The following is a 144,179-nucleotide window of genomic DNA, read 5'->3' as shown; positions in this document are numbered from 1 at the left end:
ATTTCATCAGACAGGTCAGGAGGGACAGGGCAATATCTTCATTTGATTATCACTAACCCCCCCAACGGCACCCCAATAGGTCAAGCATGAAACTTTACACCAGGCAGTCCAACCTAAATGCATGTGCTTTACCACAACATTACTTGGGATAATCAACACTTGCTATATCCCATACAGGAGCATCGCTCACAGTTACTGAACTAGAAAAGAAAAGGCGAGGTCTGACAGCTGATAATAATACCCATGAAATTTTTGAAAACATTAAAAGCAACTTATATAGGAAGAGATTAAAGATAATAAAGCTGGACTGTCAAATATCAAGGATATATAAACTACTGAAACATGAAGGTGTGAAAAGTCAACTAGGGCATCCATACACCACTATCATGGACTAGAGATTCATCCTAAAAGGAACAACCTAGAGAAATGATAAACTTGCCTACAGATACAGAAAATATAGACTTCTGCAGTAAGCAACTCAGAATACAAGATTGCTCACCTGGTTTGATTCAGCAAAAAGATAAAGAAGTATGAATGAGAAGTAGTGTGTATGGGTGTTTGGATAGCGTAGTTGGTTTGCAACTGCATTCAGAAAGAGGTAGCGCCCCTCAGTATCTAGCTCCATAATCAATGTCTGGAAGATATCCAAGGCAGCGCCAACTAAGAACGCAGCTAATGGGACACTACTGGCCATAGATTGCGCATGAGGACTTCTGGCCTGCAGCTGCTGTATAGCCTACAAATGGCACCCAAAAATAAGCATCAGAAGCAAACGTGCAAGCCAGGAAGGAGGGAGTGGTATTACAGCAAAATAAGCCATTAAGTTGATTGTCATTCAGAATTTAAAATATCAAGGTATTACCTATAAAGCACAGATACGGAACTGGGGACAGTATTTTTAAAAAACGTAGGACACAAAACAGTCTAGATACGTTAATTAATAAAATATATTTATTATATTAAATATATTCCAACTCATAAATATGCATTTAAATTCATAAGCCAAAATTCCAAATGAATAATAACTCTTAATCTAATTTGCAATTAACTCAGTCCAATTGTCTCCATCCCTCAACAATCTAGTTGGTGTTTAAAGAACTAAAGAATATAAGTGTGATGGTATGAAAACTAAACAATCATTCAATCAAAACGTGTTAAAAAAAAAAAAAATCATGCATTTGCCAAGTCAGAAAACTGAAGTAAAAAACAAAACCTTTATATGGTTTTCAAAGTGTCCACATAGGGGAAATGTGTGTCCCCTCCTATATCCTTTAAAAAAAAATTTACAGAAGTGTTAGCCACCCCGCGTGGGTGTGCCCAACATATACAGTAGGTGTGTTGGGGTGTCCAACATGCCTGCGACACCAATATGGCAGCCCCTATAGAGTGTCCACACTTTATATGTTATTATGCCTACGCTGTCCACAGAACCCCACCCGCCAGGCAGGGTTGGAAATAAAAGGGAAAAACATAAAATGAGATAAATGTCCATGAATAAGTGACCGGATTGGATCTTGGAAATGAAACTGTCAATGACGGATATTTGTGAAGAATATAATGTTCGTAATTCAGAGGTTTAACAATAAGGTAATGGATATTCAAAAACAGGCAAAAATGCTAGAGGCTTCATAGACTCCATGCAAAGCCATTGGAAAAAGAGGATTAAAATGTTTCAACTTCCAGAATCTGACGCACAACTTCGTTCAATTCACTTCTTGGTAATAGAAAAACTTGTAATTATTTGGAGGAGGAATACAATGATAATATAAGGGCTAAACCTTCCCCCAAGTACGGAATCTCTCATATCAACAACTTGTTTATGCTACTGGCCCTTAAAGTCAAAAGGAAGGGGTATTTTTTTCCCTTTATTTCCCCCTTCTTTCTGAGCAAAAGGAGGGTTGTTATTAGATAGTCTTTAAGTTTTGTATTTGTTTTGTGCAATACATCCACATGATCCCACCCCTATAGATTGTTTTTGACAACATATCCCCATCAACCCATTTTAACTTTTGTGTGTTTTCAAAATTGTCTTTCAAGCATAGCAAGTCTGGATGTCTGACAATGCTCGCAATGAGTTAGGAGTCCCACCAAAAAGTTCAAATGAATACAAAATGTTGGAGAACATAAATCCTTTTAAGAACAGTAAATGTAATAATCAAATAAATAATAGCATGAGCATCATTTATATGACATCCTATAAAGTGCAGTGAAATTTTAAAATAGATAAATGGTTAATGAGTACTCACAAGAATAGTTAAAACATCGTGGGATGATCAATTTTGCAAGGCAACAAACAGGTTTAGCAAGAAAAATATATGCATGGGCGTACCTGCATTCCAACATAAAGCACAAGGGAGTTGATCAAGGGTACATTATACCGGGTCCCAGCCCACGCAGCTTCACTTGGTGGAAGCAGCAGTTTCTGTTTGAGTTCAGTTAGAAACGAAGATCCCTGTTGCCTTGTCTGGGGATAATTTTGAAAAGAACAGACCAAAGGTGTGAGGGGCAGAAAGGAATAACAAAAGTAGCTCCATATTGTAAGAAACAAGGACAAATAAAGAAGCTCCATCTTTGTTGTTCGCTATACCTTCAAATACTCATCTATATCACCCTTTATCTGCTTTGCTTTAAGAGAAGCTTCAACCTCGGAGAGAATACGTGGAGATTGGTTGATCTCTGCAAGAAGATCAATCTGCACAAATTGAAAATAACAAGCAACGGGGTTAGTTAAAATAATTGGAAGATTTACTGAGTCAGTCCATCATGCTCAATAAGCACCTTCAGATTTGGAGTTGATGGGTCAGGAAGCCTCATATTACGAGGAAATGCACTGAGGATTATGTTTCGCATCTGTATGCAGCTTGGTGGTATGACATCACAGAAGCTAAAATGATAGTCGCAGAGGAACTCGGGGAAATCATGAAGTAGAACTAGCAACACCCTTAATGTGCCCTTATACAGAAAATGAACCTGTAGGATTTTAGGGCAAGGACACAAATCAGAGTAAGCCACAGGTAGCTGCCTGTGTTTTTCCATTGTTATTGGTGGTGGTGGTGGGGTGTGTATGTGTGTGTTTTGTTGGTTGGGGGGGGGGGGGGGGGGGGGGGGGGGGTTCAAAAAGATACAGCAAGTAAAAAGGGCCAAACCGGTTCTCCAAGCTCCGCATTCCTCAAAAATGGCTCCAGGAACTGAAATAAATCCACCAGCAATCGCTGCATATATGGCCACCCCTTTTGAGCATTACCAGTGAGCAATTTTGGCATGAAACTCCTGTGACTCACCAGTTCAAGCCATGCAAAGCTGAAAGCAGTTTCCAAGTTAGCAATATGCAAGGAACTTATTCAAAGTACATTGACAAGAGCTTTTGGACAGAGCAATTCACATTATATATCAACAAGTAGCAGGCTATGAAGCACGGACATGGACACAAGACGTGGAGACTTGACATTTTTCAAAAAAGTAGGATATGACACAATCGAGATGTGTTAATTAAAAAAATATTTTTTTATATTTTTAAAGCTTAATAAAGAATCAAAATATTCAAAACTATATCCCAAATTCACAAATATGCATTTAAAATTCATAAGCCAAAATTCCAAATGAATAACTCTAATCTAATTAGCAATCAACTCACAATCTAGTAGTCTTTGTCCCTCCCTTACAATCTAGTCAATGTTTAAAGATAAAGAGAATATAGGCGGGAAGGGAATGAAAAGTGGAAAGAGAAGAGAGGCAGGAAGGGAATGAAAAGTGGACAGTTATGCAATCAAAACACAGAAAAATAAAAACCATGACAGAATCATACAATTACCAAGTCATAAAACTATAGAGTAAAAAAGAAAACCCTGATTTTTTAGTATCTCAAGCATCCACATAGGGGATGCGTGTGTCCTACGCATGCCCACTTCCATATTAAAAAAATTTATGAAAGTGTTTTAACACAGCAACAACAACCCCTAGAAAGTGTCTGCACTTTATTGGTAGCATGTTAAGACAAGAAGAGAAAGATTGAACTGTTAAAAGGATTACAACCACCACGAACAAGCTTTAATCACACTAGGTGAGGTCGGTTACATGAATTGTAACTTTCCCAACAATCTTTATCCATAACCATATCTTCAATAAGGCTATTATATATACACCATGCCATGTTTGTGTTTTTTGCCAAATTTTCTTTTGTCTTCTTTTACCTTTTTCTTACAAACCTCTTTCATTCCATCCACACACGTCAGACGTGACCCTAATGTCTTCTCAAGTTTAAACTATCTCAATTGTGTCTCACTCAATAGGCTCAATTCTACCCTTACTACGTGTAATTTTATTTCTAACAGTATTTTTCTATGGCCTCATACTATTGTAACACATGCATCTCAATTCTGCTCATATTTTGCACATGCAACAAAGATAGTCTTATAGCCATTAAACAAAACTTGCTTTTAGTTTAGAGAGATTTTATGATTATGCATTGGAAATTATTGACATGAATTAAAAAAAAAAAAAACTGAAAAAGAGATCCTTATAGCATAGAAGAAAAATTTATACAAGAAAGAGACAGATTGAATGAGGTCGCTGGAACATTGTTGAAGAGGAGCTATAGAAGAGGATGAAAATGCATGAATTGCACCTATTTTCCTTTTATCCTTTACCTCTTTAGTTTTCCAGTTAAGTACTATAATACCATAGTTAAGATATTCCTTTTCTGCATATTTAATTAAATAGGACTTGTTCCTGATCAACTCATGCCTAGTGTAAAATCATTACTAAGACACAAACATTATAAAAAAGGGTTAACATATTGTGCAGGAGGTATATTTACCTCTCAGGCCCAAAAAATATAACTCCAAAACCACATAATTAAACTATCATTTATCCCAACTAGTTCTTAACTATCGTTTATATAACACCTGAAGTACAATTCCACTATCCAATTAAATTGCTAACATTGGGCCCATAAATCCACAACAAATACAATTCTATGTAATCTGACTCTCCTACAACATTTTTTAAAACAAATCCACAGTAAATATGTCATAACATAGTAAAATTGTGGTAAAATCATATTTGTTGTGGATTCATGGGGCCTATTGTCATATTCTTAAAATAAAATTAATTTTTAAAAGCCCAAAAATAATTTTAAAATGTCCCATAATCTTACTCTGATATTAATTGTACACAGAAAGGATGGAAAAGTATAATTGTGCTCTGTAAGTGTTATATATGTGATAGTTTATGGATTTAATTGTTGTAAGTAATAGTTTAAGGAGTTAGATGGTATGTGTGAAATAGTTTAGCTATGGTGTAAAATGCCTTAAGCAAAATGTTGTTTAAAAATTGGACCAGTTAGTGTTATGATTTTAGGGTCCAAAAAAAATTCTACACCAAGCTAACAAGATCTAACTGATAATCGTGGCATTTCTAAATCATCCTAGTCGATTGTTCCAAAACAGGTAGTAACATCTAGAATCATAGATCCAGATCAGGATTTTAACAACTATGACAAGATGAATAAAACATGCCACCTACTAATACTCTTAAATCCTTTAACATGAATCTCATACAACAGGTTCTATTTTTATTTTCTGCAACAGGCAACATTTTGTGCATGAATTGCCAAATATCAACTACCAACACCAACACCAAGCAGCCTTCCCTTGCAAAAGTCTCTCCACTTTTCTGCTGCTCAAATTAGCCATGTGCTCGAATGTATCCATCCATACAAAATACAGACAATATGAGAGGGATTCAAGCTGAAGGGAACCTGATTATTTTACGGTTTACATTGGGACAGGTTTAGTAGATAACATGAAGTGGATAGATCATGGTTTGTAAATAGGTTGCTGCCCTTGAACAGAACCAAGTGCTGTCCTACAAATAAGCAGTTGATATGGAGAAGAAATAGTTGCCATTCCTACATAACAGTTACTAAGGCATTTCCTCAGATCCAGGAAAGAAGCTCACTAGCATTTTCTTGTGCCTTTGAAGCTCCAAGCAATGGAGGAGATGTTAAGCATGAGCCAACTAGAAATAAAGAGGCACAAAAACCCATCGTGCAGGAATTGCTGGACCCGAATGCCCAGTGAATTATGAAAGGAGAAGATGAGGCAAGGGAGGTGAGGACAGAAAATGGAGAGCAGGGAAAAGTTGCTGCTAAATTGGTATCATAAAAGATGCCCAACATACATGCATGGGAATTGTCAAAGCACAAGGGGCTTAAAACACCATATTAAAAAGTGGCCGCTAAATTGGTAGAATCAGCCAGAGACCTAACACGCATACTCATTAAACATGTCAAAGAACATATCTAACACACCATATGGCATATCCATTAGCGATGACTTGAAGGACACATCAAAGTGCATGCCTGACATCTCAAAATGTGGGATTGACTCGGTTGATGTTGAATCTACTTGACAGTTGGAACTAACACTATTTCCACTTTTTTTAACTGAATAGTGAATATTGATTAACAAGATTTGAGATATCCATTAGTGATCATCTTTTTCATTTTTCAGCAGCTTGAGATATGCAGCCTCTCATTTCTGCAGCAATTTAGGATTCATTGGCCCTTGGAGAGGAACCACAGTAGACATGAGAAAGAAGAAAGCTTGGCATTTACGTTCAAATGCCATAATGCAAAGATTTCATCAAGAGAACGATTAAAGACTTCTCAAGAATGCAAGGAGCCTCTATTTAGATAGAGAAGGCATGTGATCGTTGTTGTTGTATTGAGAAGGCAAGGTGGATAGAAGGCTTATTTCATCCTCCCCTTGCATGCATTGTCTATACTTCCTTAATGTATTTTTACATTTATTTAAAATTATAAAAAAAACACCCTTCATAAATTAGACAAGAAGTTCCATCAGCAATATCTTCAACAAAAGAAGCAATTCAAGCACATCAGCATACTTAAGACAAGATTGCACTCCCAGTTGGGGATGTGAGACTGCATAAGGAATCTTCCTGCAGAGATAATGAAGCATCTTATAAACAAACCTGAATCCAGGAACTTTAAGGGGCTGTAGAGCATGGAATGCATTTGCCAATGCTGTCAAAATCTGAGGACAAATATGCATCTAATATTAGTTATTTAAGTTAATTAGACAACAATTAATAAATATATGTAGAAAACCATACCTGAAAGTTCCCACCATCAAACACTGGGTCTGTGGAGCACAGGTCCAGCAGCCAGTTAATGAACAACCTAAAATATGGCCTTGGATTAAAGGAAGCTTTCCTCTCCTCTTGATCTTTCTGAATAAATCGCACAGTTACAGCCAAAACCTGCAATGATATCAAACACTTAATGATTAACACTGCTTCCAGATAAGCAGCAAATAAATGGCATGACCACTAGTTGTCAATCAAACCTTGGGCAGAAGAATGAGTTTGCTCGATCCTTGGTCCACAGGGAAGAACTAGCCAAACAGCAAAGTAAGAAGAAAGCCACGAAAGACAAATAGGAAAGAAAGGCGTGTCATACCCAAGGGAAATAAACTAACCTTTAGGATCAAAAAGACAAGTTTTGCATAAATATCAATTGCAAGGAAGGAAAGGGGCTGGAGTTGTTGAGCTGATTGCAGAGGGCCAGAATTAATCACCTCAGAAGATAGGCAATGTGACACAGAAAGTTCCTGAGCGATAAAAAGATGAGTGGAGAGAGATGGGAATTACCAATGCTTGTTATATTGTAGGTAAAACACTTTAGAGAAGAGAAATTACCGTAAGGCATCGGAAAAAACGATCTGTCATATCATCCCCTTTCAGCAATCCATGTTGCTGCAATTGTAAGACAAAGTGAGCATAAGCAGCATCATTTGCACTTGGAAGCTCACATAACCTGTACCAATCTGCAAACAGCCCAGAAACCTACAGGAGACACATTTCAATTGGTAAGATATATATAAATGCATGTAATAAATATTTAATTGCCCTCCATATACACATTCATATCTATCCAAAACACGCAACTCCCCCTCAAAGGGGAGAAAAATATCAAAAGGAAATAAATAAATAAATAAAAAAGAAGAAACCTTCAGAATATAAATAGGTGCTATTCGATGGAACCTCACCCAAACTAATATAGAAAAGTTTTGAAGAGAAGTAACAAAATTGAAAGATGGGGAAAGTAGTTCACAAGGGACAAATGACAGTCACCATTACAGGTATGTTCTGAGATCCATGTTGGATAATAGAGATCTAAAAAAGCAGTCATTTCACAGTTTACTGAGAATTTTGAAGCTGTTGTGGAAGCAGTAGTAGACTTCCTACATCCTTAGATTTATGTTTCTGAACTTGAAAAAGATATAAATTAGAAAGATCCATGCATGGCACATGGAATAGAATATACCAGGTGATGCGGAATAAGGAATTTGAATTTTGATTTTAGATTTTTTTATTTTGTTAAGATAATTCTAGTTATGTTAATTATCTTTAAATTGGCTTATAATGTTCAGATATTGAACAATTTGATTTATATTTTGAATTCATATTGGTTATTTACTCTCACTGATTTCCCTCTTGTTTCTCTCTTTCTCAAGCTTCTTCACTTCTTCTCAACCTCTTCTTCTTCTCTTCTCTTCCACCAATTTCATCTCTCTTATATTTTCTGCAATCTTTCTATTGTTCCACATCAAATTTGTGTCAGAGAAAACCACTGACTTGTAGCTTCCATAAAGTTCACAAAATTGTCATCCACACAGCAGCATCACAAAAATCACCTACACCATCCAGTCCACCATGAAGCAGCAGTATCCATCCAAGAATAACCAAACTTCTTTACAATCATCATCATTTTCAGCAAAGTCATAACAGCCTTCGCAATGCCCGCAATTGGAGCCATCATCAGAAGCTTTCCCTGGAAAACCAATGAAGATCACTGCAGGCCATTGTAACAGGAACCATTGACCATTCCATACGTCAGAACAGCAAGGAACCCTTTGGAACCATCATACTACCTCTATTGTTGACCCACCACTTCGGATGGCAATGGGTTGCAGAGTTACCCATTCAGTAAATGTTCAAAATATGTTTTGTCTATATCCTTCAAATATAAAATTTCAAACTTATTTCAATTTTAAATGGGTAATTAGGGCTTATTTTAGTAAATGTTCGAATAAATTTTATCTCTATGATTCAAAATATGAATTTTTCATAATCATTCTAACTTTGAATAGGTAAATGGGACCCATTTATTGACCCATTGCCATCCCTACCTACCACCAGCAACACAAGTCTACATAAAACTTGAGAACAAGTTTTCTTCAAACAAGGGGAGGATGATGAGGAATAAAGATTATTAAATTTTAATGTTTAACTTTGAATTTTAGATATTAGATTTTAGATTTTAACTATTAATTATTTTGTCAAGATAATTATAGTTAAGTTTTCATCTTTTACTTAGGATTTTATCCCATAAATAGACTTACAATTTAATCAAAGATTTAATGCTTCCCTCCCTCCCTCTCTCCTCTTCTCTTCTCTTCATCCCCCAAGTTCCTCTCTCTCTCTCTCTCTCTTTCTGGAATCTTTCTACTGTTCCGCATCACCAAGCCCTATAAAGGAACATCAGGGCACTGAACATTTTCTGAACTAAATTTTCCTTGAAAAGGAGATTTGTTGTTGTGTGCTGAGAAGGGAAAGGGGAGAGAAAAAAAAGAAAGACAAAAAGAAAGTGACAGGATTGAAAAAATCATATAAAAGCTGTTACATTAGTCTTGTCACATAAGGAGTAAAGCAGAGTAAATCTGCATAAATAAAAATAAGGAAGAATTCACCATCACTTTTCATTGAGATGAAAGAACTAGACGATGCATCAGTCTCATGGGACACAACGGAACACAGATTTTGAGTCAGATCTTGGCAACGATTAGGGCTTCTGATTTGATCTCCTTCATCACGAAATCAGGAAAATCTCCTGACATATCTACCAGATCCAAATTCTGGTGATCCTAATGCACAGAAAGTAAATGAAGAATATCTCACCTGGCTCAAATCAGATCAGTTACCCCTAGGGTGGCTTTTCTCTACAATTGACAAAGAAGTTCTAGCTCGGGTGATTCATTGTGAATCCTCAGCAAAGTTATGGTATGTTCTTAAAAACTTATATTCTCAGCAAACTATTGTCAAATCTTTTCAGTTAAAACAACAATCAAGACTATCAAGAAGGTTCTCCATTTGTGAATGACTATATCCTGAAGATTGAAACAGTAGGACATGCTCTTGCTGCAATTGGTGAACCAATCAGTGGTAAGGATCTTTTAATGTCTCCTAACTCTGCTGTTCAAGATAAAATACTACTGGCTTCTAAGAAGGATGATACAAGAATATTATTCAGTGCAATCAACAGAAAGACTCTCAGATCTGCACAAGTTCCAGAGTCTAATTTGAGGGGGAATGTTGAGAGAAGTAGTTGTATTTGTCCTGTACAAAGGAATACTAGCTGCTGTTCTATTAAGTGAAGTTATATGTTAGTTAAGTATGTAGTTAGGACTTGTCCACTGGTCCACTTGTCTTCGTTCAGTTGTTAAGGTTAGTTGTATCTCCAACAGAATCAGTTGAGTTCACAGTCTATAAATACTCAACTACTCTTATGCTTCTAATGTCAAGAATCATTTTTAGCAAATTGCAATTTCAGTTCTCTCTTCAGTTTTTTTTTTTTTTTTTTTCTTCATAGAACCTCTCACTTCATTATCAACAAATTATAATTTCATAACTACAACATTTTCCTCTACTCTTTTTAACCGTTTATGATTATATATAATCAATAATGAAATTGTGAATCTCAACCCTTTAAAAGTGGAGTGATCAAAAGAAGTATCAAACCTTTTCCAGTGATGCAATTAGGACTCTCAAGTACATTTTAGATACCAATTTTATTTATTCACTCTACTGCTCTGAAATTTTCTGAGCATGCTGGACATGAATGGTTAATAGTTACCTGCTCACGGAAACCAGCAGGATCTGGTTCTGCTGACTCCATAACAACATATTCTTCCCTGCTTATTGCAGCGTGGCCAGGTGCCTATGTCAGCAGAGATTTAAGTGTTAGGATACAGAAAATGTTAGAAAGGAAAAACAGAAATAAGAGTCAAAGGGTATTTCTGGTAACCTTTTTCTCCCTAGTTTGTCTGGCACTATCCTCCTTTCCCACAGAAACAGCAGACAGAGTAGAACTAGTGGCAGCAGGATTCCTGGCAACCTCAACCAGCTGTTGTAATGACTCGGGAGATCCAGGCCTTGCCGCAAGCTATCAGAAAAGACTCAATCAGAAGCAGGCAGAAAAAACACTATGCACTGTATCAAACAGAACATATAGGCACAGACCTTTGCCAATGCATCGATGACATTATGAAGTTCAGAAATCACTCTAGAATCATTAATCAACAATGTCTGAATAAGGTTAATGGAAAACTCTGTCGCAGCCTCTGCACATTACATGCAACTAGTTAGAATACTTGCATTCCTTTGGGTTAATCATGTGGAGAAATGTTACTTATACATACTATTCCTTCCTGAATCAAGCTGCTTAGAAATATGAACATTGTACTCTGCAAGGTTTAGTAATTCACTGTGAATAAGACCAACAGTAATATCCTTGTTGAACTTCCGATCCTCATCAGAATAAATCACCTGAAATCACAAACAGATTTTACTTTCTTTAAAACTGAAAAAGGAAAAAAACTCAGATGATTCAAAACAATTCTAGATGGCTCTCTTTTCCAGACTACAACTTAAAAGATAATTGTTTTCATTAAGTTAAAGTATCAATTCATAAAATTAAATGAAAACAAACAATAAGGCAATAATAGATGACATTATTTTGCAAGAACATGGTTAAAACATCTAAAAGTTATCTAGTAGGCTTCAAAAATGTTTTTTCCAATACTCCTTAATATAGGCTGGGAATAACAAGCTATATTCAGAAGAACACCCCCCCCCCCCCCCCCCCAAAAAAAAAAAAAAACCAAAACACATACACAAAGGGACGTGTTGTCATCCTACAGTGAAGAGTGAGAGTCACAAAATAGAGAGAGAAAGCAGGGGATCTGTATCACTGGAGATTGGATAGTGACTTCTGTCACGTCCCTAGGATTTAGCTAGGGTCTAGGAAGGAATTAGGAAGGATTTGGGAGGGAAACGGAGGAGAATTAGAGGGAGATATAGAGCAGAAATTAAGAGAAATGAGAGAGAACTAGGAAGAATGAGAGAGAGAAAATATGGAGGGAACATATGAATTCACTATATTGTTTCAGCATGCCTTTCTCTACATACTAGGGCCTATTTATAAGCTATTCAACAGTAAATGAAATCTGGAAAATAGCACCCATGTGCTCCTAACAACTCACAAAATGCCTCTTACTAACTACTACAACCTTATTACAATAATACCCTTCTAACTACCCTTGAGTTGTGACAACTTCTTATAGTTCACATCTCTAGACACTGGTTACCCTCGCTCTCTACCAGTCATCCAAGGAACAGACAAGTACAAGGGCTGCCCATCCACCCTGCAGTCTCAAACAGGTTGAAGAACACAATCTTTGTTTTCTTAACATTCAAAGTTCTCTAATTCTTCCTCCACAGAGCCTAGCTGTCCAGGAACCAGATGTGAGGTTTCTGAATGGCCAGCAAACATACTGGAATAAAAAAAGAATATTAATACGGGAGCAACCCAGAGATGTGTTCAACCTTTGTTTCTTAATCTCTGCACTTTCATTAGCCAAAACTCAAAATTAATTGTGTACATTTCGAGCAAAAGAAATGGACACTGCAACACCCCCCCCCCCCAAAAAAAAAAAGGAAAAAGTGCAGAAAAAATAAACAAAGGAGGAAAATCATAACCAGAGGCTGTACCTGATGATTTTTCATGATATTCATAGTTTTTAGTCAAATCATGCAATTCAAAAATATTTTTAAACTAAAATCTGGCAAGACAGTTTAAAATGGAAAACCAGTTGTGGTAGCCAAGAACTTTAAATCTGTATTTCTATATGCAGAAACAGATATGAAATACTTTTTCTCCAAAATTTCACTGAATAACATTTTCCATTAACTTGTACTGAAGAAATGTTTTCCATTAATTATAAATTGATAAAGATGGTTCCAGCCTTCCCCATGTCCAAATGCATCATATAAGTACTCACTAACTGGATGAAATGCCAATATAATAACACACACAAGTTTTTGATTCTCAAGAAACTCATCACATTTGAATACAGAATCCAAAGCAACTCAATACTTCAAGGTTTTAAGCTGCAAAATGAGTACAGGAAACTTTACAAAGTTAACAAAAGCATACCCAACTAGTCAGCTCCTTAACAACAAGCTTGCTAACATCGCGAATTGCAGCCAGAATAGCAAGATGAGCACTGACATGTGCACTATTTGATGCATTTTCATACAGACCCTTGAAAACCTGTGACATATTGAGAATTGATATTCTAGACTTTGCTAACAACAAATAATTAAACCAAAGGGCCCAATTGCATTGAACCCCAGGAAAGATGATGCACCTTTTGAGCCACAGCCAATGCAGCTTCATCTCGACTAATGCATCTGAGAATGATTCCAGGAACTTCACCAATGATACCCTGAATACAAGTGTGTCAAATGATATAAAGATATGTATCCAGAATAGTAAAAGTAGCACATTAAATATTATTAGACAGCCCCCAAGAAAGTTGAGTGAGAATTCAGAGATATATTCTGGTAAAAGGACAATAAGGAAATCAATGTCGAAGTCTTTTTTTTCTTTTTTTTTGGGCTAAATAATATCCAAGTCTGTCGTTACTGTAGAAGTTATGCCTATACCCACTTAATGCTTGTAGCATTACCAGGAATTGGACCAAAACACAATACCTGAATATCAGCATCTTTAGCATCACTGGTTACCAGAGTTTCAAGCTGTAACCAATATTAAAATGACCTTATCAGTTTAGCTACATAGTAAAAAGGAGCTCCAGAAAACGACGAGTTCAAAGAATGTTCTTAACGAAATGAAGATAAGAGAAACCAAGAAGACTGTCCTTTGTAAATATCAAATACAAAAATGGGAAATAATAGCCCTGTAGATAGATGGTGTTCAAGTGTCTGATATTATGAAACATCAAATAATCAGGATTACTTCAGGCTTCATCAGCAATAAAGATTATTGATAGTCTGCTTATTCATCTATAAATTTGTTACTTTATGTATACAAATATAGCTCATGCCGGGCACAATACAAGACTCACTGTTACAAATTCACTAGTGTAACTTATATTGCCAGAACAAAATTAAATATAAAGAATATCATTGCGATACTATGTATCAATCAGAGCTACCATTTTCCTACTTCCAGCACAATGAACAAAAGTTATCCACCTAAAATTAAAAAAAGCAGCGTAGAAGGAATTAATGTCGAGTAGTTTGATTTATAAGTTTAATTAGTTATGCTGCTGTGTTGCTGTTGTATTTAGAAGGCTTTGTTAGTTAAGTTGTTAATACAGTTGCTGTAGGTTGTAATAGTTTGTTAGTAAGGATAACTGGTGTATATATATCCAGCTATGCCTTATTTCTTCATTCAATCAATTCACTCTACTGAAGTTCATTTTCCGTCTTCTTCTTCTCATTTTTGTGTTTCTTTCTGTGTTACATTTTGAAGCCCTAACTTTACAAGTAGTTAATACAAATTAAAAATTAAAATGAAGTTTGATGAGATAACAAAAATTCAAAATAAAAGAAAAGGGGGTAGTCAAAAACTAAAAATATATACCTAGGAAAGGTACAATGCAGATTTTTCTTCTTCAGTAATAATGATAACAAGAACAAGAAAAAAATAAATAAATATTTAAAAGGTATATATAAAACCTTCTCAGAAATAATCTGGTACTTCTCCAGCGCATCACCCGTGGTCAAGAGAGGTTCTGAACTACTACTTCCCACACGTTCCGTGGTTGACGTTGAAGGTATTGGCTGCAATGGAGCCCCAGATTCCTTGCAATCAAACAAAGCATTTACCAAAAAGAAAGAACAAGTCAAGAGCAAACATAGAAACTGACAACAAAATTCTAGTTACTCACAATGGTTGTAGTTTCCGCAGAATGTAATTGAGGAGCTGAAGCTGAAGGAAATGAAGTGACAGTGGCATCATTTTCAAAATCATGAGGATTAACTCCATCAGTTGCCCCAATATGGGTTGAGGAAGCACTGAAAAATCAAAATTAGAGATGTATAAGACATAAGTAGCTGAATTATAAAAAACATATTAACAAACGAACAAACAGAAAAACACAGGTGTGGGAGGGGGGTATAACCCTAGAAGCTGAGATGAACTAGTTTCAATCTCTTCAGACACAAGATCCTGCGCCACGGCAGCCATTCCCGTGTTTCCTAGGCTGGATGAGTAAATGCCTGGGTTTGGCTGTCCTGATGCTGAACTATACACCCTGGACATACCAGCACTGACAGCTGAAGCTGAAGGACCAATTGGCAGTGCATTTGAGCTATGGCTTGACTGATTCTGCCAGGGTAACCGAACAAAATCCTTGACAGAAACAAAAAACAGATATGAGAAAAGATAAAACTTATTGTCAAGCTGGTCATATATATACACATAACACAAAGAAGTTTACTATGTGGATACCTCATAAACTCGTTGTTGGGAATGGGATAAGCGCCCAGGTTTAGGACGAAGGGCTTCTGGCAACATACCCGCATGACCTTGTGTGTACAATCCTGAATCAAAATAGGCAGGGCCAACACCATCTCTGTGTTTTCTTCTTATAGAAAGTTGTTGAGCTATTTCCCCATCAATGGTTTGTATTGCCTGTATAAAGCAACATAGGCTCAATAACCACCACCATAAAAGTTAAGGTCACTCCATAACCACAGATGACCACCTAATCTCCAAGGCATGCATAGAAGGATTTACAAACTAAAAAAAGGGCAATTCCCTGCACCGGGCCCCCCACTTTGCGAGGGTCAGGGAAGGGTCTTTTTTGTACTTAGTGAATCTGCAACCTACTTAGTTTATATTTCTTTTTCTCCTTTATTGGGGACAAAGTGCCCATTAAAAGCTTTGCCTTGGAACTCTAACAGGGAAGAAACAGTACCCCCACCCCACCCCCCAAAATATATATATATATAAAATAATGACAAATTCATTAGCCATTTCCTGCGGTGACTCTCATCACAGATGGAAACAGCCACTGTCTTTGCTAATATTGGTCACTGGCCCCATTGGTAAATCTCACAAATAAAAAACAGAAATAAAAATAAACTGACAAGTTCATTTTCCATTCTTGCAGCAATTCTCATCATAGACGAAAAATACGTATGTCTTTTCAAAGATTGGTCACTGGCTAATTTTCAATGTCCCAATAGGTAAGTGTGGGAAATCAATATGCTGATATATATTACAAAAATAAAGGGAGTGGAGAAAGAGAGATTTAAAAGAGGAAAAAACAAAAGCAACAAGACTAGCGAAAGGAAAGTCAACGAGTGTTTCAGATCTATGGATCACCATACACCCATTAAGTATACATGTGAAGTGAATCCCAGGTTGGAAGCTCAATGATAACCTAACATGAACAAGTATGAAATTCCACTAACAAAAACCAAGATTTCAAAGTCAAGTTGGTCTCCTGGCACTGAACTGTCCATTTGGACGGGCATGCCATAGAACCTCCTTCTCAGGTACTCAAACCACATAACATAGAATTATTGAGTGAGTAGAATTATTGAGTGAGTATTATCTAAGGTGTCTGGTAACCAAATAAGGGCATAGGCCATTAGCCAGCTGCCTAGTTACTCAGGAACCAGTTCAATTAACCTATTCATGACTTTAGATAGCCTCAATTCGTGTTGCCATTTGATTGACCGAACATGTGTCCAATCACAGGCTGACACGTTCAGCACAATGTCCTTCCCTCCCTCCCTCCCTCCCTCCCTCCCTCTAAAGCCATGATTAGGGAGAAACAGAAGCACAATTAGATTGTAATTAAACGAAACAATTATGCAATTGAATGATGACAATGATGATGCTAAGAAGTTATCAGTTAAAAGTGCAATGCATTATGGCTAAAATGGTAAGGTTGCAGCACAGTTAGGTCTTAATTCAAGGTTACAACAATGCAATTGAATGATGATGATGCTAAAAATTTAGCAGTTATATGATGTAGGAGGGCAAGAGCAGACAATGAAGAAATAGGTAAGGTGCAACGTGTTGCTGTCTGAACAATAAGCTTAGAGCTTTGCAGCTTATTCCAAATACATCCGTACAGTATATTACAAATCATAGGTACATATACATGTACAGGCACACTACATATGATTTAATCAATGAGAATAACACCCACCCCCCAAAAAAAATAAATAACTAAACATGATGTTGTCAGATCACCGATCTGATAGTAGGGGTTTTAGGTGAAGAGAGGGAAAGATGGAGGGAAAGAAGAAGAAAACGAGAGAGAGAAATTAAGAGGGAAATTTGAAATCAGTGAATTGATTTTTCATTTGATAATCTGCAAACAACCGGAACTCTGATTTTAAGGAGTTCTCAGCTGAATTGGCGCCAAGGTAGTTACAGCAAGGCCAGCGCCTAAAACACCCGCAATCTCCTATTTACCCTTACAAACTACTCTTTATTACAATCGGGTAACCTAGGTACATGACATTTACTCCCCCCTTTGAGTGATTTCTTGTCCTCAAGAAATGGGTAACAAATTTGCTGAATCGGGAAATTGCCGCAAGAGATCTGGAAGATACTCCCAAGTATCGTTATCTGGGTGGAGAGTCGACCACTGCACCAGCACTTGGGTCAAAGGCAGTCCCTGATGGTAGATGACTCTCTTATCCAAGATGGCCACTGGTGCCACCATAGGGGCGTCCTCTTCCACAAAAGATGGTAACTCTGGACTAGCCACATGATTTCCTGCTGAGGGCTTCAATAATGAAACATGAAATACTGGATGTATATGTGTTCCAATCGATAGTTGTAGTTTGTAGGCAACCTTTCCAATTCGAGTGACGATGGGATAGGGCCCATAAAACTTCAGGCTTAACTTCGAAAGCAGCTGCTTGGACAGTGACTTTAAGTAGGCCGAATTGAGTTTCAAATACACTTGGTTCCCAATTTCAAACTCCCTATCCGTTCTCCTCTGATCAGTCATTTGTTTCATACGATTCTGAGCTTTGGCCAGCTCGGTTTTGAGGACTTGTAGATTATGTTGGCGGCTGTGCAAGTAGTCATCCACGGCTGCGACTGTAATGGGGCCAGTGACCACGGGAAGCAGATTAGGTTGGAACCCACACAAAGCTTCAAAAGGAGTCATGTTAATGGAACTATGGTGGCTGGAGTTATACCACCATTGAGCCAACGCCAGCCATTTGTGCCATTCCTTGGGTCAGAGGAAACAGAAGCAACGCAGATATGTTTCAAGGCATTGGTTGACCCTTTTCGACTGACCATCCGTTTCTGGATGGTAGGCTATGGACATATGAAGCTTGGACCCCAGAAACTTCATCAGTGTTTGCCAAAAAAGACTGGTAAACACTTTGTCTCTGTCGGAAACAATAGATTGGGGAACTCCATGTAAATTAACCACTCTATCCACAAAAACTCGGGCAACTTCTTGAGCAGAAAATGGATGGGAGAGGCCTAAGAAATGGCTGAACTTGGAAAGACGATCCACCACCACCAAAATACAATTCTTACCTTCTGACCTTGGCAATCCCTCAACAAAGTCCATGGTAATGGCTGTCCACGCCTAAGTTGGCACTCCAAGTGGTTGTAGGAGTCCAGGCCGCGCAATAGTTTCATGTTTACACCGTTTGCATATATCACAATTAAGTACAAACTCCATGACATATTTCTTCAAGTTAGGCCAGTAAAATACCTATTTCACCTTCCTATAAGTATTTTGAATAACTGAATGTCCCCCAATAGCCAACTCATGCAAGGTTTGAAGGATTCTCTTCCTGAGCACGTCACAATCTCCAATCACCAATCGGCTGTGATACCGTAGTAACCCATTAGTCATAGTGTACCCTGGCTTGGCTCCTCCACCTATGCTCAGTTGTTCCACTAATTGTTGAACCCAATTTCCCATGACATAACTAGCAACCGCCTCTTGATACCAATCCGGAACCATGGCAGTGATAGCAGTTGCAGAACCTTCTTCAAAACAGCGGGATAAAGCATCTGCTGCCACATTTTCCTTTCCCCTTCGGAAGTGAATCACATAATCGAGGCCCATCAGCTTGGCCATGCCCTTTTTTTGAAGGTATGTATGCAGTCGTTGCTAAAGAAGGAATTTAAGGCTTTCATGATCTGTTTTAATAATAAATTGGCCTCCCTCTAAGTAATGTCTCCATTTCTCGACTGCCATGAGCACCGCCAGCAACTCCTTGTCATAAACACTGAGGCCTTGGTGTCTTGAGGACCAAGCTTGGCTTAGGAACGCGAGTGGTCTGCCATCTTGAACAAGAACTGCCCCCACTCCGGAAGTGCTAGCATCTGTCTCTAAAATAAATGGTTTGTTGAAATCAGGAAGTCCTAGAGTAGGAACCTCATTGACGGCCTTCTTCAGCTGTTCAAAAGCTCTGTCAGCCTTGTCGTCCCACTGGAAACCATCCTTCTTCAACAATTCGGTGAGAGGTTTGCTAATGACTCCATAGTTCCGTACAAAACATCGATAGTAACCTATTAAACCAAGGAAGCCGCGCAAAGCCTTGACACTAACAGGTTTCAGCCAAGCAGTCATTGCCTCTATTTTCTTTGGGTCAGTACTAACCCCAGCTGCTAAAATAATATGCCCCAAGTATTCTATTTGTTGTTGGGCAAAGGCACATTTGGATCATTTGATATATAGCTGATTGAATTGAAAGACTTGAAATGCAATCCTAAGATGGTTCAAATGTTTAGAAAAGGTTGGGCTATAGATGAGAATATCGTCAAAGAAAACCAACACAAATTTTCTGAGATAGGGTTCAAATATGTGGTTCATCAAGGCTTAAAATATGGCTGGCGCGTTGGTTAGACCGAAAGGCATGACTGTGAATTCACAGTGGCCGTGGTGGGTTTGAAAAGCTATTTTGTGGATGTCTTTTGGGTCCATCTGAATTTGATGGTAGCCGGATCTTAGATCCAGCTTGGAAAAAATTGTGGCATATCGAAGTTCATCTAATAAATCTTCAATAATAGGGATGGGAAATTTGTCTTTGATAGTGATAGTGTTGAGCCGATAGTCAATGCAAAAGTGCCATGTGCCATCCTTCTTTTTGACTAGAAGGATGGGAGAAGCAAAAGGGCTCTTGCTGGGTCGAATGATTGAATTGGCTAACATTTCCTTCACCATTTTCTCAATTTCAGATTTGAGTTTTGGTGGATATCGGTAGGGTCTAATATTGATGGGAACTGAGTTGGGCTGAAGATTTATAGAATGGTCAAAGGGTCGAAACAAAGGTAGTTTCTTAGGTTCTACAAATAAGTCCTGGAATTCAATCAACAATAGATCTAGGGATTCCAAATCACGTACCTGCCATGGTAATGGATGCTCACTGCCAAGGAACATCCTGCACTGCCCGCTCACCTCCTCATGGTCCTCGTCCTCGCAGTAGGTCTCAATTGAGAACAGTTGAACTACTTGGGCTATTTTATACTTGAGTAGCTTTTGTAACTTCTTACCCATGATCATCTTGCAAACTCAACTCCATTCTCCACATTCCCTTGTAGCGTCACTCTCCGACCATCCTTCTCCATTGTTACCTCCATTTTGTTGAAGTCAAAACTAATTGGACTCACGCCTTTCATCCAATCAACTCCCAGCACTATGTGGCACCCTCCGAGTTTCAACAATCTCAAATCAGCTTTAAAGGTTTCGCCCTGCATCATCCAACAAAATCCTAAGCAAGCTGATCTACTTAGGACCTTACTCCCATTAGCAACTGTGACTGCAAGTGGTTGAGTGTTAGAGAGCTCACAATTTAGCTTCCTCACAATTTCCTCATCAATAAAACTGTGGTCTATCAATCAACACCATAAGAATGCTATCATGAGATCGTCCTTCAACCTTAATGATCTTACTGCCTGTCATTCCTTTAATTGCATACAGCGAAATAGCCCCGTTATCTTCCTCTCCTAACTCCTCTGTGAATGGAAGTGTGTGTCCTTCCTCCTCCTTATCCACATCTCCTCCTTCCAACAAGAGAAGTTGTTTCTTGCATTGATGCCCTGGAGTGTATCTATCTCCACACCGATAGCAAAGTCATGTCGGCCTCCTGTGTTCCCATTGCTTAACACTTTGCTATCCTGAGGAAGAACTAGCCGGGAACCTAACTCTCTCCTCCAATCTCCCCAGCACCCGTCCTCCTGAATAAGTCGCTCCATAGGCATTCCCTCTACCCTGAGACCTTTGTTTTCTCAGCAAGGCCTCCACCGTTAATTCCTGGAGCAATGCATCTTCCGCAGCTTCTTGCACGATACGGGGTCGCATCATCTTCACCATAAATCTAATATCATCATTCAAGCCGCTTATGAAACTAGATACAAAATATTCCTCTATCATGTACGGATTCCGACTGAGCATTAACGACTTCAATTCCTCAAAACGAAGCTGATATTCTTGCACTGTACCTCTCTACTTCAACTTATTAAATTCTTCTACTATATCTACGGTTCTTCTTTCACCAAACCTCTCGCATAATCCCCTCGCAAATTCTTCCCAACTGTGATCACCTCGTACGCCGGACCATCCCTAGAACCAAATATCACCTACATCGTTCAAAAATGCAGCAACCAAAGTGACTCACTAATCGTCTGCTACTCTGTGAATGTTAAACAATTTCTCGCACCTTCTGATCCACCACCGTGGCTTCAATTCATCAAAAACTGGCAATTCCAGCTTTGGCACTGGAAAATGCATAGGTCCAAAATTGGTCGAAGCTTTCGGTCTCTTCTCCATTCCCAAATCTCCGGTACCAATTGGATCGCCTCAAATTCCGATGGTTCAACCACTCTCCATCCCCCTCCAATACCTGGTAATATTGGATCCGAATGTTCCCAAGGAGAAAAATCGGGTGAAATTCATACCTGAGCTTGATTCGAGAACATCAACATGAATTGCTGCATTTGTTCTCGAACCATGTTACTTTGTTCTCGCATCTCCAACCGAATCTAGTTGCGCATATCTCCTTGCAGCCAATCCGCCGTAACCTCCAATCTCTTATCAACAATTGTTCCAATGGTATCCTCCATAGATCCCATCCATCGTTGTATTTCTAACACCGTCGCAGACACTTGTTGTAGCTGTAGTTCCATCTGCTTCATACAAGTACCATCACCCATCGTAATGATAATGGACGAATGCCAGAAAAGTGCTCTGATACCACTTGTCAGATCACCGATCTGATAGTAGGGATTTTAGGTGAAGAGAGGGAAAGATGGAGGGAAAGAAGAAGAAAGAGAGAAGAAAACGAGAGAGAGAAATTAAGAGGGAAATTTGAAATCAGTGAATTGATTTTTCATTCGATAATCTGCAAACAACCGGAACTCTGATTTTAAGAAGTTCTCAGCTGAATTGGCGCCAAAGGTAGTCACAGCAGGGCCAGCGCCTAAAACACCCGCAATCTCCTATTTACCCTTACAAACTACTCTTTATTACAATCGGATAACCTAGGTACATGAGAGATGTCTCAAGACAAACTTGTAACATAACATCTCATAGACCCTCAGCAACAAAACCAACTAAGCATTTTCCCAATAGGTAATTAAATGGAACTCAAGCTCAAGTCTCTAATGAGGCTTCATCGATGCCTCCTAAAGAACAACAATAGTTAAACTCTGCCTGCCATTTATATTTGTTTGTCCAAGAATTCTACACTAGAATATATTATTTCAGATGCAAATACATCAATGTACCTTTCAAATATTTTAACATCCATAGGGGAAAACTATTCTGCAGACCCCTTTCTCTTCCTAGAAAGGTTGCCTCCAAGTAAAAACTACCGTAAGGCAAAGCAATTCTGCAGACCTCCTTTTTTCTTTCAAGCCAGGCTCTATACACACCTGTTGTAACATCCCGTTCGAGTGATGGGAAGGACCGGAACAACATACCCTGATGGACCTACACGAACTTCCCAGGGGGGTCACCCATCCCTAGATTACCCCAGGTCAAGCACGCTTAACTTGGGAGTTCTTTGCTAACATTCAGCCCAAAAGGTATCCAGCTGGTGTTGTTTCCTTCCTTACACTATCCTCGATATATACTAACTTCTCTGGGCTCTCGGGGTATTACATTCTCCCCCCCTTGAGCACATGACGTCCTCGTCATGCGACCTTGTAACCGGTCCCAGATCTCCTCCTGATGCATGGCCGATGTGGGATTCGCCTAAGGTGCCTACACGCACCCTCCCTCGGGAACTCAGCATCATCGCTGAGGTTTGCCCCACCACCGCGCTCAGAGGCTCGGGGGTCGGCTCTGATACCATTTGTAAAATCTGGTTCGAGCGATAGGAAGGACCGGAACAACATACCCTGATGGGCCTACACGAACTTCCCAGGGGGGTCACCCATCCCTAGATTACCCCAGGTCAAGCACGCTTAACTTGGGAGTTCTTTGCCAACATTCAGCCCAAAAGGTATCCAGCTGGTGTTGTTTCCTTCCTTACACTATCCTCGATATATACTAACTTCTCTAGGCTCTCGGGGTATTACACCTGTGACATTTTCTGTGATGATTTTGAACTATTTTACACAGGTAATAATGACTCCCTGCCTTTCTTCTTGACTCTTAAGACTCATTGTCTCACATTTGCAGTAAGGTTTATTCTCAAAATAAAATGGTGAAGATTTGGCACCACTCCACGGAGACCATTAACCACTGTTCTTGCTGTGCTGAATATTTCTATAAATATGTAAAGAAGTCCCAGAAGTCCTACCAGAAAAGGGGGGAAAAATAACTAGCAAAACGAAGTCCCAAAAGGGAGTGCAACATCTGTAACAGTTTCCATGATATGATTCATTTTTGTTCCCCCATGACATGATTCATTTTTCTTCCCCCAGACACAATTTGGGAAAAGGTGTAGTTAATGAGAGAAATGATACGGCCAAATTATGCATGGTGGTTGGGCCGGCTCAAGACTCTCAAAAATCAAAGTAATCCTAGGGCCTTTATACAACTTCTAAAGTAGTTTCTCTGAAAAAGTAGAACTCAAATCCACTGGCTGCTCTTCCAATGTAGTTGTTTATTATATTACTACAATGGAAAATAGTAAGTACTCAAGAGAATATGTGAATAATAAGTACTTGGGACAATATATGAATGCATTTATTTTCAACAAAGAACAAAGCAATCTTACCTTCTCTGTCGCAGCTTGTTCAATCAGTGCACAGCCCAAATCAAGATTATCATTAGTAACAAGTTGCACAGCTTGTTCAAGAAGCTCACTAGTGATATTTAGACCCTGAAGTGAGTTCCTAAGTTGACTTGATATTGAACCACGTAGAGGTTCCTATAAGTAATTGCAAAGTGATTGTCAAGCCTCAAGTAACAAAAGAAAATATAAAACTCATCACTTAGTGTTGCTGTATATTCAAATCAGTAAACAGAATAATGGAACACCAGAAAAGATATCCAGTTTGGGATGGAACCTTGCATGTTACATGAGCTAAACTTCCAGCCAAACTAGCAACCATTAAGTGTGCAGCATTGCGTATGCGCGTCTCATCTATCTCCATGGCATAATCCTAGAAAGCCCATTCTTTTAGTAAGAAATCAACTAATAAAATATTATTATATACCTGTGAAAAAAAAAAAAGAAGAATCAGAAAAGGTATTGGCAAACCTTTAGAACGAGTTCCTTTGTTGTCTGAGTTGCTATGGAGACACTGCGCTGCACAATACCAGACACTATCTCCTTGATAGCTCTGTCCATTGCAATTGGAACAACACTACAACAAAAAAAAAATCATCAGATAACATTTAATTGTTAATTCCATAAATAGGAAAAGAAAATTGCTAAATGGTTTCCACCTCTGGAAATGCAGGTACAGGCCAAGGGCATGAAGCTTTGGGTTCACAATTACTTGTTGTTCAATATTAGATGCAGCTGTTGGAAGCTGCAAAACAACCACCAGCTGGTCAAAGCAGCGAAAATTCAAGAATCAAGATGAATAGAAGAAAACAAATATGACACCTGACTAACAGAGAATGGAGATTGGCGTTGCAGTAATCCTTGAGCAGAAGGAAGCTGATCAGACAAGCCTAAAGCTGCCAGCTTTTCATCCTCCGTCAATGTACCAGAAGAAAGATGCAGAGGAGCAGCATACTAATTTCAACACAAGATTTGAACATCAAACAACAAAGATGATATAGCAGATGCCCCACAGGAAAATGGAAAAGCAATACAAACCTGTGATAAAATATGAGAATGTCCGCTAGGATGAGATGGGTTGGCAACCTCAAGTGGTAGATCAACTTGATTTAGTGTAGATATTGCACCAGACTTAACTTCACCTAGTATTTGCTGCTGCGATGCTCCAACGTCCTTGTTAGAGAAGTCGGGATTCCCTTCAACTTGCCTCACCCTGTCCTTGAGAAGAGAAGTCGGAGCCACTTCTTTCAGATCAACACCAAGGTTCTTAAATAGGACCTGAAGAAGCAAAAATATATAGGAAATACATTAACACATTAATCCTGAACTCCAAAAAAACACTACAGTCAGCACACATACATATCTGACCATACCTCAATGTCAAACTTGAGGTTCATTTTTAAATTTGGCATTGCATAAATTTCAGCAAGTAATCCCAGAATACCCATGGTCCAAGGATTAGGAGGTTGATAAGCTAGACTGCTTTGGCAGGGTTCCAGAATCTGCAGCAGCAGAACATTAGTGTAGGAGCAATAGGAGGGAGAAAACCTGAACTTCCAGAATTAAGATACCTTGGAGGTGAATGGGATTACTGCAATCATCAAACCCTTCTCATATGCCTGTCATGAAATCATGCAAAAGGTAGAAATGTAATACAAGGTCTGAATGGGCACTTAAACCACAATAAAGCACATATTAGTTAGAAAAATTCAACTCCCAAGAAGAATACTAGAAGAAACGACTTACCTCTATGATCAAAGACTTGGGATCAATCTCCCGTGCCCTCAAAACCTGATTTCTCCCAATTGTGCTTTTCCCTAGCCAGCTTCCCAGATTCTTCAGCAAGGAACGCTCTTCCGAACTTGATTTTATAAGTTCTGAACCTAGAAGAACCTGAAGAAAATGCAAATTGACACTAAATAATTTCCATTGATAACTCCACCCAAAGACATAAAACAAGGGGTTTATAAGACAAACCTTGCAATTCTCGTATGTAGCTTGTACAATCTCTTTATTTAAAGCCTTCGAGTTAATTTTGTCTAGGAATTTCAAGTACAGATCATGAAAATTTGGCTCAATGCTTGCTCTGTCAAAAAGTTCAAAAAACAATGAGGCACGTTTTGGACCAAGGTTTTACGAGAATATAAAATAAGAAAACAAGTCCACTTTTTGCAAGAGAACAAACTTTATGCATGCATACACACATAAAATTAAAGATATTAACAATAGATGCATGCTAAATTAAATCTCACGCTCTCTGAGCATCCACAATACCCATCACCCCCCCCCCCCCCCCATCCCCAGTAAAAAAAAACTACATGAGAGGTTTTCCCTTCTCCCAATCAACCACCTATGAATTTCAGAACATTCTCACCACAAGATGGACTAGATTCTCATTCCCTTGAAAGGAAGGGATTAACAGGATTTGGAATCCTGAATATCAACTATAAATAATGATAGGCAAATCATCTTTACTTACCTTTTCATTACCATGTATTGAGCAAACCATGGATAATACTGCTCTTTCAAAATTTCAGTAAGTTCTTTTCCTTTAGCTTCAATGTTTGCAGCAGATAAATTATTAATAATAAATGATATCTTATCCTGAACCTCTGATGCTGGAGCCTGCAGAAAAAGTGTGGAAACGTAAATTGACAATTAAAAAGAGGAAAAGTAGACTGACCACTGAAAAGTTATAGCATGAACCACAAAGCTCCTAGAAAATGGTGTCAACATTATAATCTTGTCTAACATGTTGTCTTGTGGTGCAGATTTTCACAATTGATTCGATATTGTTTCACATAGGGAGGTATGGATGAACCATGGGTTAGACTTCGTTGATTTCCAGTGACATACCAAGCTAGAGACAATCACAGGTTTCCAAACCCATGTAAGTTGGAAACCCTAGGGCATAAGATCTCGAGAAACAGAGGAGAGAGAGAAAATCGATGCACTGTAATTTTATTAATAACCAATTGAATGAATTAACAACACTACATAAGCTGCTTATATATGCAGATTTATAACCGACAAGAGGCATTACCACCTCATACAAATAAATATAATCAGTAACATAAAACAGAAAGAAAGCAGCAAGCCAATACTATCTTAATGTTACATTCTCTTCAACACTCCCCTTCAAATCAAGCTCCTCCAGTGGCTCTGCAGTATATAGGCTTCTATGAGATGCTTCCTTTGCTGTATATCTTTGTTCACCAGTGCTAACAGGAGTCCAAGTTAGCCCAAGTTTGCAATATAATATTTGAAATCTGTCTCTAGGCAAACTCTTAGTTAGAATATCAGCAACTTGCTCCAATGTAGGGACATATCGAATTTCCACTTCACCATTTTCAACTTTTTCTCTAACATGTTTTGTACAAGAGTGGAAAACAGGATTTTCAGCCATACTCTTGGCTGCCAAATTATCACACCATACAATAGGAGTTGTAACATTCGGATAACCCAACTCCACAAACAGTGACTTAATCTATAGTAGCTCCATTACTCCCAATGCAACAGCCCTATACTCAGCTTCCCCTACTGAACGTGCAACCACTGACTGCTTTTTGGAGCCCAACAATAAGGTTTCAGCCAAGATACACACAAAAACCCCTAGTACTCCTTCTGGTGACCTTACAGCCAGCATGGTCTGCATCAGTAAATACAGTCAAATCCAGATTTCTTGGTGTAGAAGAGAAGAACAGACCTAGATCAGTGGTCCCCTTTATATACCTAAGCAATCTCTTGCAAGCTAACCAGTGTTGACACTTAGGATTTGCTGAAAACTGACTTTAACTTGTTAACAGCAAAAGTAATATCAGGTCTTGTATAGGTCAAATATTGTAAAGATCCTATAATTGTTTTGTAGACAGCTGGATTAGTAAGCTCTTCTCCTTCATCTATTAATCAAAGTCCAGCAGTCATGGGAGTGTCACAGGGCTTACACTTCTCCATACCCTCTTTCTTTAAAAGATCCACAACATATTTAGTTTGTGTAAGATAAAGGCCACTTTTGTTTCTATATGCTTCAAACCCTAGAAAATAATTGACAGCTCCTAGAGTTCTTAAAGCAAATTGATGGTCTAGATCATGAATACAGACCTTAAGAGCAGCAAAATTAGATCCAGTAATAAATATATCATCCACATATACTAACACAAACAACACATACTCATCTGTCCGTTTTATGAACAATGAAGCATCAGATACTGATCGAATAAATCCCCAGTTAAGCAAAGCTTCCTTCAGTATAATACCAAGCTCGAGGAGCTTGTTTCAACCCATATAAGGATTTCCTCAATCTGCAAACATGATTTGGAGTGGAAGCATTAACAAATCCTTCCAGTTGAGCCATATACACTGTCTCAACTAATCACCATTCAAGAATGCATTGTTAACATCCACTTGTTGAATTTCCCAACGAAAAGACACGGGTAAAGAAAAGAGAACTCGAATTGTAGGTGCTTTAACCATCGAACTAAAAGTTTCTACATAATCCACACCTAAATTTTGGAGAAATCCTTCTGCAACTAACCTGGCCTTATACTTTAAAATCGACCCATTTGGCTTAAACTTCACCCGGGAAATCCACTTATTCCCAACAAAATTCATATCATCAGTGTAGGGAACTAATTCTCAAATATTATTCCTTTGTAGAGCAGTATATTCTTCTTCCATGGTTTTAACCCATCGTGAGTCTAAAAGAGCCTCACTAACTGACATTGGTTCAAGTCAGCTCACTAAGGCATGAGGAGAAGAATTAACAAGCTATTTGGATTTAAGACGGGTAAGCATAGGGTGTACAGAAGGGGCTGGAACATTCTTATACTTGGGAACCTTTGAGATAGGAGGAGCAGGAGGTGCAGGAGATGGAGAAGACAAATGAGATGAAGTGGTGGCAGTAGAATTAGAATTGTCTGAAGTACCCATTACTGGACTCGAGGAATGATCTACTACAGGACACTTGCAAGAAGAGGATGAAGAAATTCTGTAGAAGAACTGCTAGACTTAGAATTTGAAGGTAAGTTAGCAGTCACATTAGATGAAGAAAATATAGTAGAATAAGGAAAGTCCCGAACATTAAATTGAACATGCCGAGTAGTATATATACGACTAGATGGATGTAAACATTTGTAGCCAGCTTGAGTGGAACTATATCTAATAAAGATATACTTGGTTGAATGAAACTCAAATTTGTGCTTGTTATAAGGTCGAAAAAAAGGAAAACCAGCACAACCAAAAAGTTAAAGCAAATGATAGTTGGGAGGCTTTTCATATAACAATTCAAAAGGGATCTGAAAATTATCAGATGCTAAGGGTAGGAGATTAATCACATGAATAACAGTTAGAAAGACTTCTACCCAAAATTTTAAAGGCATTTTAGCATGGGCCAATAATGTCAATCCCATTTCAGCTATATGTCTATGTTTTCTCTCAGCAACTCCATTTTGTTGATGAGTGTGAGGACAAGTGATTCTAGGCTGAATGCCATTGTTATGTAGGTAGGGTAAACAGGCACGGTATTCTCCCCCATTGTCAGTTTGTAAGGCTTGAAGTTTGATTTGAAATTGATTTTCAGCCAGTTTATGAAAAGTATTGAACAATGATAAGACATCTAATTTGAGTTTTAAAGAATATAACCAAGTGTATCTAGTGTAAGCATCTACAAAGATGACATAGTATCGAAAACCTTTCATAGACAACATTGGTACTGGTCCCCATAGATCAGAATATACTAGCTGCAATGGACAAACAGTAGTAATCTCATGTGTAGCAAATGGAATTTGATGCAATTTACCAACCTTGCAAGAATCACAAAAAGATAAATTGGAAGATGAACAAGAAATTCCAATTTTATTCAATACATTATGAAGTACATTCAAAGAAGGATGGCCCAATTTATTGTGCTAATCTTGGCAAATACTAGTATTTTGAGCCACATGAACATCTTTTGACAATTCATGAACAAATGAAGATTGTCTTTTACATGCTTTTTCATTAGTACATGAATTGAAGGAAGTAATAGCTGAATTAACAGAAATTGGCTCTAGGGATTGGGCTTGAGCGCTTGTTGTAGTGGAACAAGATCCTGGAACTAGCCGATACAGCCCATCCTTAAGGTGTCCCCATAAAAGAACTTCCCCGGATCTTTTGTCCTTAATAAAACAGACATTAGAATGAAATTCAGCCACCACATTATGATCTCTAATAAGTTGAGAAACACTAACAAGATTTTTATGTATGCTGGGAACATGAAGGATATTAGGTATTTAAAGAAAAGAATTTGATGTGGTGTTTAACATTCTTGTACCAACATGAGTAATAGGCAATTGCTTACCATTGCCTATGGTGACTTTGTCCCCACCATGATAAGGTGAATGCAGGGACAAGTTGTTAGGCTCGAAGTGATGTGATTTGTGGCTCCTGAGTCCACAAACCAAGCTGGATTAGAAAAAGAAGGTTGTTGAGTGGTAAACCGCTCAGGAGCACTATGAAACGATGAGCCTATCACTGATCCATTATCATTAGTGCAGGCTCCATTAGAATCACGAAAGGTTGCCATATAAGCACTTGAATCTAACTGATTTCTAGTGTTATAACCTCCAGTAGATCTACCAGTGTTTTGATTGTTTACTCGAGTAAAATTCCAATCAAACCGATAATAACATTTGTCCACTAAATGCCCTGGTTTCTCACACAATTGACAATAGAACTTTCAATTGGAAGATCTACCTCAGCGTCTACCTCCTCTAAAACCAGAACCTCCTCTATGAGAATATCCTCCTCTACTATAACCAAAACTTCCATTACTTTGATGTGAAGCCACATTAACATTCATAGTGGAAGACAACAAATCAAAATGCAGTGAAGATTGAGGTACATTCTTAACAGTTAAACATTGTTCATGCATGAGCAGCAAATATTGAACCTTCTCCAAATCTATATCATCCATTTGATAGGTTATCAAACTCACAACAGTATCATAATCTTGATCTAGACCATTAAGAATCGCAAGCAACAACTCATTATCACTTAAAGGCTCTCCTATAGCCGCAAGAGAATGACTTATAGTCTTGATCTTTAAGACATAGTCATTAATTAACAAATTCTCCTTTTTAATAGATCTCAACTGTTGTTTTAATTGAAACGATTTGGCTATAGTTTGTCTAGCATACAATTTTTCCAGATAGAGCCATATCTCAACAGATGATTCGCATTGAATCACTTGCGCTAACACTTCTTCAGTGACGTGGAGAAGAGTCATCCTAGAAGCAACTGATCAGATCGAAGCCAACTCATGTACTCTGGATTCACCTCTAAATTCACCGGTGAATTACCACCAGTTGAATCGATTATATATTTCGGAAGAGGAGATGTTTTATTCAAGAATGAAACTAAATCAAAAGCTCGAACTATAGCTAAAATATGTGCCTTCCAAAAGATATAATTCTTCGAATCAAGCTTCAGGGGAATGAAACTGAAAGCTTTAGATACTGCTGCAAAATCAAATTGAGACACTGACGAAAGATTGGATGTAGATCAAGTAGGAGGAGAAGTATAGGAGGAATGATTTTCGTGAACAAAGGCCATGAGCAAATTTGGCTCTGATACCATGTAAGTTGGAAACCCTAGGGTGTAAGATCTCGAGAAACAGAGGAGAGAGAGAAAACCGATGCACTATAATTTTATTAACAACCAATTGAATGAATTAACAACACTACATAAGCTGCTTATATATGCAGATGTATAACCGACAAGAGGCATTACCGCCTCATACAAATAAACATAATCAGTAACATAAAACAGAAAGAAAGCAGCGAGCCAATACTATCTTAATGTTACATTCTCTTCAACAACCCAGCATGATCAAGGTAGAACTGACAATCAAGCAACCTTTGCATGGCAAGTTTGAAATGGGTGGCCAATAACTGCCTACTTTTACAGAACACTGCAGAAACGTCTACAAACTACCATTTTCATAATCATTTAAAGAGGAAAGAACACACAGCATCTCTATTTATTTTAAGGGATTGGAAACAGACATTAAATCATGAATAAGATGTAGTGCAGTTCTTCCTGCATTTCCTATTATCAACCACATTAGAGTATGGTTGGTGGCGAGAGTAGAGAAGCACTGATGCTGACAAAAAAGGTAAATAACAAAATGGTCATCTTCTTGTTCTTCAGGCAAACTAGAAAATTAGAACCAACCTTACTTTTGACATTGCTGATTAATACAAAACATAATAGAAACAGGTTAAATAACTTCCTCAGAGATCAAAACACAGTAGGTAAGCAAAGTCAGACGCTGAAAATGTCGACATTTCCAATTAAGTTCTACAGCTGTTGAAGGAACGCCACCATCTCAAGTAATCTAGAAACAATGTAGCCCTTGAGACCAAAGACTGCCTAAGGAGATATCTCCATTGTTTCCAAAGGATTTCAAATATGGAAGATGGTAAATCTGTCCCAGCTTTGTAGCATTTTTTGTTTTCTCATTTCTTTCAGTAATCATAATCCAAAATTCAGGAGAAAGAAAAAGGAAACAAAAGGAAATGTTCAGTAATGTTCGTTGCCACCTCAGAAACTTTGAAATTATCAAAGCACAACAAAGGTGCCAGCACTTGTTTATAAAATTGGTCTCACTTTCACTGGTCACCATCACAGTGAATGACAATGTTAGTGACCAAAATTCATGCACACCTCAGAGGACTAAAATTTGTCCAGCACTGCTTGGCCAGCACATCTTTAATTATTACAACATAGTCTGAGATGTATCAAAAAACTCACTTCAACAAAGACCTCCCAGATTCAGAAAACATAAATATAATTTCTGGGCATAAATGTACTACTAAAACAACATATAAAGCCTTAATCCCACCAGGGTCTGTTGGGCATAATTGCACGAATGAACTAAGTCCTGCTAAACTGATTGGATCAGAATATACTTAGATTATTGAAGGTATTACAATTACAGCAGCAGGAAAATAGTCTGACATAAAATTATTTTTGTTCTTGGATAAGTAACGACATGAAATCATTACATACAAATGAAACCAGATACCAAACTGCAATTTTAACATGTGTGCAACAAAATCAACATAAATATGGTATGGTTGATAAACAGATTTTGCATAAGATACCTCCAAGGGTGTTTCTCTTCTCTCCGCAGCAGCGACAAGTGTTTCAATATTTAAAGCAGAGCCAAACCCTGTCATAGATAAATATTCCCAATGTATACTCACAAATAGTGCCACAAGAATGCTATAAGACATAATAGCAAGGAAGAAAAAAACTGATAGACACACAAATAAAATATCAGAGGTAACAGAATTACTTGCTGAGGTAATTGCTCGAGATGGACGAGTAAAACCAGTGGAGGAGGATAGTGCAGCTGAAGCAATTGAAGCACTTTGCGACTGCAGATTTAGCAATGATCACAAAGAAAAGTGATCTTACAGAAATTCTGAATGATTAAAGACTGAAAGATAGAAATTACACTAGCTATGCAACTGAAACTGAAACACAATTTAAATTTCATGCCTTTTGTGTGCTAGAGGTGTCACTTGGGAGAACTATTGAAGGCTGCACTGCTGAAGATGCAAGAGGCTTCATGTAGCTAGATGATGTCATGGAGACTTTCTGACTATCATCTAAACGGACTTGGAGTCTCTGTTGAAGCTGGACTGAAGAAGAAATTTGTGATCCAGGCTGACTGCCAACAGATCCACTTGGTGGGAACAATGACCCAGGGATCTGAGAGTGAAGAAGAAACAATTAAGATTACATAAATCAAGAACTGCTGGATTCATTAAAACATAGAGGAAATTTGCCTGCAAATATTTTTCATAAGATACCAAACTGCAGACTCATACTGCCTATTATCCTTATACTATGGTAGGCTCAGGAGAGAGATTATTGCTGCCATTGTTAAATATTTTTAAATCTACAGAAAATTTCCAACAGTTTCTTCACTTGGCTGCAGATTGAACTAACTAAACTGGATGCAAACAAAGACATACATAAGAAACTGACAATAAAGTTGACAGGAAAAAGTCATGACAATGCATTTGCACTTTCAACCAAAAAAATAACAGTATGAAAGAGTAGGGATGTCTTGCTGATTAGGAAGTAAATGCTAGTGCAGTGTCATTCCAGAATCAAGAAGATAATCCTACATTTCTGCAGAAGATTAGATGGAGAATAATGAAATCTACCTATACTTATTCATTGGTTTATAAACATTATAGTTGTTCTATAAAACAATGCTACATTTATAACCGATTAAAAGCCATATGCCAATCAAATTTGGATACATCAAAAAATACAAAGCAAGAAAATATTAACTGCCAATGCCATACCTAGGAGAGGAGAAAAAAAGGATTTAAAAAAAAAGAGTCAAAAAGGATAAATACAGCAACATACCAATGCTTCATCTCACTATGTGGGAACAACATAACAAGCTCTAGGTTCATCTAGTTTTATCATGACTTAATCATATAGTTTTCTTGGCATGACTTAATCATCTAGTTTTATCATGACATCATTCACACTTACATTCTATATTTCGTTTTTCATTAAACTTAAAACCTCTAGGTTCTAAAATGTTCCTCCACATGTTGAGCTTAGTCTTCATGCCTTCTTTTGCCTCATCCACCAACACAAGGACTAGGGCAAAGCCTCTAGATTCTGGTCATTCTAGATATGGTCAAGCAATCAAGGATCGGGTCATTCTGGCAATAGCCAGAACCGATGATGGTTGGAACTGACAGGTCCCGGCCTACAACTATTTTAAAAATAATAATAATATTTTTTTATTTTTTATTTATTTAATTAGACAGTCTATGATTAATTTTATATAGTTTTAGTCTAATTAACAGTGTTAACAACAGAAGGGGTATTCTGGTGATTTTAGAAAAATACATGGACTAGTTTGGTGAAAAATAAACCATAGGGGATGTCTGGAAAAATGCCCAAACCACAAGGGGTGTACAGGCACTTATCCTTTGAAAAAAGAATTCAAGTGAAATAACAGACACCAGAAAATGTAGCCAGAGAGATTGCATGATAAATCTTGAACAAAATACAAAAAAAAAACTAGGTTGAAATCAAGCACTGTTCTGGAAAAGGCTAGAAAATAAAGTATCATGGCATGAAAATTCAGATAAGAGTTCTGAAGTAACATGTCATGGGGAATTTTGAATTTTCACAATGAAGTAAAGGTGCTGATATAGAATTTATCCAGTAAGTGTGCTGATAATCATGGTGGATCATGAAAATCGGCAAAACTGATAAGCATTAAAAAGTCTGAACAAACTAAAGAAAAAAAAAATTGCATATATATACAAAACACAAGTAGGTATTTCGTTTTTTATTATAAAAAATTATTAGAGAGAAGGTACACAATAGTAAGGCATTAGCTAAGGTCAGGTGCATGGAACAATATTACCCCCACAGCAGCCCAAGATTTCAACAAGATAATAGCAGAAGCACAAAATCCACACTTTCTCCAACACATGCCATAAAACCAAAAGAAAATCACAAGCTTGGAAAGATGAAAAACTAAGAGAGAGTAAGGAGCAAATGTCCAAGCAGGTTGTTTTGTAACAAAGCACCTGGGCAGTCACATCCCAGCAATATCTCTTAAAGGTAACAAAGAAAATTTCTCAAAATTATTATTATTGATTGTTTTGTTAAGTCAAGACTACTATTTTATAGAAATTTTCATGATCTTGTTGTTTACTAGTTTGATGTCAATATTTTGCATGCAAGAAGGGGATCAAGAACCAAAATTCATTACAAACCTCCACATTCGTTGCAGTAACCTGATCGGAACCATGCTGTTGATCAGCAGAGGAAATAGGTACTCCATCTGTCTCCGAATGACCTGATGAAATCCTAGCAAGTGCCCGCTCAATGAATGCAACAAGCTCAGGATGAGAACCACGTAAATGAGATATTTGTAGGATATGATTGCAATACTGAGGCCACTCAATCAAACGGTCCAAAAACTGTTCCAGAGCCTTCGTCCCAAAAACAAACATCTGCATGCAGAAAGCACATCAGTAATATAGAATATCCAAAAACAATGATAAATTATGAAGACGATAACTAGAATACAAACTTTGGAATCTGCAGGTTTACGCAAGGCATCCAAAACACCTCGAAGGGCAATACCAAGTGTGAGATGAGTGACAAGCTGATGCTTGATCAGAGAGCCTGAAATTTGATTCAAATCATTCCTTGAACATGCCACATAAAAATCAACACAGGAAAAATGGTATCTCAGTTGAAACAGCATCCAGATTCACCTAACTAAACTGTCAGAAGAGTCTGTCAGCAACAAAGTAATGGGTATATGCCACAAAAATTGCAGATACAAATTAAAATATTGCCATCAAACCGCCACATTTCAAGATCCTTCAAGCAAAACACATGCTGGCTAGAACATGCTGGCTAAACCGTAAACCCTAACCAAACACAAGCTGTTGGGCGTATTTTCTGCTTCCAGCAATCCAAGAATAAATGTAAGCTATCAATTTTTGGCAAGGGTTCATGGTCTTATAAAATATTTCACCTCAAAGCTTGTACATATAAAACCCATTCAATATTGAAACAACCTCAGATTTGATTATTTGAGTAATGGACATCACAACCTCCACCAACTACCAAACATTCAAAGTCAAAAGGCACAAGCCAAAATCCATTTTTACAGTCCCCTCATAAGTCACCAAATGATGTAGAAAGTAACCACAAGGTAGGAAGAGAAGATAGCCACCTTAAGCTTCTCCTTCCAAAAACTCCCTCCTAATCCACAATGCAATATAGTAACTCCTCCACAATCCATCCCAAAATAATATCTCTTTGCAATCCTTTTTAGGTCTGAATCCATGTACCTAACCCGATCTAATAGAACTAACTCTTGGTGTATTGTGGTCGCCATCACTCTCTGATTCATCTTTCCTTGTGGTAAATGAGTTAGTTTCTAACTATCCATTTTCTACTCTTCTTCTAAACTGTTCAGCGGCTCTAATGGGTGCTGACAAAATTCTACACAAAATCATGCATTAACAAACATTAATTATCCAAAATTCTAGACGGTTCTACGAATTAGTTCTAAGTATGATGTTATCGAAAGTAAGGTGAGGAGGTCAATATAATTATTGTGGACAGCGATAAAAAAAAGAACTGCAAGAAAGGAAAAGAAAGATAAATGAAACCTTTCAAAAGAAATGCCTAATGATTTGCAAAAGCCCAAGAATGTTTAAGGTGCATGCTTAATTTCATTCTCAAAACATTGAAGCAGTAAACAGAACATTGTCAACCAGTTCTAATTAGACGCTTCACTGCTCCTCTGGTCTATCAACTTTAACAAGAAAATAGATGGAAAAATTCCAAGTGAACCTGATCCAAAAGAGAAAAACATAACACCAAAAAGAGTTCTGATTGTTCAAAATTGGTTCACAGAGATAGTAGTACTAAAGTCGATGAAGAGAAAAGTTCGCAAGTTTAAGAATTTCAGCAAAATAGAAGTTCAAATATTCTAAACTTAAGGGGGGGGGGGGGGGGGGGTTGAAGCCTACTTCCACATCTTACACTGGAATAGATGGACAAAAAGTAAACAAAATAACAAAAACCTAGAAGCACTTCATGGAATATGACACGCCCCAATCCAATTGGTAGAAAGACAAGACAAATAATGAATTATAACTTCAATTGAGGAGACAAAATGAAAATTCAACAAATTATATAAATTAAGAATTTCATAGAGTCGAACAATATCAAGCCAACTAGGATACGGACCACAGATTCTATAAACCTTACCAAACAGAACCGCTGCAATTTTGAGCTGCCTCTCAGGGTACTTGGGAAAAAATTTGTATTCTTCAAAAAGATTGCCAATCATGCAATCAAACATTGATTGTTCCCTGTCAATTCATATAATGCTCACAGAAATCAACACAGCAATCAGATGAGGATAATAGCTTAGCATGAAATGTCCAATACATGGCATCAGCGAACTCCAACAGGAGGGCAACAGTAGGGCCTGTTGCATTCTTAAACAAGAAAGCAGCAAGCCACAAGTCCGAAGATAAAGAGGATGGGGGGAAGGTGCAGAGCAAGCTTATTTCCTAATGACATTTACATAAAGCATCTAATATTTTAGAATAAATCAAGCCAGAGTGGTAAGAGAAACAAAAAAGAAAAGCTTTTTAGTTCAATCATAAAATAATAAAATCTGGGGAAGAATAATATGGAAACTAATTGTAAATCATGACTTGAAAAGTAAATTTGTCTCCCACTAAAGCACTGAACAATTAGTGAAATTGGATCTCTAAACAAACCAGAAGATAAATCAATATAATGGATGTTTCCCCTTCCCCCACTTCATTCAAGACAATATTCACAGATTTCCTCATATTTCTCACTAAAAATAGGAAACAATATCTACCAAATGAAAAGGCTTTGATTGCAACCTTGAAATTGAATGTCATACAACGTTTCCAAGCTTCTGAAGCCTGAAGTTATTTTTTTATCTCCAAGTCATTTTAAGTCTATGATTCTTAAACTGGGAAAGTAATAATAGAAGACAATTTCAGTTTATTCCTTCATACACATTACTGTTTAAATTCTCAAAAATCAAAAGTTAATTTGTGTTCCCATTCTACTCAATATTACTGATTACCTGAAGTGAAATGTCAATAGGACCATATTAAGACATGTTATACATGTTTAACATGCAATGTTACTATCAGAAAATCAGACTAAATGAGATTTGTAGTTTGATGTAAGAATGATATCCAATCAATAGAAATCCATGTAATAAAGAACTGCAAAAGATCATGGATCACTAGAACTGGTAGAAATCAAAACCAGGGTGTGGACCACCAAAAGAAAAGTTGAGCAGAGAATACAGGATGAAACAGAGGATCTAGAGATAATAGATTATGATTAAGCACCTTTTCTCAGGAGATTCTCTGAATCGAGCAAGCATTTGAATCATTGTCTCAATTGGTAGTATACCATCAAACATTTTATGGAAGTAAGAGTTTGCTTCTGCCTCAATGTCATCCATGTAACCATCAGAAGGCAATGAGTCAGTAGGCCCAGAAGTATTCATTCTTGAAGTAGTATGCATTAATGTTACATGCAACTTCTCCATTTCCTCTGAAAGCTGGCTAGAGATAATCAAGTCAGCATGTGCTTGAAGGACCTGCAAAAATTAGACCATTAAGCTCCATGGAACTGGAGAAAAAAATTCAAATGACTACCTAGAATAACTAAAGGCATAGATACAAAAACCTTCAAGAATGTAGGACTTGTATCTGAATAAAGGTTCTGAAGAGTGGAAGAATTGCTGAAATGATCAGCAGAAACTTCCTGAGATCTGCCATACTGAATCTCCTTCAGGAATTTGAGGCACTCCTGGAAACGGAAGCAATGAGATCAGTCAAAGTTTACAACTCTTTCTTCAAATTTTGATAGCAGTAATAAAATGTAGTAATGATGATGAACATAATAATATTGCAGAACGAATTGACAGCAAACTTGGCACATAATTGCCACGTGGGACTGTGGTGGAATATAGAAGAAACAGGGATGAAAACTCCCATAATTACCTCAAAGAAAATATCTTTATAAATACTCAAATTAGAGCTCAACCACTTCTCCAGATCTACAAATTCTTTCCGAGAAGCAAGTGCAGCCAGTCTAATACCAAAATGTGAAGGAACCATATCCAGTACTAGGGAGAGTATCTGCAAGAGAAAAGAGATAGTGTGTATAATTGATAGAAACTAACAACAAGAAGTTTTGATCCCATATCTTCTGCAAGGCCATTATAAATTGATAGAAACCAACTGGAAAGGACAATAAGAACATAATAACAAGATAACTTTAAACTTCCAAAGAATGAACTACTTATGCATGCAAGGATCAAATTTTCATTTTCAAGTATTCTTTCATTTGACTAGGGATTGTCAACAAGAAATATTAGGGAAAAAACAATAACTAAAGAGAAAATGCACAGATATTATTATAAGTAAAAACTAATAGCACTGGAAATGAGTAGCCAATAAACAAAACCCAATAACTGAGCAGGTTAGGGATCTAATTTTCCCTTTTTATAGATGGTACAGTTATATAATCACTGAGAATATTTAATATAACCAATAACTATTCATGTCAAACAAATAGAGGCTAGCACGTGTAATTATTATTCTCAATTTGCACAATTTTCCAACCAAAAAAGCTCAGAAAAATATAGAACAAATACAACAGTAAATATTTTTATACTTAGCAAAGGTCAAAATCTACTTGGATCAAAGCTTGTCATGTTGTTGTTGAGCAAAGGTCAAAACCTAGCAGAAGTTGATTCAACCAACCAAAGTAAATTTTCACATTTTTTGACATGATTCACAACAGAACTTAATTGAGGTCAATGAATAATAAACACAAACAGATGGAACAAAGAGTTATTTGGAGAAGGGACTTTGCTGTTATAAGCTATAAAAAGTATTAACTATTGCAGTAGCAAAGCCAAAATATCAGGGTTTTTTTTTTTCCCCCTGTGAGGGGAGGGTGGGGTGGCAGGTCACACCTTTTATCTTGCATCTAGTTCCCCAATACCTACAGTTTCCAGACTATTCTATTGTATAGGTTCATCCCATTGTCTATATTCTTGTTTACTTGTCAAAATAAAAGGAAAAATAAATAAGCAAGACTGAGTAAACTGCAAGAGTTTACCTTTATCTCCTGGCAGACATCCAAAACTCTATTGATATTGTCTGGATCACTGTTGTAAGCATCCAAAATTGCCCTAAGCAAAAGATTGGGGTTCACATGCCAGAGATGAAGAATCATACCACTCTCCATGTTACTTTTAAGTATCACGGGGAAAACAGTCAAACACACTTCATGCTGGATAAGGTTATAAGCAGTCTGCAGTTGAAACAGTAAGGTTTATTAAAGTGAATAACATAAAGAAAAGAAAATCAAGTAAAAAATCAAAGGACATGAATACATAAGGTACATTGACATGGGCCATCCCAAGAAGCAAGACTTCAGGGTGCTGCTCGAGAGGATGCTTAAGAATTGACCGAACAGCACTTGCATGACCTCTCTCAGCCAGCATACACAACACCTCCAAAAGGTCAAGACATAACCACGCATGGTTTGGTTGTCCAACTTGAAATTTATGACCATGCACAGAATCCGCATATGCCTGTAAGAGTGGTTAGATATTCAGATGCTAAGAGGAAGCACCAGGTTATCAAATGTGAACTGGAATATAGGAGCAGCCTACCAGTTGCCTCCCTGAATGTGCGAAGGTAAACACTTCAGGTGGTACTGAAACAGCATGCTTAAGGAAAGATAGCTGGCCCTCAGAATTTTTCCAAACAGACCCACAAATGGCATGGAGTGGGAATGGATCCTGGCATGTTATTTCACAGTTTTATTCCAACAAGAAACTTAATCCATAAATGCACACAAAAACCTGACAAAACTATAAAGAGTGCTTGGCATGTTTGTTTGAGATTAAGTCATTTGTGTGCAAAACAAACCTGGCAAGCATGTCTAAATACTGACATCAAGAATAAAAAAGCTGCTTCATTAGGTAGGTTGAATCCCTCATGATCAAGGTTTTCAATAACACATGTCCAGTTGGTTCCAGGAGCCTGCAGTTCAACAATTAAAATTAGAATCAGTAATAATGCAATACAGCAGTATAAAAAAATATATATATAAACCATGCTATATGAAAATAGAACCCACAAGCTGCTCAATTGAATCAATAAGGACATCGATATTCCATGAACTCAACAATGGTAGATCAGCCAAATTTCCAGTGCCAAGGGCAGAACAAAAAGTTGAGAAGGCATTATGATTGTCCTCAAGTCCCATGTGGGTGCGAGCCACAGTGCCCAGTATCCTAGAAATAGTGATTTCAGTCAGCGGTAAGAAAAGAGACAACATTTCTTTGCACTGGGAAACACTACTTGTGCACCCATAACCCAATTCCTTAATTATATCAGCTATGCTCATTTCCTTCTCCATTTCTGCTAGAACAGCACCAAAATCATGCTCATTGCCTTCATCAAAAAAATCCATGTTCCTGGAGCACATGATACAAGTAAAAGAGCAAAATGAAAATCCCTACCAAGGTAAATAGAATAAAAGAACAAGGAGAAAGTAGTAGCGACTGCTTCCATAGGAAAAAGAGAAAATAATCACCACCTCAAGAAGGTTGTTTCACATAGTTCATCTGAAAGCAATGGAGCTAAAATAAATTGGTCACTCTCTTTCAATTGCACTAAAGATAGCATCTCCATAAACGAATCTACATGCTGGGAAAGGCCCTCGGATTGATGAATAAACATAAAAATATTATGAATTTGCTCAGCAGAGTCAACACTCTTATGACTAGCAAATAGTTTCCCAATCTGAGCCATGCAGAAGTTTTTCCCTGGAAACCAAAGGACAGTTACCATCCATGTTGAACAAGCAACAAATATACACAAAATATAGTTAAATATACCATAAATAAATAAAAAGGAGCACATGTGAATCTATTTTCTTTAAACAGAGGAGGCACAAAAGAGGGGATGAGAATGGATTTGTTGTTGAAACTTACCACACATTCTGATTTCAGGATCATCTGAATCAGACAAGGCAAGACCAATTCCTATTTTCTCAGATGCTGAGAAGCGTAAAGCATTAGAAATATTTTCAAGGAAATCTTCGTTGATCACTTCACTTCTTAATGACTCACAAAGCACTGTACAGAAATTAGGTTTATCCAAGAGATGTTTGAAAATTAAACCAAATATGGGTTCCAATTGCATGTTCTGTGTGTCCTTCCCATGAATATTCAGGTGATCCAAGCAGGTTCGAAGGAGCAATATGCTTCCCTGAGTTCCATATTCAGCAAACTGTCAAAAGAAACAAAATCAGGAAAGTACAAAGAAAGTGAGCAACATGGAAGTATTTCACAGAGCTACAAAAGCTTCAATGTAAAGGTTTTTAATATTCTTATAATAGCTGACACAACTTCTATGCAAAATTTGGATAGCAAAACTCTCATCTAAAAAACAAATCAGATTTAATTGCATACATATGCATATGAATATGTATACATGTATAACTATCCTTCACAGAATTATGACTTAGCCTACAATTCCCATCCCTAAAAAGGTTGTGATCATGGAAAACATCTGAATGTATTGCCTCCAATCACACCACCAGAAATGGATTGACTCCGTTATTCAACCCATTCTTTGTTGTTTTCTAGAATCACCTCCTTCCTTCAGCAACCACTCGTCAGTCAGCGTCACCAACTTGGACGGATCTCCCACACCAGTCGTCCGCTCCAATCACGAATCCTCTTGGCTGTCCGAGTCACAACCTTCGATGATCCCCTTGCCAATCGCAAACATTTTTTGTTCGTGTCGCCTCTAGTGTGCTTGCCTGTCTTTGCTTTGCCTTTCGGTCTCAGATGTTAGCCAACGCTCTCCTCCTCAGAATCACTGGTTCACTCCACCTAAAGCCCACACCACCTATAATCGATTAACTCTGAAACAGCTGCTATGCTCCACCTAATTGAGAATCGATCTCCTCTCAAGTCAACAACCTTGAATCTGTTTCACTGCTTAATCAATTTCAACGAGAGTTGTTGAAATCAATTTACCAAAATTGCATGAACCACAACCGAAGAATGACTACTCTGATACCAATTGTCACACCCTTAGAGATGAGCTAGGGTATGAAAGGAAAATCGGGAATATTAAGAGAAGAACTTGGGGGAGAGATCAGTTGGGAGGGAGAGAACAACAAGAAGATAAGGGAGAAGATCATCGAGAGAGTGGGGGGAGAAATATTAGGGAGAAACATAATATTCAATTCCTTCTCATCAAGCCTCGAGACTTGCTTCTAGAACAGACTCTTGAATGTATCACCTCCAATCACACCACTAGAAATGGATCAACTTCGTTATTCAATCCATTCTTTATTATTTTCCAGAGCAAGGTACGGGACTTGTCCCACATCAAAAGTTTAGGCGCTTGGTGTGGGGTTTATAACCTCTTGAGCACTATCTCATTGATAACTAGCTTTTGAGGGTGAGTTCTACCCAAGGGGTGTAACACACAACTCCCCAATTGGGGGACATTTTGGGGTACAAAACACCTATTGCATGATTAAACAACTTTTTTATTGACCTAAGTTGAAGAAGACGGTTAAGGAGTATGTTATGACATATGATGTCTACAACAGATGCAAGCAACACCTTCTTGGCCTATTGCAGCCATTACCCATACCAGAATAGGCGTGGACCCATATCAATATGGATTTTGTGAAAGGCGTGCCTAAGTTCGAGGGAAGGGACTATATCCCATATCAGTATGGATTTTGTGGAAGGCTTGTTTAAGCCCGAGGGAAGGGACCATATCCTAGTGGTGGTTGATAGACTGACAAAGTATGCCAATTTTCTTAGCTTAACCCACCCTTTCACAACCCAAGAGGTGGCTGGAGTATTTTTAAACCAAGTGGGAAAGTTACACGGGATGCCCCAGATGATTGTCTTAGACAGGGACAATTTTTACGAGTTTATTATGGAAGGAGTTAATGAAGTTCTTGAGAGCACACTTGCACATGTCCTCAGCCTATTATTCGGAGACAGATGGGCAGATCGAGCGAGTGAATCAGTGCTTAGAACTGTATTTGAGGTGTTTGTGTTTTGTGCATCCAATCGAGTGGCACAAATGGCTACCCTTGGCCCAATGGTGGTACAATTCCAACCACCATACTACCCTGAAAAGGATCCCATTCGAGGCCCTATATGTACAATCCCCCATTATTATCAACAGGAGGGGAAACAACATCTATGGCTACTGTGGATGCCTACTTGCATGAGAGGCAACATATGATGCTTACTTTAAAGGAGGAGTTAGCCAACACACAGAATTTGATGAACAATTTGCAGACAAAAAGAGAAGTGAAAGGGCATTCTCATTGGGAGACAAGGTGTATCTGAAGTTAAGGTTAAGGCAAGCTCTATTGAAAACTCTATCCCCAACACAAGTTACTAAGCTCAGCCCTAAATTCTATAGCCCCTATGAAGTGACGACTCAAGTGGGGAAGGTTGCCTACAGACTACAACTGCGAAAAAGATCCAACATCCATCCAGTGTTTCATGTATCCCTACTCAAGCACTCTACAAGAAACAACCTGGTGAGCTCTACTCTACCCCCAGCATCCCAAGGAGTTCAACAAGAAGCTAAGCCTATAGCCATTGTAGGCACGCAAGTCATACACAAACAGGGAACACCAATCACATAGGTGCTAGTCCATTGGTCTAATCTGCACCGAAAAAATAATACATGGGAATACTTACCTGATCTCCTAAAATAGTTTCCCAAGGCAGCAGAAGCAGGCTTACTCTAACCTCCTTGGGGACAAGCAAGGTTTCAAGCGAGGGTGGGAATTGTCATGTAACCGGGTAAAAGGCGGGAAGGGGTAATATGGATTGAATTAGGGGGCCCTAATGTAATAAGGGAAAAAGAGATAGTTATGTAGTAGTGTGTAGAAGGTGTATGACTTGAATTTTAGGTGCCAATCCTTTCAGGATCAGTATATAAGCTAAACCCCTCAGCTAATTGAGGCATCGATGAATACAATTGAATCATTCCCGCCTCTCTCTTGTTCTCTCTCTCCCTCTCTATATTCTCTTAGTTCTTCCCTCTCTATTTCTTCTCTTCGATAATTCTCAATTCTCCATTGATTAAGAGAGAATTTCCCCTTTATCAAAATCAAATTCTGACAACATTCTAGGCAAAAGATAATTGAGTTTAGACTTATGGTTCATAGATGATGTATGATTCATTGAAGAACAATGATTACTATTGTAGAGAAGGATCTTTTCAACAGTTTCAATTCTAGTGGTCAAAGCTGCAAATTGGGTCTTGTCTCTCTTTTCATTAGGTCCATTTTTGCTTGTATTTCTTGACACATCTTTTGAAGAAAGTTCATATCTAGATATTTGAATTGGAAGAAGGGTTTAACAAGGTATACTCCATGGCTCCCGAAGACAACCTATGTCATGAAGATCTAAGCGCACAAAAATAAATTAACATTAATTTAGCAAACAAAAAATTTGCCAAAGAAGGAAAGAAACATATTTTTGGGGGGCAATGGAAAATCTGGTGGCTAGGGTTAATGGTTGGTTTGGGCTAAAAGATTTGGGCTTAGCAAGAGTTATATAAAAAATTCTCAGCTTTGAAAACTCAAGAAAGATGATGATTGCTGATAAGGAAACTGGATGCCCTGATGACTTCGTTGGTTGTGCTGATGATGATTCGGTGATGTGGAACTGATAGAAGCTGACGAATTCAGAATCAAGGTTTGCTCAAGTACCAAATTTGATGTGGGATAACAATGAAAAAGTGCAGGAAGTACGGAAGAAAGAGAAAAGATTAAGAAGAAGAAGAAGAAGTTGAGAAGAAATAAAGCCACGAGAGAAGAAGATAAGAGAAAGAATATTCAATAAAGGAAATGAATGCCAATGTATTCAATAATCAAGAACTGAATAAAAAGCTACGTCATGAGCCTTATTTATAGGCTAAAAGTAAACCTAACTATAGTCTGATTAGGAATCTAAATCCTAATATGATTCCAATCTAAATCCTATAATATCTATAATCATCTAACAAAAAATGGAAATAAATCAAAGTAACAAGATAACAAAATAAATCCTAACATAAATCTAATTTCTTAAACAGAAATAAAATCAAAATATGAAACGTATCTCTATCATTCTTGATACTTAAAGTAGAGAATTGCGTTTAGCATTTTATTCATTCTTAAAATTTATTTAAAGTTAAAAGGGAAGTTTTATCAAATGGCTATAAGACCATTCTTGTGTATGACACCCAATGATATGTAGCTAAATTTCAATACATGCAAAATATGAACTTAATTGAGATGGGAATATTATGGAAGATGTCTAGCTGTATAAAAATAGACGTGAATAGAAATGAGATTATTTGTAATAAAGTTAAAGGTTGAAGGCGCATTGAGGTGCAAGGCGCGAAGGGCAGTTGTGAGGCACACATTAAAAAAGTCTATATAAAAATACTTAATACATCATTATTTTCAATACATACCCATAAAGAGGTAAATGCAAACTTATAAAATCATAAACAACAAATAGCCAACACTATTTAACTAAATAATGGGGTGTTCTATTGTTTTCTTGAATTTCTTTTAAATTTTCCCAATTATTATTACCTATTAGAATTTAACAAGTCCATTACGAAACAAAAAAAATTACATAGGAGCAAAAAACATGCGCCTTGCACCTCAGGTGAGCTGTGCCCCTTAGCACCTAGGTGTGTGCCTCATAGAGTGAGGTGCTTTCAATTGAGCCTTTAGCCTAGATGTGCCTTTGACAACCATGGTTAAAGTGTGCGTATTTAAGATAAAATGCAGAAGACAGGACTGTCAAGTCTCGAATATGAGACTTGGGCAATTCTAAGAGAACTGAGAGTTTTTAGAGAGGAGGAGGAGGGGGAATTTGAAGTAGAGGGAGAGAAAGAAAGAGGGGGAAAGAATTTAGAGAGGGAAAGATCCGAATGCTTTCATTGATAGATCCCATCCTCTTCTACAATGCCTTTTATAGGCTAACACCCTCGGTTTGTTATTGTAACCGACTGGGTACAAGTGGCCTAGGCGGTAACCGCCAGTCACATGCTACTATCCGTTTATTACAGCTATAGCTATGCATCTATAGGCTTATTTCACTTATGCCCTTAGGCTTGTGACAGTCCCTCCCCTTGAAATCTTCCTTATCCTCAATGAAGGTGAGTAATTGAGTAGCTCGTGGGAATTGGTTGAACAACTAGGATAGGTATTCCCATGTGGTATTCTTGGGGTGTCAATGTGACCACTGGACCAACACTTGGATGAGAGGTAAGGGCCCTTGATGGACTACCCTCCTGTCTAGGATAGCTAGAGGTTCCACCTCTCCTTCGACATCTTCATTTGCTGGTGGCGGGTCGGGGCTAACAGTAGCATTAGGCTCCATGTACTTCTTCAGGAGAGAGACATGAAAGACCGGATGGCATTCCACGCCTGGAGGCAATTGTAGCTTGTAGGCCACTTTACCCACCCATTCCAATATGCAAAATGGTCCAAAGTACTTTGGACAAAACTTGGTGGGGGTGGTAGCAGAGAAGAGTACTATAGGAAACGTCTGACCTCTAGAAAGACCTGATCCTCCACCACCTCGAAATTCCTGTCACTTCCTCTGCAATCAGCAACTTGTTTCATCTTGTTGTTAGTTGTAGCCAACTCTTGTTTGAGTATAGAGACCATCTCCTTTCTGCTTAAATATTCTGTTGCATTAGTTTGTGTCTCTATGGAGTCAGTCACAGCGGACAGTGTAGATGTCGTGTATTTGAATAGAGCCTTGAAAGGGGTCTTCTTGATTGAGCTATGGTAGCTTGTATTATACCACCATTGTGCCAAGGATAGCCACTTTCCCCAACTCTTAGGCATTGCAAAACACATATATCATAAATAGGATTCCAAGCACTAATTGACTCTCTTGGTCTGCCTATCTGACTCAGGATGGTATGCTGATGACATATGTAGACCCACCATCAGGCCTTTGAACAGCTTTTGCCAGAAGTGACTGGTAAATATTTTGTCTCGGTCTGAGACAATGGATTTAAGTATCCCATGTAGCTTGGCCACCGTATCAATGAACACTCGGGCAATTGCCTGGGTTGTGAATGGATGTGTGAGGCTGATGAAGTGATCAAACTTGGTTAGTCGACTACTACTAGGATCACGTTTTTGCCTTCAGACTCGGGTAGGCTCTCAATAAAATCCATGGATATCTCCTCTCATGCCTGCTCAAGTATAGCCAGTGGCTGTAACAACCTCGGGTAAGCCACTTGTTCATGCTTGTATCGTTGGCATGTCATGCAAGCTGCCACAAACTCCATAACTTCTTTTTTAAGCCCTGGCCAAAAGAACATTTGTCGAACTCTATAATAGGTAGCTCTGACCCCTGAGTGCCCGCATAGAGGAGTTGAGAAAACGAATAGAGGGAATTTAGGGGGAAGAGAAGTGTAGGGAGAGAGAAATAGAGAATTCAGAAATGAGAGGGAATAGATGATGGAGGGAAACTAATTTCCAATTCAATCATCATGTGGACTTAGGCGTAGATCAGCAGAATTTATATTGATCTATGCCCCAATTTGGGCGCCAAAAACGATTAGCCCTTAGTCCAGTTGGCATTACACCTGTCACGTGCATGCTAGAACATTTCTCTGGCTACGCCAGAAACTCAACTTATTTAAACAAAGCTAAACAGCCCCTACACCAAGCTAACATCCTACTAACGTAACAATCATCCCCATTCTGAATCTTAATTATTTGGAAAGTTCCAATTTCCTAGACAAAAAATATATTGGATGCCGTGAGAATAAACTCTCCACCACGTCGCCACCCACTATTCAAAACAATCAACGCGCAGCCACATGTTTCCAAATGTGCCTCCTCATCATTGCAACTTCAGAAAGAAGCATACAGCAAGCTTAGAACCCTCAGATCAGATGCCTATTTCCCTTCAACAATAGAGGATTCTCTCCCAACCTGTCCATATTGAATTTACCTTCTTCTTTTTTTATGATAGGCCAATAAGCTGATTATGATGAACATGTTCATCCTCATGTCTAAAGGTCTCACTACCTCCCTATTTGATTCCTCTTCCTTTAGTAATTGCACTCAATAAGCTGTGGCAGGCTGGCAGCCCCATATCACTACAGATGCAGGAACATCAAGTAACCCAAGTGATAAAATATTAACAAATATTTACAGCAAATTTTGGAAATTGACTTGCATAATAGGATGATCAATGTTCTTAGAATATTGGAAATTGAAACTGTACAAGAAAGTTGAAATGGCTAAAGTAGGCGAGAATAAGACATTCATATGTCATAAAGCCTCTTAGGATGGAATTCATACTGGCTTAAACGTGTTTTAGGGATATCCAACTGATTGTTTATATACAGGCCTAACCAGATGGTTCTGCTGAATTCCAATAGTGATAACAATAATAAATAATTTGTTATACCTAAGATAGAATAAAAGTAACATCAAAATCACAGAAATTAATTGGTGTGAATTTATAAGATAAACCTGCCACACAATTCTTAAAATCACAGCCCCCAAACAAGTCCAACAACCATAGCTGCCACATTATTCTTAATCAGAAAAAAAACATATTTACATACAAGATATCCATTATAACCCTGAAGACGGTGTCTGCAAAATATTCATGACTGCAAGTCTGCATCAGTAACAATACCCAAGCTGAAACTGATTCCAATATAATGATTAAGGAAATTTTGTACATAGAAAGGACCTCCATATGCCAATAGCGTTCTTTGCTCTTAATCAGATGCATTTCACTTGACTTGGATTTGTGTGGGGGCACCAATTTCAATGGTCATGCCTCTCCAGGACATCGTATTTCACAGGTAAAAACTCACATCTTCCAGCACTTGGACTTCTTGGTTTGCAAGACCCGTCATGATCATCACAATTCCGTGTGCAATTTCTCAAGTCGTAATAGAATTCATCCAAATTCAAACCATCCAAACACGCCGCAGACGACCTTGGTTCGAACAACCCAATCTAAACCCACAATGAAATAAGCTAAACCGAAAACTCTATTTCTTTTCCCCTTATTTCATTCTTTTAAATTACTCTTGGTTCTAGCGACAAAACAAACAGCAGCAATAATAAACAGCTTAAACCCTAAGTAAACCGGATCAAGCAAATTTCAGTATACGTACGTGAAACCTATGTTAAAATTATACAGATATGTAGATATGCAATAACAAAATCGAATAGGTAACCTGAGAGAGCTCTTGAAAGACAGCGTCGGAGTTCGACTCGTTCAAGCCCTGGAGACAGTAGCGAATATGGGCCGAGAGGGCCGACGAGAAAGGAAGCATGGCGAACATGCGAAGAGCAATTGCTAGGGTTCGAGTTCGAGAGACACTATGGAACGAAGCTGAAGAACACTGTGACAGATTTTGGAAGATTTGAGATTGACGGAACGAAACTGCGAGGGTTTGGTGGGCCGATGGCATCCCAGGCGGTGCCTTATATACATGTGAGAACCGTCGGGCTCCTTGAAACCGGCTATGAATTTGTTGCCAATTTCATAGTTTCCTTTAATTTTACTGTCATTTTTTAATTTGTCTGCTTTATTTTACATTTGATGGGATGTTTCCATTTGAAGAACATTTATAAAAAAAATATATATATAGCCCCCAATTCTTTGTTTATATTTTTATTTTGATTTGAACAATATTCCGGCATAAGGGAGGTCGTCAAGTATGTATTACATTGCAAATGTTGTAGAGTGTTTTTAGCTTTCACGGTTTGAATCATTATGTAATGTATTTTTTAAGTAAGTAATGTCTATATCAATATGACACCATTTGATATATCTCTAAGAATAATCTTAAATTTTTAATAAATTTTAACGAACTCCATAAACATGAGAGAACGAGAGGGAGGGAGAAGAAAAAATGAGCCGTTGATGTATTGCCGTTGTCGGAGAAGAAGGCGATGGTTGTGGTGATTTTTTTATTTGTTATTTAAGTAAATGCACTTGTACCCCCACACCACTTAAAAATGACTTTAAAAGTCCTTGTAGTTTATTCTTTTTTATCGATACATTTTTATTACAAAAATAATACTTGAGCATTTATTAAGTTAAATTGCATTAATTATAAAAACAAAAACCTAAAAAAAAACTAATGGAACCTTATTGATTTTACATTTTAGTCAACAAATATATTATTAATATGAGTTTACAAGTCCCTGTCGTTGAAATAAATAAAACATAAAAAAAATAACACGACATAACAAAACATTTGTTAATGAAATATTTAAATTGGTTGAAATTTCTCACCAATCACATTGATGATAGATACCAATTGGTTAAAGGAAAATACTTGAGAGCCAGACAGCTTTATCGACAGGCTTACAAAATAAAAAGATAAAAAAATGAAATTATCCCATCATCTCCTCTCCCTGCTCTGCTATTTCCTTTCTCAACTCATCTCCCATGGTCGCCGTCTCGGCTCGTTGCCATGTCGTAGTCGCCTCACTGCCCTCATTTTATTGTCGTTGCCTCGCCAATCGTCGCTGCAACTTGAAAATACAATAATTATTGACAAGGTAAAAAAAAACGAGGTGACAATAGCGAGGCGAGGCGGCAGCCATATAAGGCAAGATGGGAGAGAAAGGCAGTAGCCCGCTTTACAAATTTGTAAAGTAGACGGGGGCAAATTCGTCTTTTTACCCCATTTTGTAAGTCTCTCTATCATTTTCTCTGGCTCTATAAAATAACCAATGGCTAAAAGTCCGGGCCATGAGATTATATTTTTGTTTTTTGAATAAATTTAATTTTAGTTAACTTAAATTTTCTTATAATTTAACTTCATTTTTTTTTTGTAAAATGATTATTGCAAACCATCGGGAGTAAATGCAATTTTCTATTATCTTTTTTTTATGCACATGCCAAGCCGCAGTTTATTTAATGTATAATTTTTATCTGGAACTAAAATGTAATAAAATTAAAAGTTCAATGATTATTGCAAAATAAATAAAAGTACAATGACTAATTTATTACAAAGTATAAAGTTAATAGGGAATTGTTATTCACCCAAATGTTTAGTTTATACTTTACAATTTATCTATTATTTGTTACACAGGCAAACACTTCATTAAAGTGATTTTTCAAAATACCTCTTGTACTTCTATTTAGGGAATGAACATTCGATCAAAAACCAAATTGTTAAAACTAAATAAATCAAATCTATTTTGAAAACTTAACCAAATCAAATCGACTAAATAAATGTTCAAACCGAGCAAAAAAAAAAAATTTGAACTAATCGGGAAAAATCAAGAAAAATACAAAATATTTTTTTTTACATTTCGATCCATTCAATTATTTTAATTTTTTTAAATAAAAAACCTTAATCAAATCAAAATAGTCAAACACACTAAAACTTTAAAATTGAATCAAACCAACCTATAGTCTAAATCGAACCTAATCCACAAATTCGATTATTTATGTTTAACCAAAATATTGTTCACCCTTACTTTTATTATAACTTACTAAAATGTGTTTCCAAAATACCATTTATGTATATTGATTAATAAATAAAAAATTAGTTATATTAACAATATTTAAACTCATGGCCTCTAAATAATAATTATTTTTTGTGGGAAATTTTACCATTACACCAATACTAATTTTATTTAAAATTTACTTAAAATAAAAAATATACTGTAATTGTTAAATATCACATAATTATTTTTAATTTAATTTTTTTCTTATTGTGTGTGTATAACACAAGTAACCCCTCTAGTCTTATATAAGCCAACCTATAGTTTGAATCCAATCTAGTTGGCAAATTTTGGCTGATTCTATCCAGTTATTTTAATTTAACTAAAATGTTGCTCGCATCTAACTAGCTTGAAATATAATGAGTTATTCAAAATTTTTGAATTGTAGCATTTATTTGACATTCTACCCAATATTAATTTAGGGGGTATTTGGCTTATCTTTTTTTTTCATAGCTTTTAAGTTAAAAGTTTGGTAGCGTTTAAGTTAATAATATGTTTGAATAAATGTGTTTTTAAACTATCAATTAATAGTTATATATTTTGTTTTAAATAGCTGATAAGCTATCAAAACTTGACAAAAAATCTAAAATATATATGGTGTTGAATTATGTAAATTTTTATAATTAGACGTTGATAAATTATGCATAATTATTAAAAATATATTAATACAATATTACTATATGTATTATATTCGTTATATATTATTTTTATATATATATACACATATATACATGCAATGGGGAGAAGCGTTGCTGGTCGATGGGACGACGGACGACCAACAACGGAGGAGAATTTGAAGTAGATGAGGGTGATGGCCGACGAGAAACGATCGATGGGAGTGACGGTGGCGGTCGAAAAAGCTAAGGCAATAGGTGGCAAGAGGCTGAGGTTGAATAAAAATGACATGGCTGGAAATTAGTAAAAATGAATAAGGTAAAATAGTAAATTAATTGGTCAACGTAGCTTATACATGAGCAGCATTTTGTAAAAGCTCAATTCCACCAACTTTTGCAAAACACTGCGGTAGAACGTTGGTGAGGTGCACCCAAACACCTCGCATAGCTTTTATTTATAAGCAGGGCTGACCCAAGGCTTAATGGGCCCTAGGCTATAATAAATTTTGTGCCTTCTAAAAAATAATAAAAAAGACTGAAAATCACATTTATTGCACGGCATTGTGTACGTTGCTTGCTGTTCGTCTTGGTGAAGGTGGCTATTGATGCATGTACTTGTATTTTTTAGAGCTCCAACCAACAAGGGGGGCCCAAAAAAGTTAGGGGCCCTAGGCATAGGCCTTAGTGGCCTATGCCTTGGGCCAACCCTTCTTATAAGCTATTGATATAGCTTATAAGCAGTCAAATCGACAAGCTAAACACCTTATTAGTGGATACTTTATTTATTGTTAAATTAATTTACAGTGATATGTGAAAAATGAAAAAAAAAATATACAAAGTATCAAATTAGTTGCCATATTTTGGCTTGAGAGCCAAATTAGTAATTATATTTAAAAAATACCAAATAAAAATTAGGTCCGTTCTCTTTGTTGTTTTTAGATTATTTTGAGTTTTTAATTTTTTTAAATAGTAAAATTGTATTTACTTTCATATTTTTAAAAATACATTTTCAAAAATAAGAAAAAAAATTATAAATAAAACTCAAAACAACAAAAAATTATTTTTTGTTATTTTCATCACAAGCACGTAAAAAAAATCAAAAAATGCGAAAAACACTATAAACAAAAAATATATATATATTTTCAACAATTTAAAAAATGTAAAACTGAAAATTAATAAATTCAAAATTTAAAACAGAAACACGAAAATAAGAGCTCCTTAATTATATTTTCAAACAATGACTTGTGTTGATTATTATGGTAAATGTAATATTAATGATGTTAATGATTTTTAATTCAATCAGCAGCATTAACTATATTTTTAATTAAATTATAATTTAAAAATTATGCCAAATTTTACACGATTAACAAACGTGATTTTGCAATACCGATTGTGACTATGTGGTGTTATTCGACTATATATCAAACTTAATTTTGATGTAGTCATTTTGTAACTATTATTATCTCTAAAAAATTAAAATAACTATTCTCATATTATCTCACGACAAGATATTATTAAATTATTATTATGATTATCTGTAACATAAATTTGAGTATAATTTTTAAATTAAATTTTAATTTAAGATATAGTTAAAATTGGTAATAAAATTTAAATATAATCAAATGAATATTTATCATAATGATTAACGAATCCTTAAATTTAAAATTATAATAATTTATTTCATCATTTTTAAAATATAAAAATTAATTTAACTCGGAGACCAAACTACAACGGTTAATCTGATTCTATGTTCTAACGATATTCATCATAATAATTGTCGTAATGTCTCAACATATAATAATTTATTTAATCATTTAAAGGTATAATAATAATTAATTTAAATTTCGAAGAAAAAAGATGAGAGAGAAAATCCTCTGTACCTGTTCCCTCTGAATTACTCTCCATTTTTCATCCGAAAAACCAATCAAGAAGAGCTCACGAACCATACCGGAGAAATTTACATCATTGAGTCGAGATGGCGACGATGGCCGACTCATCAGAGGAGAAACAACAGCTACCTTCACCATCACTATCACCACACAACGATTACTCGAAATCGAAAACCCTAGAAGACGCAGTGCCATGGATCGACTACGCCGTGCAGCAGGCACGAATGGCTCAGAAGACCGTCGAAGACACCATGGACACCACAGTTGCCGCCACCAGATCCCGCCTCGACCGGTTTTTGTCCACGGGGTCGGCTCATCTCAATCAGACCATCGTAAGCTTGCCCTCTCGCAGTCCTTTCACCGTCTCTGTTTGATTGCCGAGGATTGCATACATATTCATTTGTCTTGTGCTGAATTTAACGTCGGGTGGCCTGATTTTAGATGTATTTGATCTTATCTGCCTTTTTATATCTGCATTTACCGGGAACGGAGAGCTATTTTGATTTGCCAAAGCACATTCGCATTCTGAAAAATGCAGAATATTTCATGTGGCGCACATGTTAGCGAAACTGTACTTACAAAATTTGTTTGAACCACAGAGTTATAGCAAACAAAACATAAATCATTTGTGCTAGTTTTTGAAAATTACTCTCCTAGAAAATGAAATTACGCGGAATGTTGGTGTTTTTATAGATTTTTTGTTGTTTCTACTTCTAAGAAAATAGGGTGAAAATGGAACTGGAGAATCTAACCAAATGGGCACTAAACTTTAGGTTTAGGTTTGTCGTTGCAACATGGATTTAAGCAGGGAAAAGAAGGGCAAAAGAATAACCTAGAAAAGCAAAGTTATTGATAGCGCCGAATATATCTAGCTTATTATTATTATTATTATTATTTTGGTTGGGTTAGAAAATGGGAAGAAAATGAATTGGCGGTTGTCCAAAGAAAAGGAAAATAATTTCTTCTGGTTGGGCTATCCTTTAAAATATTCCAGTCAACCCTTTTCCTTTTTATGTGTTTCCCTTCCCTTCACAAATCCTTGCTCCTAAACACTGTTTATATTGTACTTTTCATGCCAAGTCTTTAATTCTAAATTACCTCAAAAGCAATGCAAAGTAGTTATCTGTTTGGCTAATTTGTTTATTTATTTACAACTTGCAACATATGCCTTTTGTGATATGAAAAATAAACGGGTTTGATATTTGCATCATTGATCTACGATTTGAGCTATATTTTGTGTAATTAGAGGTGGTCTTTGAATCAAGAATAAAATAAATCTTAATATTTATTTGTCGAACTAAGAATTGATATAGCCTAATAAGTATTTCACCAAAAGATTGTTACAACAACATACCAAGCTTGTCTCTTGCTATGTGAGGTCAAATACATGAATTCTTGCTTGCCAGACTCCAGTTATTTTTATTTATGGCCTTATCTTCTCTAAGACCCTTCTTACCAATATCATACCTAAGCATCTCTCACCAAGTTTTTATTTTGCTAGATATTTGGTGGATTTGGGGTAAATTTGACTATCAGAAAATCAACTCGGCATTTCAACTTACCACTTTTCCCCGTGCATCCAGCTCCTTTTTATTTCACATAATCATAATAGCAATTGAAAATACCCATGCTCATTACCTGCTTTCTCCAAGTCACTAGGCCATCTCATGCTTTTAATCTTCCAAGAGAACAACATGCTTACATAACCTGCTTTAGAGGAAATTTATCCAGAAAAAAAACAATATAATTTTGCTACTAGATGTTGCCCCAAGTCTTGCAACTTATCCAAAAGGCAATATAATAAAGTATAGATAAATTGCTTTCATACTCCTGCCGTTTGGACCATTTGGACGAAGATCCCTTGTGATTTCTAGAGGTCCCTGTGGTTTATAATTTTTTCTTTGACACCTCCTCCATCCAAAACGGCGTTTAAGCTAAACTAAGCTAATTAAATTATATTAAATTACATTTAAGCAAAACAAATAAAAAAGTTCAACCAATAAATAAGAAAGAGAAGAGAAGCAGTGAGCAGTTCCAGTCAGTGGCGATGGGTTCTAATTGCCAATGGCTATGGGGCTCTAGTTGGTTTTTTGGCCATATAAGAGCAGAGTTGGGAGATAGATGAATGGTTGGCCTCTAGGGTGTGCAAACCCATGAGAAAATCAAATCATCCAGTTTCAAATCCAGAACCTTGCTGGGTTTGTTGAGGAAAATCACCGAGAGAGAGAGAGAGAGAGAGAGAGAGAGAGAGAGAGGCTCCATGCCATCATAGCTGCTGTCTCCACCACCTTTTCTCTTGCACACATCAGGTATAATTGGAGATGAACACACAAACTGTTTCTTGACTTGTATTGAACTTAGACGAGATATTTACACATGAGCAGGCCTTGATTTGCTCCTAGAATACAGGAATACAAAATACACATTTAGATATAGTACAACAAATAAGATAGGATTTAAACTTAAGTAATAGTTATCTCCTATCTTTGTAGAACTACTTTATCTATAAGTTCTTATCCCTTCTTTATCGTCTCAACTTTCTTTAATTTCAAAACCTTTCAAACTCTTCTTATCTTGCTATCTCCTTTCGACAACAAATATTTTTCGTATCTTCTTTCTTCAACACTTCCCCTCAAACTTGTGAATAGATGTCTTTCATTCCCAGCTTCCCTCTAATCAATTCAAAACATTGTTTAGTCATTGCTTTGGTAAGAATATTAGCTTCTTGTGAACCAGTAGAAATATAGGTAAGGTTGATCCCTCCATCTTCAATTCCCTGTTTAACAAAGTGTCAATCAATCCTCACATGTTTCATTCAGTCATGTTGTATTGGATTATTCACAATGCTTATTGCTGATTTGCTGTCACTGTACAACCTTGTAAGAGTAGTTATAGGTATCTTTATGTCTTCCATTAGTTTTTCAAGCCAAATTATTTCACACCCACTTTGAGCTATAGCTCGATACTCTGACTTAGCACTACTTCGAGCCACCACATTTTGTTTCTTCCTCTTCCATGTAACAAGGTTTCCCCATACATTAGTACAATATCCTGATGTAGACTTGCTATCCTTAATAGATCTAGCCTAGTTGGCATCCACAAAACCCATTATTCCTTGATCTTCAGTTTTTTTGAACAACAACCCCTTCTTTGGTGTTCCTTTAAGGTATCTTAGAATATGGAAAGCAACATTGAGGTGTTTGCTAGTGGGTGAATGCATAAATTGGCTCACTACACTCATTGCATATGCTATATCAGCTCGTGTGAGAGATAAGTAGATCAATTTTCCCACTAATAGTTGGTATCTTCATCTGTCTACTGGGCCCTCTGTTCCATCCTTTTTATTCTTCCAATTTGGTTCCAACGGTGTGCTAGTTGGCTTACAACTAAGCTTGTCTGTTTCCCTCAATAAATCCAATGTATATTTCTTTTGAGAGATAAAAATACCTCCCTTACTTTTTTTCACTTGCATTCCTAGGAAATACTTTAGCTGTTTTAAGTCTTTCACTTCAAAAACTCGCTGTAATTGTCCTATAAGCACCTCTATTTTTTTAATGTTATCACTAGTGACTATAATATCATTCACATATACAATTAGAATAGTTTTCCTGCCATCTGCCATATGCTTAATGAACATATCAGCCTGCCTTTGATTGTACCATAGTTGGTTTAAAGTTGTACCGAACTATTTGAACCAAATCCTAGGGGACTGTTTAAGTCACCATTGAGAAATGCATTTTTAATATCAAGTTGGTGTAACTCCCAATCCAAATTAGCTGCAAGAGAGAGCAAGACACGTATAGAATTTAGTTTTGCAACCAGAGCAAAGGTCTTTGCATAATCTAATCCTTGAGTTTCAGTGAATCCTTAGGCTACTAATTTGGCCTTGTACCTATCAAGGCTCCCATCATCTCTATATTTAATAGTAAATAACCACTTGTTGCCTACCACCTTCTTATCTTTAGGTAATGTCACAATCTCCCAAGTGCCACTCTTTTCCAATGCATGCATTTCATCCATCACAACAGTCTTCCATTGTGCATTTTGTAAAGCACTATAGATATCCTTAGGAATTTGAATTTCATCAACTTGGGTAGTAAAAGTCCTGAACTGTGGAGACAATCTGGAATATAACAACTGGTTAGATATAGGATGCTTGATACATGATCTTACCCCTTTCCGCTAGGTTATTGGGATATCCAGATCATAGGTTTCTATAGGTACTATCCTATGTTCTTCCTCTTTAGGTACTGTCCTCATCTCAATTACTTTAGGTACCGTCCTTTCCTCTTTTTCTAGTACTACCCTTGGTCCATCAGGCACTGGACCTTCCTCTTGAGGTGATGGCTGGCCTTGCCTTGGGTGATAAGATCTTTGAGAATAAACCAGGGGTGGTTTTTTTAGGAGCTTGGACCTGTTGTTCTCCCTTTTGATCTGTTGCATAATTTGGAGTGGGAGTTGTTGGAATACATGTATGGCAGTGTAGATAAATTTAAATTTTTTTGCATAACAAACATGCACAACGGAAGTCATTAATACACACACCATACACAGCTTGAGTATTTAAAGCAATATGATATTTCATCATATGAAAATACAATAAATAACATACCTGTAGTTCGATGTTAAGTGGGTGTAGAAATTGTTTCTACATTGTAACTGATTCTGCCTTAAGTTGTGGTGGGTTTAGTCTGTCCACACCTAGTGAGCTACTCGGTACCACGTTGTAGTCCTCGTCCCATGCTAGTCTGAGGGCTTTGATTCGCCTGCACTCGTGTGTCTCACCGGACTCTTTGGAATTTTCCACTCGTAACAATTACGCACTTGTAAATTCACAGAAGTAGACATATGAAGAAGAAGCCGTCAAGAGAAGCCTCAATTTCACCTCAACCCCTGCCTAATTTATGCCTCCTAATTTCTCCCCACCCCCTCCAATTTTGTGCCATGTGGACAACACTACCTTTGGCTGAGGCAGCATTGGGAGTTGACTCCCATCCTCAAGCCAGTTGATTGCTTAAACTGAGGCAGTTGACTCTTAGTGTTATATGTGTAGAAATCGCAATCAATTCCTTAACTTTTATCGACCCGTTGTTGTTAACATGTAATGATATATCCAAAACCATCATTAACAATTAATGGTGTTTGAGACAGAACAGGTGCACAGTGTAGATACCAGATGCCACACTATATGGTGTGATTTTCTTGGTTCATTCCTTGCTAGCAAATAGATAGCACCAAAACCTGTTTGGCAACGGCCGAAACACCTCAACTCTCGACCCATCACAAGAATCTCTCCATATTTCGGTGATGATCTAAAAGGTCATAGGAAACGCCTAACAGCGGTCCAGGACAATATAGAAGGTAATTAAGTATAACTTCAAGTGAGCCTATTACAGTTGAAGATTATCGAGTACCATAATCCTTCCATCACTCAACGTCCTGACTGAGCGAGAGTCATGGTGTGATAAACTCACAAACTCAGTAATTATGTGTCTGATCTTATCAGTGTGACTGGATGACACATCAAGAAACACTTTTCTGATTAATCATACTGTCTTGGCCAAGGAATTTCTTATCACACTAACAATAGATCACATAGGACGTTCACTTCATCAATGACGATGAGGATGACATATCCTGAAACAAGGTTGAATAATCATCCTATAGGCACGAATGAAATATATACACCCTAACTGCTAATAATTCTCCTACAATTTAGGAGTAGATATAAACTATCTACTTCCTAGAAATTAGGAAATTTTATCTCCTAAAACTTAGGAAATAAATTCAAACTTATACAACAATATCTGCAATTTAAAAATACAACATTTAAACTCTTGGAATTATCTATTTTTAAACTGGAGTAGCTTCTAGATGATCTCCTGATTCTTCTTATCACTTTTTCTGAGTTTCTCCAATACTCCCCCTCAAGCTAAGGAATAGACACAAGTCATTCCCAGCTTGCCAATTAGTAACTCGAACCTTGGCCTTGCAACGGTTTTTGTGAAAATATCAGCTACTTGATTTGTAGTTAGAATATAGGATAAGGTGATTCCTCCTTCTTCAATTTCCCTTTTTATAAAACTCCTGTCAATTCTTACATGTTTCATTCGGTCATGTTGAACCGGATATTTCACAATATTGATAGCAGACTTGCTATCACTATAAACTTATGTTGGTTGAGATAAGGATATCCGCAAGTCTTCCATCATCCTTTCTATCCAAATTACTTCGCATATCCCTTGAGCAATAGCATGAAATTCAGCCTCAACACTGCTTCGAGTCACTACGGATTGCTTTTTGCTTCTCCAAGTTACCACATTATCCCATAACTTGGTGCAATAACCTAAAGTTGACCTGTTATCCTCACGTGAACCTACCCAATCAGCTTTCGCAAAACATTCAATTCTTCTTTCATTAGTTTTCCTGAACATCAGCCCTTTCCTAGCCGTTTCCTTGAGGTATCTTAGAACATGGAACACTGCATTCATATGCTTTTTGTCATGACCCAAGTAGTAATTAAAGGGCAATATAGTAATAGTATTATAATAATAGTTAGGAGATATTTTAGAAGCAGATGGGGTGCATGTGCTAGGCCGCTATTGAGCTTGTAATGCCTATATAAGGCTACTGCTATTGGTTCGTTGGGGTATGCTGAAAAATTATGGAATTGAAATTCTAATTTCTTCTCTCTACCATTCTTCCTCTCTCTTCTGTTCTTCTATCTCTCCCACATTTCTCTCTACATCCTTCCCCATTCCTGTCCAAATATCCCTCTAAACTTTTTGCCCCTAATCCTAAGCCTCTTGGATCCCTCCGAATGCCAATTTCAACCCGTCATGAACCCTAGGTTCATGACACTTTTGAGTAGGGGTCCTTGAAGTATCTTAGAACATGGAACATTGCATTCATATGCTTTTGAGTAGGGAAATGCATGTATTAACTTATGACACTTACTGCATAAGCTATGTCTGGCCTTGTAACTGATAAATAAATTAGTTTACCAACCAACCTTTGGTACCTTTCTTTTTCAACAGGAGTGTCTTCTTTTTCTTCAACATTCCAACCCTTTTCTAGAGGAGTACCAGCTAGTCTGCATGCTAACATCCCAGTTTCCTTTAACAATCAAGTGTGTACTTCCTTTGAGAGATGAATAGCCCTTCTTTACTTTGAGTTACCTTCATTCCTAGGAAGTATCTCATGACTCCTAGGTCTTTCACTTCAAATTCAGTTTTTAATTGCTTTTTCAAATTTTTAATTTCTTGTAAGTCATTGTCATGTGTCACGAGTAGGAGGGGTGCTAATGTAATAAGGGTATACTACGAGTAGTAAGTAGTGTATTAGAAGTTTGCATTGAGGAGTTGTAATTTGTTTGTTGCCGCTTTAGGAGTAGTACATTCCCAGCAACGACATTCTGTTATGCACATGGGCTGGTGATTTGGCTTTATAAGCAGCTGTCCAACTCACCAGTGATTATGAATGAATATTCCTAGAAGTTTCTATTCTCTCTCTCACTTTATCTCTCATTCTCCCTGCTGAATCTCTTCCCCCTAATTCTCTCAATCACTCAACCCGGAAGCACAGTCAGCTCTTCGGAAGCTGACAGTCATCACCTGTCACAATAATGTCATCAACAAAAACAATTAATATGGCATTTTTACCTTCTACTATAGACTTTATAAACAAGGTATAGTCAGCTTACCCTTGCTTATATCCCAAGATATTGAGAGTCATGCTAAATTTCTTGAACCAAGCCCTTGGAGACTACTTTAATCTATATAGGGATTTATTTAACTTGCACACATTTCCACTGCCAATTTCCTATTCAAATCCTGGGGGATTCTCATATATATCTCCTCATTGAAGTCACCATTCAAAAAAGCATTTTTAATATCAAATTGAAGTAGAGGCCAATCAAGATTAATAGCAAGGGAAATTAATACCCGAATTGAGTTGAGTTTGGCCACATGAGCAAAAGTTTCCTCATAGTTGATCCCATATGTTTGGGTAAACCCTTGTGCAACCAATCTTGCCTTGTATCTTTCAACACTTCCATCTGCATTATGCTTTACTGTGAAAATCTATCTACAACCAAGCACCATTTTGTTTGAAGGTAGTTTAACAATCTCCCATGTGTTATTTTTCACCAAGGCACTCATCTCCTCCATAGCTACAGCTTTCCACTTAGGATCACTCATAGCCTCTTGAATATTTCTTGGAACAACAATCCTGTCAATACTTGCTACAAATCCCTTGTACTGAGGGGATAATTTAGCATAAGTCAAGTGATTAGACATAGGATACTTGACACAAGATCTTACCCCTTAGAGCAATAGGCATAGCCCAATCCAAAATATCACTGCTGGTAAACTCATTTTCAGTGCTGTTTTTTGATAGGCCAACATCTAGAAGTGATGATTGGTTTTGTTGTCCCTCAAGATGGGCCGTTGAACGTCTAGCATACACTTGCAAATGATGTTTAACTGCTGAATATGGTGTTGGAACATGAGGTTCAACTGCAATTTCTGGCTGAGAAGATGGATTAAGAGAAATAGGAGAAGAGCTTGAAGGATTTGCCCTTATGTTATAAGAACTTGAAGGCCTAACAGGCGGAGAGGTCAGAAATTCTCCCCTTTGAGAGCATAAGGGCAAAGGAGCATCAAGGGAAGGAAAGGAAATAGTATTAGGATCCACGAGGGATGGAGATGTAGCAACTGAAACTAGTGAGGGGTAAAATGATTGGTCTTCATAGAATGTGACATCTGTGGAGACCAAGACTTGTCTTTTGAGAGGGTTATAGCATTTGTAACATTTTTGGGAGGGAGAGTACCCAATAAAGATACATTTAAAGGTCTTGGGGTCAAACTTGGTACGGTTGAGTTGATTATTGTGAACATACACAGTGCAGCCAAAAATTTTTGGAGGAGGAGAATGTAAGTGGCTAACAGTTGGGTAGAGAGAACAAAGGACAACAAGAGGGGTCTAAAATTTCAGGGTCTTTGAGGGAAGTCTATTGATCAAATATACAGCTGTAAGGATTGCTTCCCCCTAATAGAAATGTGGGACATGGGTGGTGAACATCATAGCTCGAGCCATTTCTAGAAGATGGCGGTTTTTTCTTTACGCCACACCATTTTGTTGTGGTGTGTGTATGGACAAGAGCTTTGATGCAGAATGCCATGTTCAGATAGATAATTGGTAAGGTCACGAGAGAAATATTCTCGACCATTATTAGTATGGAGAATTTGGATGGAAGTTTGAAACATATTTAAGATGAGTTTGTGAAATTTCTTAAAAGTGTTGCAAGCTTCAGATTTTTCCCTCATAAGGTATACCCAACATGCCCTAGAATGATTATCAATAAAGGTTATAAACCACTTAGAACTAGAAATATTAGGGGTTTTAGATGGTCCCCATTACTATGAACTAAATGGAATGGTTTAGATGGCTTATAGGATTGAATTGGATGAGAAGAACGAGACTGTTTGGCAATGGTATACTGTTTACACGAGAAAGTTTGATTTTTATTGATGAAAAAATGTGGATACAAGAATTTAAGATAAGGAAAACTTGGGTGACCTAAATGATTATGCCACAACAAAACCTTGGCATCGGTTGTGGCTGTCAAAACAACCTTATTTGTAGAAGAAAAAATCATATCCTCTGTCAAATAATAAAGCCCATCCTTAGCTTTAGCATTACTAATCGTCCTCCCCGATACTTGGTCCTAAAATAAGCAATATGAAGGAAAGGCCACACAACAATTCATATCTTGAATAATCTTATGGACTGATAGTAAATTATATCTTAAACCAGAAACATGTAAAACTGATTTAAGTGTTAAATTAGAAATACAAACTGTTCCATGTCCTTTGGCTAGAGAAGTGGTATCATCAGCCATTGAAATGTTTATAGGGTTGTCACAAGGGGTGTATTCTGTCATTGAACAGGTTGAACATGCCATATGGTCGGAAGCACCCGTATCTACTATCCATGTATTCTTAGAGAGTTTGCTGGAATTTAGAGAGTAATGGGGATTACCTTGTAAAGCAGTAGCTGCCATAGGAGGACTTGGAGAGGATATACCTTGATTCAACAACTTATACAAGGTCTGAATCTGCTCCTCTGATAGGTTAAGGTTGGCACTGTTTCCTTTTTCCTGTTTCCTGCTTCCTTTGGTGCATCAACTATGTAGGTAGTCCTTTCACTCTCCCTTTTTCCTCTTAACTTCCAGTTAGCCGATTTCCCATGAATTTTCCAACATGTTTCTTTGGTATTATATGGCCTTTTACAGCGGTCACACCACTACTTCTCCCATCCTAGATTCTTTGGTTAACTCTCTTCTTGTTTAAAACTTGCTAAAATAGAATTTTGGTGAGCTAAAGGGGACTCACCTTGCTGATTTAGCATTACTATTCTTCAACTTTCCTCCCTCCGCACCTCAACAAAAAGTTCTCGAAGTGAAGGCAGAGGTTTTGTACCCAAGATTATGCCTCTTACTTCATCCAAATCATGGTTAAGACCATGTAGGAAATCAAACACCTAATCCTTCTCAATCATCTTATTATACCTTGTACTATCCGTAGAACATTCCCAATTAATGGTGTAAAATAGATCCATCTCATGCCAAAGTTCAACCAAAACATTAAAGTAATCAGTAACATTTAAATTACCTTGTCGTGTGGTCCTAATGGATGATCTAATTTCAAAGCATTGAGATGAGTTCTCCAAATCTGAGTACATGTCTTGGACCAACCGAATCCCATATTTCCTTTGCGGTTTTATAGAATAGGTAAGTTCTTCCTATTCTAGGCTCCATCGAATTGATCAGCTAGGCCATTATGGTAGAATTCTTGGCTTCCCAGGTACCATATGTGGCTACTGTGCTCGGTAGAGAAAGAGTAGAGCCGGTTAAGTAACCAACCTTGCATTTTCCCTTGATTACTAGCATAACTGATTGAAATCATTCTCTAAAATTACTCCCATTCAACTTATGGTGAGTAACTTGTATAGGAAGATGATCAATTGAGTTGCTGGAAAGATTTGTTGCAGAACTCGAAGGTGGATCAGACGGATTGATCGGAGAACTTGTGGCAGAAGCCTCGATTAGAGTGGGATTAGGTTGAGTATCGGCCATTGACGAAACAAGGTGCAGACAGAAGAAACAAATAAAATTGCTTGATGAAGCAAGGTGTGGACGGAAAAATAGAATAAAGGCTGCTTTAGGATTGAAGAGCAGGCTCTTATCCCATGAAACAAGCTTGAATAATCATCCTATAGGCATGAATGAAATATATTCACCCTAGCTACTAATAATTTGCCTACAATTTAGGAGAAGATATAAACTATCTACTTCCTAGAAACTAGGAAATTTTATCTCCTAAAACTTAGGAAATAAATTCAAACTTATATAACAATATCTACAATTTAAAAATACAACATTTAAACTCTTGGAATTATCTATTTTTGTACTAGGGCAGCTTCTAGATGATCTCCCGATTCTTCTTATCACTTTTTTCGAGTTTCTCCAACATATCCTATCTCTGAACACCTGTCTCCATGCACTAGCAATACAAAATCACATAGATAAGCCTCCCCACCTTGCAATTGAATGGTTCGACGCATTAGTAAATCCTGTACACCAATGCACAAGACAATCGTGTTAGTTCAAGTTTAAGGATCAATACAGAATCACAACTCGATGACAAAATCATTATCCATAATGCCATGTGATTAGTCATCAGTGTCACATTCAATGTGTTGTTCCCCAACAACCACCCGCGAGTTTACTAGAGACATCTCCATGTCATATGATACGTGACTCACCACCCCTAATCATTAGTATTATTAATCAAGGTAGTAAATATCGTGTCAGTTCGTAATCGACTAATCAGAGTCCATATCCAATTAATCTAAGGATCATGATTCTTTAAGAAATCCTGTTACTAGAGAATCTCGTCGCATATTTTGAACGCCTTAAGGATAAGACTCTCAAATAGGAAATTCAGGGACTCATTCATATGACAAACTAGAGAGTTAAATGAATGAAGATAAACTTTCCTTTTATTAATTATATACAAAGATACATCACATGTATTAATATTACAAGCCCACTAGACGTTATCTAAATCTAACATTAGGGCACATCACTAACCAGAGTAACTATATTAACTACCTCAGGACAAAACAAAGAATCCCAACATTGCTCTCCATTAGGGTTAGTAGTCCCCTCCTGTAGAGATATGTGGGAATAAAAATATTGATTCACAAGGAAAGAGTCATCACACGAGACAACAAATTTTCTAGTGTTAGGACAATTGTAGCCTTGTGTTGGAGAGTAGCCAACAAACACACATTTCATAGACTTAGGTTCCAATTTGGAGTGAAATAAAGAGTAATTATGCACACACGCTTTACAACCAGAGACCTTTGGTGACAGTGAATTAAGCATTCTAGTATGAAGTGGCTAGCTAGCAAAAAGAGTGCTCAAGGGAGTCTTAAAATTTAGTATCTTGGTAGGGATTCTATTGATAAGGTATGCAGCTGTAAGAATTGCCTCTCCCCAATAGGAATTAGGAATTGAGCTTGTAAACATCAAGGATTGGGCAGTTCAAGGAAGTGCCAATTCTTTCTCTTAGGCACTCCATTTTGTTGTGGATTATAAGGACGAGTACTTTGATGAATAATCTCATGTTCACTCAAGTAGGTATTAAACTCATTTGAGAAATATTCCCTGCCATTATCTGACCAAAGGATATGGATTGAAGTTTGAAAAACGTTGCATACCATTTGGTGGAATTTTCTAGCAATTGCATAAACTTCTGATTTTTCCTTCGTTAAGAAAACCTAACAACCCTTGGTATGATCATCTATGAAAGTGACAAACCAGTGGGTGTTGATTAGATTAGGAATTCTTGCTAGTCCCCATACATCACTATGCACTAAATAAAATGGCTTGGAGGGTTGGTAAGAATGAATAGAATGTGAGACTTTAGTTTGTTTAGCAAGTATACACTGCTCACATTGAAAAGAATCACTCCCTTTATTAATAAACAAATGAGGCTGCAAGATTTTCAAATACCTAAAACTAGGATGACCTAACTGTTTGTGCCATAACTAAATATTGAAATCTGCGACAGTAGAAAGAGAGGATTTTTATGTAATCTAGATGAAGTGGGAGTACAGGTTGCTCCATTAATATAATAAAAACCTTCATTTCCCCCAGCATTGCCAATCATCTTCCCCGAAGTTAGGTAATGAAAAACACAATGAGATGGAAGAAATGTCACCTTGTAATTAATATCCTTTGTTAGCTTACTGATGGACTATAGTTTACACTTCAAATTAGGCACATATAGAACATATTTTAAATGCAGCGCGGGCTATATATACTGATCCTTCTCTTTTATGTCACGTTTTAACGGCTTGGGTGACTTACATGCGAGGAGCGCGGGCTATATATACTGATCCTTCTCCTTTATGTCACGTTTTAACGGCTTGGGTGACTTACATGTGAGGGTAGTTATAGATGATGTGACTTGTACCTAGAGAAGCTATATGTAATTGTACTCTTTCAGTTTTGGGGGGATTTGCGGCGCGGGGATGTAGTATGTAAATGACTGATCCCATCAGCCTAGAGGCATCTGGAAATGGAATTGAAATTGATCTGAATTCTCCCTCACCATTTCTCTCTCTCTCTTATTTTCCTCTTTGTTCTTCTTTATTCTCTTACAGAATTCTCTCGGATCACATCCGATCAGTGAGAATTCTTTGTCAGACCAGAGATATGACACTTTAGCATAGGACACTGCCCCATCAGCCATTGTCACAGTTATAACCATATCACACCTTTTATAGGTTGACAATCTATGTAATGAACCTATCATATGATTTGAAACGCCTGTATCTATAATCCAAATATCTATAGATAGAATTTTAGAGAAGAAATATTGATAGGATGTACCTTGTTTGGCAATTGACACAGTTGGTTTAGGAGATTCAGCTAAATTAGATGGCTTTGTGACCTTTGTCTTATTTAATATCTGTTGGAGTAGCTCCAATTGATCCATTGTTAGGGTGAGGTTAGTCGTTTTGCCGCCTTTATACTCTATTGCATAGGCTGTCTGAGTCACCTTCTTTTGATTCTTAGCCTTTTAGTTGGCTGGTTTACCACGAATTTTCCAGCAAGTATCCTTAGTATGATAGGGCTTATGATAGTGATCACACCATTGTTTATCTCTTGTGATTCACCACGCAGTGGTGATGTTTTTAGTTTAGAAGTAGCAAGGGCTGAATTTTGAGTGTTATTTTCACTTGTAGAAAAAGAATTCATCATTACCTTCTTACAACTTTCCTCCCTTCTTAACTCTACAAATGCCTCCCGGATCGATGGGAATGGTTTAGTTCCCAGTAGTCTTCCTTGAACCTCGTCTATGTCAGAATTGAGGTCATGAAGAAAATCAAACACTTGTTCTTTCTCCACCATTTTATTGTATTTAACTCCATCTTCAGTGCATTCCCATCCAATGTCATAAAACAAGTCCATTTCCTACCATAACTCAGTCAACATGTTATAATACTTGGTGACCGAATGATTACCTTGTCTAGTTGTCCTAATGGCCGACCGGATTTCAAAACATCGAGATGTATTCTCCATATCTGAGTAGAGTGCTTGCCCTGCCTCCCATACTTCGTTGGCTGTTTTATAGAAAAAGATAGGTTCTTCCTATCTTTGGCTCCATGGAATTAATGAGACAAGCCATAACAAATGAGTTCTCAACATCGCAGACTTCATAAGTGGCAGCTTCAAGATCTGGCATAGGAGTGGCATTAGTCAGGTATCCCACTTTTCCTTTCCCTTTAATAACCACCAAAACTAATTGAGACCATTCTCGAAAATTAGTTCCATTTAGCTTATGTTGTGTAATTTGACGGGTATGACTGTCTAGAGAAATCGGAACAGCTGGGATTTGTGTGGTTCTGGTGGGTGTAGGGCTAGTAGTGGAAGTTTCACTTCTTGGTGGATTGCTAGCCATCGTAAAACTACTATTTGGTGAAGGAGAAGGATAAGATATTCAGCCACAAAATCGATGGCTCTGATACCATGAACAAAACAAAAGAACCTAAGTAGGAATACCTTAGGTATAATTGGAGATGAACACACCAACTGTTTCTTGACTTGTATTGAACTTAGATGAGGTATTTATACATGAGGAGGCCTCGGTTTGCTCCTAGAATACATGGATACAAAATACAAATTTAAATATGATACAATAGATAAGAGGGTTTAAACTTAAGTAATAGTTCTATCCTACCTTTATGGAACTACTTTATCTATAACTTCTTATATCTTTTTTATTGTCTCAGCTTTCTTTAATTTCAAAACCTTTCAAACTATTCTTATTATCCTATCTCCTTTCAGCAGCAAGTATTTTCGTATCTTGTTCCTTCAACAGTTTCTGACAGACCCAAAACTGCAGGCGGTTAGAAGCTGTTGCCACTCATGATAGGGCTAATTTTTATTATTTGCTGAATTTTTATTTCTTATTTTTGTTTAAATGTAGTTTAATATAATTTAATTAGCTTAATTTAATTTAATTTAGCTTTAATTAATGTTGCTTGTAACAGAGGGTTCAGGGCCTTCGGAGTCATTTTTGAACTACAGAGGGGCAAATGGGCCAAATTGCAGGGGTTTTGAAGGCAATTTACCCATAATTTATCTCCTCGCCACCTCACAGCTTTGCATTAACTCTTGCATAGACATAATGATGGCTATGTTGAGTCCCCAAAAAACTGATTTATTTTTTAAAATTTTAAATTCCCTCATGTGAGGCCCAAATTTGCAAATTTGCAGATTGAGCTACTTAAGCTCCAATTAATCACATATATTGCAAAGGTATGCAGTGTCACAATGATCAGGGAAGACGAGAAGAAAGAAAATAAGAAGATAGGAAGAGAATAGGCGGGGAAAGGGAAGAATAGAGGAGATGGGACTAAGGAAGTGGAGAAGTAGAAGACTAGGGAGGCATGGTTACAAGGGGGAAAATAGAAGCATTGGGGGGTGGGGGAGAGAGAGAGATCCACAAAGAAGTACAAATATATCCCAATCTATGGGATCATAGAAGCAGAGAAGAAATAGAAGATTAGGGAGGCATGGTAGCAAGGGAAAAAATAGAAGCATTGTACAGAGAGAGTCCACTAATCATGATCTCTGACAGGTGCTCATGATATATCCCAATTTACGGGATCATTTTGGAACTTGTCACTAATGCTTCCAAAGGAGTTTCCAGATAAGCTTTTCACCCGATGTGGAGTGTTTGATGTATTTTATTCTGTTGACAATAAGTAAAAGTGGCTTTAAGTGTGGACGTTGTTTGTGCTGTCTCTCATGTGCTGTACATGATTGTAAAATCAACTGAAATTAGAAATAGTTGGGATTAAAAGCTTTATGGATTTTTTATTTTTTTCCCTGAGTGAATTATACTGTCGTATGTCTGTAGGATAACTTGGCAGCGTGATATTTATTCTATTTGCTCACTTCATAATTTTGCTTTCTTTGTTTTCTGGTCCACCGCCATAGTTCCAGTGCTTTCTGTGGAGCTATGGATAGTTTCATATCTATCTCTTGTTTGATAATTTGGTTGTAGGATTCTCTGCAAGATTTCAAGTCTGAGTATGCTGTTTATGAAGCTTTTGTGTTTGGGAAGATCAAAGGTCTGTTCTGCTTCAGTGCCTCACTTCTTCTTTCAGCTGACTCTTAAATCATTGGGTTTTCTGTCTATTGTATTGTTTTCACTATTACATCATTTCTTCAGAGGCAATTCTTGTTGCGGCTTCACATCCATTGGCTACAGGCAGTGCTGCTGTTGGCGTGGCATTTTTGGCTCTAAAGAGTATGGAACTAATTTACAAATAAACAATTTTTTGCCGCCATACTTTTAGGTCTTCCTTACTAAGCTCTAATAACCATGTCACAGTTTCTGAATTGAAACTTGCCTGGGGTGCAGTTCTTTTTGGCCCTAGTATTTAGAAGATTTAATGGATATCTCAGCAAGAAATGAAAAGGCTGAACAAGCAGTGAATCTTCGTATCTTGGGTTTTTAATTTTTGTTGGTATACTCAGCCTATAGTAAATTTTTCTGCATGATTGGTTGCTAACTAGATTCCTTATTTGCCCTCAATTTGTTTACTACTTGCAGGGCCCAGACGTTTCTTGTACTACAATACTCTGCGCCTCTTTTCCAGCGAAGAGGTCAGCAAAACAAGCATCATCAGCTGTTTCAAGTTGTCTGATTATGCTGAGGAATTTTGCTTCTAAATATAAATGTTATAATTTTTGCTTCATAAATGTAACAATGCAAAAACATTAATGTTGTGTGTTGTTTGACTTAATGCATACACATCGTAAAAAAATGCCTAAATTTCTACCATCTCTTCAGTCTTCATTCATCAAATGCACCGTGGAGTTGTGATGAACTGGTGGTCAAACTTTTTGGATAAAGTTTTGATATTAAATTTTTTATTTAGCTTTCAATCAAACATTGAAAAAGATAAGTTTTTCTTATTCTTCATCTTCTGGAAAGGCTTGGTGTCTGCATTTTTGCATAGCTTTTCATAATTGTGAACTTAGATGACTTGGATTAGCCAAAAAAAAAAAAAAAGGGACTTAGGTCACTTGACATGTTCTTTGAGACTCTGACAACAAAAAATTCAGGATGTTGGATTGGATGTTTTGTTTTGGTGAGAAGGTAAGGGGTATCCCTGGTCAAGAGGCTTACCACTGCAAGGGTAAGGGCAAGGCCATTTTCATATGCTGCTTTACCTTTGCTTTGCAAAAAGGTTGTTTCCACAACTCAAACCTGTGATCTTCTAGTAACAAAAGAGCAACTGTACCATTGCTACCAAGGCTTGCCCTCTTTGGCAAGAAAGAATCTAATGAATCTTCTTCCTTCTAATGGGCTCCCAAGGGGAAAGGTGGAAAGGGATTTGGCATATAAAAAGTCCCTTTAATGTGCCATTTTTTGCTTGGATGATGATGTCTGTAGAGTTGGTTTTGAAACAGTGGCAATTTGAGGAAGAGGAGAAGAAAAAGGGAAGGGAGAAAGACTGAGAGAAACCAGAGAAGATAGAAGGAGATTGTAGTCAAGTATGGAATCGTTACATTCTCTATAATCAATTAAACATAAAATTACCTGCTATCTCTACTTTATGAATACAAGAGATGGTATAATCCAATTTGAAAAATGAATAAGAAGAAAGGAAAAATTAAAATTGGAAGATAATGAAAAACTAAAACTATGAAAATACTAAACAAGCACCAATTCCTGAATTCTTGTATTCCTTTCTTCCTTCTCCTTCTGTAGTGTTGGTGGAATTTGCTTCTTGATTGCCACGATATGTTTTGGTGGGCGACTGGGTGTTGCATGCATTAGAGTCATGTGAGTGTGATTCACCTTTTTTTGGACTGTCCTGGTAGTTAAGACAATTTTGAACTTACCTTTTCATTATTATTATTTTTTTTTTTTTGGGGAGGGGTGGTGGGTTTGGAATGAGTGAACATACATCTTTTTGTGGCTCTTTTTTTTCCCAGCAACATATTATAAGAAAGTTTGGGATTTATTTTTGACTCTTTGATACAGTGGATATTTTCATTTCTCCATTGGACTTTTTGTTATATTTCACTTACCTATAAAAGAAAAAAGTCAATTTGTAGGGATTTGGAAGCATGTTCAGTTACCAACTTTTTTTGTGTATGCAAACTTAGAAAGATTCCTCGTTTTACAAGGTTGGATTTCCATTTTTGCTTAGATTGAGGTGCTACATTCAAGATTGTTGATCCAAGTGATTATGCCATATAAAATTTTTCAGTGTGAGAGACAGTCATTCCTCTTTTTATTATTCATTATTTATTTTGGTGGGGGAGGGGCATAAGTAAACAGAGTAAACATATTATAAAGAAAAAGGTTCAGGCTTTGAACTGTTAAGGAATACAAGTAGGAACAGTGCTATGTTAAACATATTAAAGAGTGAATGTATTAAGGAATACAAGTTTGAACATATTTTTCATGTACCTGCTGTTAGTTTTGATTGTACCTTTTAATAGCATGTACACGGTTGTACTTAGAGGCTAGCCAGCAGTTGTACTTGGAAGGTAGGAGCCTTCAGTTGTACTTGATTTGAATTTTTGGCAGCCCTATTGGCGCCAAACCACTGCTTCCTGGATCTGTATATAAGACTGATCCAGCATAATTCAAGGCATCAAAGAGTATTATTCAGAAAAATCTGGTTACTATCTCTCTCAATTTCCCTCTCTCTCTCAGTTCTCCCTAATCTCTCTCCCTGTCTCTGTTCTTCCTGAAACCCCTTCCCATTTCTTCTGATTTATCTCCCTCAATTCCTTCCAGTTATCTCTTAAAACCCTAGGTTACACCCTAGGTTCATGACAATATTAAAGATTAGTTTTCCATTGCTTGTGAGCAAACTTAGATGCTTAGGAAGAAATGCTCTAAGTGGCAAAGGGGTGAATGGAAATAAATTCTATCACACTTTGCATTAGATTGTATGCTGCATATATATACAGAAGCTGCTATCAGCTTTCTCCTAGAATCTAGGAATTCAAAAAACAAATTCGAAAATACAATATTGTCAGGTCTAATAGATCTGACAAGAATGTCTCAAGAATTCCGCAAGGAATTCTGGAGAGTTATGTAGAAGACTTGATCGGACAGAGAAGAAGGGAGAGAGAGAGAGAGAAAGAGAGAAGGAATTGAGAGGGAAATTCAAGATTCAATTCATTCATATCCTCCTTGGATGAGATCAGTCTCTATTTATACTGATCTTCCCTCAATCAATTGAAATTCTCCCGCCTAGTGTAACTTGTATCCTAACTGCCTAGCGCCACTTGCAACAAGCATGTGCGCGTTAGTTATTCTATTTCCCTCCTAATTTCCCAAGTTACAATTAGTTATTTAGGCAGTACATGACAAATACAACAACATATAAGATAGAATTTAAACTTGAAAATTAGTTTTCCTCCTATCTTTATGGAACAGCTGTAACCGGTTATCTTCTTTTGAATTCAACCTCTTCTTCTTATCATCTTATCTCTTATTCAAACTAACTACTCTTATCATCATTTAATTTGGAATTCCACTCTAATCCGGAATTTCTTCCTCAACAGTTCGTAATAGCATTGTTAAAAGTTTAACATCTATTGCACCGAGTTTACAGAGATGGAATTCCTGCTGCTGCTGGAGACAACTTGTTGCCACATAAACAGTAATGTATTTATGAGAACTGAAAACAGTATCTGGAACACAAGTTTAATAAAAATACAAATGTTGATGATATCAGGGTAAAACTTGAAGATTAAGTAATACCAAGAAAAGGTAAGTTCATATATTTTGCATCAATCATCCAAAAAGATAGGGAGGTTAATAAGGTTGTTAGCCATAGAATAAGGCAAGATGGTTAAAATGGAATAGTGTATTTGGAGCTTTATGTGATTGTAAGATTTTGTTAAAGTTAAAAGGAAAATTTTATAAGATAGGTATAAGACCTGTTTTGTTGTATGACACCGAATATTGGGTAGTAAAGCACCAACATGTGCAAAAACACAAGTATAATGGAGATGAGGATGTTAAGATGTATGTATGACCATACAAAAAAATATAAAACTAGAAATGAAGTTATTTGTCAGAGTGTTTCCAATTGAAATAAGATGTGCAGGACACCATTAAAATGGTTTGGTCATGTGATAAGAAGACCAATAGAGACTCTTGTGAGGAGAGTGGATGGAACGGAATTAGTATTTGACAAAAGGGGTATAGGAAAACTAAGAAAAACTAGGTGGCAGACACTTAGTATGTATGAGTTAGAAGGGTCTTCCAAATGACAAATCTATAGATAGAAACAATTCACGAACTATAATTCATACAGCTGATCCCACATAGTGGGATTAAGGCATGATATGTTATTTTTATTGTTGTACAAAAACTATTCTATTCTATACAAAATTATGAAGAAAGATGCAGCGCCCCTTTCCCTGCTTGCACTGGAATGTAGTCTAAAAGCTTGCAGCTGAAATAAAAACCTTGATAATATACATTCAGCATTTCTTAACTCCTAATGTATCATGCTATTGCAAACCTAATACAGTGAACCAAGTTGCTTCCTGTTAATAAATATTCAATTAACATAATCTAATTACTTACTTTTTCCTGTACATTGCTGGTGCAGTCATTGATCTCCAGAGCTGATGCTAAAGTAAAGGAGTTGCGGCAATCAATTGATCTTTTGAAGTTGGAATGTGAAAAGTTGGAGGTTATATTTTTTTTGCTTCCCCCACCCCCAAATTTTAACTGCATACCTGTTAATTTAATTAATTATCATTCTCAGATTGTTTGGTTGAATTTGGAGGCTTGTTCTTGTATGAATAAATTTATATTTTTTAATTTGTTGTCTCTTAACTCTTTTTTCTCTCATTGCACAAGTCACATTAGGTTTCCAAAGTGGATTTTGGGGGTTTACAGCATTTGACTTATTTTTTCTTGCAGAATTTGGGTAACTTTGTGAGCTTTTAGTTGCAATTATGCCATCTTACCTGAAAGTATAGTTTTCAAAGCAACAAAAATTAGGACTACAATTTTGAGGAGCTGTTTTGATTTAAAAACTATTGAGTCAAGCTAATGGGAGCATTTTAAAAATTAAGGTGTAATGATAAATGGGCAAAGCGAACAAGAAATGGACTGTTGAACCCATACAGTGGATTTAGCACTTCTAATTTTAGGTCCAATGGTGGGAATATGGGATGCTTGTTGATTTAAAAACCTACTGGTCTCTTTGAGGGATTCTATATGCATTTTAACCTTGACATGGTCTTTCTGAAAGTCCAATAATTTGTTATATGAATCCATTATCATCTAACTTGTGGAAAAGTGACAGGGAAGTAAGTTGAACATCAAGCATCTGCCTTTCTTATTTTCACATGTAGCATTTTGTTTTTATCTTTCTATTTTCATTTTATCTTTTAAGGTTTTGGACACAGAAAGGATCTCAGAGTGCAATGGTTTTTAGGCCATTCGTGTTCTCTAATTCATTTAGGTTTTGCCAAACCTAGACACTGTGTTACATGGTTTACATATCGTTAGCTGTTTTCTTTGAAATTCTTGTGAAAATAAATTTTGTTTTTCTTAATGTGAACAGTAAAAAGAGCTTCAAAATTGTTGCCGCATGTCTTGATCTTTTCAACTATTTTTCCAGCCCTGGCATTGGGGTTGAGGGTGGAGGAAATAATAGATCATTGAATTTCATCTATTGCAAGTGGCCATAAATAGAATCTTTTATTTGGATCTCCCTCTTGCTTTCAAGTGAATGAAGCAATGCTAAATTCATGATGCTGCCATCACTAGAAATTCATTAACTATGCCTATGGCATTGCTTATTTCCGGCTTCCTATGGGTGTAACTTATTATCTCTAACTTTTGCCACTTTTACTTTAAAATATGATCTCTAAGATTGCAAGTAGTTTTACACATAGAAAGAGCAGTTACTAAATTAGCTTACAGAATGATGTGGTATGATATTAAATAACTTCTCTAAAACGTAGGCTGATGTGGCAAATGCAGTTAGGGTAACCTTGTCAGTTTATAAGTAGAGCTTCTGTGCAAATTTAATTACTTTAATGTTGCTTCAAATGTAATACATAATAGTTCTTTATTGTTTCAGAAGAGGGCATCACTAGCAGAAGAAGAAATGATACGAGGAAGAACCAAACTAAGGTTTGTGTATGTGAATGCAGTCAAATTTGTTGTACAAACTTTTCTTCATTGACTAACTTCCATTTTTGAATTTTTTTACTTTATATAGACAAGCAGGGAAGCAGATCCAAGGTGTCATACATTCAGCTTATAAAATTGAAAGACAAGCAGGGGGTACGAAATCTCCCTTGAATTACTTGACAAGCAAATTGAAACTCTTCATATGTACATTTCTTGGTGTATGGTCTCATGATTGTTTTTCATTATGTCAGGCCTGAAAGATGCCCTTGGAGAACTTCCTCGCAGAGAAGCATCTCATTTTCGATCCCAAGTAGGTTTCTGGTCATTAATACTTGGAGATTCTAGAATTACCCTAACTATTTCTTTGAAGGCTATTATCCTTTGCTTTTACATGAACATATCTCATATCTTTGTGCGTGTTACTGATCAAATTGTACATATGTATGCGTGTGTAGAAAGTAAGGAAACCTTGTTCTTAAAGCTGATAGGATTAGAGTTTGTGATAGTTTCTGATACTTTAGAGCCAAGTTTTGGTCTTAAAGAAGAGAGTAAATTGGATATACAAGTACTGCAGTTTCTATGTGCATATGGAAGTGTGTCATATGCTTTGATGACAATTATCTCTTTGTATAGTCAATTTCACAATTTCTCAACATTTCAATAATCCAGAAACAAAATTAGATAAATAATTCTTTGTGATTTTATCATGCGCCGCACACCCCCCCTGCCAAATTATTCTTCCTAGGCTACTAGGATCAGAAATTTTTGATAAGCACTCTGCATTTGTGCCATCCGTTGGTTCATATTTGGTCTGAAAAGAAAGTACAGCATTTGTTAATTGTCTGTTATGCATGGAAAAATGGAACAATGTAATGTAGACTGTCGTTGCACCAAGAAAGGCTTAAGAAAGATATGTATGCTAGTTGAATTAGTCATGCCAAACTTGATGACTTATATGCAACCACAATGCAATTAATTCCCAAGTTATAGGGCCAGGGGAGGGGAATATAATAAGGACCGGATGGAATCATGCATATTCAACTTACTAGGGCCTTGTGTGTTCATTTTATGTGAAAATATACTGGAAATCATTTCCAAATGTATATTTCTTCAAGTTTGTGTGAGAATGTGCCAGCTGCAGATACTGACCGGAAAAAGTGTGAGCACTTGTGGGGTGTTTTAATTGGCTAGAAACACTTCTCCTTCCTAGTAATTGTGATAAATTTGTGCTTTTATATTGGAAATAATTTGAAACATATGTTTGAAACAACACTATAAAGGCTGGAGCATTCAACACTTGATTGGCCCAAAGTATTTTGCTTATTTTAAAGAGGGAATTCCTGAGAGGTTCACAATGTTCTAAGAAGATCTGATAATATGTTTCTTTCTCCTCCTTTTACTACATCTACCTCAGAGCCAAGCAATGGCCTCTTTGTATGGATATTTATCTTTTATCTTATTGTTTGCATACTGATTTCCTTGATTAGTTTATATGGTTTACTTGAGTGACTATATGACTTTTGACACATTTGGATGCAAAATTGCTTCTGCTGATTTTAGGTTTCTAAACTTGCCGGGGAGGCAAAACGAGAAAGGAATGCCCTGACCAAGGAGGTTTCAAAGATCAACAATTACGGAATCTCAGTCTAAAACTATCACCCTTCCATGCTCTTGTTCCTTGTGGATTACAGTTAAATAATTTGAAACACAAGGCTGACATACTACAGATGCCTCCATTTTTCCTTACAAGAATAAGTCTTTGGAACGTGTGGCTTTGGATTTTGTTCTCAGGACACTCATCTCATATTTCTTGAAATATCAAATATAGTGTTTCTACTACTCAATTTATGGCAGGTACCGATCCACAGCCAGCATCAAGGTCAGGGGCAAGCAACAACTAAATTTACTGGCGGGTACAAGTTTGCTATTTTCCATCAATTATGTCTTCATATGCATAGGGAATTCTTTTGATCCTACCTTCTCAAGCTTTGGTTTCTGGTTAGATCTTGTGAAGATCATATCCTTTGTGCAATTTTCAACTGATCTTTTAATTATTACTCTTCTTTTTTTTTTTTTTTTTTTTTATTTTTGTTGTGAAAACTTTCAAGGGATGATCTGATCCCACCTTCCAAGCCGTTGATTCTCTACTGATCTTGCAAGGCTTAGGTACTTCTGTAAATTTTGGACTAAAATTTCAGTTTTTGTTTTTCTCCTTTCTGGCATATTCCTAGTGATTACATTAGTTTGTTCTGATCTACAAAGAGGTTGGCTATTTCTCTCTGTTGAGTCATGAAGTGAAACGGAAATGTTATTTACACACTTAAAGCTTGACATTTGTAGTGTCATTTTGCATTGACATCTTGTATCGTGTTATATTAATGCAAATGTAATGTAAAAGATATTAAAGTAAAATGTGAATATAATTGTGAAACTAAGTGTTAAAATAACATTTTCGAGTGAGAAATACTAGCAAGTGAGGGTTGATTTTGCTTGACACCTAACTCTTAGCGGATTTGGAACTAAGATGAATAGCTGAAAGTGGGTGGGTTCGGTTTAGGTTCTGCAGACTCAGTGTGGTTTGGTGGATTTTCTGGCCTGGTGCATGGATTTGACATGTGATTTCATGAGTTGTTCTGTCGGATGAAGACAGATATGTGATGATAGCATGCAAAACTCTTTTCAATTTAGTCCCTGTAAAAGCTACTGTAGCTACTATTTGTTAACTAAGATATAGATTATAAAAGATAAAATATGAAAAGAATTTTAAATTTTTATTAATTTTAATACATTTATTAAATTTATCTAGTGATTATTGAAAAAAAAATTATGTAATTTTTTATCTAATATTTTTTTAGATATATTTATTTTTTTTCTTCAAAATAAGTATATCTTGAACTTTATTGATAAAAAAAAATGTCTTTCAGTGCATTTTAAAAAATTTAACAAATAGGTTGATATAAATTTTGAAATATTTATCAACCTTATCTTGACTATTCGATATATTAGTTTGAATTTTTTTTTAATTTTATTTTGATATAATTTTATTTTACTTTTTTTAACAAATGTTATCTTATAAGAATGATAACGATGAATATTTTGCTGAGTACTCACAAAACTTACTCTAATTAGACTAAGTTAGGACTAAAACAAACTTTCCATAAAGGTGGTACCGGCTGTGGGTATGGAAGGAACCAAATTTTTTTATTGACGATGTGTATTGATTTCACTAAGTAACTCTTGAGAGCTTATTTGTTCTTTTAATATTTATAGTTAATAATTAAGAGGTGCTAAACCTAAATATTAAATTTCATATATGTCTAAACAAGAGCAACCCCAATGGAATTATCACTTTGGGCATTAATAGTAAAAGATCATGGGATGAGAACTCTCCATATCATTTGAGTCGAAGATAATCATATTGTTACTTATTTTATAGTTATTCGATGTTTTGAATGATTTTTAATTATTTTGTTAAATATTATTTTTTGTTATTATAATTTTTTTACTTAAATTTATACATTGTATATAAAGATTATTTCAGTGAATTATTTTTAGCCTTACTAGATTGGTCAATTAGACAAGAGTTGGTGAATTTACACTTTTACCCGTAAATTTACCAAGTCGGCCTACCTGATCGGCCAATTTGATAGACCACCTAAATAGTAGAGTCGAGGGAGCAACAAAGCTATTCAATTTGATCCTACGTATATGTATAAATACATCTACGGTGAAGAGGCATTAAGGCAGGGCTCGTAAACATATGAAGAGTGAGGGGGAGACAGAATATTCGCTGAGGCTCATCCGTAACTCATCACGTGCAACCCCGCTCTAACGTAATGGTGTGGTTGAAACTTTTGAAATTCAGGAAAACTCTGGAATGATTTTTTCCCGAGAAAATTTTACGAGGGAAAGCGAAAGAAAATCAGAAAAAGTTTCTGGATAATTTAGGCGATCAGTAAACACGGCCGGGGAAGAGTACCAGCAGTACTACACGGATGTGAAGATAAGACACGGCGACAGCGGCTGGCGTCAGCACACCTCGAAGTTGTGGTGGTGATGGAACATCTGTCGGTGCTGCTCCTCCTGCGGCTGCTGTTGCTGTTGCCGGAGAGTCTCCTTCTGTCGCCGCAGCTCCATCACTTTCCGGTGAGAGTTCGAGTGCTGCGTCAGCACGAAGGTCGGGCTCGCCGCCGGCCGGTATTCCGGCACGAGGCGTCCAGACTTGTAGCGTACGCCGCAAGCGTTGCAGAGCGTTTTCGGCCCTAGCGGTCCGGTCCGCCACTGCGGCGTCTTCTCCGAGGAGCAGTGCGTGCATCGACGCGGCACCGCCTCCGACGTCTCCGACGGTGATCTTGAATCTTCGGTAATTCCCGACGAACTCCACGAGCTCTCTCTTTTCCTTGCGATTGCAGCGTTCGCCTTTGTTTTTTGGATAATCGTCGCGTCAGATTCCGTGGAGGAAGCCCATCCGTTGTTCTTTGACACTGCTTTGGACCGTTTGCTACGTGACCGGCCGTGAGATGAAGTTTCGGAGGTGCGGTTCTCTATGCCGGGGAACTCATCGGCCGGGAAATAGGTGAACGAGTCGTCGACGAAGTGCGACAGCCACTCGAGCTCGGCTACATCGTCGTTCTAACACAAATATCACCAATCAAAAACCAAATTAGCCAATAATATTGCAGATAAATTACTAGCTATGGCGGCACAGCAGGCTGCGTAATTCGGAAGTTCAGCAAACAAGTGGAAGAGAAGAGAAAGGAAAATTCAAGGAGAAAAAAAAAAAAAAGGAGAGCCATCTCTTCGACACAGTCTCTAAATCTCTCTAGCTAGTTCCTTATCAACTGCAAACTATTACTTTCTTTCCTGTTGATTTTCTCCTCAATTTTTCCCACAATTTTTCTCCGGTAATTTTGACTACCTCATTTTCTGTATTCCTTCAGCCAAAACCAAAATCTGCTTACAGAGAGAGAATAGAGCCATATGTGTTTAGAGCTTACTGGGACGCAGAGGTGGTCAGTGAAATCAGTGGACTGGTCGGGACAAGGGGCAATGCTACTGAAGTATTGGTGGCTGCCGGACGTGCAATTGTTGTCCGGGGATAGCTGGTGGTGGTGGCATAGGTCGGAGTCGGTGGCGGCGGCGGCGGTAGCGGTGGAGGCGGGGAAAAGCTCGTCGTTGGAGAAGTCCAGAAGGTCGTCGATGCGGAAACAATCCGGCGCCGACACCCCGCACACATCCATCTCTCTCTCCCCCAATAGGAGACAGATTCCTGATGACTTTTTATTGAGGTTTATTAGAACAGGTCTGGCCCTCTCCCTCTAACTGGTGCAGAGTTAGAGAGAGAGAGAGAGAGAGGGGGGGGGGGGGGGGGGGGCAGAGATGAGGAGAGGATTGGGGTATGATATACTACTACTTCCAAGAGTGAGAGAGAGAGGGACAGTGGAACGTGGAGGCAGTGAAGAGAGAGAGAGAGACTCTCTATCTCTGTTTTCCATTGGGGGTGGGTTTTGTTTTGATATGTTTTTTAATCTGCGTGCAGGCACTGAAACGGCGGAGAGAGATCAGCAGTGGCCTCATGCAAATCACCGACAGAAATGGCTTCTTTCTCCCACATGCATCTCTGATCATTTTCAAGTAAGCTCCCATCATCCTCATCATCTTCATCTTCCCTTCCCCCTTTCTAATTTCCATATCTAAATATCTTTAATTCTGATAATTACATTTACATTTGGAACCCCCCCCCCCCCCCCCCCCCCCTTTTTTTTTTTCTTGTTTTTAAATTGCGGGATGCTTTAATGCTCCCTCGTCATGATTAATACTAAATTTCGGCCACCGACAGAACTTTATAGTGGTTGGCTTGGCCTTGGCCTTGGCTTTGGCTTTGCAGGGGAAGGGGTATTATTAAAACGAGTGTAGTTCACGGATTCACCGTCGGTTGTGCATTAAATGGTGGCCCGAGGGTAAGGGTTTCCCGTTACCGTTACGCTGGTCCGGTCAAAAGGAAGAGAGGATAAAAAATAAATAAAATAAAAAGAAAAATAAAGAAAAGGATAGAAGGGAGGGGACAAGGGGGGTAGCTGGAGCCAGCTGTGGGAGTGAGGACGTGTCTCTTTCTAAGATAGAGGATGACGAGTGCGGAGGGAGACGAGGACGACGACGACGACGGCTTATCGGTGGCGGTGGGGGGGAGCAGAACTAGAAAGTTGGTGAAGGTACGAGCCGTCCTTAATTGGAAGTACGTGCCCGTCTCCTCTTCGTTTAAGCTCCTCCCATATTCATCTTCATGCATGCATGCCTTGCCTTGCCTTGCCTTGCCTTCCAACATACATACATATATGTATATATATAACACACACACACACTGGAGTAGTGGCATGTCACTGTGTAAATAAAAAAAAATTAAATATTTTTGTCTTATTTTTAGGTATAATATATTTATTATATATTATATTCATCCCACAAAAATTGTTATTATTTGTTAAAATATCTATTATATAAGGAGTAATGGATGGGGTGTGTTGGGTAAGTGTTTTGACCGTTTATAAATTATAAAAAATTGTTACTTGAACAAATAATTAAGTTATCGAGCGGATGATTGAAGATATCAAATGATAAAAATATTCTCACTTAATTTGTAGATTCACAACTCTTGCCCTTGACTGTCTCTTCTATTATGATTGCCTCCAACCAAGGACGGCGCCACGTAAAGCTAAGGGTGAGCAATTGGCCATCTTGAATTTTTAATTTTTTTATATATAATAATTTAACATTTATTTATTTATTTTGAATACCCATCTTAGATTTTTTTAAAAATTTTAAATTTTTGATATGTTGGTTAATGGGAATAAGGGTGTTGAGTAGTTGCCTTGATTGCTGAAAACCACCGATCATGGTGGCCGATGGCGATTGCGGGTGCTTACGCGCATTGGATTTGGTTGAAAGTTTAAAGTTATATTTATAAGATTTGGCCGTTAGATTTTGCTAATTTTTGAGTATGTTGGTTGATGGGAATAAAGGTGTTAGGTGATTGTCTTTGATCGTCGAAAATCATCGACAACGATGACTAGTGGCGATTGTCAGTGCATTTTTTAGTACTAGTCGAAAATTAAAAATAAGATATATGAAAATCTAGTTCACTTTTCTTTTGTGTATGTTAATCTCATTTGACCATTTCTTTAATTGTGTTTTTATTAAATGGATTAATTTTTTTCATTTTCTGTTACAAATTTGTCAATTACATATTTGAAATTATGACAAAAAATATATTTTCTATTATGAAATTTGTTAAAACTTGGCTTTGCAATTGAATTGGAGATTAATGATTAAACGATAATTTAATTGTGTATATTAAAAAATAAATATTTAATAAAATTAATAATGATTTTATTATGCGACGTTATTAAAATATGAAAATGTATTGATTGTCTAATTTATTGATATATATTTTTAAATATTATATTATTTTAAATTTTTTTATATTATTTAATTTTTGCCTACCTTACCTAAAATTTTTGGCTCCACCCCTGCCTCCAACAAGCTCCGCCTTGCCCCGCCGATCATTGATGCATTCTCTTGTCACTCCGTTACAGCACCTCGTGAGATCGTCACTACATCTTGTCGTTACCACATCTTGTCGTTGCCTCGCAGGACCATCATTACATCCTATCGTCTCCTCGCTGTAGCGCCTCGCACGACCCCTACTACATCCTATTGTCGTCTCGCCGCAATGCCTCGCGTCGACCGCCGCTGCACCATCTTGTCACCTCGCTACTACCGCCTCTAGATGAAGTCCGAGCAAGCTTCATGAAGCAAGTTCAGGCTTCTTTTGTCCGCGACGCCTTGATGATTGATAATGAAATATGATTCAATCATTGGGTCTGTCTAGCCCGGTCCCGGGCCGGGCCCATTTTGCCATCTCTAATTGATTGTATCTTATTTTAAATTTTTAAATAATTTATTAATTGGTTGAATGTTTAGAGATACCATATATTGATAGGTAAAATCGTTTAGGTTAATTGAAAATGTTACTTGAGGGGCACTTGATGTAAATATTAAATATTAAATTTATTAGAACTTAAATAAAACTTATTAAATCCTAATTATGTTTGAAAAATCCAATGAATTTTCAAGAATGGTTAGCATTGCCATCTTATATAACCCACCAAGCTTTAGTGACTTTTTTTTTTTTGGGTTGAAACAAGCTTTAAGGATTTCATCCGCCTTTTAGGAGTGTCTTACCCATTGATAACTAAGGGGTACATTAGATTAATTCACTCATTGATGATAAGTAGTGAAAGTAATTCCCAATATATATATATATATATATAAATAATATGCCGACAATACTTAATTAATTGTATATATTATAATATTTATATAAAAAAAAGGAAATTTGAATTGGAAATTGTATAATAACCATTAGCATTGGGAGTAGTGGTAATGGAAACAGAGTTCCGTGGTTGGAGGTAGGAGGTAGGAAGGAACCCCTCACATAGCGTGGAAGGATACAGATTCATGAGTTATAAGTGAGAGAGGGGGAGGGGGGAGGGGGTAGTGGGAGGCCATTATTGGAGCACGTGAGGAGGCAAAACAAAGGAAACAGAATGGCACGTGCACTGCCCCCATGTGATGTGCTCTCTCATTCATTCATTCATAGGTTTATAGAAAACTGGGGCTTTTGGGGGGATGGGACTAGGTGCGGGGTGGTGGGGAGGGGTTTGATTAAAAAAAGATACCTGATTGGGATTGCTTACAAACCAATCAAGAAAATTCATCTGCCCTATTGACAAAACCTTAGGATCAACCATAGCCAAATTAAATCAAATCAAATCAAATCAAAAGTGCTAAAAAGTCAAATATGCATGCTGATGCATATGTGTCATCCACCCCCCCCCCCCCCCCACCAAATAATAACAAATATGTATGTATGTATGTGTTCATTTTAATTACTATGTTATATGATGATGATGATGATAATACATACATACATAAATATAATAGGACTTGGATTTCAGAGCTCCCCTCCTTTGTACCCTTTCTCCCAAGACCAAGAAGGGTGGTTCTAGGACTACTACTAGGAGTAGGAGAGAATGAATGCCGAATCAACTAATGGCATTGTCCTCTTCTCTGTGCTATCTTCTCTGCTCCCTCCTTGTATTGGGTTGTTTTTTGGTTGGCCCAAGTGTGAAGTGTCCTCAGCTTACTGTTAATTATTACTTATTTTTATTATTTATTACACCTCATTTTTAATATTTTGAATAGGTTAATGAGTATTAAATTATTATTTTCTAATGATTAGTAGTGTTTTATCACAACAAAAATTATTATTTTAAGATCAAAAAATAAAAAATATAATAATTTCATATTATTTAAAACTAAAGTTATCATGTTTAGAGGTGTTCAAATACTAGTATAGTATAGACCAAATTTTGATATTAAAGTAAATGTTAAATTTGATGATTATTTTATAAAGTTAGATGTAAGGGCAGTAAATTCCTTACTAAAATGAAATATTTTAATACCAGAACAGAACATTTACGGTGTTCTCTTTTGAATTATATATATATATATAAAGTACTTAAATATATCAATAATAAATGTTTTCAAAAAAGAAACAGACGATACAGCAATTGAGAGTTGAGACTACTGCCCTCCAAGAAAGAAACAGAAGCGGAAGGAAAGCTAATTAACAACGACAAAGAAGAAAAGACAGAAGAAGAAAGAGGAAAATACTTAATTTAAGATGTTACATTATGTTAATTCTTATTTATATATATTTTTAAGAATTTTTTGAATGATTTCTATATAAATATATACATATATGTATATTTTTAAATTTTATATTCAAAAAACTAAAAATAAATAAATAAAATTATATATATACATGCTGCTAGACTGATAAGGAGGATCGATACGAATTGAATCGAACCAAACTGATCCGAGCCCTCTTTATCAATTTCGGTCTGATCCGGGTTGTATAAGACGAACACCACTAATTATGCTTTAATTAATAAAGTAAATTAGCATACATCATAAAAATATTTGATACCGCAGTTGTAACGAACACTTCTTCCCTCCCCCCCTCAATTGATTCCTTAAGTCTGGTAAAAAATAAAAAATAAATAAAAATCTAACGACTAGTCTCTATTTCTTGGGACTCACTTTATTCAATCCCAAGAGAGAAAAATTGAAAACAAATTCATTTAACTTCATAAAATATACAAAATTAATAAATAAAAAAAAAATACATACCCCTAAGAAAATAATTAATAAACGAACGGACTTAGTAAAACACTCTTCTTGAGATGACGAAATATAACTCACACAGATAAAAGATGGATTTCCAAAGATAAAATTCACGATATAACTAAAATCCCAAAACAAAAGAAATTATAAAAGTACGAGAGAGTTCCATTCAGCTAATATACACAGCCCGAGCCGGGGGTCCCTCCACGTACCAATCAATTCATTTACGTGCAAAGTTGGCATAAGGGGGACAGCCCACGTGAGAACCCACAATTATGGGGATTTCACTGCCTTCAAATAAAAGAACTCATAGCTTGATTCAACATTGTTGACAATAATAAAAGAGGCTCGTGACCATTGCTTGCTTGCTCGCAATATTGACAATATTGCCTGCCTGCCTTGGTAGCACGGCATGCAACCTTTCCCTTACTTTTTTTTAACTAAGAGGCTATTTTCATAAGTCGAGCTTTGTGACTTCCTTGTGTCATAGAGCTGCAACAATTTTAATTGTTGCTATCAATACTATCCCAATAACATTACCTTAAAGCTTTAGGTTCTATTATATATCCCTACACTTGCGTTCATTTATCGTCACTAGAAACCCCCCAGCGAAGGTCATATATCACCATTTTCAGTAAAAATTGAACCATTGATACATTATAACACAAATGCCGTGTTGTCTATGACCCAGTAGCTGCAACAAAACTACAAAATTTTCTTTAAGGAGCAAACATGTAAAAAAACAAAAAAAAAAAACCGCATTAAGCTTGAGAGCCCATTTAAGTGCATACAAATGAATTCACAGCAATTCAGTATTCTATCATGACACCATACTCCACCCAGGAAGGAATCGGATTAAGATAATTCTACTTACCATAGTTCCCCTTAACGGGCACCCAGCATATTCCATAGAAGCAGGAAGCTAATCCCCTTCGTTTTGACTCTCATCTTTGACTAGCTTGATCATGTCATCGATCCGGAGAATTGTTATGGCTGCTTCAGTTGCAAACTACAGCCAAAAAAAAAAGAAAAACGGAAAAAATATAAAAAGACCAAGCTTATTGTAGCAGATCGCAAACAAAGAAACAAGGGGGAAAAAAATAATGTTTTCATCAAGCTCCTTGGATTCAGTCAGGTAGCAAAGTGTACCATTGTGAAAGCAACTATAGATAAATATGCAAGTTATCTAATTACCTGTATAATCTTCACTTTGCTCATTGCAGGCTCAATGACTCCAGCTTCTAGATTGTTACGGACGGTTCCATGTGAAAGATCAAGCCCCATGCTGTGACAAATTAAAAGAGAAGCCAAACCAAAATAAATGACTCAAGAGCAGAGGAGAAGAAAAGCAAGAAATTTGGTGCAAGTAAATTGAGTGGCTATAATTTAGAAACAATATATAATCCCACTATATCTCAAGAACCTTATTTTTGTTCCCCAGAACTACCAGGTTAGGGTTAAAGTTTTGAGATAAACCAGTCATATCTGCATTATCAAACTTCATTGCTCACTTGGTGTACAATCAACATGACAGACAATGGGGACTCCTAAAAATTTACAGAAGGAATCCAATTCGTTCAATTCTTGGATGGAGCATTTCAATTATGTACAGAGCAAACTTTGACAACTGTTTACATGATTTACTGGGCACCAGAAGATCCCTTGTATGTTTTGCATGTTAACAAGCAGCACTACAAGTTTCCACGTGTACTGCAGACAGTGGGAACATGTATGGTGGTTTCTTATAATGGATCCTAAATGTTCCCTCATACAACCTGCAAACTAAATAATAAAAAAAACTAGCCCAATGAAAAACTAGCTAAAAAAAATTAGGCTCCAATAGAAGAAACTACTTAATAAAAGAATGCCAACATTCACTCTTCCTACCAAGTAGTTCACATTGCCCTCGGATAGTGACTGGACAACAAAAACTGATGGTTCCTCACAGGATGCTGGGCATATAAAACTAAATGGAAAATAACTCCCTCCTTTTCCTCAAAACGCCTGCCTGATTCTTTGATCCCTATCAGTGAGAAACAGAACTATCAGACTCCCTCCACTTGTCAAACGTCCTCAAGCTTTCCCTCCAAGCATTATGTTTTATCGAGATGACTTGTACTACCTCTTGCACCCATCTAGAAGTTCAATTCTTGCAAGTATAGCATATCAGACTTGTTAAAAGTGGAGGCATTACAAATCTCACTATTTTTTCATATAATTCGGACTCTTTTTTTGACATATTTTAGTTCATTTGACCCCAACACGAACATATGGTGGCTACATTTTGAATTGATTCAACTTCGAGTAGTAGACTTTTAGGGGTTTTTTAATTAAACTGTTGCATTTCAATTCAACTCATTCCCGATAAGGAACTCGCCACTCCTGATGCAAGTATCTACACAATTATTTCTGCAATTGATAATATAGCGATGTCACTTTGCTTCCTGCAGGAGCTTGGACATAAAGAAGATGTCACTACAATTGCTGCAAAGAATTCCTCAAGACTGCCTTGTATTCTCCAAGTCAAAGAATATGGCATTTACTCTAGCCTTGTTGAGCCCCCCACATGTCAAACATAGATGGCCCACTATAACAAATATTAATGTCAAATATCTGCAACCAATTTCTTATGAACAGCTAAAGACCAGAAAGAACTAAGGCATAATGCTTAAAAGGGAAAAGTGCATTTAGTATTTTACATGATCGAAAAATTGCTTTAACGTTAAAAGGATTTAACCCTAAAAAAAGTGATTATGGGTAAAAAGTTAGTGGCACCTATATAACTATGCATGTGAGTGAGAGGATAGACTGGGAAAAAAAAAAAGCTTAAAGATATGACATGAAATATAATAGCATTAGCTAGAACTACGTAGCTGACTCTAACTAGGAGGATTCAAACTTGTGATATGATAAGCTGAAAACACACGATTGGAACAAATTCTTGGAATAAGAACAGTCGGTAGAGAAGCATGACAATGTTATATTAGTCAAACCTCCAGATTGTCATCTACAAACTGTTCATCTGAGGTCTCACCCTTATTTTTCTCCATTCCCCCCCTCCCCACCAAAACACCAAAAAAGGGCAGGGGGGAGGGTGTTACAAAAGGGAACGATTGTTCTTGACTTTCTTGATTTTATTAATTGATGTATCCTCTTGTATTGCCTAGCATTCTGATAGACAAGGACATTTGGTTTGTGATGCATACATAAATTCAACCATTTTACAAAATCCACAAACTGGAAGCCATAACAGCAGGGCAGCAGATATATGGAGTGCCAACCATGCAACCTTTTGAGACTTTGTTGACTGTAATCATTTGATTACATTAATCAATCCAAATGAATGACCATAACATTACTAATTTCAGAGCGTGCAGATAATGCAAATAGAAAAACTAGGATAAAAACCTATCAATGCAGCGATTGAGTACCTTGACAGATGCTTCTTGTCTGCCTTGGTTTGGGCAGTATGGTGGTAAGCACGGAGTTTAGCAACTAATTCAGTCGCATCTTTTGCGGCATTGACAGCCAGAACCTGCAGATAATTGGCATTATCAACTATATAAAAAGCTAAAAGGAAAAAGGAACAAGCACAAACAACACTTTCTGGACCTTTGGTATGATTAACAAAGATTCAGCAAATTCTGCAATTGCAAGCTGCTCCCGGGATCCTAGTGTGGTTGCAAGATACTCCAGATAGACCGACAAAGCAGACTCAACTGCACCACCTCCAGGAACCACCTGTGCTTACATAATTCATGATGGTAAGATGCACATGCAGAAATAATAATTGATGTTATGACCATAAACCTTGTTTGGAACTGTTTTCTTTCTTATTAGGGAAGAGGCCTCTGGGTTCCCAAGTTATAAATTTTACAAAGATGAGAAAGAGCAATGAAGATGGGGCACATTTATTCAGTATTATCAGATCTGAATATCAACCCTGAAGGCAAAACAAACCAATTTGAGCACGTTTGAGATATTAAGACATCCCAGGAAAAGAAAACATGTCCAAATTAAATAGCACTTAAAATCAAACCCTTTTGTTTCTAAGCTGATCTTTGTTGGAAAATACGCTTTAATTTCACAATATGTAAAAGAATAATCTAATGGTATCTATTGAATCCCCTTTTTATGAGAGTAATAATCAATAATCTCATGCTCACACAAAGACAATACAATTGTGCGTGCCCAGAATGAACTGGAGGCCAAATTCATGTGGAAATACTAGCGTCTCAAGTTCCCACAACTACAAATTGGTTGCATTTTGTGAATCCAAAGACATTGCCATCAGTTAGTGAAGCTTACCGTATTGGATTCCAGGGTCCTCTTGACAATGGACAAAGCATCATGCAGTGACCTCTCCATCTCATCAAGCATATAGTCATTTGCCCCCCGAAGAATCAATGATACCTGGAGAAGAACACAGAAAAAAAATCAGATAATAAGCAGGCCATACTCAACATATTATTTAACCATAGACTATGGCACTGTTTTTTGCCTTCACATTTAATCATGTCAATTTCTTCCCGTGTCCGTTTCGGGCAAGTTCAACACTGAACCAAATGAAAGCACTACATAATTTGCAAACTTGTCATAAGGGGACATATATAAATAGTCAGCACTACAGGGATTTTTAGCATTCTGCCTCTATGGACAATAGTTTAGCCTTCAAGCATTTCGACATTGTAAATAGAACAAATACCATACCGCACTTGTTGTTTTTGTCCCTTTTATCATGATCACATCATCATCAGAAATGCGCTCTTCAACTACTTCATCTGCCTGCCCGAGAAGTGATGAATCAAATGTTTCTTCACCTTCCATATCAGCAAATGTCGAAACCTGGATTTGACAGTGCAATTATTTTGTGTTAATTGCTATATTCTGTAACAAAACAAAACACAAAGGGTAAAAGAAGAAAACAAAAAAATAAATAAAGCAAAGAGATGGTAAATAAAGGAGAAGATGAATGAAAGGGGGACCATCTCAAAATTTCTAATCGAAACTTCTGTTCTCTACAACTGACGGAGTAAGCACACAATTTATCGTAACTTCATTGCAGTAAAGGACAAGCATTTATGAGAGGATAGCTGTAAAATTTTGATAGAAATAGCTGCACTAAATGCTAGAGGGTAAGAAGGCCCTTAAATGTATCTTGTCCCACCAAAAAAAAGAAGGAAAAAGAAAAAAAGAACAAACTAAAACCCCTTAGACAAAGTCTATAATTCAGAAAAGGCAAGCAAATAAGCAACCTTCCCTTCTGGCCCTAGTACCTCTCCCTGAGAAAAGCTTCACAGGTAGAATAGAAATGGCTTGAAAGAAGCTAACATGTAAAGTTCCAGTTAGTCCTTATTCCCAACCCCAATAGTGAAAGAAGCTAACACGGTCTTCGAAGTTACTGTAACATCCTTCCACATGAATAAAGTATTGGCATCAAGACACAATTTAGCCAACATTAAATATTAATAGCTGCATTCAACAGGATGTCATTAATCCTCATTTAACAAAAGGAAGAGCATGAACTTCTTTTTCCTTTCTTCATTCATTTCACTTGAGTGGGGATAAGATTATGCCTAGCCATAAGAAATTGGACAGTCAGGATTGAATACAAAACATTTCAAGGAGGCAGTAGATAGTTCCATCATTCCAACTCTTCAGTTGGAAGACTGAGGACTACAACCAACAGAATATAAAACCATTTTGTCATCACTTGGTTGATTTGGGACGAAACACAAATAGGGATACTCCCAGGAGAAAAATGAATCCAAAGAACATATTATAACTTAATCGCACTAGGTGGGATCGACAAAAAGTGAAACCAGACAACTTGGCCAAATTTTTCCTTAGTTTTACTGCAACTCCTTTGCCCTGGCTTTAGGACTTGCACATTCTAACATATGCATATCTAAAATTAAATACATGTATATGCAGAGAATTCAAAGAACTTAGCGAAGCAACTCCATCACCATGGCTTCTTCATGTGCATCAGAGCTGCTACCAAGACTTCAGAATTTTAACTTCATTAGATTAGAGCCATATTATGTCCTAAGTTTATAATAAAATATGAACCCTTTCCCCTTGTTCAGGGCCTCAATTTATACTACTAGACAAGGCATTCACACTTGCACCACTTTAATACATGCCTAGCTAGTACAAGACATAATTGATCAATAAATACTATTATTAGTCCTGGCCTTCTGGGCAACAAAGAACCAGTCTGAAGAGATAGCAACTACAACAGGTGATACAATTTGAGATGCCAATGAAGAAAAATGTACCAAAGTTGCACCAGTAGCCTTGGCAACATGGCGAATATCCTCTTTCCTAACACGTCTCACTGCAATTGCACCAGCCTCCACAAAGTACTGGAAAAGCATTCAAGGACAAAAATTATAAAAGTTGTCAATTATCCAGGTCATGGGACAAGACATAATTGGATGAACTGTAACAAACCTCAGGTGTTTAATTACCACTATACAGAATAATAGAGAACCAATCTAGGAACACTCAGAACTGAAAGACATAACATGCTACAAACACAAATAAATATCTACTACAAGATAGGCATGACCTAACATGGATAAGGATGGTTACTACATGGGTATATGGATGTGGCTTCTAACATTCTCTAATTTGGTGCCTGTATGGAATTGAATAAATTACAGGAATGGTTTTTTTTTTTTTAAGTTTTAGTAAGAATTCAACTCAATTCCATATTTTATCAGACAACCTTTCACAAGATCAAAGACACAAAAACAATAAAGAGAAAAGGAAAAAGCCCTAGTTCATAAATAAGACCCAACAGTACTATTACATAAAAAATATAGATAAATTTCATTGCAAACATATTACAGCCTCTGAATGACTTATTTACCTCATTGTGTGTATGTAGGTTATCAAGGTACTAATATTTTTATGTATATTCTCCCTGATTTATAAATTTGAAAAGAAAAAAAAAACAGAAAACAAAGCGATCTAACACCAACGAACAAACAACCAACACAGGTATAGTATAGCCACGAGCACATGGAACATAAGCCGCATGAAGATAGAAGATATATAAACAATACATACATGCATCTAGATAGAAGATATGATCATAGATAGAGATGAAAGGCAAGCTAGAATCCATGCAGCGAACACAACTAATGAGATTAAGGTCTGGCGTCTTGTTGTGAAGAGATAATAGATAGGTTGGTGTTGCCTCATACAAGTAAATAAACAGATGAATAAACGAGTACAATCTGACAACAATAAAAGTAAAATTTCAATAATACACCAAAGGGAAAAAAACTTGCCTTAAGGGCCATGTCATCAATTCCCTTTGTAGTCAAAACAACATTAGCGCCAGCCTTAAGAAGCTTTTCAATCCGTTCTTTTGTCATATCAGCTTCTCTGCAAAACTAAAAGTCTTTAGTGTTGTTTGCACCAGATAGCCAAAATAGAAAGACAAAATAAATAAAAAGCATTATGTGCTAATTTGCTTGCAGAGAAATCATCATATTGTTACATAGGTTAAATGCCCCAATAGAAGCATTCCCTTGGTCATGACCTGTTCCACATTTCAATAATTGCTGTTTCTTCTGCTAAGGATAAACCTCAAACATTAAGTGCTAAAGTAATATATATGAAATGTAGCACAGAAAGATGACAAAGTCATTTCGACATCACACAATAACCTCAAACTGATGTGAATTTGCAAAGATCACCTCTGTCGAATCTTTTCCAGTTCCCGAGGATCAGTGACTAAAACTTGGATGCCCAATTGCATTTTTGTCCTCTGAAGATTGAAATCAAGACAGGCAATCCTTGCAGGGGCGACTTTTAATGGCATACCCTGAGCAGCCCGGCCAGTATTCAAAGCATAGCCCTTCAAAAGATAGCTATCCTTTGCACTTTTTCCATGAGCTTTGAGAATATTAATTGCCTGTAGTACAACAAGATCATTAAAAATGAACATAGTTGAAGCTTAAAATTAGAACTTAGCTAATTAAAATAATAACAATCCCAAGCCTTAATCCCACTAGGTGGGGTCAGCAACATGAATTGAAATAAAGATTCCAGTTCCTCTCATAAATAGCAAATAAAGTAACATGCTACCAGCAATATGAGCATGTCCCATCATCTTTAGTGATGGAAGAAACACCATTACAGATACAAGAATCATAGGCAACAGCTTACCTTGATGGGATATCTGGTCTCACCCCTTGCATTGGTCATCTTAACTCCTTGTACTGCTTCCACAACCTGTAAAGTAAAACTGACTAGTTTAACATTCTCCAGATAAAGCAAACTAATAACCCTTGAAAAATATATGAATGCACAAGAAACCACTAAACTAGGAAAGACAGAAAATATTGTTCACAATGAATTGTTTTATTTCCAATGGAACAGTTAAGATGCTTTCATTTCCTAACAAGCCAACATGAAACAACTACAACAACAAACCAAGCCTTTATCCCACTATGTGGGGTTGGCTACATGAATTCTAGCTTTCCATTCATTTCTATCTATGACCTTATCTTCTATGAAGTCCATATAATTAAAATATATCAAACTTATCCCACCAAATTTTTCTTGGTTTTCTTGCTACCTCTTTTGCTACACCCCTGTGCCATTTCATTCACTTTTCTCACAAGAGCCTCTATTGGTCTTCTCATATGACTAAACCATCTTAACTACATCTCACGCATATTATCTTTAACAGGAAAGAACAACTTCGACTTTATTACAAGTAAGATCATTTTAGTTTTATCTTTTCTTGTATAGACAGGCATCCATCTTAGCATCCTCATCTTGATAAGGCACATATTTTGGGCACCAACATTCTATACCATACAACAAAGTTGATCTTATAATTGTCTTATAATTTTTTTTTTTCGCTTTAGTGGGATCTTTCCATATGCACTTTTCCATTTTTAGCCATCCAGCCTTAATTCTATTGGTAACATCCTCATTAATCTCCCATCTTTTTAGATGATTCATCCAAGATATCTAATATAATCTTTTCTTGGCATGACTTGACCTTCTAGTTTTGCCATAACATTATCCACACATATATTTTACTGAACTTACATATCATATATTTATTTTTTTACTCAGACTTAATTTAAAATCTTTATATTCTAAAGCATTTCTCCATATCTTAAGCTTAGTATTCCCACCTTTTGCCTTATCCACAAGCACAGTGCCATCTCATCTACAAATAACAAACACAACAACAACTTTGCTTGGACATATTTAGTGAGTTTATCCATCTGCTTGGACATATTTAGTGAGTTATCCATTACTAAGACAAATAGGTAAGGACCTAATGCAAATCCCTGATATAACCCCATTGTAATTTGAAAGTCTCAGTATCTTCTCTACACGATGTTTGAACTCTTTTCTTCTCTAAAACCCTCCATAAGACTTCTCTAGAAACTGTCATCTTTTTCTGAATCTATAAACACCATATATAAATGTTTTTGTTTATCTCTACACCTTTCCATTAGGACCCTCACAAATATAAGGATTCCACTGTTCATCTACCAGGCATGAAACCAAATTGGTTTTTCGACACCTTGGTTTCTCTTAATCTTTGCTTACACTCTCTCTCAAAGTTTTATGGAGTGGCTCATTAATTTGATTCCTCTATAATTTCCACAATGTTGAACATTTGACATTTCCTTTATTCTTGTAAATAGGGCATTAAAATGCTCTTCCTCCACTTGTGCAAAATCCTTTTTGATTTAAGAAGCACATTAAATAATTTCATTAACCAAAAAAGTCCCTCTTCTCCTATGAAATATAAGTGAAAAAAATAGAACTTCAAGTTGAATGACAACATGCCAAAATCAGATGGAACTTACTAACCCTATAAAACATTACAAAACAATGAGCTATATTCAAAGTTATAATGGATATCCAACTATAATCATAGAATATTAATATTCTTTAAGCTAAAAGACTATTTAATATTGAACTTTACCTAGCATCTAAGTTTCTGCTATTGCTATTCTAATAAACTGTTGGATCCTAATGTAAATTTAGAATTATATGCCTTGCCTCTGGCTATGTAGACATCTGTTGGTCCTATTTTAATCTTTTGACAAGGTTCACCCTCTGGCATTTCTGTTCAGTTATATTTTTCTCATAAATGAAAAGTAATCATTCTATACACTTAGTTTGGTCAAATCAACTTGTTTGAGATTAAATTGGTACTTGTCACTGTGTCATATTTATTTCCAAACAGTACACTTCTTTTTCATAAATACGCTTTCACCTTACACTAAATATATGTAAGGATTCAAAACACATTTGAATATTTTTAGTTATGGAGCCTGTGCAAACATCCATATAGTCTTCAGCTTTCTTTCCAAAAATTTCTGTACATTCTCAAATCTTATTAATTTGCCTCTTGTGTTTTGAAACATTTTTGAGAATGTTTTACTCTCCATGTTTAACTAAAATAACACACCAAAAACAAAATTTGATCCTTGCTTGTTAGTCAAGACTGGAAATATTCTAAAAGAAACATTAGAAAATAATGCTTTGAAGATGTTGGTTGATATTCTCTCAAAGGTTTGTAGCCGAGCACCAAAATGGAGAACTGGAAAACTTTTTAGAAAAAGAAGAAATGAAGATTGAAGAATATAATTTGGACAGTGGGGAATTAGAATCAACTGCTCAAAGCTATGGAAATTCACATCAATATAAGTTTTTCCTGCTTATAAAAAATTATTTATATGACAGCTTCAGAGCAGCAATCTGAAGAAAACAGCAAATCCATATATTCTGATTTTATCTTTAAAGAATAACAGGAAAAACAAAGGAGTTGATGGGGGAGAAATGTTACAGTTTATTATTTCTCCCATTTGTAATTAAATGAATTAGTCACAATAAATTGAGCATTACTAAAACAATCCAAAAAGCATACCAGATTTGCGAAAAAGTCACTGTCACCAGCTATCAACTTTGAGGACATGCTTGTCTTGGCACAGTTCACGAGAGAATCTTTTCCAAGCTTTTCCACCTGGCAAACACCAAAAAAAAAAAAAGGAAATGTAATTAACAACAACATATATTGGACATGTCATAGCGTTCAACCACATATTGGAATCCACAAGAATATGAGCCCAAAAGCCCAAATCATATAATGGATTGCATAAATCTTGTGATCTTCATGGGTTAAAAGAAAGAAAATAGTCCATTGACTTTTTGGATTTTGGTTCCCTGTGATTTATTAAGTCTTCCTAATAATTCGAGAAGAAACCTAGTAGTCAGAGAGGCAGTAACACCAGAGCCTATGAGTTCTTAAAGTCAGTCTCTAAGAATTAAGGGCAGTGGTCAATATTTTGAGTGTTATCAATCATATGAATTGGAGGACAAGACAAGAGTGAAGAATGCAGTTGGTTTCCAATCTGATCTTTGATCTTCCAAATCTCTTTTCTTGCGTAGCAAGCAACATTCTTTTCCAAAACGACAACAACATATCAAACCTTAATTCCACTAGGTGGGCTTGGCTACACAAATCCTAGCTCAACAATCATTTCTATCCATGGCCGTAACATTCTTTTCCATGACAAAATAATTTTTAACAGGCAAAGGAAGGATTCCTTTTGTGTGGATTGCAGCCATCATTGCAATCTTAGCGAAAACAATTAAAAGAAAAGGGATTATCTGCCAGCCTCCTACTGTTGCAACCACAGGAGGCAAAAGCAGACCAAGGTGTGCTTGTTTTTACATTGTGAGAGGGTCAAGCGACGTGAGATTACATCCACAATTTTTAAGATTCAGCAGGGCATGCCCAGACTCCAATTACAAGTTGAATTACGATGTCATCAACCAAAGAAGGTGGTAAAAGCTTGAAGGTGGTCTGTTTTGTTCTACAGGGGTGCAGGACAGGACTACTTTCAGGGATTGTTTTCTGATAGGACCCTTGTTAGTCACATGTACCAGCAAAGAAATAGGAGAGAAGAAGCAGGGGACAGAATAGGATATTGGGAGAGGGGGAAAGTGACAAAAACAGTTGAAGGACAAAAAGGGGAAGAGCAGCCAAGGGAGCATGGCTGATAGCTGAGGCCGTTGGAGGGGAGTGTCGCTAGATAACAAACTATAAATAAGAGAGGCTAGGAGAATATGGGGAGAGAGATTTTGGTATTAAGTTCTTGGGAGAGTTAAGGGCCTCTCAAATGCCCAGTTTTCTTCTTGTAATTAGATTGAGTTGGTGAATTGAATAGAAATTTCAGTGTTTCTTTTTTTGGTTCCTATCAATTTGGTATCAGAGCATTTTAATCCTAATGATGAACTTGACTGACTGATCCAGTCGATGATTTGGAGATGAGGGTGGAAGGCATTCAACTGGAAGATGATGCCATGAGGAGTGCGTTTCAAACAATGGAGAGACACCTAGCGAACCTGCTAGAGCAGTTTGCGAGGATGCGAGCAAGATGAGAAGAACAGGAGCGGGCGAGCAAGAGCAAGGGGAAGGATGGAGATCGGCCATCAAAGTTCACCCAGGATTCCGAGGTGACGCCTGGAGTTGGAGTGGGCCGAGGGTGACAAAGGCAGAGAAACGGGAGTCTGCAACTCTAGGTTTCGAAGGAGGGGCCATTTTGTGGTCCCGGTGGGAGCGAAGGAGACGAAGAGAGATTTGTGTGGGTAAGAAAGCAAACCTGAAAGACGAAGCCATAGGGCGCCACCATCGCGTCTTTGCTCAAGCAATGGCGAAGAAGGGAAAGGCGAAGAAGAAGAACCCGGTGACTAGACAACCACAAGGTGACGGCAAAAGCGGCAAGAAGAAACGTAGGAAGAAGAAGAAGAAGCTTCAGAAATACCAAGCTCTAGTCCCAACCAGTCCGATTCGGACGCTGACAATGATTCCTCCTCCGGTGAGACCAAGCTCGAGAAGATCCAAAAACTTCTCAAGCCCTACACCAAGTACCATCGGATTAACTTCCTTGTCGGCGCCGCCATGCCCGACGCTTTCCTCTTCACTCGCTTCCGCGATGTCGCGAATCGCGACATATCTAGTTGCAAGCTCGTCGTCTACAGCCTCGCGCGGGACACGACTCGAGAAACCTTAGTCTCTGCCTTCGAGTCATACGGCGAGATTGAGAACTGCAAAGTTATCTTCGACCGGGTCATAGGCAAGACCAAGGGCTACAGCTTCGTCCAGTTCAAGATGAGACGGGAAGCAGCCAAGGCATTGAAGCAGCCGAGGAAGAAGATCAGGAATCTGATGTCAAGGACGGTGGATTTGGTAACGTCCAAGGAGGGCATCTTACCGATGATTGGGGCGCCATTTGCTTCTGATCTTAAAAAGTCTGGGCCAGCAAAAATATGAGAAAGCTGGTAATTTGGTGGAGTCTTACCTTGAGGACAAGGTGAGTTTCATGGGCGGAAGTAATGATAGGACCCTTGTTAGTCACATGTACCAACAAAGAAATAGGAGGGAAGAAGCAGGGGGTAGAATAGGATATGGGAAAGTGACAAAAACAATTGAAGGGCAAAAAAGGGAAAAGCAGCCAAGGGAGCATGGCTGATAGCTGAGGTCGTAGGAGGGGAGTGTCGCTGGATAACAAACTATAAATAAGAGAGGCTAGGAGAATATGGGGAGAGAGATTTTGGTATTAAGTTCTTGGGGGAGTTAAGGGCCTCTCAAATGCCCAGTTTTCTTCTTGTAATTAGATTGAGTTGGTGAATTGAATAGAAGTTCCAGTGTTTCTTTTTCTGGTTCCTATCATTTTCCCACAGATACTTTTAGTTATATATAGATGGAGATGCACAGGACGAAGATGTCCATGATAGATTTGAAGGCAAATATTGTGAATTTTCTCTCTTGCAGATGTTATAAGTGGACTTGATTTTGATGACAGTCTCTCAAATCAATCCTGAATGAGACTATAGTATGGTGTGCACCTTTTTTGGCACCAGTGGCTCATAATTGTTTTTACAATTAATCATCAATAAGAAACACTTTAGGATGAAACCCTGAGAAGCACTTACCTAACAAGGTTTTTTAAATTTACCCCCCCCCCCCCCCCAAAAAAAAAAAAAAAAACAAGGTTCTTTATTGTATTAACAGCAACAATGGCAGGATAGTCCCAAATAGGTGTAGGACACTCATCCAGACAAGGACCTATTGCCTTTTAATTTCTAGAACCAGACAATTAGGAAACACATGCTCCATATTGAGAATATGTATGTCCCTCACTTAAAAAAAATAGTAGAACCACAATGCAAGTTTAAAAAGAATCAAATACCCAAAAAAAAAAAGGAGACTAACATGAATTAGTCACCTGTCCTTTAAAGTTCTAGCTAATATGTTGAACGTGAAAGACATTTTCTCACTCTTCAAACAGAAAATGTATTTAGAAAATGTATTTGCAATGAAAAAAGAACCATAGAATCAAATGTAATTTTTTATTGGGCCAAATCACATTCACATCCTAACTTTCTAAAATTGTCTTGTCTGTGGGTCTTTAAACTTCACTTTTGTGTCCCACGTATGAATTAGTGCTTCTTAGGTGAGACCTCAAATGCCAACCAACCTAGTGGGATTAAGGATTTTTATTGTTGTATGGTTGTAGGGGGGGGGGGGAGAGAGAGAGAGTCCATCCTAAGATGACAGAAAATAGCTTCAATTCCTGCATTCCAGGGTTACCAACATATCACAAGTATTTACTGCTGAGAATCCCACATGGCCTTCACAAGAGAGACCTGGGCTATATATAAGGAGGAGAATCCCTTCATCTGTCAAGCTAGCTTTTCAAGTTGGAGTTCTACCTCTAACTTCTCACATGGTATCAGAGCTAACCATTGGCTATTGTGGTCATAGACCAGTACCCTGCCTGATCACCTGGACATGTATCAGTTACTGGAGAAGCTTCAGCATAGGGGGGAGTGTTGAGAATCCCACATCACCTTCACAAGGGAGACCTGGGCTATATATAAAGAGGAGGATCCCTCCACCTGTCAAGCTAGCTTTTCAAGTTGGAGTTCTACCTCTAACTTCTCACATTTACATTATAGCTTGTCATTTTACAACATCAGGCTACTTCAGAACCATCTAGTAAGGACCTTGAGAGCATCAGCCTCTTGGCAAATTACAACAATCAACTGAATAGGGTCATACCTTCACAGCCAATTTTTCATCAACATATTTGCATGCTTCCCTCATAGCAAGCTGCATAAATAAACATCAGATTTCAGCTGCTTACAGATTAATGGAAGAGTTGAGCTGAGATTTAACCCAATTCTAATTCTCCGTTACAATTTTTTTTGTTTTTGGCTAAGATTTGTAATGAAAATTTAAATGAGATCTGTAACACAGATTCATATTTGTCTGTCCCCTTATTGAATATAGAGAAAAAACAAACAATGAAATGAGTACTCACTCTATAACCACTGATTATGGATGTTGGATGAATCTTATTCCTCACCAAATCATTTGCTCTCTGCATTTATCAAACATCAAATAACAAATGTAAAGCTTTACGAAAAAACAATTATATTTATAAAACCAGATGAGATCAGAGAAATTATTTCTATGATGCATGCTATCTAAATTTACTAGTTGGGCTTTACCTTAAGCAGCTCTGCTGCTATAATGACCACTGAAGTTGTCCCATCTCCAACTTCTCGGTCTTGAAGCTCAGCCAACTCAACGAGTACCTTTATATGTCAAGAGGACAAACTTTAATATGAGAACAAGACGTAACTTCTACTTTATTGGGAAGCAAAATTTAAGCAGCAGAAGCATTACTTCATTCTTATACCTTAGCAGCTGGGTGCTCAACTTCTAACATCTTCAGTATTGTAGCGCCATCATTAGTTATTGTTACATCACCAATATCATCAACTAACATCTGAAATACAAAACCAACAGAGGAAATTTCAATATATTTTTCCTCCTATCTACTTTAAGTTTCTGAAATTTATGCCATTCATTACTAGTCGTTCTGACTAAGATGTTTTCTGACGGGAGATTATGACATCAATTCCCATCTGAATCAGCAAATTAAAAAAATCTAGAATTTTAATAGGCACTTGCACATGTAAATATAATATTTGGTATAACAATCAAAGATTTAGGTCCTCTCCCTGGGTAACAAAATACATCTTTCTTTTACAATTCAACCTTCATACTCCATGATTTAGAAAGATAGAAAAGCAGAAAACTTTTCTAGTAGTAACATAAACAACAGTCACATCACACCTAAAAGTGCCAAATTATCATGTGAAAATATATTCTTTCCCATTAGTAAATTACCTCACTGTCTAACTGCTCATTGATTAAACATATTAGATGCATACTAAGTGATCAAATGATGCTTTCACTCCGGGAATTAACTAAATTGACCCAAAACTAAAGGCGTGTTATGCCATTAGAACCCATCACCAAAGTTGACACTTTGAGATAAAGAACTTCTGATCCCATAATAATAATAATAATAAAAGCTAGTAGACTTGAACTATGAGTATATAAAGTGACACAAAAGGAAAAACAGTGTAATTCCAGAAACTTGTCTGGTTCTGAGGTAACTTAGATATGATGAGACACATGGAGTAACAAAAACTGGAGCATGAATAGGAAAGTAATGCTCTGTGAAAGAAAGAGGGAGCAGGAGGAGACTATCTTATCTGACAGAAACAGTTCATAGTCATCAATCTTCAACAAGAAGTTGACTTTAGTAAGACAAGAAATATGGCTCTTTTTTTCCCTCTTTTTTTTTTTTTTTTGGGGGGGGGGGGCGGGGGGAGAGAGAGAGAGAGAGACCTTAATGCCATTAGGCTCCCTCATGAGAGAATTTCTAACTTCATTGCATCAAAAAAATTGTTGGCATTACCCCAAGAAGGAGGTCTTCCCACCAGAGAGAGGTTGGCAGAGAATTCTATTTTGGCAAGGCTTGATAGATTTTTGCCGTCTGGCAAGTGGAAGGACCATTTTACAAGCATTAGACATTTTGTTTCTTCTTCATATTATCTCTGACATGTCCTTATTTTTCTTGAGCTTGGGACAACTATTTCAAGACCAACCCCCTTTAGATTTGACAATATGTGTGGTTGAGAGAGGGAGGTTTTTCTGATTCAGTCAAATGTTGGTGGTCTAGTTATATGGTCAACGGTCCCCTTAATTGTCTTGCAAAGAAATTTGAGCTTTTAAAAGAGGATATCAAAAAACTGGAGGAGACAATCTTTAGGAATATTTGATTTAAGATCAACAAATTATTATAAGAAATTAGACATCTCCTCCAAAAAGAGTGTCCTAACCTCTTTCTCAAAGTGGATTAGCTTCTGGAGATATATCAAAAGGTGAAGTGGGGAGACTTAGGGGCTGTTTAGTTGTGGAAAATTATTTTCAAATTTCTATCTATAATTTTTCTTTAAAATATGTAGTTTTAATTTGCCATAGAAAATTTGAAAATCGTGTTCAAAAGTCAGTAAGTACAGAAAACAATTTTCAATCTAAAATACTTTAACAATAAGTTCAAAAAAAGATAGATAGATTTGGAAAACTAGTGTAACTTGAAGTAGAGAAGAAAATGGAGATTATTTCGGAAAAATTTTTGTGGAGACCTGCATTTCCAAATCTGTAAATTAGCAATGAAAATTTGGAAAACTCATTTTAGGTGTTATCTAAGTTCAAAATGATTTTGGATAACCACACTTTCCAAATCTCCATTTTCTATTTGGAAAAATTTTGTACTTGAACAAATTTTCTGATTTTCCATTTTCTGTAGACCGATTTTCAGGAAATTTGGGGTTGTTTTCCACAACTAAACAGCCCCTTAGTGTTCCAAAAGAAATATCTCAGAATCAAACACCCAGAAATTTATTTATAGGAGGAGTCAGAAATGCAATGTTTTTCATTAAGTTGGCAATGCTAAAAGTAGGAAAAACAATATTGGTGGACTGTCTTGGATGAGGAAGTTAACGGAAAGGATGTTACATCTCAATGTGTTACGGATGTTTAGGGCAGTTTGTATTATGAGATCTATTCTCCCCATCCTATTTCAAGACCATTTCTGAGGACAAAAAGAGAGGCTAGATTGTCCTTTTTAAGAGGAAGATGTCCAAGGATCTCTCAAGAGTACGGATGGGGAAAGATTCTGTTAGCAGATATTTGTCTTACTGCAGGGCAGTGATCACCCCTGCAGAATAGAGGAAGAATATAGAAGAAGAAATAGGAAGAGAAGAGAAGTGTTGTTTCAATTCAATGCCTTCTCCTTTACAAGAGAGCTTACATTTATCCTCCGATTCTCTAACAGAATTCCCCAACTAACCAGACCCCTCCTTGTGCACAAAACCATTCTCTTGTTGAAAAATGACCATCATCTCATCACTAACCCAAGACAAGTCCCAGCCCCATGATAAGCTCATTTCCTTGCCCTTCAGTCTCAGCCTAACTGGAAGCCTCTGTCATGAACCTAGGTTTAACCTAGGGTTTTAGGAAGAAATTTGGAAGAAATCAAGGGAGATAGAATCAGAATTGGAGGGAGAAATCAGACAGAACAGAGAAAGAGAGAGAATCGGAGGGAAACGAGAGAGATTAGAGAAGTTGAGAGAGGAACAAATTTCAATTATCGTTCAACTATGTCTAATCCTCTAGGTTTTTACCCTATTTATAGGCTTCCAGTTATTAGAACTGAAAGGTACAACAGCTATGATACAGCAAGGTACAACCTACTACAATACATCTAATACATAATTACTAATATATCCTTGTACATCCTTGGTCATGACACTCCTCTCCCTCTTGCTGCACCTGAGAATGTGCCCCAGCTCTTCAGGATTTGGGTTGCTAACAGTTTCCCAGGCTTAATGGCCTTACCATTACATTTTTCAACATTGTTGAAGCAATGCAGGTTGTGATGTTATAGCTTTTTCCCATACTATCAAGAAAATTTTGATGCCACGTTCATAGCCATTATCCCTAGGAAAGGGGGCATGATTGGCATCCTAAATATTTTAACCTATTTTATGGCTAGCATGCATAAATTTTTTTCTAAGAATGTTACCCAGTTAAAACAGTTTATTATGGTATGGTATATGATATGCATAAAAAAAAAAAAACATCGTACAAGTGGTTAGGCAGTTGGAGTACTACCTAGGGTTGTTATTGGGTTGGAAGCAGCTCATTTATATACATATAAATGTTCTTAAATAAAATTCCAATATAATTAAAATGCAGACAAGTTCATGAGTTATTTTTCCCTGGGATCAATTTTAGATCAGCAGCTTCAAGATCCCAAGCTTCAGACTCTTTCTTACTTTAGCACCCTAGAATTTGGTTTAGGTTACCTCTTAATTTCCTTGCTCATATTTTTCTTTGAACCAAGGGCAATTATGTTTTGAGCTGGTGAGTAAACTCATTGGGATCAGCATTGCATGCACCAGATTTTAGTTCTATGGAGGCATCCATAATCCTGGTATCACTATCAAAACTAATCAAAAGCAACTAGCCGCGTAGGTTCCAAATCTCAAAAATGCTTTTCTTGGTGTATATCGAAGTCCTGATGTTATCTTAGTGGTGAATGAATATTCAGATTATGAATTAAAGGACAACTCTAGTCGTATCTTATGTAATTTGAGGTTGAAAAGGCCTTGCCTCTCATATTAATAGACTCAGGAAATTTTATAGTTATTTTCTATGTGAGGGTTAGATGACAAGTTCCATAATTCCATTATCATCTAATCAAGATCAAATTGACTTGCTTGTAAGACTAGAGGCCTAAGCATTAGAAACTTAGGTCCCTTCAACAAAGTTGCTTCGAAATGGGGTACGAAGCTTTGCAAGTGAAAGGGATAGGTAATGGAGAAGATTGCTAGAGAGCAAATATGGGTTTGTTGAGAATAGCTCCACTAGAAGGATCAATTGTCCTTATGGGGTTGGCCCTAGGGGGTATTATGGATGTTTGGAGTTTTTTTAAAAAAAAATTATCATGTATTTAGTGGATGGATGATACCATGATATGATGGTAAGTGAGTCCTTCTCCTTTTCGACTTCTTTGCTTTTGAATGTGTAATGTGGCCTCCATGGTTTAGGCATAATCTTGAATATTGCGAAATTGACTCCATGGCATCTTTCTATAGCATGCACCATACTTACAAGTTGACCAAAAAAAGGGAGAAGCAATAAGTGTGGTACCCAGTACAAGAGAGGTCCTTTTATGGTTTGCTAATTGCTCTTTTTATGATATTTTCTGTGACAAGCTGGAGCTTGACTTTTATTGAAGAAATCTAGATAAAAGGTCCTCCAGAATTATCTTCTATGTCAGTTTGGCTAGTTGTCCTTAATACCATTCTTATTTCTAACAATCTAATGGAGTGTAGGTGATTAATCTTAAAGGCTCGTCATATGAGCAAAAGTAAGTGAGTCATCTTCTTCTCCTTTGTACGGTGACTAGTGATTCATGGAGCTTTGATTTTGTGATTTTGGATGTGAAATAGGTTATACCACCCTTAAATGTGGTTAGTCACAGTACATCTTGGTTGGCTTTTCTCTTTACTAGTATTTGATGAGAGAACATGAGAACTTTGGAGAATAAACATAGAGATTAAGTTTTTTTTGCGTAATTGTATCTATTATAATTGCTCTCTTTTTTAGTGGAAGGTGGACTCCCCTCTTAGTTTTTACTCCTTCCCACAATTGATAAATGGCATTATTATACCATGTTTAGAATAGAGCAAACTTCAACTTCTCTGTTATTTCTTTCGATGGTTCACCCCCTTTTTTTAGGGTCTTTCTTTCTATATATTGGCTAATTTTTATCAAGAAAATAAAATAATTCCTGGCATAGGAGGTGATTTTTAGAACTGCTGAAAGACTTTGAAGTTCAAGCCAATACTAACATGAAATCTCAACACGAATTACTTCAAATTGCACATATAAACTCTCAAAACCGACATCCAACTCCCTGGTGAACTCAAGTATTGCTCATGTACTATAATGAAGTCCCCCATGAAATATAAAACCCTTTCTAGGATAACCCTCGTATTTAGAAGAAAACTCATAAATGGCCATCCACTGCCCACGCATACTATCACATCGTTCCAGTTCGCACTATATCCAGACAATACTAATAACAAAACTGAGCCTCCACCAAGCAAACAACAAGATTAATAAAAACAGAAGAAACCAAATTACCATTACAGCAGAGAAAAAAGAAGAGGGAACAGAAAATAATACCTTGTCGAGCCCAACAGGGCCAAGTGAAGACTTCACAATGTTTGCTACCGCTTGACATGCCATCACTGCCCGATACCACATGTAACCAAAACAACAGTCAGATCTAGTAAAACACAAATGCAAATAATACGTTCGGATATGCGCGTTACGTTTGTAAGAAAAACTCTACAGAGATGTATGTATGTGTGTATTCGTATTAATATACAGGCAGGGAGAGAGAGGGGGAGATCACCATTTTGGGCGCGAACGTCCTGGCCGGACTGGCGGTCGCCCATAATATCGATAGTTTGACCGGAAATCGCCATTATCTTCTGCTAATTCACTGGGGAGTTAAAGCTGAGAACAAAGCTGGATGTGAAATTCTATGGAAAATGTCTGTGAGAGAGAGAGAGAGAGAAACCCTAGATCGGGGCTGAGATGAGAGAGAATCGAGAGACTGGCGGTTGCTTTCTCTGGAGTGTTCAGAGCTACAGAGAAACCTGGAGCAGCGCCATATACCGCCCAATTTTGCAAGGGTTTGGAGCTAGCCCAGTTTCCGACGGCGTCGTATTGCTCTTCTGCCCAAAGCCCTCGGCATTTTATTGTCCTTTTATTTTTTTATCAAAAATAATAATATTCATATATTTTTGTACAAATAATGCTACGAAAAATACACTCTATACAATTGACTTTTTTGTATATACAAAATTATAGAAAATATCCTCACTAAGAGATATGGCAATCCCATAATCTCAAACTTACTATAATATGTTAGATCAATAACCATCTAAGTCATTCTTAATAATTAATATTTTTTAAATTTAAACTAAAAACATGCAATCCCACCTTTAAGGTTTTAAGAAAAAAGAATGACGGCCTCCTTTCAACTTACAAACTGTTATATGTATTTCCTGCATCACCCCGCATGGGTCAGACTCGGTCCGATAGATCGGCTCAATCACCCAAGACCAAAAAGGCCCAGACGACCTCGTCAAGGAAAGTCTAGCCTCCACCAAAGATCCGAAACTCGTAAAGCGAGCATATGGCGAGCTCCCGATAATCCCCCAACGAGCTCCAAGCAATCGACTAACGAGCTCCTGAAATATCCTCCAGATCGTTGGCCCATCCAGGTCGCTGGCCTAAAACCTCCAGCTCGCATGAGTGGCAAAGCTACTGAGAAGTCAGAGATAGGGTCCGATCACTTTATCTATAACAGCTCATGCCCCTCGTAATGAGGATCTCACTCCCGATCTTATGAAGGCGATAAGAACTGTTTGTCCCCCATTATACAATCACTGTATTTTTATATATTATCTGAATTGTAAAAGCCCCTCAGTATAAATGAGAGTCAAAGAGACTATGAGGGGCAGGGACATGAGGAATAATTAGATACCGCCACTCTGAGAGAATAATCAGACTGCGGTCGTGGACTAGGCATCGTTCTGACCGAACCACGTAAAGATTCTGGTGTATACGCTTGAAATTTTGAGGGGTTTTTCCTTTCTTCTCGGTATTTTTGGATTGACTCACCGCGGCCCAAAACGAATCACGGTCGACCGAAATTGAACGTCGACACAAACCTTCTTATTTTTAACTTACAAACTTCGTTCCAACTTTTGCTTATTATTATGAAAATTAAAATTTTGTATATATAAATATCATAATCTATTATCTTTTGTTTAATCATGATAATTAAACCATTCATGTCTATTTTTTTTATATATTTAACTATTTTCCTCTTTCCTTTATTTATTTCTCAATAATTTGAATAAAATTTCAATAAATTATCCAAATTGGAACCCCATCGAGGGAGTTTTATGTAATCTCAATGATCTAGGGTTACTTAAGACCTCAGTATTAGTTTCAACTTTACCAAAATATAAGAAATAGAGATAAGAAATGAAATTCATGAATGAGAGACGATCAAGCTCATTCAACGACAAGAAAGTCATTGCCAACCACTTTGAGATGTAAATAAAATTTACTTGAAAATCATGGCCACCATAAAATTTTACCCCCCTCCCCTTTCCACCTACTCTTTCATCGGTGATATTAGGTTATACCAATCCCAATAAGATTCATTAATGCTAATGGTGGTCGGTCAACTATGGTTAATCTTTTTTTCCTTTTCCCATCCCCCATCTATCTTTGACAATGTAACCCTAACAATCATGAGGGTTCAATCTCTAAATCCTAGCCCTTATCTATATATCAAAAGCACTATTGGTTGTCAATATTTTTTTTCTTAAATCAAAATAAGATATGACTAAGAGGAGAAATCACTATTAATCCTTTTTTCCTTTTCTCACCCTCCATCGATATTTGGCAATGGAACCCTAACAATTATTGGGGTTCAATCTCTAGACCCTAGCCTCCATCTATATATCAATGCCACTAATGGTTGTTGATATATATTTTTTTAAATCAAAATAAGAGATGACTCAGGAGAGAAATCAATAATAAATTAATTATTTTATCCATTTTTTATTGAAGATCATTGTCATTTGCAAAATGTCAAAGTAGTCTTTATAATTCACACAACTCTCAAAATAGTTATATTGTATTTTACTCATAATGCCATCAAATAATAGTTGTATTCTGTAAGTATGATTTATTTTCCAATATTTCACTAATATAAATAAGCAAAGAACAATTTATATGTGCATAACCAATAAATTACGGGTAATAAATTTTATGAAATATTAATTAATTAATTTTCAAAAATAAGTAATTGATTCGACAAGTCCCTAGATTATTGGTTCTTCAAGGTTCTTGGGTTGTCCTTATTACCCACAAAAAAATTATGCCATGTCATTATTTCATTTACGAATCTAAAGAGATTTGTTTTACTGATATGCTAATATTTCTTATACTAGTGATGAACCCGTGTGATACACGGAGAGTTTAATTTAAAAATAAAAAAATAAAATTGTTATTTTAAATAATTTTAATAGAATTGATAATAATAATTATTTGAATCTTTAATTATTTATCACAATTTAAGTTTAATTAATTATTCGCTATTTAATATACTAATGAAAAACACTTTTAATTCAATATACTGTCATTCAATGTGTTAAAAAATAATTAACACATTAAGTAAGTCATTTGACAAAATACTTATAAATTTTTTTATTTATTATATTTATTTATAGATAAATATTATAAAATATATAATATATCCACTCAAAGACATTCGTTATTTTTTATTTATTATATTATAATTATAAATATAAATTAAAACTCTTAAATATGAATAAGAATCAGTTTTTTCAATAATAACAAAATTTTAAAAATATGAATTTTGATTTCTTCCATAGTCTTAAAAATGTGACACCTTAAATATTAATTAGCATTGAAAAACCCTAGCATTTGACAACCTTAAATAATTTTTTATGAATTTGTTAAGATATCACATTTTCAAAACTATAATATAATTATTAAAGTAATTAATAATTAATTAATCACTACATTTAATTTAATGCAAGTTTTTTAGGGAAAAAATTCACCATTGATTGACACTTGGCAAAATACTTTGTTTGACTATCATATTTTAATATGATAATATAAATATATATAGAATAAAGATATAAATATAATATTTTAAATAAATGGACAATTTTCTATGACTTAATTAATAGTTTAAGTTGTCTATTAATATTTCTCATAAAACCCATGCAAATTTAATACAAATTTAAGAGGTAAAAAACAGTTTGACAGACTTTCGGAGGGAAGAAAAATTTACAAACTATTATACTTTAATATAATATATTATATATTATTATATTAAACAAAAATAAGATTTTAATTAATGGATAATTTTTTGTGACTTAGTTAATACTTTAAATGTCTATTCATATTTCTCATAAATAGTATTTATTTTTTATTGATTGACGGATTAATTGATGAAAAGATCTAACAAAAAATATTTATTTTTGATTAATTAATAACATTGAAAAATTCATGCAAGTTTAATACAAATTTTAAATGTAAAACATAGTTTGACAGATTTTTGGAGGGAATAAATATTTGCATACTATTCTACTATATATATTATATATAATATATAATATTTATATTATATTATATAAAGATAGAATTTTATATAAATAAATAATTTTTTGTGACTTAATTAATAGTTTAAGTGTCTATTCATATTACTCATAAACAGTATTTATTTTTGATTGATTAACGAATTAATTAAATATTTAATATTCACATAATAATATATTGGAAAACCTATGATTAGCATTGAAAAACTGAAAAACTCGTGTATTTAAAATTTATTATTAATTTTATAATAATTAGTACATATTATTTCAAAACAATTGAAAGATTTAAATTATTAATGCAAATTACAAAATGTAAATTATTGATGCAATAAGTACTAAATGCAAATCATTGATACAAGTTTTTTGGGAAAATTTTATTACTACTTATTATTTCAAAGCAATTGAAAGATTTAAATTATTAATGCAATAAGTATTAATTGCAAATCATTAATGCAAGTTTTGGGAAAAAATTTCTTTTTTCAACACTATTCTACTTTTATATATATAAAGATTATATATAATATATAATATTTATATTATATTATATAAAGATAGAATTTTATATAAATGAACAATTTTCTCGAGTTAATTAATAGTTTAAGTGTCTATTCATATTCCTCATAAATAGTATTTATTTTTGATTGATTGATGAATTAATTAAATATTTAATATTTACATAATAATGTATTAGAAAACTCATGATTAGCATTGAAAAACTTATGTATTTAAAATGCATTATTAATTTTACAATAATTAGTACATATTATTTCAAAATAATTGAAATATTTAAATTATTAATGCAAATTACAAAATGTAAATTATTAATGTAATAAATACTAAATGCAAATCATTAATACAAGTTTCGGGGGAAATTTTATTACTATTTATTATTTCAAAACATTTGAAAGATTTAATTATTAATGTAAATTGAAAAATATAAATTATTAATGTAATAAGTATTAATTGCAAATCATTAATGTAAGTTTTGAGGGTAAATTTATTTTTTCAAGACTATCTTACTTTTATATATATAAAGATAAATATATTTTTTATATCATTCATACTTAATTTTATACTTAATTCTCATTATTTTATATGTTTTTTTATATTAATTTAAAATAATTTATTATGTTGATAGGATTTGAAGGAAAAGTGATAAAGAAGAGCAAAAATTATAGATTTTCGCTACTCAATGGTCCGATTAAAAACAAAAATTGGATCAATTGAAATTTTAAAAAATTCTGAATATATATATATATATATATATGAAAGCTCTACGTGCCTATTTTTCTACGCTTCAAACGGTGTATAAATCTATTTTTTTTTATAGAAAGTTATAACTGTTGGAGTGACAGAAAGTCAAAACTGTCAAAAAATCAGTATTACCTACAAATTTTTCATTTTATTTTCTTAAAGTCAGGTTGAGTTGTAGATGGATTAAGGGGCTTTTTGAGGGTTATTTGAGCTACCTATTTTATGAAGAATCAAGCCTAAAATGATCAAAGAAGTATAACTCAAAAGTCTAATCAAATTAAGCATATATATTATAAAAAATCGTAAATTGTAATTCTTGATATTTTGAGGGATTATTTTGTATTTTTTCTTGAATGTGGGACTTAAAATTCTGAATGGCCATGGGTGGCATGAAACATGGAGAAAAAAACATGGAGAAGAAAATTAAGGAATAAAACATGGATGAGGAAATTATGGAGGTATGGTATGATTTGACCTATATTTTATTGAGAAAATTAATAAAAAATAATAAAGTGATAAATATAAAAAGATAAGGAACGCTACAAAATTAGAGAAGTTAGAAGTGTGAGAGCTTGAAGAATTGGAGAATTTGATCATTCTGATGGAGGATTTCTAATATTTTCTTCAATTATTAGTGATAACATTTTTTGAGAATAAAATTATGCACATCAAAAGAGTTTTTATTTTTTTTCTCCTATTTCCTTTAAATTCTATATTTATATTCATTTGTTTTGTTATGGATTTTATCATTTGTAATATGAACTAAACTCTATAACTATGGTGTTTTGATGTAAGTTAAATATGATAATTTGATTTTCATTGATTGATTTTTCTTTATTTATGCAAGTGTTTATTATTGTGCTTCATGCTATCAAATACTTGGTCAATATTTGATTGATATATTGATATAGATTTAGATCTGTCGACGTTTAGAATTGGTCGACTGAGATTTGTTAACCCACACTTGTATGGTAGATCTGAGAGATGGACAATGAGGTATCCAGTTTGTTTTGCCGAGCGGACGGCCCGTCCCTGCAAGATATTTCGAAACTCAAGTTAGTAAGCGAGTAAGCAAAAATATTGGGTGTTCTTCGGTTAGTTGTCAAGAGTACGTACCCCGTCCCTTAAGAGAGCTAGTTCATATATATATATATATCAACCAAAAGCTTTCTTGCCTACTCCGTATGTGTAAAGGTGATGGGATGAAAAACCCGGCGGGGGTGTCCCTACCGCGGCGAGGTGTCGACGGGACCCTCATTAATGAGGATGAGATATTCCATTAATGCGGATGGAATCTGTCATTAATAAGAATGAGATCTGATGGGACGTTTGGAAATCCAGATATGGTTGTAATGATGTTGTTGCCAGAAGGCCTGGATGGGACTGGCATGGGTTGGTGAGATGGGCCGAGAGAATGGCCCCCAGAGGCCCAGTCAGGGCGGCCATTGGCTTGTCAGTATACCGCAACACGCGCCTCTTCTGTGATGCGAGCTGACGAGCTAAGCCAACGAGCTATGATAGTCGCTGGAAACTTGCCCAAAGTATAACTGGGGGCTGTTTGAATATGCCAAAGAGTTAGAGGTGCTATCGAAAGCTCGCTTGGCCCCGATGTTTAACCCCGAGCTTCAACACTATCCGAGCTCGCTTTAACGAGCTCAGTTCAATTTATTGGGTCTCGAACATTTGGGCCAAACCATCATGTTAAATCCAGCCTACAAAGAGTGGAGCGAGAAATACCCGTAACAAGATTAAAATAAAAAATCTATAACTTGGTATAGATAATAAAAATCACAAGAATATAATTGGAACGGAAGTAAAAATTTAACTTATGTGGTTAATTATCTTTACATGAATAATTAAATTTGAATTATCAACCATTTAAATTAAATTAAATTATTTAAGTGAAATTGAAACACCCAAGTACTCTAAAAAACTTTAACTTCTTCATATTTATTTTCTATGTTATTATTTCATTTTAATTTATTAAATTAATTAATTTATCACTTCATTAATTATTTAAATAATATTTAAGTTAATATAATTTTGGTAATTATCATCCGATCCTTACGGGAACGATACTTTTATTCATTACTTTATTACTTGTGCGATCCGTACACTTGTAAAAAATCATTATCACTTACCCTTTACAATTAGATTCCTAAGTTTTAGGACAAAGAATTTTTCTCAAGTTTATGAAGAATTAATTTTGAATATAGCTTGTGAGAAGGAATCCTTGTTGTGGTTGCCTTCGACCTTCAATTCTAAAAGATAACTCAATCATGGACTAAATTGACTTGCCATTAAATTTGTATCTTAACACCTTAGTTTAGGCTAATCAAAGTAGAGAAGTCGAGGTAAGCATGGCTTGAATGATGGGCTGAAGCCGAGACGGCCCAAATAGGGATACGAAGGCCCTGTTTGTTGCAACTTAAAAACTGTAACTTCTATCTTTCAGCTTCAAAAAAGTTGAGATGTAGTGTTTGTTTTATCTTATAGAATTATAACTTATAGCTTCTACTACCTTTTAGAAGGGGTAGAAACTGGCTTTTTCAAAACTAGGGTACCCCAGCTTTTACAACTTCTACTTAAATAATTACATTTTTATGACAATTTTGCCCTTATTTTTAGTAAAGAATTACCCTCTTGTATACGCAATCATGGGTTTTTCTTTTTCACCGCCATCTCTATTTTCAAATCTCTTCATCTCTCTCGTCATCTTCCCCTCTCTCTCTCTATAATTTAATTAATTTTTTTATAACACTTGAAACTTATAAATATACACTAATTAATTTTTAAATTATCATTCTATAACTACTAAGGGTATTATGGATAATTATACAAAAATAAGTTATTTTACAGCTTATGGTATCAAACACCACAACTATTTAACTATAACTTCTAAGAAACTGCAACAAATAGGTTCACAACTTATTCTAAGTTTTAGAATCTATAATCTAAGAAGCTATAAGTTATAATTTCTTTAATTAAGCTACAACAAACGGGGCCGAAGTCCAATCCCGAGATGAACACAACACCATCAAATAAATGAATAATAAAATAATTATTTTACCTTTTTCTAATAGCATTGGAGGTCATTGTCATTTCCAAAACGTGAGGGTAATCTCTACAATTAAGACAAACACCAAGTAGTCATTGTAATTTACTCATAATACCTTCAAATAATCATTACATTTTATAATTATATTTTTTTCCAGATTTAACAATTAATAAATTCACACAATATTTAAAATTATAATTACAATTTTAAATAAAATAAAATTTGTTGTAATAGTGAAAAGGGTGGTCATAAGTGATTTATCATAAAAAGTTATTAATTCAAATATTGTTAAAATAAATTTCGTAAATCTGAAGTTAATTTATATAAATGGATATTTTTAGAATTTAAAAAGATGATAGATTTATTATATAAGAAAAAATCGATATAAACCGAATAAACATATTTAAAATAATATATATTTTGATATAATATTTGAAAGAACAAATATGGGCTCAAATTCATGTATTTATTCTTTTTTGTTTGTGAAAGTACGGTAGATTGAATGTGTGTTAAATCATTCTTCAATATCACACTTGGAAAACACCATTGAAGTCAATGATTAAGTCATTTTTATGGAAGCCCCCCGTGCATAGCCTAATAATTGAGATCGTATATGTGTTGGTCTCAAAGAATCCTGAATTCTAATCGCTATATAGCTGATCGTAGATTTCATGTTCGATTTTCATTACTGGGTTACGTGATTTATCTCTACTGCATAAATTATGGGACTGAGCTACAGGAGCCCTTATGACAAGGAATTTTATCTTTTGGTGCCAAAGTTATCTTTATGAAACAAGCAAGAAATACTCCCATGGATCGGGTCGGATTCATCATGGGAGGACTTGACCCATTTTTTAACATGATATATTATTGAAAAAAAAATATTATAAAATTAAAACTAAACATAAAATTTGGTATATTATTTAAAAATTAAAAAGATAGGCTATAAAATTAAAATAAAGCCAAAAATTAAGCACCTGTTGTTGATAATTTACCTTAATAGATTAATGAAGGAGAATTTCATATAAAAACCCAAAAACATTATTCTTATAAATCTGCTTTTTACATAAAAATGCCATTTTATCTCTTCATAGCAAAATGAATATTGTAAAATAACACATCATCTTTATTGCATCATTATTACTTTGCCTATTAATTTTTATTTATAATTAATCTCAAAATTAAATAAAAAACAAAATTGTGTTCAAATATTAATTTTCAAAGCACGTAAAACTTATCTAATAACATGAAGATTCTTAAAAAATAAAATCAAGGGGCATGATGGTTATTTTATCCGTCTCAACTCATCCTCCACACCCTATGGTCCCTAGTATGAAAAGTTAATTTTAGAAAATAGTATTTGTTAATTAAAATATAGAGTAAAAAATATCATATATGAGAAACATTCTAAATCTTTATCATTTTCAACGTATTTGTTAAATTTATTCGGTGATCTTTAAAAAATAAGTCATGTAACTTCTTATCTTGATTTTTCAAAATATATTTATCTTTCTCTTTTCAAGATAAGCATATTTTAATCCTTATAAATAAGAAAAAAAATTACACTTATGTCATTTAGTATATTTTAAAGAAATTAATAAATAATTTGATAAAAATCTTATAATATTTTTCAGTCTTATTTTGACCATTTCATATATTGATTCGTAAATTATTTTGATTTTATCTTAATATTTTATTATTTTAATTATTTTAACAAATATTACTAAAATATACAAAAAAAAAAAAAAAAAAAAAACTACGAATAAATAACATTATGTCCCAATGTAACCCCGAGGCATTGCAAAACCCCCTCTCCTTGAGACTTTGTTCTCTCTCTCTCTCTCTGCTACTTTCTCCCCTCCCCCCCATCTTGGTGGGTAGATCATCATCATCATCACCAGCGCCGCCACCTTCATCAAATACAACCTCCAAGCACCTCAACAATGGTGGATCATCATACTGTTTGCTGTATGTGCGGTGATATAGGCTTTCCCGACAAGCTTTTCCGCTGCACCAAGTGCCGCCACCGCTTCCAACACTCGTATGTCCACTACCACCGCCACCGTTCACACACACACACACACATATATCACAATCATCATCACTGACTTCCCCATCATCAAAATCCATGTCAACCTGATGGTACCAGCAAGAAATTCATAGCTGGATCACCGGTTCTCAGAGGAGAGGTCTCTGCAACCACCATAGAGAACTGTCTCCAGAGTTTTCGGAATAGTGCTCTTTCGATTCCGTTACTGTAAAGCACCGGATATTAGTATCTGACTGAATCATGGAAGAAGCTATATATCTCGAGAGTTCCAGAGAGGATATTTTCCATTCTGGTGGCAGGAAATCTCTCTGGTGGGAATGACCACCACCCGCCGCCGCCGCCGTGATCACAAAACCCTATTAATCATTTTATGCTCATTGTATGAATATACACACAATTTTGAAGTAATTAATTTAGCCGAAACTCTGTCGTGGTAACTTGGCAGGTACTGCAGCAACTACTACGGCGAATCGTCGCAGCAAATTGGGCTCTGCGATTGGTGCCAAAGTGAAGATAGAAGCAGTACTTCTTCAAGGAACGACAGTTCTTCAAGGAAGTTATTGGTCAATGACGGCGGCGCCACCGGCAGATCCGAGTACTCCGGCGACAAAATCAAGCAGCAGCATGACCCTGTAGACGCCGCCGATAAGGGGAAGAATCCAGCCGGCGCGCCGTCTCCGAGGCCCACTCCCCGGCGGTACAAGCTCCTCAAGGATGTCATGTATTAGAACGATTTCATGGTTGAAAATGTCGATTTTGTGCATCTTCCCGTCGATGGGTTTAATGTGACTGCTTGTAAACTAATAGAACTAGCACGTGATCATGTATTATATACTAAATTCTATAAATTTCTGCATTACTTATTAATAATTACGCAATACATAATGAATAATCACACTTTCATTGTTCGGGTACGATAATGAATTTATCGATCTAAAGCGTTCTCGTTAGACCGTTTGAATTCTACAAGAAAAAGAATGATTAGATGGCGTAAAAAAATTCCCTTACAAATATTCTAATGTTTAAGTCATTTGAACGACGTGTTAAAATTAGTATAAAAAATGTATATTTTTTAAAATGAAAGTTCATTTATATATAAAAGAGTATGAAACTTAATTTCTTAAATTAACTAAAACTATTATTTTTTAAATAATATATATATATATCTTTTTTTTTTTTTTTTTTGTTAACGTACCATTACGAACGCCTCTCACTGTTAGACCCCATGATATCAACAATAGATGTAAATCAGAAAACTCAATGGTTAGTTCGATCCCTAGCCCCTCCATAAACGTGAGGGCGACAAGTGGTTTTCAACTTTTAGGATTGCTCTGACTGCTGAGCTTCTCCCTTTAAGGAGAACTTGCACACTGAACCTGAGGATCCAAATAGCAACACCTCAAAATATACTTACTTTGCCAACAGAGCTATGCCCAGAGGGCTATATCTTAATATTTTGAATTCTACTAGAATTATGATTTTTGTGGATAATGTATAATTTTTTCACAAAATTCACAGAGAGATTTTTAGATGTTAGAATTATACTACTTACAATTTATTTGGAGACCCCACCATCAAGGAGAAATTTACATGAACGATCTTAGGATTTTACAGTCTTCGAGAAACTCTAAAAGTCTTTCGAACCAGTTTTGTTATTCGATCTTTAGGATTTCGTGTCTCCCGAAAACAAGTCCAATCTTCGAGATATCATGTCTCTCAAAGTCAGATGTTATTCAGTCTCTAGGAGATCGCATCTTTCGAAACCTAGTATTTTCGATCTCCGGAAGGCCATATTTTCTCATAAATCGGTCTTTTTCAATCTCTGAGATATCATATTCTCCCCATACTAGTGTTTTTATTTTTTTTTTAAACTCAAAAATTATTTTGGACTCTTAGATTTGAAGAGAGTTTATATATGGTCGGTTGAGGCTCTTGATGAGAATTGAATGCACCGGGTACGTTTTCCCAAGACATGTATATATTCATGTTACCTAAGCCTGCCGCTTTTTCAGATTCATTGAAACCAATTTATGGGACCCCATCCATATATACATACATATATATAAATTAAAAAAAAAAGACTATGATTTTTAAATTATATTTTTACCATACTATTGTATAAATAATAATGATTTACGCAAAATGTTTGCTTACGTAAAGTATTGATTCACAAATTACGTATATTAGATGATTAGAGGGCTAAAATATAATATCTAGATATAGATATAAAAAGCTTGATTGTTGGGTTACGTTAACAAGATTTTAACTCGTGATATTTAAATAATAATTAATTTTTTAAATAATTTGATCACTATGTACAAATTTATTTTATTTTTAAAAATTAAAATTAAATTAAAATCGTCAAATATCATTCAATAAACTTTCATCATTGGCTATCGACTTGACATGTGGCCAAAAAGGATAGAGCTTGTATAGGTTTCTTTGTTTTTATAATATTCTTGATGACTTTGGCTTTGTGTGGTTGTCTCATGCTATATCAATTGTTAACAGGATGGTGGTTATGTGAGATTTTGATTATGGAACCATCACACTTTTGATATCTTGAGGTTATCATTCTTGCGCAGTCTCTTGTCGCTCGTATTCTTAATTTCGATAAAGAAAGTAAATTATAGATGAAAATTTTATTTCACTGCGCAAGATAAAAAATCAAATCCACAACTTATTAATATGAATTCCAACTTATTATAATTCAATCACTTAACCTGTGACGTGCTAACATCCATATTTTTGATATTTTGGAATATATGGTGTATTTAGAAGACTACTAAATTCATATTTTTATTTTTTTATGATTATTTAATTTTTTTATTATTTTAATTATATCTTTATATTTATATTTTTAACTCAATTTAACCCTTATATACTTTATATTTTTCTGTACGATGACTCAAATTTTTTGTTATTTTTGTACTTTCATTTTTTAGTTAATTTAGTTATTGTATTTTAACATGTAAAAAAAAGTATTAAATTGACTTATATTATTTTATCTTTTTTATATATTAAAATATAAGGATTAAATTGACTTAAAAATACAAGTATAATGACATAATTAAAATAATAAAAATTTTAGGTTGTCACATAGAAAAAGATCAAAGTATATAAATTAAATTGATTCAACAATATAGATTTAAATATGTAATTAAAATAATAACAAATTTAAGTAATTATCAAAAAAATAAAAATATAATTATAAATAAATAAATAAAGTGATAAGAAGGAATGGAGGGGTGAAGTGATTGAATGGATCAAGACCATTCATTAAAGTGAGTGGGACCCATCACTGGATAATTCAATATTGCAGGATCAAGTGTCTTCCACTCTTATCTGTTTGGCTTTTTATGATAATCCTCCCAAACAGTGTCTTCCTCCTCACTAGCCCCTTTAATCCATCCCTGCCATCTCTTGGGGAGGCAAGGCATATAATTTTATAGAATTGTTATTTAAATATTTAAATTTTATGTTTTCATTAATTATTATATATTTATATTATATTCATACGATATAAAAATAAAAAATTATAATTATAACTTTATCAACATACAATTTAAATATTTAAATTAATTATTGTATACGTTGGTGTGATTAAAATGAAAAATTATGACTTATAAATAAGGAATAAATTATATTGTAAGTATCTAAATTTTATATTTTCTAGTAAATTGGTTATCGTATCATATTTTTTATTATCACGACCATTAATTTTTAATTTTTTGTTAAAAATTAATTATTCTTTTGATATTTTGACAAATTTAATTAACAAAAATTGATGCGATATACTAAGGGTGTTCGCGGGGCGGTTTGACTGGTCTGAATCATTTTCAGCACGTCAAACCGCTAGTGCGGTTTTTCAACCAAACCAGACCGGTCTGGTTTGGGTTCGGCCAAACCGCGGTTTGAAATGCTATTTAAAATCACTAAAAAATATATTTAAAAATGATAAATAAAGACACAAATATTGGTAAATAAAGACAATTAAATGTAAATAAATAGGAGCAAAAAATAAAGACAAAATAGTATAAAAAATAAATAGGATGGGCTGTCAATTATTAAATTTTTATAATAATAATTTTTTTTTATTAATTTCTTGGGCAGTTCGGTTTAAAACCGAACCGCAAACTGTCCAAACCGCAAACCATGCGGTTTGGACAGAATCCAAACCATTTTCGAAAAAAAAATCGATTAGATCGATTTGGTTCAGTTCGATTTGACCGATTTTCGCGGAACAATGATTTTTTTGAACACCCCTACGATATACATTTAATATAAATCTCAAAATCACTTAAAGTCTATCCACTTTTTAGCCAAAGCTGACAATGTGGCGACATCATATTATATTAATGTTATTTTCAAAAAATTCATATATATGGAGCCCTTTATATGTGTAATTTACCCATTGTAGTATTTATATTATAGAAAAGACAATCTCAAATCATTATAATAAAAACCCTTTTAACAAAAAAATTGCGTAATCATGCCCATGTGTTACCTAAATCCAAAACATCTCAAGTATATGGTACAAAATCCTTACAAAGCTAGTATTACTTTCTTTCTTTCTTTTGGATGGGATGTGCATGTTCTCCATTTCATGTGAAGACAAAGAGAGTTTATTGGGGCCACATGGACAGCCCAATTGGTCAAGAAAGGGGTACAAAGTGCCTTTTATGGTAAATCTTGGACCAAGACTAATAATCGAGTCTCGCAAGCGGCAGTGTGAGGGTAACTCTCTCCAAAGTGAGGGGGGGTCCTTGTGCGCGGTGAGCCCGGGTCTAGCCATTGCGTCCGACTGGGTCACCATGATTAACCTCCTCCCATGTTCTGTTGGGTCCGGTGTGGGGGGCGCTCAGGGTGATTGATTTCACCTTTTGGACCAAGAGAGTTTATTGGCCAAATATATATTTTAGTCTCTGTATTTATATATATTTTTATTTAGATATTTGAATTTTTATTATTTCAAATACACTACTAAATTATGTAATTTTGAGTTTATTATATCCCTAAACTTTTCTGTTACTTCAAAGACATTTCATAATAATATAATTTTGAGTCTATTACACATCTCGATAAATTTATTAAGAATAATTAATTTAGTTGTGTAATTAAAATAATATAAAATTTAAAAATATAATTAATTTAAAGTTACAAGTTAGGAGGTCTTTGAAATAATAAAAAATTTAAATATCTAAATAAAAAAAATATGCAAGCATATGAGTTAAAATATATATATTATGAAAGTTCATAAAAAAACAAGACGCATTACATACCCATATGCAATGGGTATGGTTTTTCCACGTGATTTTGTCTTCCTTCTCAAAGCATCGTCATCACCATTAAGATATGCTCACGTGTAGCAATAGGCAACATTTCAATTAAATTAAAATAATTGAACCAAATTAATTAAAATTTTTTGTTTAGTTCAAGTATAATTGAATCAAATCAATTAGAATTTTATGTTCAATTCAATTCTAATTGTAGGCCAGGTCGATTTGATTTCTAAGTTTGATAATTTCAGATATATCGATTTGATTCAATTTTCATATTGAAAAAATTAAAATAATTAAATTAGTCAAAATGTCAAAAACAACGTCATTTTTACGCTTCAATAGTTTTTTTTCAATTTTTTCTGTCAATTTGATTTTTTTTCTATTTGTTTAGTTTAAAATTTTATTTGATCGATTTGATTTGATTTTTACAAGGATTCAGTCTATTCTTGTTTGAACAATTTGATCGGTTCGGCCAAATGTTCACCCTTACCCCCCCCCCTTTCCACCCACACATATATATATATATATTAAAAATGTTATTTAGACACAAAAAAAATATCAAAGACTCGAATAATTTTTTTGATAATCACTATAAAATTGAATAGACAACACTATATATTGATGTAATAACACACAATAAATAATCATCACACAAATTATTTAAATATCATGTAAAATTTAACTTTTTGTGTCTGTCGCAATAACATTATCATATCAATATAGGCATATATATATATAGAGAGAGAAAAAAAAATACTACTTGTACAAATAATTGAGTTACTGAGATAATAACTAAAAATGCCAAATAACAAAAAATTATTACATATTTTGTCGTTGCCGCCTATGAATAAAGCCCTGAACTTCATCCTAGATGAAGTCTGAACAGGTTTCATGAAGCAAGTCCAATCGAGCTTCATTCCGGGATGAAGCCTTATCGTGTTAATCCTTAATAATCGATGATGAAGTTCGATCTATAAATTCTGATAAGATTTTATAATCAAATAAAATCTAATTGAGTTATTAAATTTATTATCCCATCAATAAATATAACACGATAGATATAAGTTCACTTAAGTGGTAATTTCGCTACCTCCCAACTTCCTCCTTTTTCCCGTTCGGAAGCAAACTTTTGTCACGCGAAAGCAAGCACCAAATACTGCTTCACATCACATCATTAATTTTTTCACATATTCTTTAATTTAATTTTACCATAAATTAATTAATAAGTAAATAATAAATAAAAAATGATTAATGCATCTTCAAATGAAATGCAGACGATGACATGGTTTAGAGTCACATTACTACCCAATTCGTAGAAGGGCTTACTCAACTTGTAGATCGCGGGTAGGGCTTTGTACTCTAGAATTGTTCTATTTGTATTTTAATTTTTAGTTTTGAGTTTTAAATTTATTTTTAATTTTATATTTTTGTTAGGATTTATGATTCAAAATGTATTTTTTCATATAATTGATATATGTTGTTTGTATGTATTTTGTTATATATTTGGGTTTCATCTTATGTTTATTTAACTAACATTTAAATGTGTAAATAATCCGTTGTTTATATTGTGGGCCATTAGTTATTGGGTCGAGATCTATTTTCTGAGCCAAGCCCATTTGTCATGCAGCCCATGCATTTTTTGCCCCAGCCCCGGTTGCCTGCTGCAGCTATTTAAGGGCAGCTTCTTGCCCTAATCTCAACAGATCTGTTTCTACTCTCTCATTTAAAACCCTAAAATCGGTGCTCTTGAAGTGAGACTCTCTCTCGCTTGTGAATCCTTCTCTTGTTCGATTGGTTTCGGTTTGTTGGTAAGATCACTCGGTAAGGTTGTATTGTTTTAATCTCTGTTGTTGAATAGCCTGAGGCGTGAGAGATTTGGTGTAACTGATAGATCAGATTCTTAACTCGATCTTGAGATTGGTAGAACAGATTCTATATTTGTTCTTGTATTTTGTTTCTGATTTCAATTGATGTATTTGCAATACGTTTTTATTCTTGCTGTGATCTTGTAATCCGGTTGTAATCGAAAGCTATTAATGGATTGACTAGAGGCGGAGCCTCTACTGTGAGTAGGATCTATTGATCCGAACACGTAAAAGCTTTGTGTTCTTGTGTTCTTTCATTTTCTCGGTTTTATGCTTGTTCTTGGTTGGTTTGGCCGATTAAAACAGGGTTAATACATTAACAATTTTAAATATTTGTTTTGATATTGTTAAGAACTCATTATTTTTGTCCGTAACATTTTTCATGTTTTAAAAATTTTAACTGTGTTTGTGATTAAAATAGTCAAAATGATTTTTTATTATTTTGTTTTTTTATAATTTTTTATTTTCAAAAATATATTTTTAAAAATATGAAATTAAATATACTTTTACTATTTTAAAAAATTAAAAATAACCTGAAAACAGCAAAAAGAACATGACCTTCACTTATCCAAAAATCAAGTAGTCATGAGATATAAGATAGAGTGATGTAATGACGGTGTAATTTATAATATATTTGACTTTTAAAATTCACTCATTTATATAGATGCATTACGGGGTCAATTGAAGTCTATGATTGTGTCACATGGACAATCAGATATAACCTTAATTTATAGTTGTGATTATATCACGTGACGACTAGATTTGAATTCATAAGTTGATTTTGGTAAGAAATTATATGGGTTTAAGTTGAAGTCTCACTTCAAATCCAAATTTTCGAGTCAAAATCCCTTTGGGTTTAGTAAGCCTCATGGTTAGATAGATTTGTAGTGTCCCTTAGACTTGGCCCAAACTCTAAGGTGTCCCATGCTCCTCGGCATTCTTAAAGGGTTCCCAATAAAGGGTCTTCTTATAATTTTTTTTAAAAGTTCAGGCGGTCATGAATTTTTTTTTAATTAATAATTATTCATAAATAATAATAATAAATCATACATAAGGATTCATATCCCAAACCCTTTATTAATTTATACCCTAAACTTTAAAGTATTCATGAATCTAATTTAACATTTGGTCAGAAATATAAATGCTCTTAAGACATAGATCAAGTGTCAAATAAGTGATACGATGTGATTAATATTAATTGGTCACAAATTTAATACTCGATTTAAATAAGAGTCAAAGATTCGTCTGTAATTTATTTATTTTATCAAAATTAAATACGAATGATAGAAGATCAAACAAAGATGATTATCCTATAAAATGTGGATGCTTTAGGGTTTGGTTACAAACCCAATACTGGGGTACGTGTAGTTTAATTAATTTATTATTCTTGTAAAGTGAGGTTGCACGATCATTAATTATATTATTAATTTATGGTTAATCAACCTTTTAGTAGTAGTAGCAGTGACGAAGACGATGAGGATGATTTGAGGATAATTATGATGCTTTTGACGTCAAATCCGATTGCTAATAGTCAAATATCTCAGGCTAATTAAATCATCATCTATGATGATGATCATGATACGATAGGTGAGAGATGAAACCTTCTCTCTCAATTGATAAAATAGATTATTATTATTATTATTAAATAAATATATATATATAAAAGCCCCGTCAACCTAACTAATTAAAAAGGATTTTGTTAATTAATTAGTGTTTGTAAGTTGAGAAGATCAAAAAGTTTGGTTTATTCGAAGTGAATTGATGAAATTTTTCCGTTTGGTTTTACTTTTTTTTTTAAATCAGTCTAATTCGATTAATTTTTTTTTTTCAAAAGTTTAATCTTTTGTTCGATTTTTTGGTTAGAATAATTAAATTAATCAAACCGAATAAACTTTAAAATAATGTTACTAAAACGATGTCATTTTTTTGACTTTTGTGTGTGTTTTTAATGATTACTTCGATTTTTTTATGTTTATTCTATATAATCAGTTTATACGATTTAGATTCAATTTTTTTTATTATCAATTAATTCATTTTTTAGGTTAATCAGTCGATTTAGTTCGAATTTGATCCTCGATTCAGTTTAATCAATTTGTGAATTTCGATCAATTCGGTAACTAATCAACTTTTTTCACCCTTATTTGTAAGACATTGGTACATTTAATACTAGCTAATTAAGAATAGGGTAATGCTAATTATTATTTTTATTATTAAGTATTAATAAATACATCTTATTTTTAATATTTAAATAATTTTTTAATATTTAAATAGTTTAAATCACGAGACATTTATCATTAATTAATAAAATAATAATAATTAATTAAAGAAAATGCATTTATTGTTACCCTCAAGAATAACATAGGTGCTATTTGAATGCTTAATTTGACACTTTTATTAAGATTCTATATCGATTTCTTGTACATTAATATAATTCATAGTACTTAATGCAAAATCTGATAATAAATATAACAACAACAACAATATATCCAGTCTTTATCTCACTACGTGAGGTAGGCTATATGAATTATAGACTTTCATATATTTTTATCTTTTATCATATATTTATTTAGGCTCATATATTTCATATCAAATTTTAATGTCTCTCCTAAAATTTGATAATAAATATCAAACTTAAATATTTAAATAATATCCTCATAAAAATAATGTAAAAGTTGACTATTTTGAGTCTTAATTACACTTAATTTTTGCAGTTGAAATTATAAAATATTTTAAATTATCCTAACGACTCTTTATTCTTATAAAATTTACTAAGGGGCTTTTAAAACGTGTTACAATATCCCAAACTAATAAAGATAAATACAATCTATAAATAAATAATTTTAATCATAATATAATGTAAAAAATGCTAATCACGTTCTCACTTTTTAACATTCCTTTTCTCAGATGTCATCTCACCATAACTTTATTATATTTTATTTTTAACAATTAATAATTTTATTAGTTAATAGTAAATATGTCTTGTTTTACATAATTTAATAAAATTATGTAATTACTAGAAATGAAATATAATAAATATACTTTATTTAAAAATAAAATATATTTATTATTCTTTTTAACTATTATTATAAATCCCATCATTTTTCCTTTTTCTTTTTTTTATTATTTTCCCAAATTACCCTTAAATCACATCAACTTGCGCGTCATTTTCTCTCCATCATACTATTTTTATCCTTAGTTGCATGAAAATAAGAGAAACGAATACGACACGAAACGAAAAAAAAAATATCATTTTTAAAAAAAATAAGAAATGAAAATGCGGGGAAACAGGTAAATAAAAAAATATATAGATATTTATATAAATATAATTATTAATATAAAAAATAGTTATTTAATTTAAAAATAAACATAAATTTCATAATGCACTCAAACAAATTATGAAAGCAAAATCTAGAAAAAAATAAGAAATTTTGAGTTAGAAACGAAAAAAATTTCATCTATATTCATAAATGAAAATGCGTTTGTAAATGTGTTTTCGATATTTTTCTAATATAACAAAATTATCATGAAATTTTTTTAAAATTGCAAGAGTTGTGAAAAAATGTTTCCTGACATTTCGAAAACATCGAAATGGCGCTCCTGAGAATTTTCCGTACATCATAGCTTTTAACTCCTTATTTATTTCTCTTTTTATCTCAAATTACTGTAAAAAATAGAAAAATAATAAAGATATGAAAAAAAGAAACAAAATAAAGAATGGTTAAATATAAAAAGAAATAAAAGAGAAAAATAAAAATAAAATAGAAAAAAAGAAAAAAAAAATGAAAATGGTGAAAGCCGATGAAAAAGAAGGCTAACATTTATCGTGTAAGATTTATTTATTTATTTGCTTTGACCTATTTCACTAATTTGCCTCAATTCAAAATAAGTTTTTTTTTTTTGTTATGATTTGACCACTCACGTAATAAAACGATTATTTGACTCAATATAAGCTTATATAAAAGCACGAATCTCAATAAATAAGTGCATCGTTATATATAATATATTGAATGCTTGGATATGTTGTTTTACTTTTAATTATGTTTTGATGGTGTAAAAAATTTCGTGTCTTTAGAATTAGAAAATGATATATTTTATCTTTAAAGATTAAGAATGAAAATACAATCAATACCAAAGGATACGAATGCTTTCAATATATGTAAAATTTGTTATATTTATTTTGAGATAAAATGTGTTATAGTGTCAAAATATTTTTTAAATAATGAACACTATCTTTAAAGGTAAAATTGTCGACCATGTTAATGAATTTGTCAATCGTTTTGTACTTTTGTGATGTAATAATGAAATCAAAACTAAAATTGTTGACAAATTCTCCAAAAGAGTCCACCAATTTTTGCATTTCAACAAAAATAATCGACTGTTCTCTTGAACTATGATGACAGGACAAATTTCAACTCTCTATTCTTTTCACAAAAATTCATAAAAGTTGATCGTCACTATATAATGTCAACTTATTATCAAAATAGTTAACCGTTTTTCTAAAAAAATTGATCTTTTGCCCAAATCCGTGAGCATGTTTCAAATTTATCGAAGAAAACTATTGATCGATTTGGAAAACTGTTGACAATTTCGTCATTGACATGTTTAAACGACTAGTTTTTGCAGGCATTAAAAACTCACGACAGCTCTTGCAATGGCTAGTTAATTCAATATATGGGAGAAGTCTATAAATGCCACCCTAATGATGCACTAGAGAGATTGATCAAGTGATAGAAACTTACAAGTGATATTATTCTTCTCATTTATGCTTGTACTTTAAATATTTCTCTCAACCAATGTTGTTTATCTTTTGTAGAACATTGTTAAAGTATTGCCTCTATATTTTAGAGACATCTTTATAACTAAGAGTGTCAATTGTCAAATTATTCTCTATATAAATTGTGCTGTATTTCTTAGTTGTGCTAGATGGCTTATTCAGGTATAAGTAAGAGGTTGTAAATTTTAAACAATTTTGCTAGAGGGTTTCTTGATTAAGTAAGAGATTATAGTGAATTTTTGAAATCTCTAATGAGGAGTTAGAGTAGTCGAGTAAGCTGGGTTGAGGCAAATCATTCTAAATCTTTTATGTTTTTAACTTGACTTCATTTATATTCTCTTACTCCTTATTCATTATTTTAATATTTTTCTTTAAAACATTTACAAATTTTTAAAATTTATAAACACCCAGTTCACCTCCCCTGAGTGTGAGGTGCCATTTGATTATACAAAACTGACATGATATATTTTGGATATTAAGACTGACTTGCAAGTTGAGCAAACTCTAGACAAACTTAGGATAGATGGTTGTTACAAGAGACACACTTATTTTGGAATGAAGTTGGTGGTGATTAGCTTTAATCTTCATCATTATTTTTATATTATATAAGTAAACACTATGTTTTGATAGTATAAAATCTTATCAATAAAGTGATTAATTTCCCAAAATACTTTTTATTTTATATCATGATAAGAGTATTTAAATTAACTAATGGTTCAAACAAGTTTACCACTACTAAGGTTAATTTTATTTAAATTTTATACCAATTCATTTGTCACATCTCATGCTCCTTTCAACACATGGCCACCTTTAAGAAACATATAGTAATTGTTTGATTCAAAGTTTTTAAAGCAAGATTTTATGATTTTTAAGTTATCCAACATAGTCATTTTTTTTTTTCTATTTGGGTTTGGAATTAACTATAGTTATTTTATATCCAATAGACTTAATATATACTTTAGGAATGGCATCTTTTTTGGATAAATATTTTATAAATAATCATTAGAGATTATATATATAGAGAGGAAAATATTATTTGAATACTCATATTTAATATTTATAATGACACTCTGTATTGATATCTTATACTATATTATATATGTTAGTATAAACATATAACACATTAATGTAAAGTGTTGGTAAAAATATCAACTTTGAATATTCAAATAACATTTCAATATATTTATATATGTGTGCGACTGTGTGTGTGTGTGTGTGAATTAGCATTTCAGCTTGTTGCTTAAATTGTTCTATGGTTCACAGATGGGCCACATAAAGGTCACTGAGGGCCTCTTAGGCCCAAACATTATTAAAAAAAGGGTAAAATTTCCCTTTCATTTAGGCAATTAGGCCCATATATTCAATTACACATATATATATATATATATATATTTGGCAAGTTCAATGATGTAGACTGACTTGGTCACGTTGTCACTTTGTTACAAAAAGGTAAGCATGGCCAAGGTTGATGAATTGTTCATGTGTTTTCATTTCATATTATAATTATTATAATTGAAACATCATTAAAAAAATATAGAAAACCATCATATTTTTAGGGGTTAATTTGTAAATTATGTTTCGGGTCACATATAGTATCCGTGATCTATAGATCATTCCTCATTAGTCTTTGGAGATTGATAAATTAAATAAATCATTCATTTCTAAATAGTGAACTTAAATCATGTGTGTGTATATATACATTAGAGTGGTCCGTGTTGGAGATTGATAAATTAAATAAATCATTCATTTATAAATAGTGAACTTAAATCATGTGCGTATATATATATACATTAGAGTGGTCCGCGTTATATATATCATGTAACAAAATTTAAGTAATTTTTTTTCCTTTTTTATATATAACTTAGATTCAAATGTTTCGCTTTTTATTTAGTTTTATTAAGAATAGTTGAGCTATACCTTAGCTAAAGTTGTATACCTTTGAGTTTTTTTTTTCAATGAATTATTACTTATAAAAAAAATAAAATTAAATATCATTTTAACACTTAACTCTAAACTCTAATACGGATCCTCTCATTTACTTTAGTTTTAAATGTGGGGCTCGACATGATGTCTTACGAGAATTTCCTTTGTTGCATTGCACCAGCAAGTCAGTTGGAAGTCGGAACATACAACAAGAACTTCCTTTAATTGTTGCATTGTTATTAATTTTTATGTTTTTTAATTTTATTCTTTTACTTGTGACAAGGGTTTTAGTGTCGATCATAATTCAATCTATGCAACAGTTATACTATCTTATAGTTTTTCTCAATTCTAAAGTAGTCATAGCAATTATCAAGCTCGAGCTTCATTTAAACTAGTTTTTCCTACAAAAAAGAAGACGTGACCTAGTTTCCTGATAGTTTCTTCGATACACAAGTGAGTTATTATGCTTGAGAATAATATATAGTAGTGATGCAATAAATGTTGTACATGGATATTGGAAGATCGTGCATTTACATATATAATCAAACTAAATGCTCAATACAGGATAAAATAATATCACGTGAATGATCGAATTTGATCATTTAAGTGAACTAGGCTAGTCAACTATAGGTGTGGGTGCTTGATTTCGAACTCCTTGCTTGGATTGAATTTTCGAGTAAGTCTAACCCTTCAGGTCTTATCTTATTAGGCTCTCAAATTAAAACTCTCTTACAAAAAATTATAATATTATCTAAATTAATTATATCATTATATTGAAATTTATTTTCATATAAATACCATTAAGAAAATTAAAAATTAAAGTTTAATTGTCAAATATATTTTTTAATTCAAATTACCCAAATTATGAATGTGGGTAAACTATTTTTAAAAAAATATCTATTGATTTTTTCATATTTCTTTTAATTTTTACTATCAATTTTAATTATAAAATGCGTTAAATTAATATATTTTAAGTAAGTTTTTTTTTTTTTCCTTTTTTGTAGTTTGAATTGAAATGTTTCACTTTTTATTCAGTTCTATTTGGGATACTTGAGATATACCTTAACTAAAGTTGCATAAGCTTTAACGTTTTTTTTAGAAATTATTATTTATAAAAATTAATATAAAATATTATTTTAACACTTAACTCTAAACCTTCGATGCTCTTAATTGCTCTTGTAGGAAATATGGGGCTGGACAAGATGTCTTACCAGAATTTCCTTTGTTGCATTGCACCAACCAAATCAGTTGGAAGTTGGAACATACAATAGGAATTTCCTTTGTTGCCTTGTTGCATTGCTATTTCTTTTTTTATGTTTTTTAATTTTAATATTTTACTTGCAATAAGAATTTTAGTGTCGACCATCATTCAATCTATGTAATAGTTGTACTATCTTTTAGTTTTTCTCAATTCTAAAGTAGTCCTAGTAATTTCGTACTGGTCCAATCACGACCCTTGGCTGGCCCAATCACGACCTAAATCTTGGCCCAACCTTGGCCTTGCGCCAATCTGCAATAGCATCATTACCACCATCCGCTCGATACTCTTGTGCCTGCTCAAGATCTCATCCTCATTAATGATGGATCCCATCTTCATTCATGGTGGAAGTTTCGTCGGCACCATGCCATCGTCAACCTCTTCTCATTATATATAAGCCAACTCTTCCTAGAGCCAAGATATATTATTCTCTAGCCTACTGATATTATGTCATTTTACTCTCTTACTTACTTGAGTGTCTGAGTGTTTGTAGGTGTTAGCCACCCTCCCAAAGTCCACTCCTTGCAGTTGTGAGCTCACACTCGACCACCTCCCTTTATGCTGGAAGGAACACTTGCAATTCTCAACCTTGAGCTTTGTTTGGACTGGATTTTCGTACAAAATGGAGGACAAGCCTAATTCCTTGATAATTTCTTTAATACTCAAGTGATCAGTTATTATGCTTGAAAATGACATAGTAGTGATGCAATAAATATTGTACATAGATCTCGGAAGATTGTGCCTTTACATAGTCAAACTAAAAGGTTAGTAGAGGATAAAATAATGCCACGTATAAATGGTCGAATTTGATCATTTGAGTGAACTAGGCCAACCAACTATAGGTGTGGCCTTGCGCCTAAGCCCTCATTTGAACTCTTTGCTTGGATTGAATTTTCGGATAGACCCAACCCTTCACGTCTTATATATCTTATAGGGCTTTCAGATTATCTATCTTTATATATAAAATGCATCAATATTAACAATTTATTTAGTTTTACACCCGACAAGCTCAAACAACATTGTGTACACCTTGTGCACGAGTCATAAATTTTGACTAGATGTAACATTGGATTTATACATTTTTGAATGACATACCTTTCAATCTAGTAAACTTAATATCGATTAATAAACCACTACTTTTGTCGGATGTCCTTAGAGTACTCGATTGAAAATCAATCGAAAGAATACATCAATAATTGGGAAAAGAAAAAAAAATTACATTCTTGATGATCCATCTGCCTAGCCAGTAGTAGTGATCTTGTTTTATGAGATCAGTTAGAAGCCAACAGAAGAGAAATGATCATCACTAGCAAGTGCCATCTTGGTGATCCAACCTTCGAATCAATGGCAGCGGCGGCGGCGGCCTGACTTGAAGAAGTGACGGCAGACTCCAGTGAAGCACTGAGGTTGAAGTTAGGGTTTGAACCATACAGAGCTTGGATCCCCTTTATGTCATCAACCTTCATTTCCAGCTTCTGGTTTCTGGGTTTCAAGCTAGGGTACATTATTGATCCTTTCACAGAACTGTGAGCCAACCCTAGGAGATGTCCGATCTCGTGAATTGCCACCGACTCCAGGTCGACGGCGGCCTCCGACTTCTCCGACCCGAAATCCACCGCCCATGTCTCCGCTGCGTCCAGGTGGAAACTGTTGGGAAAATATTGTTAGATTTTTTATATAACGTGACTTTGAAGGTGATAAGAAAGTAAATATTAATTACCGCCCACTCTCGGGTGAGAATGCATGGGCTAAAATGCCGAGGACCCCATCAAACGGCTCTCCGTCGCCGTGATCGCCACTGTAAAACCCTATTTTGATGTCGGCGAAGCCGTAGTCATCGGTTTCTGAGAAGGTCACCGGAATCACCGACGCCCAACGAGAAAATGATCGCTTGAAAGTTGCCTTGATGTCCGATAAGGTTAGTGAAGTGATCCGATGCTCCGGCGAGAAGGCGTACGTGAGTGTCATCGGTAGGCTGCGTGTCCACCTCGGCCGGCCGGCGAAATACGCGTAGTTTCTCGTTTCATGCATGCCATGCAAAGGTGGCGGATCATCCGGGACGCCGCACCTCGGCGCCGTGATCTGGTTGATGGTCTCGCCGGTGAGCTCCCCGGACTCCGGCAGACCATGCTTCACCTGGTACCGGGCAACCGCCTGTTCGAGCCGAGCATCGAATTCATCAGTGAAGTTCCCGTCTTGTGTCGCCGGCAGGTAGCCAAAACGGTGGAAGTACTTCTTGAGGTCGGAGATCCCGGTCAGGCGGGTGCCTCTCCGGGCACCCCGGAAGCTCTTGAATTCCTGCCACGCGTGGTTAATATCTTTTACCGCCATTACAGTCACCTGCTCCGGCGTGAACTTCGGTGTGGGTCTCGCCGGAATTTGCAGTAGTGGCAAGATGAGCAAAAAGAGAAGCAAGACGTGGATAGAATATTGAAACATTGGTATAGTTCAAAACTGAAAGCAAACTCGGTCAGTTTCAGTGTGTATGTGTGTGTGTGTGTATATATATATATATATATAACTAATTGTATCATGATATTGGATTATCATATAATGAATCATTAATGAAATTGTAAGAAGGGTTGAGATGAGATGAGTACTACTAATAGTAATTGGTGTTATCATTTGGTAAACTTTTTTGTGGGTTAATTTGAGGGTCTGTTTGTGTTGGGAACTTGGGATCAGATCAATTGGGGGGAGGGGGGGGCTATTGATCAGGTTACAAGAAAATATCATTTTCCTGCAGCTGCTTTGGTTGGTGTGGTTTCATCTCCAAGTCAAGAATATATATATATATATATATATGGGCTCCCTCTTTGAAGATATAAGCAGTACTACTGGTCGTTAGAATCGATCATGATTGTTCACTTTCACTCTGTCTCTCTCTCTCTCTTTCTTTCTGTTTGTTCGTTGGTTGTGTAGTTTTTGCTTGTGGATGACTCAACCTTTCAACATTACATCAACTCCTCCCCTTTGACAAACCGATCATCTCTTGCTCTAAATTTTGCAAGTGTGAGTAGTAGTCTTCGATTCTTTAGAGTTTAAAATATATTGTTATTACATTTTACTTGATTCGTTATGGTGAAGACACGAATTATTAGAGATTTGAGAGTACGTAATAATCTTATATCAAAGTTGAAGTCTGATCAGTTGTGATTTGTAAAGGATTACTCTTTTATTACAAGGGCTCTTTTTAAGACAATATTGTGTGTACCCATACTTATATGCCTTTGTGTGCCTCAAATTAAAGCTAAATTGGGTAATATATTGATATAGACATTAATTAAGAGTAAATTAATTATACTGTTAATTTTTATGTTTTATATTTTATAACAAATCGATCGTTACACTTTAATTTTTCTTATCACAATTACTAAATTTTATTTTTTGTTACAATCCAATTATCTTTTGGTTTTTTGTTATAATATAATTTCCAAAATCATTTAATTGCGAGACATAGATGAATTATAACATTAATGATTTTAGGGTTTATATTATACTACATCAGTTTTTATTAACATAATTTGACAAAAAAATTAAAAGAGGGGACTTAATTTTAACAGAAAATAAATTAAGTGACTATGGTAACATAAATTATTATTTTTTTTTTTTACAAAAATCAAAATCCAATAACTATGATAACAAAAATTAAATTAAAATGATTAATTTGTTACAAAATATAAAATAATTAATATCAACAATGTAATTTACCCTATTAATGAATTTGAACCTTATCATATATGAATCCAATACATACATTCTCCTTGTATTTTTCATTTTAGTCATGATTCTTGAATAAAAATGACGTATAATATGGCAAGTCTGCCAAGGGATTAGATCCAAGCCCAAATCTAAACATTGATTTAATTATTTAAGTTGGGATCTCTTTACATATATTATAAAGTAAAGCGTTGACATATAAGAAACCATCAAATAGACTTTTTATTTAATATTAAATATATAATATAATATATTAATATAGTACTTACATAAATATTTATGTATTAATTTAATATATATATATATATATATGTATATTCAAGATAACTCTAACATTCGAAAATTCATTTGAGAGTTTTACGAAAGGAATAGATATTATCTATAAGGGTTTTAATTTTAATGGATCTTGAAATGTTAGAATAAATATTATTTATAAGACTTAGTACAAAAAATAAAAAATATAATTTGTTGCACATAATCTATTTCTTTTTTTACTTATGTGTGCATGTGAGCCTCTCAAATATTATTATTATATATTACCTAGTATGTCAAGTCAACAAACATGAACACACTCTCCATTTAAATCGATTTTGCATATTAGATAAAATTGTAATAAATTGAGTCAATTTGTAAGTAATTGTTAAAATTCTAAGGATTGAAAAAAATTACAAATTCTCGAAAATGATTAAATTATTTTCATAATTAACGCAAAAGAAAAATACACTATGAATAACTTGAGCCATGTAATGAGGTGCAAAAGAATATTTCGATATAAGCATATCAACGTATACATACCTAAACAACTCAGCCAAGGAACACAACCCAAGAATAAAGGAGAGAAAAACCCACGTTTTGATTGAACTCCTAACCATCGCTAGAGTTTATTCGTGGAAGAACCCACACTTGGGTTCTTACTTTTCGAATGAAGAAATAAGTAATAAATTATGAAAAAAAAGAGAGAAAAAGATAAAAGAACATACGAAAGAATAAACATAATTGGAGAAGAAATCTTGTTAAAGAAGAAATGTTATTGGTGATATAATAGTATAACAATGGTACCAACCCAATAGAGGGGTGAATTGAGTTATTTAAACACAAAATTGAAATTGATGAAATCTTTTTAATTGAAAAATGAGAATTGAGAATGAATAAGGACAAATATACAAAAATGTTTGGCACAATAAAGGAAACAAAAAGGTAAAGCAATAGAGAGAACGATTTATAGTGGTTCAACTAAATTGCCTAATCCACCTTCTTAGCTCCTTACTAAGGAGTTTAAAACCTTCACTATTGTCTCCTATTTGACCACAAGTAGGTCCTTTAGTCTCCAAGACTATAAATTACAAGCTTTCTACAATTAATGTAGACTCTCTAACACTTTAGCTAGGAAATACAAGAATACAAACAAATGAGATGATTTAAAAAATAACCTCTCAATTACAATTTCTCTCGAGAAGATACAAGGCTTAAAAAAAAATTATTTACACAGAAACAACAAAGTCTTTAAGAGAGAATAAAATTTGAAGAGCAATTGAGCACTTGAACGTTTTGAGCACTTGGACACTTAGTAATAAATTCTCTAACCCCATGAATACTGCACCAACAGTGTATTTATAGTTGAAGACAAATGCATCAAAAAAATTGGTTGTTAGAGGTGGTTGAGATGCATTAAATGCGCTCCAAAACTAGACGTTCTACAACAAAAATGGTTGATAGATTCAAAGAATCAGTCGACAGATTAGTTCAATAATTTAAAAAATGATCTACACTTTGATCAAAATAGTCGACATTCTTGAAGAACGATTGACAGTTCTTGATGTAGAGATGGTCGATAGTAAACTATTGAGAGCAAGAATTTAGTTGGCCGACAACCAAATAAAGGCCGGTCGACAGCTTGGACCAAAATGATTAGAAACGGTCGACAATGTTCCTTATATTCTATTGACAACTTGTTCTTTGTTTTTAAAACACCTTACTCAGCTTTCTCCAATATTTTAAAACTAATTTTGAAACACTTTTAAGGAGATTATTTTAAAACATAGAATTTTGTTTATCCAATCTCCAATAAAACATTTTGATAGAGAACTAATTTTCAATTGGAGACTACGGAATTGATTTTCATTTTAGTTTGAAATTGATTTTGTCTTGAAATCAAAAAGTATTTCCATATCATGGTTTAGGGAACCAATTCTTTTTCATCATTAAAACCAAAAACTCCAAAACTAAGATCAAAATATCAGTTGGAGAATAACTCCAAAACAACTTGGGATTTGGGATGGACCATTATCTGTTATGGGCCTTATTGTGAACCCTGGCATCTAGGGTTGCGATTATATAATCCAATGATTGATTTTAGGGCTTGCAAACCTTCAATTCAATGAGAGAGAAAAAGAGAGCATTGCACCACTATCGCTGCCTGAGAAGATGGCTTGAGAAGAATGAGAGATATAAATAGGAGGTCATTTTTGACATTTTAGATAATTTAATTATGGTTGTTTAATGATAGGAGTATTAGTTGATGCATGTTTTAAACCTCATTCGAGTTTAATTTTATATGGGTGATCCTTATAGTCAGAGCCGATTCAACCAATTTGAGGGTTTTAGACTAAAAAATTTGTCGAGACCTTCTCGAGAGTATTAATTTTTTTATAAAAAAATAAATAATACACATTTTTATGAGAAAATTCTATTATTTCATTAAATTAAAACAAATTAAAGTTCAATCTCTTAACGATAGTAAATTTTTAATTAAAATATAATGTTTTAGAGATAAAAAAAAATTCAAACAACCTACTAAAATAAATAAAGCAAAAACAAAACTAATTTTTTTTTAAAATTTTAAGAAGATTAGTGCAAGTCAAGCCAAAAACCATATATTCCTGATTCTCATTTAAAAAGAAACAAAACAGAATATTAAACTAATATACTAATTAGTATTGTGATCCTAAAACCATATTTTTATTAGATTATCCTGTTAACTACCTTCAACATATAGAAATTTATTCGTTTGCATATATCTAATGTTTACTCATGCATGTGCTCCTAGATTTTAAAAAAAATTGATGACTACCTTTCTTTGTTGACGAACAACAACTATTGCTGTATATTTCATTATTGTGGACAAAACTATTTTGCCCATGACGAGTATGTAGAAGTATAAAACAAAAATATTTGAAATTTGATCAAACAGTAAACACCTTTATCATTGAGCATCTAATATAAACACCGAAAACTCATCGACCCAAAACTTCTCATATCTTTCTCAAAATAATTATCACAAACAAAGCATAGGTATATTAACAAACTCAAAATTAGTTAATCACATAGTCAAAATGAATGAAAGATAGCTAATCACAAGTTCATAACAAATCAAAACCAAAAAAATACCCCCACAAAAGCACCTAGAAAGACCAAAAAATAACACACCAAAAAACAAAAGTTAAAAGAAATCAAAGTGCATATCAAACAAACGAACATAGATGTTGATTATTGTTGTTGAAGCCTGAAGGTTGAAGTAAGCGAGGTTGCGACTCAAACTTGTGAGAGCGAGAGAGAGAGAAGTGGGAAAAATTGAGAAGAAAAAAGTGGATTTAATGGAAACAAAACAAACAACTAGGGGTGTTCGCGGTGCGGTTTGGCCGGTCTGAATTATTTTCAGTACGCCAAACCGCTAGTGCGGTTTTTCAATCAAATCAGACCGGTCTGGTTTGGTGTGGTTTGCCGCAATTTGAAATGCTACTTAAAATTATTAAAAAATATATTTAAAAATGGTAAATAAAGATACGAATATCGGTAAATAAAGACAATTAAATGTAAATAAATAAGAGCAAAAAATAAAGACAAAATAGTGTAAAAAATAAATAGAATAGGCTGCCAATTATTAAATTTTTATAATAATAATTTTTTTATAATTTTTTTTTTCTTATTTTCTTGGGCGATTCAGTTTAAAACCGAACCGCAAACTGTGCAAACCGCAAACTGCACGATTTGGACAGAATCCAAACCATTTTCGACTGCCAAAAAAAAAAATCAATCGGTTCGGTTTGGTTTGGCCGGTTTCTGCGGTGCACCGACTTTTTTGAACACCCTACAAACAACAATAAAAAAAAATTGGGTAGAGAATGGGGAAGAAAAGATAAAATGTTAGATTGTATTTTGTATCTAATTTTTTAATAAAATATTTATTATTAAAAAAATAAAAAATATATATAAATTTTAAAATTTTAAAATTGGGGGCCTTTCTAATTTGGAGGCCTTAGGCAACGTCTATCTCACTTTATTATTGGGTTGGCTCTGTTTATAATTATGCCAAACCTATTATATGGTTAGTGAAATCTAAGTACCCTTTTTTTAGTACACATTACCAACAAAAACTCAATAACAAACCCAATCACAATAGGATAAAAGTGTGCTAAAAACAACACAAGCTACGCAATAAGGCTAAGAAAAGCACACCAATAGAGACATGTCAAGATAGACATATCTGAACAACTTGACTAATTAACAGATAGAACACAACACAACAACCCAAGGTGCAACCAAGACCCAACAAAAATAAACAAAAACTAAACAAATCAAGAGCAAAGAAACAACAAAACACCATAAGCCCAAACAAACAACAAACCAAGAGACGTACAATGGAGTGTTGTTGATCTTTACAAAATCAGAAACTTTCATCTTTTACTGAATATATAA

The 144,179-nt window shown here is 35.2% G+C and overlaps 6 protein-coding genes and 1 long non-coding RNA gene across 17 annotated transcripts in view; 3 read left to right on the top strand and 4 right to left on the bottom strand.

The window, feature by feature from the left end:
- The window catches only part of LOC127813907 (uncharacterized), a 52,223-nt gene extending 696 nt beyond the window's left edge, over positions 1 to 51,527 (bottom strand). Inside the window, exons 1-49 of one of the 4 annotated variants that reach the window (XM_052355031.1) lie at positions 51,276 to 51,527; positions 42,986 to 43,283; positions 42,586 to 42,817; positions 42,127 to 42,466; positions 41,916 to 42,029; positions 41,657 to 41,785; positions 41,384 to 41,575; positions 41,098 to 41,292; positions 39,972 to 40,109; positions 39,655 to 39,777; positions 39,312 to 39,565; positions 38,176 to 38,279; positions 36,476 to 36,570; positions 36,156 to 36,395; positions 33,895 to 34,107; positions 33,689 to 33,770; positions 33,495 to 33,562; positions 26,831 to 26,976; positions 26,329 to 26,437; positions 26,098 to 26,244; positions 25,923 to 25,970; positions 25,725 to 25,853; positions 25,390 to 25,629; positions 25,174 to 25,305; positions 25,011 to 25,096; positions 24,823 to 24,928; positions 24,629 to 24,724; positions 24,337 to 24,489; positions 15,623 to 15,805; positions 15,294 to 15,523; positions 15,060 to 15,186; positions 14,848 to 14,973; positions 13,858 to 13,902; positions 13,512 to 13,589; positions 13,298 to 13,414; positions 11,502 to 11,628; positions 11,323 to 11,423; positions 11,108 to 11,245; positions 10,937 to 11,020; positions 7,720 to 7,866; positions 7,500 to 7,631; positions 7,368 to 7,415; positions 7,135 to 7,281; positions 6,994 to 7,055; positions 3,147 to 3,300; positions 2,779 to 2,970; positions 2,588 to 2,692; positions 2,330 to 2,464; positions 500 to 736 (exon numbers count right to left, since the gene is read on the bottom strand). In XM_052355031.1, coding sequence (XP_052210991.1) covers positions 500 to 736; positions 2,330 to 2,464; positions 2,588 to 2,692; positions 2,779 to 2,970; positions 3,147 to 3,300; positions 6,994 to 7,055; positions 7,135 to 7,281; positions 7,368 to 7,415; positions 7,500 to 7,631; positions 7,720 to 7,866; positions 10,937 to 11,020; positions 11,108 to 11,245; positions 11,323 to 11,423; positions 11,502 to 11,628; positions 13,298 to 13,414; positions 13,512 to 13,589; positions 13,858 to 13,902; positions 14,848 to 14,973; positions 15,060 to 15,186; positions 15,294 to 15,523; positions 15,623 to 15,805; positions 24,337 to 24,489; positions 24,629 to 24,724; positions 24,823 to 24,928; positions 25,011 to 25,096; positions 25,174 to 25,305; positions 25,390 to 25,629; positions 25,725 to 25,853; positions 25,923 to 25,970; positions 26,098 to 26,244; positions 26,329 to 26,437; positions 26,831 to 26,976; positions 33,495 to 33,562; positions 33,689 to 33,770; positions 33,895 to 34,107; positions 36,156 to 36,395; positions 36,476 to 36,570; positions 38,176 to 38,279; positions 39,312 to 39,565; positions 39,655 to 39,777; positions 39,972 to 40,109; positions 41,098 to 41,292; positions 41,384 to 41,575; positions 41,657 to 41,785; positions 41,916 to 42,029; positions 42,127 to 42,466; positions 42,586 to 42,817; positions 42,986 to 43,283; positions 51,276 to 51,512 — 7,161 coding nt within the window. In that variant the 5' untranslated portion in view covers positions 51,513 to 51,527. The remainder of the gene's footprint in view (positions 1 to 499; positions 737 to 2,329; positions 2,465 to 2,587; positions 2,693 to 2,778; positions 2,971 to 3,146; positions 3,301 to 6,993; positions 7,056 to 7,134; positions 7,282 to 7,367; positions 7,416 to 7,499; positions 7,632 to 7,719; positions 7,867 to 10,936; positions 11,021 to 11,107; positions 11,246 to 11,322; positions 11,424 to 11,501; positions 11,629 to 13,297; positions 13,415 to 13,511; positions 13,590 to 13,857; positions 13,903 to 14,847; positions 14,974 to 15,059; positions 15,187 to 15,293; positions 15,524 to 15,622; positions 15,806 to 24,336; positions 24,490 to 24,628; positions 24,725 to 24,822; positions 24,929 to 25,010; positions 25,097 to 25,173; positions 25,306 to 25,389; positions 25,630 to 25,724; positions 25,854 to 25,922; positions 25,971 to 26,097; positions 26,245 to 26,328; positions 26,438 to 26,830; positions 26,977 to 33,494; positions 33,563 to 33,688; positions 33,771 to 33,894; positions 34,108 to 36,155; positions 36,396 to 36,475; positions 36,571 to 38,175; positions 38,280 to 39,311; positions 39,566 to 39,654; positions 39,778 to 39,971; positions 40,110 to 41,097; positions 41,293 to 41,383; positions 41,576 to 41,656; positions 41,786 to 41,915; positions 42,030 to 42,126; positions 42,467 to 42,585; positions 42,818 to 42,985; positions 43,284 to 51,275) is intronic. The other 3 variants (XM_052355034.1, XM_052355033.1, XM_052355032.1) reach the window with 3 other exon arrangements.
- Positions 51,528 to 56,042: 4,515 nt separating this feature from the next.
- On the top strand, positions 56,043 to 80,685 carry LOC127787264 (RGS1-HXK1-interacting protein 1). The gene is made up of 9 exons (XM_052315227.1): positions 56,043 to 56,400; positions 72,715 to 72,781; positions 72,883 to 72,960; positions 73,267 to 73,319; positions 77,306 to 77,389; positions 78,794 to 78,846; positions 78,935 to 78,999; positions 79,098 to 79,156; positions 80,407 to 80,685. The coding sequence occupies exons 1-9, from the start codon at positions 56,155 to 56,157 to the stop codon at positions 80,494 to 80,496; spliced, it is 795 nt and encodes a 264-aa protein (XP_052171187.1). The 5' UTR covers positions 56,043 to 56,154; the 3' UTR covers positions 80,497 to 80,685.
- A 2,021-nt stretch (positions 80,686 to 82,706) lies between these two features.
- On the bottom strand, positions 82,707 to 84,219 carry LOC127814218 (GATA transcription factor 4-like). The gene is made up of 2 exons (XM_052355576.1): positions 83,844 to 84,219; positions 82,707 to 83,478 (listed from the first exon to the last, which is right to left on the bottom strand). The coding sequence occupies exons 1-2, from the start codon at positions 84,084 to 84,086 to the stop codon at positions 82,876 to 82,878; spliced, it is 846 nt and encodes a 281-aa protein (XP_052211536.1). The 5' UTR covers positions 84,087 to 84,219; the 3' UTR covers positions 82,707 to 82,875.
- A 120-nt stretch (positions 84,220 to 84,339) lies between these two features.
- Positions 84,340 to 87,746, top strand: LOC127814219 (uncharacterized). Of its 6 annotated transcripts, XR_008026315.1 has the most exons (4): positions 84,340 to 84,480; positions 84,734 to 85,081; positions 85,485 to 85,561; positions 86,494 to 87,746. It is a non-coding gene; the product is annotated as an uncharacterized LOC127814219 (long non-coding RNA). The 6 variants fall into 6 exon arrangements; XR_008026316.1 differs by lacking the exon at positions 85,485 to 85,561 and having other exon boundaries at positions 84,734 to 85,058; XR_008026314.1 differs by lacking the exon at positions 85,485 to 85,561.
- A 1,967-nt stretch (positions 87,747 to 89,713) lies between these two features.
- LOC127814217 (T-complex protein 1 subunit alpha) lies at positions 89,714 to 110,781 on the bottom strand. The gene is made up of 17 exons (XM_052355575.1): positions 110,502 to 110,781; positions 110,270 to 110,334; positions 104,856 to 104,945; positions 104,665 to 104,751; positions 104,475 to 104,534; positions 104,213 to 104,263; positions 100,013 to 100,108; positions 97,276 to 97,341; positions 96,804 to 97,021; positions 96,393 to 96,489; positions 95,373 to 95,459; positions 93,802 to 93,936; positions 93,400 to 93,504; positions 92,704 to 92,832; positions 92,523 to 92,626; positions 90,286 to 90,376; positions 89,714 to 90,100 (listed from the first exon to the last, which is right to left on the bottom strand). Exons 1-17 carry the CDS (start codon positions 110,572 to 110,574, stop codon positions 90,014 to 90,016), a joined length of 1,641 nt encoding a protein of 546 aa, XP_052211535.1. The 5' UTR covers positions 110,575 to 110,781; the 3' UTR covers positions 89,714 to 90,013.
- Positions 110,782 to 120,420: 9,639 nt separating this feature from the next.
- Positions 120,421 to 121,551, top strand: LOC127787098 (uncharacterized). Of its 3 annotated transcripts, none has more exons than XM_052314958.1 (2): positions 120,421 to 120,653; positions 121,108 to 121,551. In XM_052314958.1, exons 1-2 carry the CDS (start codon positions 120,556 to 120,558, stop codon positions 121,388 to 121,390), a joined length of 381 nt encoding a protein of 126 aa, XP_052170918.1. In that variant the 5' UTR covers positions 120,421 to 120,555; the 3' UTR covers positions 121,391 to 121,551. The 3 variants fall into 3 exon arrangements, 1 of the variants encoding a protein (XP_052170918.1); XR_008020101.1 differs by having other exon boundaries at positions 120,514 to 121,004; positions 121,108 to 121,227; XR_008020102.1 differs by having other exon boundaries at positions 120,565 to 120,653; positions 120,762 to 121,248.
- Positions 121,552 to 136,817: 15,266 nt separating this feature from the next.
- LOC127787205 (metalloendoproteinase 4-MMP-like) lies at positions 136,818 to 138,223 on the bottom strand. The gene is made up of 2 exons (XM_052315133.1): positions 137,485 to 138,223; positions 136,818 to 137,411 (listed from the first exon to the last, which is right to left on the bottom strand). The coding sequence occupies exons 1-2, from the start codon at positions 138,201 to 138,203 to the stop codon at positions 137,036 to 137,038; spliced, it is 1,095 nt and encodes a 364-aa protein (XP_052171093.1). The 5' UTR covers positions 138,204 to 138,223; the 3' UTR covers positions 136,818 to 137,035.
- Positions 138,224 to 144,179: the final 5,956 nt, after the last annotated feature.

This window comes from Diospyros lotus, chromosome 12, assembly GCF_014633365.1.
Source record: "Diospyros lotus cultivar Yz01 chromosome 12, ASM1463336v1, whole genome shotgun sequence".
NCBI lineage: Eukaryota > Viridiplantae > Streptophyta > Magnoliopsida > Ericales > Ebenaceae > Diospyros > Diospyros lotus.
The sequence above is the reverse complement of the archived record's forward strand: the minus strand, read 5'-3'. Positions and strand labels throughout refer to the sequence as shown.

Bases quoted from the DNA above. Each gene is read 5' to 3' on its own strand.
- LOC127787264 (XM_052315227.1), top strand. From the start codon at position 56,155: ATGGCGACGATGGCCGACTCATCAGAGGAGAAACAACAGCTACCTTCA. The intron at 77,390-78,793 runs GTTATATTTTTT...TTATTGTTTCAG, and splicing joins TGGAATGTGAAAAGTTGGAG to AAGAGGGCATCACTAGCAGA. The intron at 78,847-78,934 runs GTTTGTGTATGT...TACTTTATATAG, and splicing joins CGAGGAAGAACCAAACTAAG to ACAAGCAGGGAAGCAGATCC.
- LOC127814218 (XM_052355576.1), bottom strand. From the start codon at position 84,086: ATGGATGTGTGCGGGGTGTCGGCGCCGGATTGTTTCCGCATCGACGAC. The intron at 83,479-83,843 runs GTAAGCTCTAAA...TATTTGTGTTAG, and splicing joins CTGACCACCTCTGCGTCCCA to AACGACGATGTAGCCGAGCT.
- LOC127814217 (XM_052355575.1), bottom strand. From the start codon at position 110,574: ATGGCGATTTCCGGTCAAACTATCGATATTATGGGCGACCGCCAGTCC. The intron at 104,535-104,664 runs GTAAAGCCCAAC...TGATAAATGCAG, and splicing joins TAGCAGCAGAGCTGCTTAAG to AGAGCAAATGATTTGGTGAG. The intron at 92,627-92,703 runs GTCCAGAAAGTG...AATTATCTGCAG, and splicing joins CTTTGTTAATCATACCAAAG to GTTCTGGCTGTCAATGCCGC.
- LOC127787098 (XM_052314958.1), top strand. From the start codon at position 120,556: ATGGTGGATCATCATACTGTTTGCTGTATGTGCGGTGATATAGGCTTT. The intron at 120,654-121,107 runs GTATGTCCACTA...GTAACTTGGCAG, and splicing joins CGCCACCGCTTCCAACACTC to GTACTGCAGCAACTACTACG.
- LOC127787205 (XM_052315133.1), bottom strand. From the start codon at position 138,203: ATGTTTCAATATTCTATCCACGTCTTGCTTCTCTTTTTGCTCATCTTG. The intron at 137,412-137,484 runs GTAATTAATATT...TTTTCCCAACAG, and splicing joins TTCTCACCCGAGAGTGGGCG to TTTCCACCTGGACGCAGCGG.